General features: G+C 30.1%; 1 protein-coding gene and 1 long non-coding RNA gene across 2 annotated transcripts; one reads left to right on the top strand and one right to left on the bottom strand.

The window, feature by feature from the left end:
• Positions 1-70288: 70288 nt before the first annotated feature.
• Positions 70289-135216, top strand: LOC121114493 (UPAR/Ly6 domain-containing protein qvr). Its single transcript, XM_040708469.2, has 4 exons — positions 70289-70847; positions 116426-116497; positions 130970-131119; positions 133734-135216. Exons 1-4 carry the CDS (start codon positions 70805-70807, stop codon positions 133937-133939), a joined length of 471 nt encoding a protein of 156 aa, XP_040564403.1. The 5' UTR covers positions 70289-70804; the 3' UTR covers positions 133940-135216.
• Positions 122393-123804, bottom strand: LOC139904876 (uncharacterized). The gene is made up of 4 exons (XR_011779134.1): positions 123152-123804; positions 122958-123097; positions 122806-122895; positions 122393-122746 (listed from the first exon to the last, which is right to left on the bottom strand). It is a non-coding gene; the product is annotated as an uncharacterized lncRNA (long non-coding RNA).
• Positions 135217-144179: the final 8963 nt, after the last annotated feature.

The raw sequence follows: 144179 nt of genomic DNA, 5'->3' as shown, positions 1-144179 counted from the left end.
ATATTGCTAATATTAAATACATGAATTTAAATTTAAATATGTGCGACAAATTTTTAAATGGAATTTAATAAAAAAATAATCCTTTTCAATTTTTCACTTTTAGGAACCTTGTTTTTTTTTTTTGTAAATTAACTCTAATTAGATATTCAAAGTTGCATATTATGTGCTTTTCTAGAGGTTGTCTACAAAAATATTACATTGAATTAATAGATCCTCACATAATATGTAAGAGAGTCTTGTTATATTTGAAGTCAAATATGATTTATGGTTTTTCTAGTAATTAATTAATTATATTTATTCATATACCTATGTTGAATAATTAATAAATTAGTAGACCTATGATATGAATTATTAACTATAATTAATATTGTTAGTATTATATAACCAGGTGTATGTATAATGTATTTATATGATTATTCAATAATACCTCAGGCACAAACCGTACATAGACACCTAGCTTTTTAGTATAACCATAAAGGAGACTTAATTAATTGTTGTTCTTACACAAAATGCAACATAAAATTCTTCCTAATCCAACATTTTATTTCATCATTATGAGTTTGTTTTTAAAAGAAGGAAAATAGCTGTTAATTCATTAAGAAAAGTTTTAACCGCAAAAAAGAAAAAAAAAAAAATTTTGAGAAGCATATATTTTATCATTTGCCGATAGCATTAATATAATGGCAGATTATCAAGTAATTTTTATGAAGATGGTATATTAATATTAGAGTGTCCACTATATTTTACAACGATACAGTCTGAAGGTGCGCATTTAAAGGTTAAATTTGGCATGCCTAAGGGTGACAAAAATATTTTTGGTTTCACTTGAAGTCATTTTAAAGCTCGCCACGGTCATTTTACAGATTTGGTCAAATTTTAGTGTGAAAATTAAAGAAAATTGTTACATGAGCCGAATCGTCAAAAAAGATTAAAATCTTCGCAGTCCTATGATGATAATGAATTAAATTGGACTTCAAATATTGATCAGAGTTCAATCCAAATTAGTAGCATTAAAGATGAGGGAAATTATAAAGAAATGCATAAAGAACTTTATTATAAAAGAAATAGGTATGACTTTAATGAGTCAATGGAAACAAGCTAGAGATTCGATTTGAGCTATGGAACAGAAGCAACCATGGTTAGCTCTACCATAAATGACTTATGTAAAATAGTTGGATTTGATAACCCTGAAAATTACCATGTTAGTATAGGAAAAGTTGTAAATTTCAGAAGAAAGTATGGAGATAAGTTAATAAATGAACATAAAGAATCTTTAGAAAATGTTGAATTTTTTTTGGTTTTGATGGAAAGAAGAGTCAGTGCAAAGCTATTTATCCTGGACAAACACAAAATAATAAAGTATACGCGAGCCACTGATGTTTAACATTTTGTGCCTATGAATGGATAGGAAATTTCAATTACAAACGAAAAAAGTGAGTGTAGCTAAAAAAGTTAAATCTAAAAAAAACCGTTAATTCAATATTAGCTGATGGATGTGGAGTGAACACTGGTACTCAGAAAGGGGCTATAATATTTGTCGAATTAGAATAGCAACGAGCTCTACATGTACTCATTTGTTTATTACACGAAAATGAGTTGTCCTTCATATACTTATTTCAAGAAATTCATGGTAAAGCTGAAGGAACAGAAAATTATACAGGATTCATTGACAAAATAAGTTCTTCAAATGATAGACTCAAGCTAAAACCACCTGGAGAATTCAAAATGTTTGAAACAGTTGATGGAAAAGTACCATATATTGAATTTTGAGTTAAAAAAATAATGAATTATGTCTTATGTGTTTGGTCTCAGATAAGCCAATGAAAGGAAATTTATTCGTATTGACTCGCAAACTTGAAAAACTGAGCTTAGTTTGTTGAAACACTACTTTAACAAATATTCTTAGGCCTTATTGTCAATCTAAACCACCAAACAAAGTATATAGTGGAATACCTACTGATTTTGATTAAATATTACTGAATTAATAATCTTTGAAAGGGCTGTTGTGCTAAGATAATTTCTTTGGGGCATATCAAAAATTATTTATTATTGCAACCTCATACTAAAATTAGACCAAATCTTTAAAATGACACTAGTTAGCTTTGAATATACTTAGAGTGAAACCAAAACTATTTTTGTAGCCCTTAGATTGCCAAATTCACCCTTTAAATGCCCACTTTTATAATATTCCATTTTAAAAATAATGGGGACTATATTGAATACATATACTTTAAAGAGCAAAAATTACAAATAATCATATTTTATAGCATAGGTTTTCCTTTAATGCTTCTTTAATTGGTGTGATTTGTAGTATTATTTTACAAAATTTGATTTTGACATTTACGCTCCCCTTAAAATATGTAAGGTCTTGTGGTTTCAAAAATGTAATTTTTTTGATAGATCAACATGACTCCTATGAACATGCCCTCCAAAGTTTCGCCTCTCTCCAATCCTCTTTCTATTACAGTTGATTTCTCGATTTATACTTTCCTTTTGATATGTATGTCCTCATCCCGAACCAGGGGCATCAGGAGGATTATAAAGGTCGTGGGGGGGTTCTACAGCCCCTCCAGCCCATGCCACTTCTTATATACATTAAACTATTATATGGGATTAATCAAATTACTATTTCAGAAAGTTGATTTGTTTTAACAGATCCGACAGCTCACAACTTCAATATAGATGAATTGGTAGCAAATTTTTTAAATTCTGAACACAGCCTTGACCACCTTTTCTCCAATATTTATCCAACTTTTATACTAAATCGTGTTATCACAAGACAATGATCTAAAGTAGAAAGTTCGCTTGGTAAATATATTTCTATTTATTTTTCATTGAAACAAACTCATGTGTCCACATTTAACAAAAATTAAATAGGTTAGTGAGTCTCAAGTGTGAACAACTTAATCATTTGGCACTGCCATGTGCTATTGCATCATAGAAAATGTTGCATATGAAAAAAAGCTAGAAAAGAAAGCACGTTTTTCTTTTTTCTTTGTTATTAACTGTACCCTCTTCCTTTGTTTTCTCCTCACATATATTATATTAATCAATTAATTTAGTAATGCTCATATTTACATAAATTGTATTGAAACTAAATTTGGCAAATAAACTAATATTTATTCATATTATCAAATGACATTAATAGAACAAGAGGGCATGTTTGAGCCAGTTTCGATACAAATGAAGCCATAGAGTGAGTGGTTAAAAATGATCTATTGAACTGAATAGTTACAATTACAATTTTCACAGTTTTAACAGATTAAGTTTATCCATTTCAGTTTTTCATTTATTCATACTGTGTTACTCAATAGGTTATTTATTGGATTTGTTTTTTAGAATGAATAAGGATACTGTTTTTTATTACAGTCTAAGGAAGACTGCATAAGACATATTTAGATATCTGTGTTACTTGTGAAATGCAAATTTTTATTTTTATTTTTTGTTCATCTATGAATTGGTAAAAACCATCTTCCCCAGAAATTATAGTCCGGAGCCATTACTGTGTATTCCATTAAATTTCACTCATTTAATAAAAAATTGTCGAGATCCTACTATTTACTCGTAGATATTTAAAAAAAAAGTGACTATATCATTGGCTATTCTTGAATCAAGATGGATTTTTAAATCTGTAAGGCTTTTTCCACTTTTATTTTTTGTATGATAAAGATATGTACGAGTATATTGGAATTCACAAAATATTAAAAAGATTGGAAGAAAGGAAAAAAAATAAAATGAAGGCATTTTATAACCCCCCCAATAAACCATAACCATGCTCAAGGTCACCTCAACAATCAACGTTCAAAATAACTACATCTTTTTATTATTCCATTTTATTTTATTGCTTATATAAATGATCATTTGATTACTTTTTACTACAATTGCTGCAGTAATAATTATTAGACTTTAGAAATGTCAATAGAAGCATTAAATACCTTCAAAATAGATTGCTTTAATGCTTTCATATATGCATCTAATACATTGTGTAATACATTTCACATAGCCAATAATGCAAAAGCTTGCATTTCTTGAAAACTGTTTTGAAACTGTTATTACCTTTTTTTGTAACACGTGGTTATTTCTTTCAAAATGCGGGGGGGATTAAAACAGTGGAAGTTTTAATCATTATATCTTAATTAAAAAATTTATACAACAAAAAATTATTAGATACAATCAAAAATCCAAGAATATTATTTCTCTATTTTTTGTCACTGTTTCAAAAAAATAATAGTAAATCGGTTTTGTGTACAAGGTAAATTGCATGATGTAAAAAGAGGAAATCCTTGTGATAGAGTGAATTGATTAACCTTTCTGGTGCGGCGGTGCTTGAAAACATTTCCCTAAGTTGCGGTGACTTCAGGAATAAAATTAGTTGGGTTCACTCTCATTCACTATATGTTTAGAGGTAATTAGTAATAGACTATATATTCAATTTGACTTCTAAATATCTGAATATTTATAGATACAATATTTTCATTCACAAATTTCCAATAACTTAATCATAATAATCTTATCAACATAACAATTTGTTATATCTAACTATGAAAAAGTTGAATAGCCAAAAGCCTAAAGCATCAGTAAGAAGACTGCGCTTGCTCCATTCTTGGCAGATCTGAAATTGCAAGAGCACAACGCCGTGGCTTTTGGTAATACATTGATTACCAAGGGTTGAAATTCAGACCTACACCCAACATTCACCGTCTTACAAACACCACAAACGTTTTCCCGAGGAATGTGATGATTTTGCAGGAATGAACCAACTTTTAAAGACATTGTCGTTTCAAGTGGTTTTTTTCAAAAAAAAGAAAACAAAAATCATCCTATAAATCGCCTTAATAACTATACCCCACGTAAGCCAGTAAATGATAACAGTTGCCACACCTTTTGACTAATCAAGCTAGATACTAAATATTCCAAGTTGAGTTGATTTCATTTCCTTAATTACTTACTCCATAATATCAGCAGACATGTCGTCTATTCTTCTACTGATGGTGTTATTAGACAAAGATATGTATTCCATTTGTTAACATATTCATCTCCATGTAGAACTCAAACAATATCTTTGATTACTGGCAGCAAACCCTCGGCAATGGCGGCTATAAGAGCTACCAAAGATGAAGTTTCAATAGCTGACATATTTTGCTGTTGGTAATATTCGCCAAAATCAAGCCTGTTTTTTTTTTAAACCATAGATTTGTTCTTAAAATACTGGACATCTATGCATGTAAAGTTAGGATGTTTAGCGTCAAAATAGCTTTTCATTTTGTTGAACTTAATCGATTTGGCTTATATAATTTAGTTGCAAATGACAAATTGTAGCTTTTCAATTCCTCCCTCAAGAATGAAAGTATTACCCAAATTATTTATCTAAAAGGTCTTATATTATTTTTGGAAAAAAATTGAAAGGGCCCAATCTTATTTTGAAAAAGAAATGTCAATCGGAAAAAATAAAATGTTCTATAGAATATTAGAAAAAAATATTAATATAAATAGAGAAAATTCCAAAAATTATTCTTGAAGAATTTGGACAACATTCCTATGGAGGTGATCTGCTGCGATTCTCTTATTACTATGACTCAATGCTTTAGTTTCTGCAAAGTTAGACGACCATTTTGATTTTTTTTAGTATGATATTGAAAAACTGTAGATAACCTAAAATAATTATTTCATACACGACCATTTCAAAGTCTAGTAATTTGCAAATGGTGTACTGTGAGACATTTTAAATTTCAAATAAACGACAATATGTTCACCATTCATGAAAGGAGATTTTCTATATATTTGAGCTGAAAGACAAAACATAGACTTTCCTTTTAGGCCCACACAAGAAGGGGGAAAAATCCATGATCCGGAAGAACTGCTCCGCATTTAATAAGGCGGATACTTAGAAGCTAGAACAATGGGCAAATGAAAAATATGGAGGTTCTGAAATATCATTTAACCCTGGCTAATACAATGAAGAATATAAATTTGTGGAGTTTACTCGATAATACTTTCCTGAAAGAATCCATAGAATATGGATAATAACTTTTTTTAAGAAGATCAACCTAATCTCTTTAAGTAAGTGGAGACACCTTATGTATTGCTCCTGGTTTGTGAAGCTCTTTCTTGGTTATCTCTTCGCCAGTGGGGAAAAAAGTATAGTCCTGCCATTTCCTTATAATCCTCTCAATAATATGAGGTCACTGTTTGTAATGAATCCATGACAAATGTTTTGTAAGATAAAAGTACTTTTTTGCCATCTGCATTGTATTTTCCATGTCAGCTTTTGACAATTTTCTATGATTCCTCACACAGAGAAATCCCCAATGCTTTTGGAGTCCTTTAGATCAGGAGACTTTAGGAGACTTTGAGGGCTCAATTTTAGACACTGAAAAACATTGTTTAAAATTATCTCTCCAAAATAATGATGACATGCTAACCACTTGATTGCACAGTTAAGTTTAACTTGAATAGAAATACAAGCAGCTGTAAAATGTCCCGTATTTGAAGCTGTAGTATCGAAATATAGATTGTCTACCGATTGCTTGCACTGCAATTTGTTTAAGAATTAAAGAGTATTTCTGCAATTACATCGCTTGATCACCTTCCCCTTCTTGAGATATATCTTACTACACCAAGTAATTTGATTACTGGTGTTTCCAATTAAAAGTGGTAATCTTTCTTCAACTATATTTTTGTTTTTAGTGTTGGTAGCTGTTTGGTATCCCAGTGTAGTGTTGCGAATAAGGGTGCATTCCAATTTTCCATAATTTATCTGGCAATATTAATTTTTGCTGATATCCTAGCCTTGCCTGCAGTTGAGAACGATTTAGAAATGCAAGAGATATCACCTCTTGATTCTTCAATCACCACTTTGGTGAGTACAACCAATTGAGTAGGACTGATATTCAAACTAGTCTGAAGGAGACTACCAATGACCTTTTTTAAAATATCGCGGGGAATTAATACAGGTGTAGCGGTATAGGTTTTTCTGTGTTGGCAACGTTTCTTTTCTATGGTTATTTCTTCAATCTAATCCGAGCTCCCAGTAGACTCAGAGTCGAATACAGAAAAACTTACAGGCTTTGGAAGATCCTTTGAGTTTGAAGATTCATGCTAATCTAATCTTGATGCCTCAGATGGAGGATGAGCTACTTTTTTACGCTTCATATCTGCTTTCGTTCTGTCTGCAGTGTTAAATGATGTCAATCGATTTGATTTCATGTATACCAAAAATGATTTATCTTCTTCATTCATAATCCTTTCCATAACATCATTAACCCATAAACGAAAAGTATTTTCAATTCATGCTTTTTCAGACTCGAATTTTTATCAAGGAATTTTAATTTCCCGACTAGATGCTATAATTTTACATAATTTGATGTTTTTACTTAGAAGATCAAGTATTCATTTACAACATTGATGATCCGAAAGAATAAGAATATTCGCTTTATTGTAGAAAATTTTCAGCTGAATGAAGACGATCTGTGCAGACTCCCAATTAAGTGGCCGCATTTGTGTACTTTACCAAACTTCTTTTTGAACGTGACACATCTGGCCTCTAAGTACCTGAACCACAATTTGGGAGGAGGAATCTATTTAATATGCCATCTCTCCACTGTTAATTCATTGCCTAGACCAAAGATACCACTGGCTGATCTAGATTTGTTAGTCCTATGGGTACAATTTCCAAAGCAAAATTACAAAAAAGTATTTTTGTTCCTTCTACTTTGTTTCAAACAAAGCCCATAAATTGGCATTTAGATCAACGTGTTTTTACAAGAATTATATATAAAACAAGGAATTGGATACCAAACAAGTTAATGTGAGGGAAAAGTGAGATATGGAATAATGCAGCTTAGTTCGAAAACTTCAATGGCTCGTTGGACACCCAGGGCCACCTCCAATTCTGCTGATTTTTTGCACATATGTCTTTTCACTAAGTCACACAATTAGGAGAATAAACAAGAAAATCAAACAACATAAAGGTGTTTGATGCCCCCCTAATACTTATATGAGGATATGATAAATCATTTATGTATATAAGTTCGATCTCTTTACAAATACGTAAATAAATATCCATTATAATATAAAGTACTTAAGTATTACAAAATAACTTGTAAAAAAATTTATATAATATAATTTGAAGAAAATGAAATGAAAAAAAATTAATGTTTAAATATCGTCAGTTGTTAAATGGCAGTCAAACTCTTTGGATCATTTTCCTCTGCATTGAGGGTATGCTTTTGAGGAATTGTTCTTCAGACTGCTCTCGAGTTAGATGTCTCTTAATAGACTCAAATTCAATTCAAATAATTTTTTACTGGTCCTTCCCTTACTCCACTTTGCGAGTGAAGGAAGTGAGCTCAATATATTTTTTTTTTGTAGATTTGGTCTATTTTCTTTCTTGCCCTTTCGTTTGGAGATTTGGGTCTGGAGAGTGATACACCTTTTCACTAGCCACTCAACAACAAAGTTATATAAGGTACACCATTGTGTTTGGGGTTCACCCCTCAATACGTCCCCCGTTATACGAGAAAACGATTAATTCGTAAGTTCTGATTCGAATACTAAAAATTTCATTAATGTGGGCTGGCTGAGGAAGACTTCGTTTTTTTGTTTCATATTTAATCTTAGACCAGAGAAAGAAATCTTAATTGTTTTGAATAAAATTTTTGTAAGAATTGCAAATTAACAAATTCAAAAATATGTTTGACTGTTTAAAAACTAATGCTGAATATTTATAGTCATTTTTGTTTATAAAGAGATCTGTAGTAATATTTTTATGGAGATGAATTGGTTAATTTTATTCAAGATCCAACTGTGAAATAAGTCTTACATAATCTGATCTAAATTAAAGCTAAAAAAATTAGAGACTTTAATTAGTAAAATAAGGTGTTAAAGTAAATTATCCATTCTGCTGTTCTGAAAATACAAATTTATTTGTTTGAATTTCTTATAACGTTAAAAAACTTGGACGTATATGTTCGAATCAAATTTATATCAATAGGAACTTGTCTATCTTTTATAACTCATTTACCTTGACTCAAATTTATTCGGCATTGTAATGTACATACTTATTAGCTTACTAATATTTGATGTAATGCCGAATATGTATGTATCTGTATGAGAAAGAAGTTTGGTTAATTATAAACTATAGCTATTCCACCAAAACTTATCCAGTCCTATTTATATAGACTATAAGACTACTTGAACTCATTTTGGAGATAAAAATACGGCTACAAATAATAAAATAGCTATACTATACAACGTCGTTCAGACAAATTCAAAAAAGAAAAGAAGAGGGGGGAGCACATTGAACGTTGTTACAAATTTGCATCTGAAATGTAGTTGAAAGTATCCACTTAGAAATAAGAACATTTCTAGATAGGAAATCAGTGAGTGTAAAGTGCTGTGAACTAAATCAGATATATAAAATTATTATAATAGTCCAAAAAATACAATATATTCATGGCTATGGAAAGTAAGTACAGCGAAGAGGATTGTTTGGAACTTCTTTATTTTAAGTAATGACAAGGCTACTGCTATGTGTCATTTATGGAAAGAAATTTTTTCAAGAGGTGATAGAGACTCAAAAAGTTATACAACATGGAATATTAAAAATTAATTTCCAGTTCAGAAGGAACATATTATGTTTCTGCTAACTCTTCAACCTATTATAAAATCCAGGAAATGCTAGAACGCCTAAGGAATGTGATATTAATCACCCACATTCAAACAATATTGATAAAAAATTGGATCGGTGAAATGATTGCTTTTAATGTATAACTGTATTTAATTGCAAAAGACATCGGGTTCAAAAAATAGCTGACTCATTTGCAGCCAATATATGTATACAGTATAAAATTCTTCTCCAAGAATATAGCTCCAAATTTATATAAAAACATTCGAGAACGTGTCGATAATATGCTGACGAAAGCATAAAATATATTTTTAACTACCGATCTTTGAACCAAAAATTCAAATGCATTGTTCATCCCTAAGTTAAGCATATAAAACTCAGTTAGGAACTGGAAAAAGTTCTAAATCATTTGACCTCATGCGGGGCTAACCAATAAAATTATAGTTTATAGCCTATTGCCAGTGTTACAACTGGCTTTTTATGGTACATAAGTATTTGAAATTAGATCAGAGGCCGAGGGGAGAGGAGGCTGACTTTGTATATGTTAAAATGAAGGTGGGTCATACTTCCTTTATTTTTCCGTTATGTACTTTTTGAATCACCATTAAGCAGGGCGTAGGGTAAATCTAATGTTTGGGGTCATATAAAAAAAGTATACAGCATGGTTTGATTAATAGGTTATGGCCTCAGGTGTGGATGCCGCTGCATAGGAATTTAGTGATGGCTTACTCATTTATCTATTTTATAAATCAGCAATGTCCTTATACCTTGTTATTACTCGCTATTAATCTATATTTATATCCAGGTATTTGTCACAGATTCAGCATGAAATAAGCAAATTTATTTGAGATCCTTCTTTCCGTTAAGCTCCTCAATCATTTCATGTATAAAGCATCACAAAAGCCAAAATTCTCAGGTCTGAAACCTCCTATTATGAAAACAAATAAATATATCAAGTCAAGACTTTAAAAAATATATTGAGGATAAAAGTCTAATTGTAGCAACATTTTTGGACCCTATATTTCAGAATTCATTATTAAAAATTATCTCATAAATCCATTGAACAAATTTAGAAGATCTAATATATTAATGAGAAAAAAGGAAAATATTTGAAAGTCAATTCCTTGAAAATAATACAATGAAAATTGAATTGGAAATTCATGCTTCTTTATATTATACAATTTCATCTAAAGTCACTGATTCTGAAAGTTATTCAACGTCACATAGCTTTGATAAGGGCATGAAAACAAACCTTGGCCATAAATAACAATAATACCTTCACCTTCAAATGTGATAATTCTATGCTATTATACTAAAAGTTGGATGTCTTAGTGATTTACCCAATACTCGTGGTCGCATCCCACAATTATTTGTATTTTAGGAATATTTGTATTAGCCTCCACACTTGTAAAATAAATCCTCGAATTTGGATATTTGCATCCGCATTTTAGATATTTGATACATCATCAAAAGGAATAGAAAAATAGTCCATTTTTTGTGGACACAAATTTAAAAAAAAATATGTTAGTAAGAGCAAGATATTAATACTTTTTAAATTACATGCGAGAGTAGCTGGGATTGCTCGGATTTATTAGGTGTTGATGAACAGGTAAACAGGCAGACAAACTTTGCTTCAGTATAATGCTCTGAACTTTAACAACAAACTCGTTGGTACATTATTATTTTATTGATCAATTAGTCTCACAGTTCTAAAAGGAAGGTTCACTGATGTGACATATTTCCCATCCTAATTGAATATTTAGAAACAAAATATTGAATATGTGGTAAAATACAAAATAAATAATTTTATTTAAATTCTCATAGAGACCACAACTTTTAGATAAATATATTTTGAAATTATAAATAATTTAAAATAATACTTCAATCATATTCGTAGCATAAAATCAATTCCAAAGTTATCATATCAATATGTTAAAATGAATTAATTAAAAGTTGATTTTGTAGGAACCGAGTTTAGTATATATTAATAGAGATTACTAGGTATACTATTTGTAATCCAAATAAAGTTTTTATTAAAGAAATAAAAATGATATTAACAAATAGAAGCATGAAAATACACTTATACACTTTTTGTTTGACTTTTTACTACCGGTACCCTCTTTTTTCTCTTACTTTCAAATTAAACTTTGAGCTACAAGACGAGTCTTACAATATCATCACTATAACATAAATAATGGCATAAAAAAGAGTCCCATTTAAATAAAAATAATTAGTAAACCATTATCTATTGGAGAGGACAATCGAACATTAAAAAATTACTGGTCTGGAGTACAAAAGATAGGAGTAGACAACAGCACATAATTATAGCACGTCTTTGAACAGATAATTAGTTGTAAATAGACCACGAAAGGAATCCTCAGAATTGGTCTACTATCATGACACCGTATGTAATTTATTATAAATAATTAGTAGTATGGATAACGGGTTATAATCTCGAGATTTCTGTTCCCAGCTTGTGTGAGGTTTCTCTTTTTAATTTATTTTCTATTTTATAATGGTGAATGTCAAAAGGGGTGGTTGTTAGGAGTGATTGTTTACTTGAGTACTGTCACGACAGGTTATGGATAAAATATATTTTTAGTTTGCTCACGCCTTATTGAATTATATATGAGTACTATGAATAGCGGATAGAGGGATAGATAGAATATTGAAAGTTTGATTGAAACTTTTAATAAAACTTTCGAGCTAAAGAGGTGTCATAAATAATATACAAAACACTGCCTGTCTACTAACAATATTGATAATGTCAAAATGATCCAAAACTCATTTGTCTCAAATTTTGTTTACATATATAGGTATGTTTATTTTGTTTTATATTAGAGTATATTTCAAGGAGTGCCTTGTCGTTGAGTCAGGATTTCTTATTTAAAAAACAAACAAACCAAGAATACAGCGTATTCAATAAACGAATGAGTAAATTTAAAATAATACATTATCTGGTTAGACCACCTGTAGCTTGTTGTTGAAACTACTTATTTAAAAAAATGGCGCATGTTCAGAATAATTTTCAAAGCACCATCTATGTGGGCAACATATATCTACTTTTATAATAAATAATATTATGATTCAGAGAATGGCGTTGGTTTGTTCCAAGATGGCATCACTCTTTTCTTGTTCGTTTTTAAACGAAAATAAGTAAACAAGGCTCATGCCCATTTTTAAATAACTCATAAATATCCTATAATACTACTACATTACCATTTTTAAATGATACCTAATTCACTATATCTCAAAACAATAACATGGAACCCAGTATCACCGGAACCATAGAGGGACATTTACCCCTCCTTTTTTAGAACATATATAATATTTTTATAATTAAAATAGAAAATATTTATAAATCAGAGCAATTAAGCATCTCATCCAGATTATCATCATAGTGAACATAATTACGACGACTCAGATTGGGCGCAGAGGAGTTATCTTAGCGGATTCTTACCGAGGTAAGACATCCACAGAAATCTGCAGTGACCTTTGTGTTTACAGGCAGACTGTCTATCAGACCTAAGAGAAGGGTACTGCTAAGGCTCCTGAGAGGGTTAGACCACGTCCAGAAAGACCAGATGATACTGTGGAGGATGTCAAAAGACCCATTAAGGAGAAAAAAAGGGAAGGCCATAATCACGAGACTATCACACAAGTTTGACATGGACAGGAACACCATGAGGAGGATCGTTCAGAAGGATCTTGTCCTTAAGAGTTACAATAGGACACTGTGATAAGGTCAGAAGACGATTGATTGCATGAAGAGTAACAAATAAACGTTTTAAACTATATACTCGTATATCTTACTTACTCTAAGCTCTCACTTAAATTTGAATTTACATAAAGCTCATAAAAAAATACATATTTTGAAGACTTATCCCTTTCTTATTTTTGGTTTGAGGTTGTTTTTACATTGAGGACCTATGTATAGTTATACATTTTTCGCTGTATAAAATAGATTATTATGGAGATGTATAACTAATATTATACTATTTATTGACATTCGGAATAAAAGTTTTAGTTTTATAACTTCTACATATTGTTTACAAAATAATTGAGTCGCAATTTGAATGATAATGGAAGAGGGAATAATGAACTTTATTTTATCATGCTGTTAAGATGCTTCTATATACGTGAAGAAAGAAAGAAAAGTTTGTTTATTTGTGTATACACATTACGTGAGTTAGAAAATTATTTTTACTTAAAGTAAATACATATATATATTATTATTTCCTTTGTTTCACCAGTAATAATATATCATTCATAAGGAAACATTTCTAAAAGATCTAGTAACTAATTAAGTACAATTCATAATACAATTATGATTTATTATTTGTTTATGTATAGTTACATTAATATTATGAATTGGTCCGAGTAATCAAGTATCCTTTACAGTCTTAAGTGAACCCTTTCTAGACTAATTTCAACAGATATTTTGGTCAAAAATTAGTTTCATTTCAACATTAAACGAAGTTTTTACAATTTAGAACTGAGTTGTGTCCTTTTTAAAATACATTGTGCCGGCTTGAGGGAGAAAAGAGTTGAGAATGGAGTGTGTAGAAACTTACAAACTCATATCAACAGCAAATATTTATTGTGCTACTGTTTTATTGGACAATTCCCGGAAGAAAATTTTATGCTTCTTTAAATATGGAAAACTGGACACACAATTACATATTCTTACAGATCGTGCGAAAAAATGAGTTTTAGAAGGCATTAAACAAAGATTTTAGGGAGTTTGAATTTGTAGGAAAAGTAATGGACTTTTCTTTTCGGACCCGTTGGAAGTTGCAGAAAAGGAGCTATAGGAAGATATCTTTTGAGCCAAATTAAAAGATTTATTATGGTTTGTAAAATGAATGGACTACTAAATCCCTTATTTCTGCTGAAGAGTTTTACCTGTTGTCAATCAATTATATTAACGAAGGACTTTGCTTTTTAATGGTTACAACGATTTTACAAGGCTTTTTAGTTTGTCAGTAACACCAGGTATAAAAATTTCAAAATAAGAAGACGAGAAAGTACAAATACCTTCATGAAATTTACCGTACTTTGTTATTATTTATTTAAATGTTCCTTTAATTGGTCAGATGGAGTTGCACTGATTAACTATAAGTAATCAAAGTAGTATTACAATTACTCCATCTGACCTAGGAATCTTCTTTGAAGTACATACATATAAATAATGGGAATTTCCTTCTCTAGGAACGATCGGGCATGAACTTACGAAGAATGATAATAATTTATCCTTTGTGCGTTGTCGATCGAGCTACATTGTTACATTAACTTAGTTTTAATTATTTTCTTGTTTAAAGTGTAGTTACATTGGGATGGGGAAAAAATATATATAGTAGAATCTTGACTGAAACTTAATCTTTTTCAGATTGTTGACTCGAGGGCATAGTTTTAACCCAATTTCTTCGGTATCAATCTCGAGAATAATAAGGATTTAGAGAACCCCAACACTTCCGTTGTCCGCTATTTGGTCGTTCTTACATCAAAATAAGTCAATATAAAACTTTGTATGTCGTCCATGTTTTTTAAACAAACTTCACGTCATCAACAGATTATTAAAATATCGGTACAGTCCAAACTATTAGAGGAAAACTATTATTGTATGAGTTCTTAATATGGAACTCGTTCTAAATCCCATGTCATCCCTCTTATTGGTCCTTGAAAAACTTCCCAAATTTTAGAGCGCTTTCTAAAAGGCATCAATTTCACCAATGTTATAGTAAAGTGCCTACCTCAGTTTATCAGTTTAGTTAATTTAGTAAAACTTTAATTATCTTTCGTGCAGAAGAATAGATTACTATTATTCTTAATATAACCTAATTAGAGTGTTTATTCTTCTTATACAAGTTTTTTCTTCTTCTAATATTTGTTTAATATTAACATATAAATATAATTAATGAAGTCAATGATTGTGATAAGTTCATCTTTCAAGTTGAAAGAAACATATATATTTTAACAGCAGGGTTCTATGAAAAAATATAAGCAATACCAACAATTTGTATGTCTTGGAGCGAATGTAAAAAAACAAACATTAATAGTTTAAATTTATACTTGATACACTTTACTAGTTTATACATCAGTGCTAATGAGTTTCTAGATTTTAGAATAAAAAATGAAAGACGACTTCCTTTTCAAGAAAAAGTATACCTTTTTCTCGCTCCCTCTTTTCAAAGAAAATTAAAAACATGTAAATTTTCTATTAAAAATTTGCAGAGATAGAGAAGCAGGTCAAGACAGACAAACAACGCTCCTTGGTTGGATGTTGTTTATCAAGAGTGGGATTTATTATTGTTATGTGGCTAGTGGTCTACCCCACCGGAGAAGGAGTCCATGATTGTTATCAAGGTGGACACGCAGATTTGGATTCTTAGTGGAATAATACCGTTCGTATGCGTTGCCGCGTAGAGTACCTCTTGGACTTTAGATAACAATGTTCTCTATTTTGAGACACTCATCATAGACGAGACGACAAGCAAATCCAACTGGGTAAGTCTCACTTCGAAGTGATGTCGTAATATGTCCTCTACTATTCTCAACATGTGTACAACCATTTTTCATAAGTAAAAAAAATGAGATGATGTTTGCATCTCCATCTTACAGAATGAACACTTTCTATCCTTTGGACTCGCTCTTGATTAATTGGTAAAAAGTGAGGATGTTGCAAACCTATACCTAAGCCAGTTCTTGTTATAAAAGTTGAATACGATTCATTGATGACGAACTCATTTAGTGAAGATTGTTTTAAGGGACAGCTTTTGTGTCCGATTCGGATGTGTTCTTAAGATTTTATAACGGGACTGCAGGGTGATGTCCAAATTGCGGAACCCTTACATCCCTTAGAAGATGAGGCAACAGTAATTTTTTTGATGTGCCCCATCCAAATTATTTTCTTTCTCAGGACCAGCATAACAAAATCGTACAGCCCTTGTACTGGCTAAAACTTAAGAACCGAATCGTAAAACTAATGCATGTGTAATGTATTTTATAAATTCAATTCATAATAACTCTATAATGTATATTCTATAAATACATACTTCAAAAGCTTGAAAAAATAGAAATTAAATAGCCTGAAGGAAAAAAAGCTTACTCATATGCCTACAATATACAGATTAATTGTAAATATTACTTTTAATTTGTTTGATGTTCAATATACGTAAATACGTACTATGTAAATATGTGGCACGTCAACATAAAAACAATCTCAAAATTAATATTAGATTACATTTGTATTCTTCGACGAATTATCGTCTTTTTCTATCAAAAAAATATTCTTATTAATCACATGGAGGCGCCACAGTTTTGAGGTTTGCCACAAATTGACAGTTTTTATTTGATAGGCCATATATAGCTCAAATTCTGTAGAACCTTAACTAATTTTACAAATTTGAATAACAATCCTATAATTGATTCAAGCATATCTATGATATAATGGGACTGTATCTATATATGAAGTAAAAAAATTCATTAGGATTTGATCCTTTTCTTAAGTTTTGTTCAAGATTATATTTATATTGACGCTCTACATAAGTAAATGAAACTCTAGTTTAAATACCAAAATAAATGCTTATTTATCTTTAGTTTTTTACTCTATTGTAAATCTATGTATGTACATGTAAACGCATATTATATAAATATTTTGTTCAAAATAAACTGTTTGCCAAGATTTGAATCCTTTTATATTCAATGAAATCATGTAAATACATTGAGCGTTGTTGCAATGGCTTTTGTTTATTTAAAAGATAGAATAATCTGTAGAAAAATATTTTGGTTAATAATGCAAAGTTTATCTATCTGGTTGTTAGTAGATAACTCATATTTGTGTGTGCACTTAATATCTTAGAATTAAATGAATAGTAGATCTATGAAATGACAATATAGCAACAAGCGGGTGTTGTGACAGCTCCTAGCATCATATTAAAAAAGGTAAGAAAAGAGTAGTACATATCTAGTGCTTAGGTTTTTATATAAATTAAAGTCAACACACTTAGTTTTTGAACATCTTCCTTTATTCTCTAATTCACTCCCTCTGCTCCTTCGTCCAATCAGGGGTTTCACATTCCCTTTCTAAATATGGTTAATGCTATTGTGCATATAAATCGAAGTAAATTGTATATATTTTTGAGCTGCCCCGTTAATTTGGAATTGGTAATCAGACGATGAATTATTTCTTCGTCAGCTATTGTTATTATGATTTAAATCTTGAGCAGTGAACTTCCTCTCCTACTACACTCACTTATATCCAAACCCTGGTTGAGCCTTTCTGTGTGCTTATAAAAGATAGAAATTTGTTACAGAGTTATGACTGTACGTTATTGGAGGATTGCCATCGGAAATTAATTCTTCCCAATGTCCTTGTTTATTTTCAAATCTAATGATCTAATGCAACGTTGTGATAGCTAAGATCCTATGCCTAACATACACACGATTTTCATCAATATATATCTATATTAATAAAGCAAAGTTAGTTTCTTTGTTCGTCAACCCCCAATAAATCTACGCAATCCCTTGTACTCCCCTTAGTATTTTTATATAAGTCTAAACTATGTTTTCTTCTCTTTTTTAGTTTCATTGATCTCCTTACTTTTCGACCATTATCATCCCTTCTATCTTTTGTTAGTTCAATAATGTTCCCAAAACATCTAAATCTTCTATGTATTTACTTTTTCTACATATAAGTATGATGAACATTGAATTTTTGCACTCAACTCATTTCTTGTTGAGCTATAAATGCCCTATTAGTACCAGGCTGTGCAGAATTATTTACCAATTTTTGTTCAGAACATATTACGGACATAATGACATTTCGAATGACTTGAGAAACAATTTATTCATACATTTTTAGAATAATAAAATAGTTTATGATCAAATTTAATCAATGTAGCCACCATTTGACTCAATGACACTGGTCAGGCGACGTCTGAAGCTGCCACAGACTTGCTGGATCTAATCAGCGTCCATGGAGGCCCAAGCCTTGTTGACAGTAGCCTTTAAGGCATTTATGTTCTTGAGTCGTTTTTGCAGGTCTTGGTCTCCACGTGCGCCTAGATAGAGAAGTCCAGTGGGCTCAGATATGGACTCTGAGGGGGCCAGTAGTCCTTGGCCAAAAGTTCATGTTGTCCTTGAGCCACTCCTGAGCTTTCTTGGAAGGTGGGCGGTGCTCCATCTTGTTGAAAACCCAAGGAGAGTTGCCGACTATGGATTTGATCCACGGAAGGACCTTGGACGCCAGAACCTTCACATAATCCTCCGCTGTTAATCTGTAGCCTTAATCATTTTGCCTGATGAAAACAGGATCGACCGTAAAAGTTTTCTCATCTGAAAAAATGATGATGCGTCCAGATGAGCTCTTGATATCATTCAAGATTTTCTTGGCACGCTCAAGTCTGACTTCTCGCTGACGTTCAGTTAGCAGGGGGCGTTCAGTACGCCTCAGGGACTTTCCTCCAGCCCTTTTCAGTGCCCTTGAAACAGTTGATCTCGACGTTCCCATCTTTCTGGCCATGTCGGCAATGTTCCTGTTGGGAGTCCTCTTGAACACTGGCTTTACTTGCCTTGTTGAGACAGTGGGCTTCCTGCCAGCCCCAGGGGAATGCTTGAGATCACCCCCAGCCTCCAAGCGCTTGGAAACGTTGTAAATTGTCTTCAACGAGGCCCCAACCTGCTCCTTAATGTTGTTATGAGGCACTCCCGCTCGGAGGAGGGCTGCAATTTCGATCCTCTTTGTTTCCTGATTGGACATGGTCTCACGTATGGAAGTTGTTACGCTCTCGCAGGAAGGATTTTTGATTATTTTAACAGTAAAAATACGAAACAATCAGATTGGTTGCCACAGAACCTCCTAAAAATTATAATTACATCATCGGTAAATAATTTTGCACGGCCCGGTAAATAGGGAATAATCCTGGTTTTAATACCAATTTAGTCTAGTACCGTTTTATGTGTGTAAGTAAACATTCATTTAATGAAATTTGCCTCCTTTTACCATGATAGTAACGATCAAAGTTAAAATGTCATTTAGAGTTTTCAGTTATTAAGGATATTAGTTCGTCTTTTCCAAAGATTATGTTTATATAAATAATTCCACAAAATGTCCATCCTTGAATGCCCCAAACCCTTCCTAGTTTAAAAATCATAACTGTGCCTCTGGAATCTAAAGTTTATTTACTTTCTCAATATCCTTTTTTCTTTTCAAATATTGATTGACATCCCATAATAGGATGTGAGCAAACAAATAAATAAAATAAAGCTGTAAGATGGTGCAACTACCTTGGACAAAGTTCAAATAATTGAAATAAAGAATCACTACAGTGAATGACATATACATAGACAGTCATTCAGTTCTAAAAAATGTCTCTAGATCTAAATATCCTGAGCTTGGTAGTATTTGATCCATTGATTCCAAATATGGCCTTAATACTTCTCTGTCGCTCTCAGAAAAAGGTTTTTAAGTTTTTGGCATTTTATGCTAATTCTAAGATTCAAAACCTTTTTGAAGCTTTAAATGACATCATCAAAAAAACAACAATCAATATTTTTGTTTTGAACAGAACACAAATGATTTTTTATATGCCTCTATAAAAAGGATCAGATGCAGATTCATGGTAAAAATGTATTCTAAAGAACGTATATGATTTTTTTTTTAACTAAAATAAAATATATTTCTATACATGTAATCGAAGAATTGATGATTCAAAATCTGCTTTACCAAATGGCTGAGCAGGGGCTAAAAGGTTAAAGGCTGGGTGTAGAATAAAGGGAAAGATTATACAAGTATATTTCCAAACCTAGTTTTAAAAGATTAAAAAATCATTTTTAAAATGTATAAATTATATTCAAGACTTCACTTATCTTTGATTAAAACTAAAATGGGTACATTTTCTTCAGAAGCTCATAGCTCAAAATATAAAAATCATGAAAGTGTACAACAAAGTAAATAATAGCTGAAAGTCTAAAATATAATTTGAAAAATAAATTTTCCAAAATGTTCAATATTGTTGTCAATTTGAGTTAAGAAAAGAAGAGAAAGGAGATTATAAAAGAGAGAGAATGAGGAGGCAGTAGAACTCTAAAAGTGTTAGAGTAATTTCCTATTGAGATTGGAATGCCGGATCCGCGATCGAAATTCATCTAAGCTTGAACTTTGAGGGATTTAGTTTCCAAATCAAGAGCCTTTAGTTACTAAAATTGGATTAAACACTTATGAGAATCCTTGTGAATGTGATTCAAGAATATTCACTTACTTTAAAAAAATGTTATAGCAGGAAATTTATCAGTTGTTTATAAAATAAGAATAACAATTGAATGAAATTTTGAGATAGGTAATGGGTGAATGTATATATAATGTAGTTATTGGATCTTTTAGTATTAAACTTCTAAATCCGCCAGAAAAATGGCTTACTTATCGTAAATTATTGGGTACCCTGGTAGTTGTAAGTAAATTTTATAAAGACAAATGCCCTTTTTGCTGTATAATGGAGACTACTTATTATTTCTTGTGGGAATATCCTCTTTTAAAAATAATATATAGAGATGCTCTTTCGGGCTTAGACAACTCTTTCAGAGACAAGCTTAAAAGTTATGAGTTTTTGACCTGTTTAACGGGACAGACAGTCAAGAGTTAATGTTGTCCTTACAAAGGCACAGCATATTTTGTACACACTAGGTGAAAGGAAAGGAAAGTCACGTGAGAAGTTTAAAACATTAAAAAACAGGTCGCCAATGTTTTAAAGTATTTATAATACGTAGATCTCTTTTCATATCATGTTCCTTATAACATAGGAGATAACGTATCTGTATATTACTGCATTTGAGTCTTTCTTTTTGTTTTTGTTTCTGTCTTTTTTGTTTATTTTTTTTAAAAGTTGGAAATATATGAATGCCGAATCAAAGCCAAGAAAAAAAAATGGTTGAGTATATATATGAAATAAATAATAATATTCTTATTAAAAAAATAATAGGAATTCAAATGAGAGGCTTTGTTAGCTTTGTCTAACTATGAAGACTTAATACATTTGAAATAAAGGGAATTTAAAGGCTTTGCTAATCAAAATAAAAAAAAATTCACGGAACGATAAATATCATTGAATAACTACATTCTGTAACTATCACTTTAGGATTAGAAAAATATTTTGAAATGTTCTTCGTTTCCAAACATCACATTTTTTTGCTTAATAACAATATATTCAAAATCTGTATTGTATATCCTTTCAAAACAAGAAAGTTAAATGACTTTTATTTTTTCTATTAGTTTATGATAAGTTGATAGTCATATTTGAATTTTTACACTTAAAAATCATATTATTATTTAGAATATCAATATGAATTTCAAAATTTCGGTTGCTTTTGAACTATGCAAATATTTCTGTATGGTACTAAAATTTGGAGCGCATTTTTTAATACCTAGGAACAACTTTTAATAGGTAAAAGCCATGCACAAATTTAAAATGGGATAATACTTCAAACCACTCAACAGAATAGCAATTTTTTATTAATTAGTATTTACTCTTTCAGTATGAATATATTATAATTATATTCATTATTTTAGATAATATGTATATGAAAACATATATGTAAAATAATTATAGATAAATTACTAAATACTTAATTAAACATACAATATACGATACTGTATATAATACTAAATACATGACTATTTATATATGCATGTTAAGTACTTCAATTTTATAAATAGCACAAACATACATAGCCATCTCATGGGATTCGAATCCCTTTGTTTAAATTTTATTCCTCATGAAAAATCAATTAATCTACTAATAAAGGTTCATAATATATCAATCCCTTGAATGTTTGTAAAAATAAATCTTCCTTCATAATTAACTCTCTGTTAATAAACATCCTTTTTATCTGGGACCGGTCTCACCCATTTTTGCCCTTACATTTTTTCCACCTACATTTTTGCCGTTGGTAATTTGTCCAGGAGGAGGTTTTGTTGCATAAAATCTGCGCCGCCTTTTAATAATTTTATATTCTCGGGTTGAACTTTACTATACCTCGATCAGATTAATTATATAACGAGGAGAAGAAGAAAACAGGAAAATAGTGACGAAATTAATTATGAAATATTATCAAAAAGTAATCTCTAATCTTTTGTTCTTGATATATTTAATATTATAACGAGAAGGAGTAAAGAATCACGGATCTGGGAGGATGAGTCTATTTCGAAGGACCCATTGACTTGTGGCACCTTAATGATTAATAGTCGTGGCCTTAGTTGAGGCTTGAAGAAATGGAAGAATCTCCATCGATAGAAAGAAAGAAATATTTATTGATGAATCAAAGCTCTTGTCCGTAGATGGTGGGTAGCCTCTTATTTCTCTACCGTATCTACTTTTACTATCCACGAGATAAAATAGATCATGAAGGTGCATCTCTTTATTATTATTTATTAATTATTTAATCACTGTTTTCTTTTTTTTCTTCTTCTCCTAGTTGTATAATTAGTTTGTTCGAGATATAATAGTAAAGTTCGAACCGATAATATAAAAAGACGGTGAAGATCTCATGCGACAAAAGCTCCAACAGGAAAAATTACCGACAACAAAAATGTAAGATGCTAAAATCTTAGCAACAAAATTACCCAAAACCCTTTTTATCATTTAACAAAATCGACACCGTTTTTTCTGTTTTAATCGCTCAATTGTGTTTTTCTCTAGAAAAATAACATCCTTAATAATAAAATTCCTGCTACCATTGGATACATTAACATTTTTAAAGGGCTTGGATGGAGCAGATTTCTCTCTGGGACGGACACCAACAAATTTATTTCTCATATAGAATAATTACATGATCATTTTAAATACATTGCTGTATGAATGGGGGCTTAGAGAATGGGAAAATGAGCTCATTACTCGCCGTATGAATTAACTTCTCTTAAAATTTGCATATACAAGTTACAACTTGTACAAGTAATTTTATGTGTCATCGGCGTTCCCAATTTATGCCATTCTTCAAGTCATTTTAGGAAAACATTGTCGTTTTAGGTGACCTGAAACAACAGCTTCGTATGTATGCAACTCCGAACCATAAAAATATATTTTGCTTTCCTCAAAAAAAACGTTTCTTGTGGACTATGTTTTAAACTGGAGTATCTATTTCTTATCACTTTTTATGTAATAAACAAATAAACTATCCCCCCTTGGAAAAAGCTTTTCATTAAATTTCAGAGCTAATTAAAAAAAAAAAAAAAAAAAAAAAAACACTCGTGGAATTTAGTTCAATCAACACCAAATCTTACAAATGTGTATTATTTAAGAGGAGAAAAATGCTGGATTTTACAATTTGACTATATACATATTCATATAAAACACAGGAAATGTGTTTTTTGATTATATAATAAAACTGTTTTGATAAAGATCAAAACACGAATCGAGGATTGAAACCACGCATACTTAGTCCTTTATGAAGGAACTATTTTCCCTTTATTTGTAAAGAAGTACAAAAATAGATCCCTAGTTCTTTTTGTTCTTTCTTTATACCAAAGAATCATACAAACAAACAAACAATAGGATAAGTACATAGAATTCATACATGGTAAAAATATTTATTATTGTATATTGTCTTATTACTACTTCAGCCTATGCTGCTGCTTTTCCTACAAAAAAAATGTTTTTCATCTTCCTCTCTCTCTTTCTTTTAAAAATTTAGTAGCCAAATTTTGTTTTTCATGTGCTTATTCTCACCATTTAAATGTATGCAATGACAAGCTTATATGTTGATTTTAGCCATTACTTTCTTTCTATCTATGTGCGCTGTATATATGGTATATTTATATATATACATTAGAGGACTGTGTCATAATACAAATTTCTGAGCAACATGCTACATTTGTTAGGCATAATAATTAAACTATATTGAGAATTCAATCTTTCAGCGAGTTAATCGATTAAACAGAAAAATCCCGTAAGAGACTGAGAGAAACGGATTTGCATGCTGCGAATCATGTGCAAAGAATTCCTGAAGTTACTGTACTATTATGATTAATGATAGACGCAAGAAAGAGCTATGATAAACTATATGATGAGTACAGGCCAATGACAAACAATCTACTCCACCTCCAGGATCATAATTCAATCCACTGATTGATTCCAATTTCCTCCTTCTCTGATATTCCATACGAAACAAGCTCACAGCCTGATCCTAATCCTCCAAAGTTCAAATTGTCCAAATAAATTGAAAGAAGCGATATTCTTCTCCTCCTAATCAAGTAATATATATGTCAGGTAAGGGAAATTTTATAACTTCTGCCTCCTATGACTCTTGTTGTATGTGATTAAAATATGTGACAATTTTCAGACACATTTATCCTGCCACTTTATTATAGACATTTTATTCGGATGACCATATCCAAACGTTTAGTTTATCCCTGACATGTCTCCTTTTAAAAATTAGGAAAGAGAAGGAAGGATTATTTCAAAAGTTCTCCACGTTTATACATATGGTTCATAAATCGATGATAATGTTGGATAAGGCTGATGTATTATATAGACGATACTTGTATAATGAGCAGGGTGGGGGATTTTATAATTACTAAAAATGAAATAACATTGTTTTTCAAGCAGAACTGGATGATTTTTCAGGGAAAAATTTCTAAAGTCGCTATTAGTACAATAGGAAGAAATGAAGGAATCTTCATAGGTCCATAAGTAAAGCTACTAGAATAAATAAATTACTTAAATGGTAATGTAAAAGAAGTTCAACCCTCGGAATATGTTGTCTTAGTGACCAAGGAATGACCTATGAAGAAAGTGAAGAGGTCTTATCGTCTTGAATGAGTATTGAAATTGGACGAAAGTCAGATAATTTATGTTGAGGAATGAGTTTCGAGTGGCTCTCATCATCTTCACTTAAATGGTAACATGTCGAATGACAAAATTCTTTTTAAAGAGGCATAGTTCGGAGATAAGACTATTTTGAAACAGAAGGTCATCCATCAGAATTATATTTGGTTTCATTATATATTCCTTAAAGAAAACATCTAAAGATCACGGGAATACACAAATAATGTGTGTTGTGTGGAAATACGATACAAAGTCCAATTCATTTAAGGGCAGAGTGCAATGCCCTGGAGGGAGAAAATGGATAACTTGGCAAATAAAAACTGGAATAAAAAAGAAATCTTACTCCTTCCTTTAAGAAGAGTGGCAATTTTAGTAAAGTTTTTCAATTCACTACGGTTATTCTAATAAACTATTTTAGGGTCTTGTTTTATAGATTGTTATTGTACTCTATGTGCTATTAATAAATGAAATCATATCATAGCCTTGGCAATAATTTTTAAAAGGGTCGCTACATTAAATGGAGGGTTCTGTGGCTTGGGGGAGGGGGCTATTCTGTCAACGTACTCTTCAGGCTTATAGTCATTAAAGAAATGCGGCAGAATAAACCTCAATCTATGAGCTTTAAGTAGTTAATGTTATTTAAATATATACAAAGAGCAAATGTCTAAATTCTGTAACCTTGTTCCAAATTTCACAACTCCTTTATCAAAATATATTTATATATGGCATGTTGCTTGAAACTGTTATTTTCTAATTCTGTTTATTTGCGTTTGAAAAGAAACTGAACCAATTTTTTAATTGAATCTTTCTTAAATATTGGATTTTCTAATGGCTAACAAAACTTTCGTGAATAATCTGAAATAATGAAGCTTATATGTAGTCTTTTTTTTTTTTTTTTGGAATATGTAAGTCTTGGTCAAAGGAAAATGTGCGAAAACTTCATTTACACGAAATTTTATTATTCTAAATCTTAACAAAAATCTATTTGTTCTGGATCTTACCTTACAGTTATTCTAGTACTGAAAAAATAATGAGATATTTGTGTTGCCTTTTCTCACGTAGTAGATACCCTTACAAGAAGGGGAGGAAATGACAGAGATGAGGAAATTAAAGAACTTTTTATGTGGGTTAAGAGCCCCACGCAAAGAAAAGTCTGGAAATCATATTGTATTTGAAAAGAAAATAACAATTAACTCTCCTGATGAGGATACTAAGCACGGCCAGATAGATGATGGATTAAGAGATTTCGGCGAAATTGTAAAACCTGCAAAAGATACTACTTTCATTGATGGAAGATTCAAGGGCTTAATAAAGGAGATTTTGTTCTGGGATTGATACCAAAGCGTGACATTTCAGGATTTATAGTTTTTAAAGGTTGAAAGACTCGGATTATCTACACACATGTCAATAATTTGTGCAAAGTGTAACAAAACAGGTCACTTGGTTCCATAATTGTTGATAGGACTAAGGATAACACATATAATGTGGCAGATTTAGATGGGAGGATAAATGCAACTAATGAAGAAAATTATTCCAGAAAATGACAGAATATACACTTCCACTGTCCAGGAAGAGGTTACAATCAGCGAAAAGAAAACTCTGACAAAGACAAATTGTAATAAAAAATCATTTTGGTATCGAATATTTGCGAATGAATTAGTTCCATCTATGACAGTATTTGTAGTTCTAAGGGTCCAAATGAAAAGAGAAGTTTAATTAAACCCTCAGTGTCTTTTATTGATGAACACCAAATGTTGACCCAGCGTTTTCGTTCACAATCAGTTGGTAACCGAAATAAGCCGGATACATCTCCATCGCCAAATAAGACGGAGAACCTCCTTAAGCAATTGAAGAGCTCCAAATAAAGAACAAGCGGTCTTTTTATTGATTTTATTTGTCTATTTTTAATTTTTCTGTCATAAGTAATACCAAAATAAACACAGACGGAAAAGTACAAATAAAAGTCGATTATTTTTTATATTGTAGAGTAAAAAACATTACGAATATTCAACCAAAGAGCCTCCGGATAAGAAAGAAAAGGGGAATAAAGTAATGACCTGAAACACAAGGGAGGAAAAAAATTAGAGGTTACACCACGCCCTGATGAAGCATTTATTATCGTATAGACCTGATATAATCTGTCTTCAGGATGTTAAATCCAAATTTTTCTCGTCCTGTGACATACCATGTTCCTTTTGTCTGCCCAAATCATTCTACGATTTTTTTCACGGGGAATGGTTCAACGAAAGAGGCTCTGACACTTTTGTTGAAGAAAGTAGAAGATTCCATATATATGTACGGTTCTTGCCAATGGCTTATTATTTTAATTTCTACTTCGGGCATAAACTTTTCTTTAATAAATACGTATAAATCCATATTTTTAGAAAAAAATTCAAAAATCTATGGCTATTCTCAAAAAAAAATTAAAAAATCCATAACTGTTTACAAAAAATTTCAAAAATCAACACTTATTCAAAAAAATATTTTTTTTTTGAGAAAAACTTCCCAAATCGGTTTTGTCCACAAAAAATTAAATTGAATTTCTAATATATAATTTTTTTCAAAAATATATCGTTATTCACAGAAAATTTAATTTTCTGGAAAAAATTAGAAAAATGAAATGAAATTTCAAATCTTAATTTTTTTGGAAAAATATTATCAAATATTAAATTGTCTGGTAAATAGAAAAAAATCCTTAATTTTGGGAGATGGGGCTATTTTTTTTAATACTAAGAAAAGTAATAAATAATTAAATAACAGTAATAAATAAAATTCGGAATTGCAAATTAACCATTATTTTTCCGATTCCAATTAATTCTCCCATCACTAATGTCCAAGAAATAAATTATTTAAGTACCTATTACATCTAACAAACTTATTTTGAAGTTATTTTAGTGCTCACAAAGATATTATGAATTGGTAATGCTCATATATGTATAACATGCGTCACAATGTGATCGGAACTATCCATCTTTTTCTCCAAAAAATAAAAAGAATTCCAAAATCAGTTGTAGATAACGAGTCAATTATTTTTAATTGTGGAATTACTTCACAATTTAGAGGAAAAAGGGTTCACATTTTAACAACAAAGGCTAATTCGGGTTCAATCAATCAATAAATGTATAGGAAACTAGCAAAATGCAATGGTTGAAAGTTGAGAGCTTACAAAATAATGGAAAGGGCATTTTTGGATAATGCTGAGGATGTGTAGAAACAAAAATGTAAAAATCCACGCTATTTATTTAAAAAAAAAAGTCAATTTCTCTAATTCATTAATTGGTTTGAAAGGAATTAGAATTTCCTGATACACAGGTATTATCCCGATAACACAAAAGTTTACAATCTATTTTATTGTCAGCTCTCGATTCTTCCCTGTATTGTCTCCATATCAGTGTTCTGAACACGATTGATTGGCAGAATTCGAATTAGCTTAGATTGTTGAGCTGTAAGCACTTATTGAATAATTATTTTCCATATTTGGGAAAAGGAATGGACTAAGAGCTACCAACGGATTTTTGGACTTTTTTGTGTTTGATTTCGAAGGAAAAGTTACGAAATATTATAATAGTAATGCCATTTATACCATAGATTGCACAATGCCTTATTCCTATGACACGTATAAGCACTTATTAAACTTATGCAAAGCAATAACAAATTCTAGAAAAGAAATTATTTCTTTATCAATTTATTTATTTTATTTTACAGACATACACATTACACACACTTGTAACATATAAGCACAGATATGTACATGTTCGATAAATATTTAGTTTAATGAAATTATATATGTTGCTATTTAGGAACAGGGTACTAATAGTGATAAAATAAGTTTGCTATATATACAGGAAACAGATACCAAAACAGTTCAATAACTAGTATACACACATACCACATAAAAATATATTTCTAGAATATTCACATGAAGCTTTTTTAGATTTTGTCTTAGTTGTCTATCACTCTTTACCTCAAAACTTTCATTTTCATCGCTTCAGTCTTCAATACACATTAGTTCAGGTTCGAACAGATAAATCTAAAAATATTTTACTTAGTCAAGATCAATAACAAGAGTAACATGGTCCAGGTCTACGGCCTTTATTTAACAATATCAACATAGAAATAAAATTTTCGATTTGCCCAACCAGAACACAGAGCAGGATCGTGCTTCCTGGCCTTAAGCACGATGACGGTCTTCAAGGCCTTCGTTGAGGGGCAAGAATTGACATCTAACTTCCCCTCGACGTAAGAGTCCCATAGCTTCATGTTGGGTTACCTGGGGGGGGGGAGCTCCCAACTTCCGTACGCTGGAGAAGAGATTTTTTGGAACAAAAACCCGTCTCCAAGTTCATCCATGGGGCTACAATGTTCTTATGGAGGCCGTAGTTTACTAAAGGGTAACCGTTTTGTGTGCTATTTAGCACATGTGGTATTAATTACAATAAACAGGGAGTAAGTCCTCCGGAGGGCGTATAATTAGGTCTTAAACAACAACATTAAGGTTAAGCAGCCGTTGATCTGGAATTATAAATAATAGTCCTCCTTGTAGAACTGTTTCATTAGTCTGAGGCAGATTGGTATGTACAGTATGTAACTAACGCAGAAAACCATGATGAAGGCAGCATGCTTACTCTTCTGATTTGAAACTACCTCGTTCTTGCTCTTGGCGATCCATCCATAGAAAAATATCAGAGAAGGAATTTGGCCAATCTTCTATTGCCTTAAGATATTGGTGTATTGCTCAAGGTATCTGGTTTTGATGGCCCCTGAGTAGAAGTGAGTCTGGCATTGAAAATAGGAGGTGAAGCAAGCTTCAACTTGGGCCTTTTTGGATTCATATCAGTTTACCTTTTTAGACTGGCCAGGAATGTTGGGTTCCCCTTCTTGTGACTTTGATTTTTTTGGAGAATTCTGGTGCAATCGTCTGACTCCTTTAAGAACTTTAGAACATCGTAAACGGTCATTTTAGGGTACCTGGTGGAGCCGATGATAGCCATTTCACCATTTACTACTAAAGTCAATTCAGTAATTGTATCTCTTCGCGTTACTTTCATGGTTTTTTTTATATTTTTGCTTCAAAATCGGAACGAAATTGTTAACTCGACCGAAATTTCATATTTATTCCTTTCGATTATGTCAAACTTTGTCCGTATTTATATATACATGTAGGTATAGTACTGCTTTAAGTGTGTAAGTACCCCAGTAGCACTATATTATCAGCATAACGAACATAACTACAGAATTATCGCAAGAACATAGAAATTTATGTACATTGTACTATTCTTCAGCTGTACAGTTTATATTTGTCTACTTTTGTCTTTATTAATTAATTTTTGGAACTCGAATTAGCTCTTGGTAAGCTGTGAACCTTTCCTTACCATATAGAAAGAAAGATAAATATAAAGAAGCCAAATTGGTTTCGATTGACAGCTCGACAACTATAAATCTCAAATCTTAAGCCCGTAGCCAAAATTCCACAAGGGAAAGGGACAAAAGATATAACCATAACTGTTTAGTCCAGGTTTGACTATAGTAAGCTTTTCTAATTCAAGACACTTTTGATAAAGTCCACCATTTTTATACTAAGAGTCCGGTAGGTCCCCCTCTTTGAGACATTGTTGTATTTAACTATATATACATATCTGAGTAATATCAAAAAACCAATTATATTTTACTTATTCAATATACCTTGAACATAATTTTGTGAGACAAAGACAAGACCTTAGCCTTGCACACACCTTGTATTTTTAATGTTTATCCATCTAAGTGGTCCCTACTGCTTAGATTGAGATAAATAATACTCTAACAGAGTTTTTTTTATAAGTATCATAATTTTCTATTCACATAATTACATGGGCCAAATTCATAAATAATAGAATTGTATAAAATTAAACGAAATAAATTAGAAAAAGAATGTAACTTTTTTAAGTAATTAAAAATCACATAGTAGATTAATAAGGAATTTATGAGCTTTTAAAAGTTGGGGAAAAACCCCGTTTTTATAACAAAGTATAAAATATAACATACATTGCAATACTAGAATTGAATAATTAGTAACCAATTAGTTAGTTTATGGGTGTATTGAGAGATACAATATAGATCACATTAAAATGTTATGTGCAAATATTTGAAAGTGCTTATTTTCTTTTCTTTTCCCTTCCTTTAATTTTATAATCTTTTTTTGACAAGATAAGTTATGAGATAATATTAATTATAAACTTGAGTTCTTTTTTTCTCTCTTCTTCCAATAAAGAATATTGGTTATTGAACCTTCAAATAAAAATACGTCATGGAAGGTGTGTGTAGATAAATATAAACATAACCGCAAGCATATGTAAGAATATTCCAATAAATCTTCGTCCTACACATGTCTATTATCAGTAATAGCAATTTGTTCTTAATGGATTTAAATATTTGTTTTGTTAGTTGGAAATATATTGGGCAGTTAAAATAACTGATGAGAAATATTAGATGATTGCAATCTGATTCTAATATGTTGGTACATTGATAAAAAACATGGTGATTAATTATAATAATGGCGCATTATTAATCACATATTTTTGGATTTTGGTCAAAGACAAATATATAAATATTTGGAAAATACCAAACTCTGCACTTTTTGGGCAGAAAATGTTAGATTTTCCCTTTTATTTTACATTTGAACATATTTAATTTTTGTAAGATTTTCTATTTATTTGTAGTGAAGTCTCTAAATGTATTAGTCATGCCTGATCTGTCTCGTCTGTGTTGCCCACTTCGCTTCACTTTTTATCAAAGCTATAGCACCAGATGTCAAGAATTGATATGGCTTTGGTTTCTCCTTATTGAGTTCGTTTTTGAAAACAGCATCATACAAATTGGAACCTCATTCCGATCAAAAGTTAATTATTATGGAACTTTACGTAAAACAGAAAGATAATTGTTTTAAAATACAAAATCGGATCCTGGAAGAAGATAAATTTAAGATGAAACTAAAAGGGTGCTTGGCGAGAATCAAATCAAGCAGAACAGATTCTGAGGACAATTATGGAAGTTACTTTAAGGCTTCTTGAGAAAAATAAAAAGGGAAAGAGAAGGATCCAAAATAATATTGAGGAGGGCTCAATTTTCTATCAAACAGTTATGGCAGACAATTATTTTCGGGTTGGTGAAGTTATTAAGACAGAAACGGAGGAAAAACGTAGTTTGGAGATTAATGCCCATTTTAGACAAAATCAACTGTCACTAAAGGATAATTTTTCAGGGTGGAGAGTAATGAAAATAAAATATATCAATAAATTTCTCACAAATACAAGGTATATTGTGAACTATTTCACGGTAGATTCCAGCAAATAGTAAGCACAGAAAGGAAATGCTTTCCCTAAGGAAAATAATCTCAAGTAATCCCGAGAATATGATATTTACAAGGGAAATATCGTTTATTAGATTAAATTTCATATGAAGAAAAGTAAATCATCAGGCCCTGATGGTATTTTGGGTAAATTTTGTATACTTTTTCCAAATGAATTTACACTTTATCTACTAAAAATTGATTATTCCATGGAGAGATTCGGGAAAATGACAAAAACACAGACAAAGGGAAGGATTGCTCTCATTAAAAAAAAAAAAAAAAAAAAAAAGGGGAATTGGTCAGCTTTTTATCCCTGGATTTTTATCACAGTTCTCAACGAATCCTATAGAATTATCTCTGGAGTACTATCTCGTCAAACGTATCCAATTTGGAATAAAAATATTAGAATTGCAGAAAAAGATTTTTTAAAACACAGGAAATATCGAATTTTTCTCTGAATATTCAGACTATTATTGACTCTTTAAGGAAAATAGATAAATTTGTTGCCCTTTTAGCTGCTGATTTTTATAAAGCTTATGATTCGATTTCTCATAGGCAAAATTCTTAGAGCGCTCAGGGGTTTGCTCCCAAAAGCGATTTTTTAATCCAGTTCGGGCTCTACTATATAATGGCACGTGTCAACATTTTCTAAAGATGGAGTGTAGAGTAAACCAGTTATATTGAATAAAAGCTTTAGACAGGGATGTCCTTCTTCTCCATTTCTTTTTATTACTGCGATTGAGGAGCTTTAGTAGAGATATCAAAAAAGTATGGCGGGCTTGGAGTATGTTTTTAGGGATATTAACATCTCATTTACTTATATGCGGAGGATGTTACTATGCATTTGGGAGCAGGTTCGGAGGCTCAATTAATAAGGAGGCTGGAAATACTATTAAATTTATTTTGAAAATTTAAGAGGAGGTACAGTCTGAAGTTGAATTGGAGTAAAACTGCTATTATACCTATCGGTTCATGAAATCCTACTCGAGAGCTAAAAGTTGGGAGCTGCAACATAAAAAAAAAAGATCAATATAATAGGCGGCATCACATGGGAGAGTAATGGTATCCACGAAGATATCTGAAACCAAACTAAGTCAACAGCAGATCAAAAAATCAACCTCTGGAGGAGGTTAAATATACAAAAAAGAATAGACCTATACAATACTCGTGTTATTCCTACAGTAATTTACTAAGCTACAGTAAGTCCTTTAGTTATAGGAAAGACAATTATGGAGGAAGAGATATGGCTTGGTAGACTTTTTTTTAAAATTTACATCAAGGTCATACAAAAGTCGAAAATTTCATCTGGGCCCTTTTTTCAATTATCCTTCTGCGAATAAACTGTAAAATTTTTATGAAGATGTCGGGGAATCCTCACTGGAATGGGGAAGGACTATTTCTGAAACCATAATATATAAAAGTCTTATGATGGAACCAATCATACGCACGATGTAACCATAGCACCGTCTTAAGTGTGGGGTGTGGCTCAATGAGCTATATCGACTAATGATGCAGTACAGTAGAAATTGTCTGGGAAATCTAAGTAAGAAGTTTTCCTTGAGGAAATCAAAGGATAATCTATTTTGGAAAAAAATATGCTATTAGGAACGGCTTTAGCTAGGCGCAATATTACACCTCAGATCTATTTAATGACGGGAGATTCAAGTTTCCTCTTGAGAGGATTTCAGGTCACTATATTATGAAATGCCCTTGGCATTTGAAAATGGCATTGCCTAATTTTGAAGGTGAGATGGATATACTATGTGATCTACGATTGAGTCTCCCTGAAAACTGGAAGAGCAGAATCAAGTCATCATTGATAGGAGTTAATGACGGAAAAAAATTGACACTCTAATTACAGATTTCCACTAATTGTATTTGTTTGTCGAGGCCATGTAAGGACTGCGGTAAGATATTCTATGGCATAGTCCAGGCATATAGATCGCCCTTCTTTAACCATTATTAGCAATTTGTAAAATTAAATGTAAAAGGTTTAATGGTTGGAGATAAAAAGTTTCTGCAAGCGATTGTGCTGTTTGGACTTTCACGAATAAAAAAAGGAGCTTTATCCGAAACCAAAGTAATTGAATTTACTCTGCTAAACTCTAAATATCTTATGGCGAAGAGGCTGGCATCATATGAACTGATTGTTGTGGAAGAAGTGAGGGGTATAATGTTGGCTTTATCTGCGAGATATGTGGCCTTATTGCTGAAAATTATAAACATAGGAACGGATACAAGATCCACAGCATCTGAAGTGATCAAGTTTATTCTATCTATGGGATTCAACAAGGGAAGAGTTTTTATAGAATAATCAATAATTTTTGGAAAAGCTTGTTATAGTATCCTATTTTATCGTTTTACTTTTATGGATTACATTTTATTTGGAGATTTTATTTCATGTTAATGATTTGTTCTGCAAGTATAGTTATAGCAGATGTGGTTCATCTCCGGGGCACTAAATTTAAACTACAACTTTTTTTTATGTATCTGTACGTAATTGCCCTGAACTTTAATATTATTATATTTATATCATCTTTTTGTTTATATATATATATTTATATGAAGGAACCGGATAAAAAAACCTATGAAACCAAGTGGCTAAACTAGAAACGCATGATCAATCTATGCTAAATTTTAAATAATTTTTTTGTTTGCTAGGGGGAGCTGAGGTTATCATGAAGTATTCTATAAATAACATGACTTCACACTTTTAATTGAATTCATAAGATAAATTCTGTAAAAGAAATCAAAACTTATATGTTGTCAAAGTTTTATAAACTCAAAATTTCATCTATGAAATGCAGTTAATATAAAACCATAAGATTGTTTAACACTTTTCTTCAAATATTTTGACATATTTTGCTAAAAAACTAAACGTATCTATGGAGAACTGTTAGTTCATTTTTACTTAAAAATGAATATCATTGTGTTCATACCCTTTAATACTTCCCTGGGGTGCTTTGAAATATCTTTTGTGAATCATATTTTTACTCCAACTTCCTCGTAAAAGTTATACTTATCCATAAATTACTTAACATCTGGATCGGCAGTAGCCACGCAACCTCCGCGACTGAGTCTTGAAAATAAATAATTCTTTTATTAAATAACAATTATAAAACAGAATGATTCATCCTTGTTAGAAAGTGATGAATTATGAACGTAGAGACAGGGACTTATCCTATCCTCCATTAAAAACCCTCATTTGCAATCTTAGTAATCAATCATGGAATTGTGAAAGATTTTGTTTGAAAATTTCATTTTTCGGAAGTGGGACTTGAAAGAGTGCTTCAAAAGCAATTATCAAGTATTATCTAATTATTTTGAAGAAATAGGTAACAGGATTTCCTTTTATCCTTATCAGATGGAACTTTTGCTGATCACCATAATTAGTGAGTATGGAGCAAGGAGATCTAATTAAAGCTCATTGAAGGAAGACATTTTTGAAGAAATATTCATGACATTGTAATCAGATTGTCAATTCCTTCGTTTTTCATCATATTTCTCTTGAGCGTTTCTTGATGAACCTATTTTCGTCTTCAGTAATTCATGCCTTACCCCTAGCCAAATTGATTTGATCTTCCTTTTGTAATGGGTTAAAATTGCTTCTCATTTAATTTCCAAGATGGTTAATTTTTGAAGAATTTAATATCAAGGATTTCTATTCCTCCTTGTACATATATATATATAGAGAGAGAGATAGGATATCTGCTTAAATATGTACCTTTAAACTTAAGATTTTTAAACTTATATTATATGTAGATTAAGAACCTATGTGTGGATTACTCAATATTTCAAGTATTAATTATTCCACCTTTTGCCTATATATATACATATTGTTAGATTGATATTTCTTGCATTTTAAATTGATTTTGATAATTTATTATGAGAACAAGTTCAACTTTTAATTCGAATATTTATTTATTACATTATATATTTAGATATGAGTGCTATGAATTTTGTTCCATTGGAATAATTCATGATTAAATTGATCAATGATCACTCGATTTAGAATATTCAACCTATAAAATAACATGTTAAAATAAACTTACTATTTCCTTTTCAATTCTATAATGGTTATTTTTATTTGAAAATTCAACCATGGATTACTCAACAATAGTGTTGAGTAATCCATGATCATATTTGTTATAAATATTGATACTTGATATTAAATCAGTTTATAGATTGTAACTTTATTTTTTTTTCGCTGAGATGTTGAGTTTTTATTGTTGTAGATTGAATTGACATTTCTCTTATCTTTTTCATTTTATACAACTATTAAGTATTTCATCATACTATTAAAAAAAATACATGGACAAAAAAGAAAAAAAGAAAGTGCCTAATATACAAGACATTATAAATATGTAGCAAGATGTAGGGTAAGGCATAATGACTGAGTCAAGAGATTAACAAAAAAGACGTTGATAACATAAATAACTTCATATTATTTTGAATACGTGATATTTGTCAAGAATGTTTCATTCTGAAATATAATACAATCTTCATCTCTCACCCAATCTACTTTTTTTTTTATATGTCAACAATTTGTATCTAATTTTTGTTTGAGTTCCAACAAATTTGAAATGTCATCTTCTCTCCAAAAACTTTTGCCCCATTAATTCTATTTCATCACTTTTCCATTTACGCCTCACCTCAGCCATACTAGTCCTTTGTTTAATTGTTACTTCTTTACCCTAAAGAGGGTATATCATTCTTTAAAAGATACGTCGTTTTAGTTCTCCCTTTGTCCATTTAGTTTCAATTACAAAGTATTCATCTTTATAATGGAGAGAGCAAACAACTTTTTTTAGAGCTATCAACGGATTTACCATCCATATAAGCAATAATAATTGTATATCAAAACTCATTAGATTTTACTGGAATAAATATATAGTATTTTTACTAGTATCTAATAAATTGGTTCAGCTGATGTCCATTTATTAAGAATTTTCATGTTTCATTTTGGTAATGAATGGTTAGAAGTTCTCATTTCGTTATTTTTTAGCTTTCGATCAAACTCTTTACCAGTGTGGCAACAAAGAACCAATCAAGTTGAAGGCATATTTCACGTCTATAAAGAATAGCCATTTTCTATACAAATTAGAATGCATTTTTAATGATTTGACAATAATAAAACTTATTGTATCAAAACAGTAGAGTTATCATAAAGAGGTTGAGTGATTTTAAAAGTGAATAGTTAATCCAGAGGTTAAGTAATCTATGATTTACCATACGTATACTTTTTGAAAATACAATTTTTAGGAGTTTTTTTATTAACTAAGGACCATAAATGTTACAATTGACGCTGAATTACAATACTAATGATATTAATTTTTGGCTACCTTTCAATTAATTTTATAAAGTGTCGTGTTAAAAAGTCGCAAATGATGAATATTACAGATTTAAGCACCTTTTCGTATACTAAAATATGAATGACTAAACATCAGGATATACATATATATCCGGCACGTAGTAACACAATAATTGCCGTAGGGTGTTTGTATGTGTGTGAACATCACAATCATTTATTAATTTGTATTTACTTTACAAATTTTTCAGCTCAATCTGATGAGCTCTCTTTAATTAAAATATATTTCAGTTTTGCAAAGATATTGAGGTCTAAATTTATTTTAGATATACAATCTTCATTCTTTAAGTATTTATATAGGTTATTCCATGATTTTTTTTTCCAAAGAAACGGATTTTACTCAAATTTCGTAGGTGATATTACTGATAGCATATATTCCTGGTTAGAAATAAAATATTGAATCCATAACTTAATCCAACTCTGAGTTTTAAAGTCTTATAGATGAAAAAAATTACAATTGGATTATAACTATATCATAAACAAGAACAATGATTCGCTAGTATAAACCTGAATAATACCACACACAATATTTTAGGAAAATATGTTCCTTCATGAAAATTTCCAGTGGAAAGACATATATGTATATATATATTTAAATTGTATAAATGAAAACTGAACTTTAAAGTATTTAGAAGAAAGAAAAAGTCTAAATAATAGATGATAGTAACAATAAAAGTCTATTGAATGGATTAAAAATTATTTTAAGTTGAAAATATTTTTCTTTTCTTTATTTTTGAAAGAAATCAAAGCAAGCTTTGAGGTAATTTTTTTTTTTTTTTGTTCAATTATTTTTTAATAGTATTTTTTACTAAAATAACTAAAAGCCCATAATAGGCATATAATTTGTAAAAAAATATAAGTCAATGATCTTTATTGATGAGTAAATTTTCGTTTCTACTTCCTAAGATGTCTGCAAAATCCTTCTTTACAGAAATAGAAGGTTTAAATTTTTATTCAATTAAACTTTTGAAAGATTCATAAGTAATTGATGTGATCTAAAAAAAATCAAAAAATGATATGGAGGTATCAAAAACCAATGTTTTAGTTTTTAAAAGCCATAAGTTGAGGGCTAAATTTATGGATAAAATTTAAACATGTGCTTCAAAAAAAAAAAATAAAAAAAAAAAAAAAACAACACTATACAGCCTAATTTTTTGTACGATTTTGTAAGATAAATAGGGTTTTTTTTAATGTCCGGCAGATACATGGCGCTAGTATTGTAGCAAAACTTAATAGGATTTAAATTAGAAATATGACTTAAACCATTATGAAATGTGTATAATTTGAAATCATATCGGTTTTTATTGGATAGAGGGCCCTCTATTGGTTATTATTGTACATTTATCAGTACCTATTAGCAGTGTTCTGGCCCCAAGTCATAGATAAATAAATGATCTTGTCTTTTATTTGTTTTTAAATCTTAATTTAATTCCTTTGTTCTTAATCATTACTACAAGACCCAAAATTTCAAGGCTCAGTCCTAAGATAAACTCTCAATAAATAAACAAGTGGAATCTCCATAATCACATTACTGCTGATTATTTTTTTACGATGAAAGAAAAGAAAGGAAATTGAGGTCCTGAATAAATTTAGACATTTAACGAGTAAGGCATGTCCACAGTTTAAACATTCTTATTTTCTTTGACTCTTTATATCTTTAGAACTGTAGAAGTTTCCAATGTTTCTTTCGGAGCTAGATAAGAAGATTGTTCTTGATGCATATGATTTAGTGTTGTCCATGTATTTGTTGCCGTCAATTCTTTTAGACCACCGGAGATTTGAACAAAATCCTTACTCACTCTTTAAATTATTTTCAGCTTAATGCAACCATGAGTGTTTGTATTACACACACTCGGAGAGTAAAACTGAGAAGCAGTTGAGGAATTATAAAGCTATGTTTCTGTTGGACTCAGAGAAGACTAGAGAATCGAAAACGGAGTAATTTTTGCGCTATCAAAACTATTATTGGTATATTTTAATACTATTATATGGTAGTCATATTAATATTTATTTATTATCTTACTTGATATCTTGGCTTGAGTTTATTTCCTTGCCCTTGATGCTGCTGACAGCTAATTTAATGAGAAGTCATGATAGTTAAGCTGCTCTTCTTCAAAGCATTATCTTATCAGCGTTACCATATTGATTTTTTACATATCTAAAATTCTTACGACTTACAACTTTAGATATAACAGTTCATGTAGTAAGGAGTGAATTTTTTGAAACAAGTTAGAGACTTGTGTTTTAATAAGTAACAATGAATTGCATCTTGTTTATTACAAATTGTATTTTAAAGAGCTAATGCTGTTTTATCCTTTCATAATGGTGTAATATGATTGAAACTATGAGCCAATCCTGTCTATGAACAAAAAGCACAAATCTTAACAGGAAATCTTTTTTCTAATATTTAATTAAACTGATTTTTGCCAAGAAAAATAAATGATTCTAATTAGAATCCTTCCAACACCATCGTAGATCAAAGGTTTATTTAAGAGTAATTATGCTTCAATTATTATATTTTATGGTTTTTAATTTGGAGTTATGGTAATTTTTAGTAATTATCATATTTAGTGTACCTGTTTTATACTTTTCATAAAATATTTAATGGAATTAAATCGGTGTGAGACTCATTATTTTATTTATTTGAACCATTGGTGGATTTTGGCTCTACTCCCATCAAATTTTAATGACATTTTTGAGTCATGAATGAATGTTTCATTTAAAAAAAAAAAGGAAAAAAATACAAAGTAATCTCCCATTATAATGCATGCCTAATTTACCCAAACTCTTAGTGCTCAACCTTCATTCTAAAATTGTGGCAGATAATTAATATATGTGTTTACAACTTTTTTGTTTTTATATGAGTTTTTCAGCTAATCTAATTCAGAAAAAAACAAATATGTCTCTAATGTTTGAATAAAGTAGGTAGTCAAAAAGATAACTCAACATTACAAAGGTAATTTTTGAAAATTACTCTTAATTGTCCAAATATTTTTTGGAAAATTTGACTCTATTTGAACTCGAAAAATAATAGGGAACAAATGCTTCCCCTTGGCTTGTGATGGTGAAATATGAAAATGATCTTTATAAATCGAAATGTCTTTTATTGTGGTCAAAAGAGTAGATCTATGAAAAAGGAGAAACTATATTTTGTATGTAGAAATAATTAGTTACATCATGGTCGGATGAATAAAGGCATATATAAACCGTCCATCAGAATTGGGAGAATGACATTATTAATTTTTTGAACAATGTTCATAATATCATCATGGCTAAGATGTTAAGTTTGTCCATAGGTTTCAACATGAAAAAAAACAATCGATCTTTAAATTATGTGTTTGTCATAAAGTACTAGCGTAAAGAAATTGTTGTCATTCTGGCTTGCTAATCGACAAACTCTAATAAGGTAACCACCCTCGTGGAATAAGCATTTAGACATTCTCTCCTGACCTATTCTTTTAATCTTTTTCCAATTTCATTAATTTTATTTATAGTATCTTTTGATGTATATAGTATGTTTTGAGCTATTCTTACCAATGAAACGTCATAGATTTTCCATGAGTTTCAGAAAAAGAACTAAATAAAATTCACCACTAAGCGATGGTTACCAAATCAATTAAGTATGTACGAATATACGTGTATAAGTTAGGAACGCACCAATGGACAATGTACTTCTAAGAACATTGATATTATAATATTCAAAAGTCAACAATTTTTCCTATTAAAGTTAACAGGTTTTGTGATTTAAAATAAAAATTGTTTGGAGGAGAGAAAATACCTCAAAAAATAAGTTTTAGAAGCACTCCAATGACTCATATGCTTCCAAAACTCATTTTCGGAAAACTAGAAAATAAAATGCAAAGGTTACAAAAATAAAATTATATAATATAAATATCAATTTCAGTTATGATTAATATTTTTTTTTTTTGTAGTTTGCTGTAATATAAAGGTTAATCATTATTCGTAAACTTAGAGCACTCCAAAAGGGACACAATTTTCAAACTTTACTGCATCCGACTCTCTTCTCTCACCATTTCAAAGCTCTTGGGATACAACAGGAAGACATAACACTAATACAACATTTATAAAGCCTATGGCGTGTCAGGAAGAGTTTCATCGTAAGCTCACTAACAAAGAAAAAAAAACATATTCGAACCTCAAGATTGCTTTCCTGTCTTCAACGCTCAATTAATGCCAATTCTCGATAGTCACTCACTGACCTTGCTAAATAAAGAAATGTCTCAAAATAAATGTGACATAGATACACACAAATGATTCAGTGTAAAAAACATATATTTATATTTAGCTAACAATCTTAGATCCTTTGCTACAAAATAAAGCATACATATTTTGAAGAGTCTCTAAAGGATGTCTCTTTAAAAGAGGAGAAGAAGGCAGACTGTCAAGCCTGTCTTTCAAAATTGAGCAAAGATTTTCTATTGGGCTATATCTGGGCTTTTGCCTAGTCACACCCCTTACTCCAAAACTGAATATTTTGATTTTTGAGGGATGACTTTGTCATGGAAGTGGTGAGTGCAGGAACACCATCGTGTTGAAAATCACATCAGACCTCCTGTGAGCCAGTTTCCTTGATGAAATAAGACCAATAGATTTTGTTCTCCCTAAATTATTTCAGGATGACCTACCAATATATCGGAGACATAGCTATGAGTTGTCAGGCGAAAGTTTTGAGGCATTATGTGAAGGTCAGACAGCCCAGAAGCTGAGATTGCTCCACATACCTGTATTTCTTGAGATTTCTTGATAGTCTCATTGGGCATAACTTTTTCCTGATCTCTTTTCCCAAATTCGATCTACCTGCTGGTTTGGGATACAAAACAGGGGAAAGGGTGAATCATCGCTTAAGATAATATTATACCTTTTGAAGGACTTGCAACCAAGAGTTTTGGTTAGATATCTGTTAACAGTATCCTTGGAGAGCATATCGCCAATCCTTAATAAACAACAAGCCAATTTTCTGCAGGTTTGACGCCTTTTCCTCAAAGACTTGGAAATAATAATTTTTCCTTTTGCACTGAAAATTTTTCTTCAGTCTCTTTCCAGTCTTGTCTATCAGGCTATCATTCTTCTTGGACCTCATCCACCACTTCTCACAGTTCTGTATGGTATGTATATTCATATCACTAGCAAACTTTTTCATTGATGATCTAGCTTTTATTCTACCCACAGCCTCTGATCTAACCTACAAATCATAACACATGAATGGACTCGGACCTTAATATTTTCACCTCTGCTTTTGAACCACAAATGAGCTTTACTCATGGCATACGTGGTATAAACAGCTTTTGTACTCAAATCTAGTTTTTTTTGTGTACTTTTGATACTTTGTATGCAAGAATTGTATCCGTTCGAATTAACAGGGGACAAATATGCTGATTAATCAATGAATACAACTCATTTTGAGATAAAGCGTAAGTAGAATTTGTTTTAAAACAAAATATCAATTGATTAAAAATGTAAATGATTTAGGTGTAAAATTATTATATATTAATAGTTTTTAATAAAATCAATTAGTATGCATAATTTTTTTATATTAACCATTCAATACTTAGATTTAATTTCTTTATTTTATCAATAATATATATATATATATATTTTATTTCATCCCTATGTAAATACTCTTAAAACTAAACAATAAAAATATAATATAAAGATATACATCTAGATATAGTTAATTAAAAAAGCGGAAACATTCATAAAGGCGTTTGCACTTCCTCATTTGGATGATCATCTTAATGTGATACTTTTTATGCCAGATGTTACCGGCAAGTTAAAAAGCTTTGTAAAATTGTTGAGTCCATTAAAAAGTACAGTTCTTCACTAAAATAATTGATAGATAACAGATAAAACATAAGACGACAACTCTTCAGTAAATGGATGGGCTTTTTCTGCCCATCCATTTTGCAAATCATGATACTTTTTTTTATTTGACTTAACAGATTCCTTTCGATAGTCAACTTTCTACCCCCTTCGACAGGCCCAAAAAGAAAAGTCCAGGACTTTTCTACCAATTTCAAAATCCCTAAAATCTTAGGTCCAAGTTTTCTAAAATTTGCTATTTTCAAACTGTCCGTAAAAATATGCAAGTGTCTGTCTAGTTTTTCACATTTCAAGGACCACAACTTTCCTTCCGGCGTTTTTCCTATAAAATAGTTGCACAATAAAGACTTGTTGTTGATATGAGTTTGCAAATTTCTACCTACTCAATCTCCAACATTTTTTAAAGACTTGTAAATGTTTAAAATCTGTTACTTTCTCCCTTTACCATCCAAGCCAGCACAGTGCGTTTTAAAAATAAGACATGAATCAGGCCTAAATTTGCAAGAAGTCCTCCCAATGTTCACTTGAAATACAGCTCTTCAAACTGCTTGTGGTAGGCTTAGGTGAAAAGTTATTTGTGTTCGTTTATCAATGGGGATCTTTGGCTTATTCAGTACTTTAGCCACTTGGTATGCAATGTATTTGTTAGGTCCATCGCCCTTTAGTCCTGCCATCAGGCGATAATCGTTCACAATATTCTTTTCCTCTATACAGCAGACTTTCTTCTGCTCTCACGCTTTTCATTCATCTTCTACCACGTAGCAGTGCTTCCACCTTTACGAATATGGGAAGATCTTCATCCTCTTCCTATAAATAAGTTCCTTCCAGAATATCAATTATCCACGTCCATCAATTCAGATGAGGAGTGTAAAGTTTCCGAACCAAATAAAAGCAACTTTTATCTTCTTTTAAAATTTTAACAAGAATTTTTCCTAAAATTTTGGAAAAAATATTATCTGGTAAGCTTAGACCAAAGCCGCCCATATTCCTTCGAACTTCTAAACGGTGAACGTTTTCTTTGGGAAACATAATTCTTCTAATATATATACAGGAACCCTTCTCCGATTCTTGAAATTCCCTTCCAGTTACCTGTCAAGTAATAATTAAACTTTGAGCACACATAGAAATTGTGTGCAACATACCCATTTGTTATGGTTCATGTTTAAAGCTTTGATCATTCTCGCATGTCTCTCAATTTTGGTCATTTTTTCATCCAAATATGTCGTGTCCGTACCTGATTTTGTGAATTATATCCCCAAAGTTTGATGGGGTCTACGACTGCATATCCTGCTATTGATTTTGAGAAAAAAAACCTTCGTACCAATTTTTAAAATTTTTGTCTTCTCCTTGTTGATTTCTAGGCCATATTTCTTCCTGAACCGCCCATGGAGTCGCAAACAATATCCAGCCTTCTTTTTCTGATTCACTCTTTATGAAGATATAGTTTTCGTCAGCGTAGAGTTGACTACAAAACATTTTTTCCATCAAATTCAATTTCTAGCAGAGTATTATTATTTACTTTATCCATCAAAGGTAAAAGTGCCAAGTTAAAAAGATATAGAGATAAAGGGACACCTTGACGAGCACCTCTTTTGCACTTTATTGCTTGGGGAAAAACGTCATCCATATATAAGAAAGAGTCTGCCTTTGAAATGCAAACTCTGACCATGTTAAAAATGTCACCGTCAAAATATGCTTCAATTTGATTTAGAACAAGATGACGGCTTATTGTATCAAAGCCTTTACGATATTATTGCACTATTAGTGCAATAATCACGATAGATTATTGCACTAAAAGTATTTCTATTCATGGCATTTTTAATTATTCCTGCGGTATTTAACGTTATGTCATAAATATGCCTTTTGGGCATGAATCTAATTTGTTCCAAGGAATGATGCTGGTTAGAGTAGGCATTATCTTTTGAGTAATTGTACCAGTTATTATTTTTTACAAAACTTCAAGTAGAGTTAATGAACGCAAGCTTGTTGGATCAGAAGTGGAGCTATCAGGTTTTGGTATAATTGTAATAGCTCCGTGGTTTAAGATAGAGGACATCCTGTTTTCCTGATTCCCCTGCTATCAGGTAGGCCAACTTTGCTGATTGGTCACAGAAAAGTTTAAAAAAAGACGCCGTAATCCCACTAAGATCCGGTATCTTCCCTTAAATGCCTTTGATATAATTCTTGAAATCTATCTCGGAAAGAATCCCACTCCTCTCTTTTTCTATTTTTTTTCTCATACCATGTCGTTTTCAAGAGAGTATCTTCCTATATAACTTCTCAGCTTATTCCAGGTTAACTTTTAATGAGAGATTATTGCAGTGTTTTTTTATAAATATTTTTCAGCAGCAGCTGATACCGTCTTTTCTACAAGATATGAATCTTCACTTATCTATCCAAGGCGATATATGTATATATTTTCTAAAAGAGTGTCTCCGATATTCAAACATGACTTTTGGTTTCAGCCTAATTTGTTGAATTTAAGATTCCAGGGATTGAAGCTGAGTTTCTAATCTTCTAATCTTGCCTTACCTTTTGCTTCTTTCACATTTTATTTCTTCCAATGAAATTCTTTTAACTCCATTAAACAAGGACTTGATTTGTTTTTTTTGGCGTTATTGGGATTATTTTTTAGTCTATCTATAGCCTTATTCAATTCTAGCTATAGTTCTTCTAAAAAATTTTTGTTTTTCAATATCTTCTTTGGAAGAACCATTCTTCTTTTTTGTCTACGAAGTGAGTGCTTTATGGTTCGAACGTTCGTTGTTCAATATTTTAATGTTTTTCATTTTTTTTGGTCAACTCCCTGCTAATAATTATATGATCTATGTCACTTTTTTTGGTTTTAGTTGAGCCCGTATCAACAAATCTGTCCTTATGCCAGTATTTAATTGCATCGATCATTCCCAAGTCTTCCATCAGAATCTCCAAAACGTCTCTAGATTTTAGGTTATATTCTATTCGATAATTGATGAAGTTATAGTCTTGAACAAATAATTTATTCAAATCCTCGTAAATACGCTTGTTAATAGAATATTAAAAAAAAAGGAATACATGGACAAAAATTAAGTTTATTTAATATAATATAATATATACCGGGCCGTGCAGAATTATTTACCGATTTTTGTTCAGAACATATCGCGGACAATAATGACATTTCAAATGACTTGAGAAACAATTTATTCATATATTTTTAGATTAATAAAATAGTTTGTGATCAAATTTAATCAATATAGCCACCATTTGACTCAATGACACTGGTCAGGCGACGTCTGAAGCTGCCACAGACTTGCTGGATGTAATCGGCGTCCATGGAGGCCCAGGCCTGGTTGACAGCAGCCTTTAAGGCATTTATGTTCTTGTGTCGTTTTTTGCAGGCCTTGGTCTCCACGTGCGCCTAGATAGAGAAGTCTAGTGGGTTCAGATCTGGGCTCTTAGGGGGCCAGTAGTCCTTAGGCTAAAAGTTCAATTTGTCAATGAGCCACTCCTGACCTTTCTTGGGAACCGTGGGCGGGTGCTCCATCTTGTTGGAAAACCCAAGGAGAGTTGCCGACTATAGATTTGATCCACGGAAGGACCTAGGACGCCAGAATCTTCACATAATCCTCCGCTCTTAATCTGTAGCCAGTGGGGAACCATACTGGCGTCATGGCCTTCCCGTGGGAGGCCACGAGACCCAACATCATCACCGAAGCAGGGTGCTTTGTTATTGCCACATAGCGGTGCTTATCTTGCACATCTCCAAGGCTCACAACACGGTTATTTTGCCTGTTGAAAACAGGATCGACCGTAAAAGTTTTCTCATCTAAAAAAATGATGATGTGTCCAGATGAGCTCTTGATATCATTCAAGATTTTCTTGGCACGCTCAAGTCTTACTTCTCGCTAATGTTCAGTTAGCAGAGGGCGTTCAGTACGCCTCAGGGACTTTCCTCCAGCCCTTTTCAGTGCCCTTGAAACAGTTGATCTCGACGTTCCCATCTTTCTGGCCATGTCGGCAATGTTCCTGTTGGGAGTCCTATTGAACACTGGTTTTACTTGCCTTGTTGAGACAGTGGGCTTCCTTCCAGCCCCAGGGGAATGCTTGAGATCACCCCCAGCCTCCAAGCGCTTGGAAACGTTGTAAATTGTCATCAACGAGGCCCCAACCTGTTCCTTAATGTTGTTATGAGGCACTCCTGCTCGGAGGAGGGCTGCAATTTCGAACCTCTTTGTTTCCTGATTGGACATGGTCTCACGTGTGGAAGTTGTTACGCTCTCACAGAAAGGATTTTTGTTTATTTTAACAGTAAAAATACGAAACAATCAGATTGGTTGCCACAAAACCATTTAAAAAGTATATTTACATCATCTGTAAATAATTTTGCACGGCCCGGTATATAGTTCGTAACCAATAAAGAAGAATGTACCTTCAATGGAAACATTTAAAAGACAATTTTGTATAATAAAAAAAAACATATGAATAAAAAAAAAGAGGTGACGTTGGATCATCAATAGAGTATACATGGGTATATTATGAATTAATGAACTTCTTAAGTGATATATAAAATATCTCATAAGAATTAAATGTTATTAATAATTATAATTTATATTAGTAATGATTCTTCTTAATAAAATAAGTACACTTACAAATTTTAAAATCATAAATGTTGATAATGATGATACGGAAGATGTTCAAAACGAAAAAAACCATAAGAGATGAAGAAAAACCTTTCAGGTAATCTATTAAATTACTTTGATGCTTCATTATGTATATCTATTGTTTGCTAAAAGAATAGTTAAAAAGTTATATTTATTTGTATGTGATAAAATATGTATGCTGAATTGGTTAATGTCAAGTAATACATCCTCTTCGAGACACTACAATTCTAAATGAATAAAATAAAAGACTTGATGTGGCATATATAATTATAATTAAGTAAAATATTAAGAGTTATGACAATATGAATATTATACAATTATAAAATTTAGATATATTAAAAGATAAATGCAAAAATATTTGAGTAAACGGAGGGACAAATTATAAATTTAAAAGTGTTTTTCATTTGCTTAGATTGATTTTCATTAATTAAAGACGATATTTTCTTTATGAACTAGGACAAAAGACCCAATATACCTGATTCTCAACGAGAGATGCTCGATTTCCAATATCTACGGGAGTTTAATGGATGAAAATGGTTTAAATTCATCTCTAATTTCATAAGCTGATGTTCTACTTAATTATAAATAAAATTTGAACAATTATATATTCTATAAATTGAAATTTAATAATTATGTTACTTTAATTTATTTGTTCATTTTACCACAAGAGCTTCCCAAATAGCATTAGATGTATTATATACAATTAAATTAATATTTTTTTTAATCAATTTTGGGAGCTATATGACATTGACGTTTTAAGAAATTATTAAAATAATCAAATGATCCTAAATATCAAACCATCATACTTGAGAATCCCCGAATGCGAGTTATCTAATGGTAAGACCTAAACTCTCATCTGCAATAATTGGTTTAAAATCATACTGAGAACGTTTCCCGCTAGAAAATTTGGGATCAAACTAACAATTAATTATAAATTAAAAGTTATTGTTATAAGGTGTATATTAGATGATTACTTTACATAGTAATGAAATAAACAATTCTTTTGACATTCTGATATTATTATGATAAGACTCTGGATCATACAATTTCATTTCCCAAATTAGATTGTTGTATGTACATTGCTCATTCCATTTAGATAATATATTTAAACTACAAGTAGATAATGAAGTGTCATTTGATTTACGCGTATTATTATTATAAATATTTCTTATCGTCTTAATGATGTTATATTTATCTTCAGAGCTATCAAAATTCATTTTCAATTACTTCAAAATTATATTTTATATGCCAATGCAAATTTAAGTGATTATTGTAAATGTTGGAAGAATATGAGTTTCTAAAGTACTCGCAAAATTTATTTTTTGGAATTGTCTCTCTCTTCCAAACAAGGTTAATTTTAAATCACATAGCCTCTTGATTTTGATATTAAGAATTGTTGACTTTTGAAGAGTATAACATGGAAAATTCTTAGAATTGCATTGTTTATTGGTCTGTTCCAAACTGATACATGTATATTTGTACAAGCTCGATAGATGCGGTAACCCGCCTTAATATCATACGGATTTACATTAATTTTATGTTTATTTTGATACAAAAACAGAATAATATTTCACACAAGACTGCAACCTTTAAATTGAAACACTTTGATGTGAACTCAGTGTATTGATACCAGTGTACAACTTAAATTATTTTTTTCAAATGCTCAAATGTATTTAAAATAAAATAAATTAATATTATTTAACTTTCACATGATTTATATTTAAAAGTTAAATAAAGTAACGTCGCTGTATTAATTAGTCAATAGAATCATCACCTGTTGTTAAATGAGAATCTACTAAAGTTTCAGTTTAAAAGTATATTTTCCATTTATTTATAAGTAGATATAATTAGGCGAAATACCTTCAAGGTATTACTTTCCTAGGATATAATCCATATATTAAATATATACATTAAAATGGAATTAAAATAAGCGTAAACAAACGCAATATTCTTTCCTAATTAATTAAAAATTGTTGTATTAAAAGAAATACTTAAAAAAAATATTTTTACTTGCTATCATTGAGTCTTAAAACAGTTTTTGATAAACTTATATATAATATATTAATTAGGTAGAATTCCACATTTAAAATAGGTGAATGTTGTATTTATTTTCAAGGTTAAATCCATATCAGGTATTTATAGACATAAAATATATTAATTGTTACAATTAAAAAAACTAAATTTATATTTATTATTATTTTATTTATCCAGATGACAATTTACAATTATTGGGTTTAAGAGATGTGTTGGTTGTTTTGTAATCTACTCATTAATTTTTTAAGGAAAATGGGTGTAAACTGAGAAAAGCAACATAAAGAATGTTAACCTATTTTTTTAATTTTTTTTTTTTGTGGTTTTTTAGGGAAAGGGTTTGCTATATTGGCAAGTACTACAGAGGCCCACACTCTCAAAATTTCGAAAAGTGTACAAAAACTTTTGTTTCAACTATTGAAATGAAATTCTCAGGTACATTTAATGCAAAATTAGAAAAATGATGATTCATAATGAAAGAAGGGAGTTTCTAAGCTTAATTTTGTAAAGTAAATGTTTGATTTACGACAAATTGTCTCTTTCCCCACGAAATGAAAGGACCCACAGATATCTTTCTTTGAACAGAACTTGCATATTTTTATCCTGACATAGGATTAGTTTAGTATTCTTGATACTTTTAAACTTAAGCTGGCCCTCTTATCAAATAGGATTTGAGCATTTGCTCCCTCCTCTTGTAATCTAATAAAGGAAATTTTCATTATTTTAAACAAAAATACTTGTTTAAAATATTTTCACTAATGAATGAGCCCAAAAGCATTTAAAAAAAATCCTGGATTAATAAATATTAAACGGCTTGAATGTTTCAAAGTATAGCTTTGTAGATAAGTAGTTTGTATTTTTACTCTGTAGCATTTATTTTCACAGAACTCTAATTGGACTAATTTTTAATTAATGACAATAAGTGTAAGAAACACGGCTGAATCCTAATAATAATAATATAATTTTTACCTACCTTTCAATTCATTTTATAAAATGTCGTCTTAAAGAGTCGACAATGATGGATAATGCCTAATATAGATTTAGGTAAGTTTTGGCGTACTTAATTATGAACGCCTAAGCATCAGGATATTCAAAACTCGCGAGCCGCCATATAATCACCTTCCAAATATATTAAAATAAATAAATATTAATTCTTCCATTAAATTGAAAAGACGAATTAAATATTAACTTTTAATGCTTAGAAGTGATGTAACATAATCGCCGGGACTGATAAGTTTTCTTAACAGGTTCTTCATTTTTTATAATTAAAGAAAGGAATGGATTTATAAATCCTCTAATGAACTATTTTATTAATTAAAAAGGCTTTAGATAAATATGAGTGGCGACCAGGCTTGACTTTCAAAACGGCTCCAAATGTGTACGTACTCTAAGGTATCAATTTTGACTCCATGTGGTACAAAGACTAAAGATGGTCAATTGGATCGGCTGATGGCTCCAAAGACCATCACTAACTATGGTTTTTTTCTTTCGATAGAATATACGAGGCATTTAAAATCCTTTTATAGTCAAACACTGATCATTTTGAGAGTTCCATTCATTCTCAACTGAAAAAAACTTTCTTATTACTAAAGAAATGTTGGGAGGCATGTCCGACTTCAAGATAATGAGGAGTTTCTTGCTTCCGTTTACTTTCTTTTCTTTGGTTTGATCGAAAGGAACTGTCTCTTTAGATGACGGTATGGTAATATCTTCATTTCCATCTTTACAAGTTCTTTGTTTAATGGCCCATACCTAGCTCCATGACCATTTTACTTGAATTTTGCCGAATCCTCTCTTGTTACATTTTGATGTTCTTTGTAGTCCGTGTTGTTTTTGGTCGACCACTTCGAGGACGATTTTTGACACTATTTGTCTCCTTGTAACTGACTATAGTGTGTTTTATAAAGGTTCTGTCAATATTCATGACACATTGACTATCCATGATTGTAAAACTAATTCTAAAGAACATTGTAGACAATTAATCTCTTATTTACCACAGAAAATTCGAATGAGGAAAATTTGTAAGTCATAAAACTTTAAACATTTACTACGGTGTTTAGGATCCACCCTGTAGTATATGTTTATAAAAAAACCATATTCAAACCCTCTTTCTTAACACATTCTTAACCTAATTTGATCTCTTGAGTCTCTAAAATTATAACACTTAGTGTATAATTGGACTCTATATTACTGTGTTCCGTAATCCCGGAGTTACTTTGAATGAATCACTATTATCAGATCGAGAAAAACTACTATTGAATTTTTTGGGGGGCCCCCATGCTTAACTGCCCCTCCCCGATGATTACGGCCCTGTTTTAAATGTACATATAAGAAGAATAAGAAATAAAATGTACAAGAATTGATAAATTGTTACAAAGAATCACTCCTAGGTGGAATCTACTTTTGAAAAAAGTGAGGCAAACATTTATATCAAATATTTAACTTGCATAAAATATTATTTTATAATTTATTTTTTTTGAAATTTATTAGAGTTATTACTATACATTATCTTTTTGACAAATGAGCCTAAATTTAAATGATTATAGACATCATTTATTATATGTACACAAATGACACATATTATTTAGGTGTGGGGGAGGGGGGGGGAAGACAAAATGAAAAAAAAATCAAAAAAAAACAGTAGCTTACCTATTAGTGTTGGATACGATTATTACTCTTACTAGGAAAAATATACGCAACCTAACTAAATTCCACAATTTTCTGAAAATTTCCAATATATTATTCGATAAATTTTAATTTACTATAAACCCGATTTGCAGTCAAAACTCGAAACATTTGAGTAATGAATATTCAAATGTTTAATGGACTGACTTAGCACAGTGGGCAACGCTCTCAGGAGAAGTTATTTTTATGGGCTTACTGTTCGTAGGAGGTTCGACAAAATATATACATTATTTATTACACTTTAAAGTGAAAGCCTAGGTCTGATGGAGTAATTCTAATACTAAAATGTTTACTTAACTACTGAATCGGAGCAACTACATCTGACTAATTAAAGGAAAATTTAAAAAAAATCACGATTTCACCTTCAAAATTTGAAGAATGTTTGGGAGAAGAGGAGCATATCTGTCGTCACGTTTTATTAAATTAGATACAATTAGGTATGAGTGGAAGAAAATAAACCAAGATTTAGCAAGGACATATAGACAGGAATTAAAACGGTGTCGATCCTCAATTCTTCTCTAAGTCCAACAAGGACTTGAGCTCATAACTTCCTAACGTATCCTGAGTATTACTTTCCGTTCATCATTGGGAAACATACTTCATGATTAGACATTCTGTCCTTAAGAGTTAAATTATAATTAAAACAGTTTACGGCTATAAAAAAACACTGTTCAGGTTGCAAGTAAAAGAATTATCTCACTCGTTTTTATACTTTTATTTTGCAACTTGCTGAAAAATAGAATGCACTGCAAACATAGGGATACCTATTATCTACTTTTTCGTTTTTTGGGTTTCCATTCAAATTTCAAAAGTTGAACGAAAAACGAAACTGTTTTCTATCTGAATAGATAAGTAAAGTATTTTTCAAATAGCGTGTTTTGACGTTTTATAAGAATAGCTGCAATTATCCATGAAAGAAAGAAAATAAACTCTAATTCCACTCTGTATATAGTAAGGATATAAGCAATAATGACTGAGATGTCGATACTCAAATATACTTTGAGTTAGTGCAACAAGGACTTACCCTTCCCATAAGTAAATTATCAGTGTTGCTATCTGTTATTCATGACATTTCGTATCTTATACTTAGATGTTTCCTCCTCAAGAATAAAAAAATAATAATAACACCTTGTGAAAATAAAATTGTTCTTGTTGCAAGAACATAAAGTATTGCTTTTGTCTAAGGTCATATTTTATACACCTATACATATTTATATGTGAGGAATTCTCAAAAATTGGAATTTGACTCAAATATAAAACTACGACTAGTGTTAAATTTTGTATAATGTACTATGTTTCAACACACAATTCTTTGTTTTTAAGTATATTTAAGAATGCTGTTTGAGACTAGATATTATGTTGATAAACACAAGTTATACAAATGTAGGTGTACAATATATAATATTTTTTGGCATGAGAGACAAACTTAATAAAAACTAATAGTAATAAAGGAATACATAGTACTACACATACACAAAACATGCCCACAATGAGGGTGGTATGTGGCCCGTCAATACAAAAGAAAGCTGGGATAATTTTCTCAAAAGAAATCTTAATTACATTTGTATTTTGAATCCATCTACAGAGTGGTCCATTAAAAACTGAATACTATGAAATTTAAAATTCAACAGCATATAATTTATTAATTAACAACGGAATTTCAACAAAATTAATACTCTAAATAGATCTGTGACTGACCTCTCTTAATCATTAATGTAGCCGCCCTTTGGGGCAATGATGGCTTCCCGACGGCGGCGAAAGAATGCCCCCACTGCAGATGTAGTCCTCTGAAGTCCCAGTGCTGGCTGTCGGTGGCCTTGAAGGCCTCGATGTTTGGATGACGTATATTGCGGGCGTTCTGCTTGACATGAACCAAAAGGTGCTATCAAGGATGTAGGGGTCAAAAGTGTAAAAAAAAAGAATTCAAAAGAACTCAAAAGTCTTATTCAAAGGGGTTTTGCAACACAAAAACACACAAGCTTTTTTGATAGCTCTCTAGAGAGTCTGGTGTGAAACCACGAGATCTCTGACATGAGTCCTCATAGACCTGAGTGGATTGGTCTGGGCTATTTTCTTTAACTTCTCTGGATCCAATTTGGTTTTTATGAAAGAGCCCTTCTTCCTCTCCTACGTTTTGGACTTGCTGACGGTGTAGACAGTGGTCCTGTAGAAGCCCAACTCCTTGGAGTTTGCGAGTGGAAATCCGTCAATTACGTTAAAAGTTATTTACTCGACTTGTACATAAGCTAGAGACCTCGGGTATGTTTTGCTTTTTAACTAATTGCTTATGCTTTAATATATATAAAAATGAATTAGTTGCAAGCACTCAACCTTCATTAATTATTGAATTAGATAGTGTCAGATTTCAATGGACCACCCGGTATTTTAAATTTATATTAAAACTTATTTGGATGTATCATTTGAAGACACATCCAAACGTACTTTAAGCTCGTAAAAATAGGGATTAGTTATAGAAAAACGAAGAAATAGATTTTATTTGAAGAATATATCGGTACTACCAACATTACAAAGTGCCATTTATCAAATGAAAGATCCATACTAAAACTAATGTTCTTAGAGGTATCTCAACTTAAGGCACAAAATTATAATATGATGTCCATTTACAGAAACCAGATTACAGGAATGGAAGAATGTGTCATTTATATTTAAGAAGCATAATAATTATTGATAATTTCTTCCTTACTTAATTTGTCCTTCAAGATTGTTTATGGGTTGACATACCACACATCGTTATCATAACTTATTTTAATAGAACACACGTCTGTATCAATCATATGAATACATAATATATAATGTTTAATTACACAAATTAATAGATGACGGTCACTGACTTATGTCAAACGAAAGTGACACCATGTTGGATGTATAAATGTTAAATACATATACCGTAATGTTGTCAAGCTCCCAAAATTTTTATTCGGGTTCCTGTACCAAAATAAGGATCCGTAGTACGATACTATTTTGGCAAACAATACAAAACAAAAAATGCCCTTTGCACATGGACTTAGAGGAGAGTTTATTTTAGGTATAGCTTTATCTTATATTGGAAATTTGTTGGGAGTATATAATTTTTAGAATTAAATTATCTGCAATCCAAACAATTATGACCTAACGGTACTGCAAAGACGGGTTATAATGCAATTTATTATTGTACTTTTTTCGATGAAGTCATTACATCATTAATAAGTGGAGTTTGAAGCACAGAGAATAGTTTATCTTTTATTTATATAATCGAAAGAGGATTATGTTTCTATTTTTTCCCTACTTTATGTCCTGTGCTTCTGTTACTCATTCTCTTCTTTCTTATAAAAAAAATATGTGGGTTTTCATCTTAAAGAATACAAAATAATCTAGAATTGACCTGGGTAGAAGTGTGAGAAGGCCTTATTTTGAATCTTACTCCCCAAGAAATAATCATTCAATGCAGCCTTTAAATTTTATAGAGTCCGAAATTTAAAGTAATAATTTGAAACTTGTTCGAGTTTATTAATTTAGGGCATTTGATGATTGAGTTCTTAAATCGTTAATTACCTCTTTTTCGATGTTAAAGTGAAAATATTCTGATACACACTTCTTAAAAACATACATGTCAATGTATATATTTAAATATATATCAAATATACTGCAATATGTCTAATAAATGGCAAATAAACGTAAACAATTCTGTGATGTGTGCGACAAAGCGTAACATACTTTCAAAATTAAAAAAATAAAACTAAACTAAACAGTTGTATATATATACTGCTATATCGGTCTTAATCCAGTTATCCAGTACTGCAAACTGCAGTCCAGTACAGTCACACTTGACGTTCTTTAAAGAAGAAAATTTGATACCTGATGACATCATTCAGGGTAATTTTCTTTTTTCAGTTATTTAGCTATTTTATATTATATGATAAAGTAAAAATATAATATGTTCGTATTAAATTAGTTATAATGACAAGAATATTTTTTGCAGGATATGTGCAATTATATTAATACATATCTGACATTTCTCATTTGCCTTAATAAACTATAGAGAAATTTAGGAAAAAATCAATAACCATGAAAGACCGGTCCCAAAGACTGACAGTCCTAAGCACCGGTCTGGACTGGATCAAATGAAATAGGACCAACACAATACTAATTGTGTATATACATGTTTTATTAATTACAACATAGATTCTTATACCTCCACTAAAATGACCTACAACCAGAATAATGACGTTATGTAATTATTATCTATTGTTTGAACAACAAAAATAAAATATGACTTTTCTACAAAACTATCTCTATTACATTTCTCAATTGTTCTTCCTCTAAAAAAGAATGGAAAAATACATAAAATAGTTGATGGTTAGACAGTTAGAGAAGAGCAAAGTTAGTTTGGGGAACGACATATTGCCGTTCTTCAAGTGCTTGCAAGCTTCGACGAAAGGTGCTCTTACAATTTTGCGGAATAAGCAAGTATTAGTGATGTATTATCTACGGCTTTTGAGGATGGGGAGTACATCAATCCTTTGTTGTGACTTATTTTCTTCATTTATGAACTCGGACTAATTTTTCATATCCATTGGTTTTCTTCTGCAACTCAAATATTACCTTAAATTCTTAAATCCTTTTTATTTCATTATTATTTAATTATTTGTTGTTATTTTAAATTGAAATTACAGCTAAATTACAATTAACTATGTTATTAAATTGGTACCAACAGTTGTATATAGTTTAGAAATTTGTAGAAAAAAGGATTGGATCTCAATATCCCTTTTATAAAGTTAGGAATATCCCTAAAAATGAAAAGTGCACCAACTGTCCGCTTTCCCCTAAGTCATTCATCCTGGTTATTGGTTAATGGTAGTCCGATACACAGTCTTTCCTATAAAAGTAAATATACTTAATGTATATTTACTTTTAAGACAATTCCTAGGTAAAATATCGTATATGTAATCCTATAATGTTTATTAATATATTATTTAATCAGTGAAACTCCATCTGACCAATTAAAGGAACATCCATTAAAAAAATCAAAAAAAAAAAGTGTTATTTACAGCTAATGAATAATTTAATTTGACAAATTAAAGTATTGATCATTAATAATTAAGCTGCTCATTAAAGAAAATAAGTAGTTGACAATCAATAGTAAGACTTGTTGATATTGTATTGGGGATGCCCCAGCGTTTTTTCATGTTGAACAAATGAAATTACAAGTTCACCTTTGAAATAAAATTCAAAATATGGAAATACTATTTTTTATATATGTATGCTATATTTTACGAGTATCTCACATCTCACGAGCATGTTACTGTTTCTAAACATAGATAAATATCAATAATATAGTGTACACGCGTGAAAGAATTAAATGCTTTCTAAATTTTACTTATTATACTTTTTAGATGAAAATATAGTTAACTCGGTTTATTTACCCCCAGAATAATGACATATTTTCTCAGATCCATGTCAATTAGGATCTGATAATAATAATTATATGTAGTTTTGTATGTATTTTTTGGAATGTTTTTTTTTTGTACTTATATTTATTTTTATTTAAATTCGTTAAAAATAGCTAGTAACTTTAACTTTTTAACTATGTGTTTATACAACTTTATATAGCATTTAAATAGATTGATAGTTTTGGAGTTTGGTTTACTTTGATTCAGATATCGAATACTTTATGTTATATGTATTTTATTTAATATTTATTTTTATAGGTTGCTTGAATTTTATTCATTGAGTTAAAGTTTCATATCTGATTATAGCACATCTATTTCAATCTTTTAAATATGATTGATTGTGTAGTCCTCTGATTACTATCTAATGAGGCCATTAAAAAATATATATTTTTCCTCCTCCAAATAATCATAACATTTTTATGATCAAAAATATTTTATACAAGAGTAAAAAATCTTATTTACTGTTATTAAAAGTTTTTTCTTAACAACTCAATTAATTTTTTATTGTAGCTTTTTTTTTTTTTGAATAAAATTGAACGTTCATTTTTTTTGATTTTTTTTAAAGATCAAATTAGCACTTTTTTCAAAAATCTTTAAATTGTCACTGAGGCCACATTTTTCTGCGTATTCGCCTAAAAATGGAATCATGGATCCGGAAGGAGAAGCAAGTGTTGACTTGGTAGTTCCTTGGCATGTTTGTCATTGTCGCCTTGATGGAGGCTATCAGAGAGTTCATGATGGCATGATATCTTCGATTTTTTTAGATTCAATGATTAAGATCCGGACTGATGGGGGTTCATATTGCCTTCCGAATGAAATCATAGTAGTGCTCACTCAGTCACTTCAATGACTTGTCTGAGACATGACAAGCTGGTGAGTCTTGTTGTCAAACCCAAAGTTGATCTTTTGAGAGATTGGAAATTTCCATATTGTTGTGGATAGAAAACGCCGTTTCTGTCTCCATAATTCCCAAAAACTTTAATAAAGTTTGTTGATACATCAACATTTCTACTGGCATAAAATAGACACCATCAGACAGCTGCATGCCCTGAACGCTCTGTATTGCATATTGTGAGTCTGGAACAAAAGTGTAACAAGCACAATATAATTATTTTGAGATCTTGGTAAAAAAACTATTAATATTGCCCTTGTACTTATTACAAGGCGATTTGTTGGAATTGTGTACCAAAATATTAGTTATAATTAGAGACTTTGCTCGTTTTGGGTCATTAACATTGGGAAAACGATGAATTTAGTAATGCTATATATGTCAAATATTAAATCACGTGGGTACTTTTACTGCAAGTGTTAAAACCCCATTTTAACACATAGTATGTAAGTTTCTCCTCCAAAAATTGACTCATAGAAGTACTATCTACAATGTTATAGTTCAATAGGGCTGTTCCCTATGGGAATCTTCTTGTAGAAGTAAGAGAATCTTGTCAGTATACATTTTCAAAAAAAAAAAAAAAAAAAAAAAAAAAAAAGATGCCAAACCTCCTTTGTTGTTTTAAATTATAATTTTATTTTTCTATCCTATATTTGTTTTTGGGTTTGTAAATACATTTTTAATGAAGGTTCGGCGATATTGAACAATCTTAGCCCCAAGTCCATAGGTAAATAAATAAAGTTATAAAAATTAAGATATTAATAACTGATTTACACTTTTGTAACGTGTCGGAGACTTTATAATGGAATATATTGAATATTTTCTTTTAGTATTTGTCAAAATAGGAGAATTATATTATTGTATATTTATATAACTAATAATAATCTATAAATATTATTCGCCAAAAAATGCCTTGTGACACTTTTCGATAGATACTAAAAATAAATTTTGTCACATTGAAAGGAAAGTATTTTTTGAATTATTAGAGATATATAAGTTATGTAATCGGTCCAGACACGTTTATTTGCACTCTTTCCATTATCAGTCCATCAAAAGTACTAAATTTTAATGTGCTTTCCTCAATGCAACATTTATATTTACTTAGATTACAGTAAATTACTTGATCTATTAAATGAAATCGTTGAGTAAAACATTACTCATTTTTCATCGTTATTGGAGAAAGAGCTAATGCATGATAATAGTTTTCTATTATTCTTACTGCATATTTTTTTGGACTAAGTATTATTGATTAATAAAGTTTTTTAAGCGACAACTTTGATTAAGACATACCCTTAAGATTTGGAAGCACATGTTGTAGATCTAAATGCTGACTTTGTACATCTAAAATATTGATATTATCTAACTTTTTTATTTCAAAATATTTTTACATCCACAAAAATTTTCATGCAATTTTTTACGTAGAATACTTTGATACCTTTATTGTATCTCCCAACTTTTCCTCGAAAAAGAAACAGAAAAAAACCCCTAAATAATCAGGTAGTTAGCCAAATAAGTAAATCATATCAACTGTTATTTATCTTTTTAGTACTCCCAGACTATCATTATCATGTTATTTTTCCACATTTTCTAGAAGGAATTGGATATATTTGTAATTACGACGACAACTAGAAATCAACCAGAAATTGTATTCCTGTCCTTTTGGAAACAGAGCATAAGTATAGTATAACTACTACTTCGTTTATTTTTCAAAAGGAATAAATCATGAAATAGCCATGACGTATCAAGTGAGACGAGGGAATCGACAGCTAAACATAGTGTATCTTTGTATTAGGGAGGTAACGCCGTGATAAATGTCCATTTCTTGGTAAATAAAAATAATAATAAACAGGCAAATATTTATCTTACCTAATTTTAATGTTTTTCTTTAACATTATGTCAAAATTATAACACTGACTAATATTGATATGATAAGTACCAGGAGGCCCATTAAAATATGAACACTTACTAATTCAATAATTAATTAAGGTTGTGAGTCTCTAGATCCGCTGTCTACACAGTCAGCAAGTCCAAAACGTTGAGGAGGAAGAAGGGTTCTATCAAAAAAGGCCAAATGCACCCGGAGAAGCTAAATAAAACAGCTTAGACCAATTCCCTTAAGTTCATGAGGCCCATGCTAGAAATCTAAGGGTTTCACACCAAACTGTCCAGACAACTATCAAAAAAGTGGATGGTAAGAACCTTGTGAGGGTGAAGAAATACCGTTTGAGACCAACAATGAAAGAAGACTATTTTGAACTCTTTTTTTGATACTTTTTGCCCCCTACAACCTTCGACTACACCTTTAGAGTGCATCTCGAGGGAAAAGGCATGTGTATCCGTCATTCAAACACTGAGTCCTACACTGTCAACAAGCACATTGAATGCCATGACAGAGGACTACATCAACAGGGAGTGTCAGGCTACCTGGAAACAATCATTGCCGCTAAGGACGACTAAATTTATGATTTAGACAGCTCAGACACACATCTACTTATAGTATTAATTTTGTTGATCTATTGTTGATCAATAAATTATATATTTTTGAAATTTAAAATGTTCAAATTTTAATGTACCACTCAGTAATATTGTACTTGTTTTGTTTTTTTGCATTTTAAACCAAACAAGGTCTACCATTTGTCGAAAAATTGTTTGAAAAATCCATATGTTTATTAACTTATTATCCCCTATGTACTTGTATTTATTGTAGATAATTTATAGAATATTATGCTCCAGTATTTATAAGTGCAGCAATTAATTTTGAACAGCAGAATCACGAAGGGGGATTTTCTATTATCAACGGCGTCAAGTCACTAAGAAAAGTTTAAAATAGATGCCCTTATAGCAAAAATACTGTCAATCATGTACGCGGCAAGGGCGAATAAAAAGGCAATACCTCGACGGATGATGAAGGTGTTCAAAAAATCAACATCAATTATGATGAGTTTTGATGAGAATGGGATACTGATTAAATACATGTCAAGAACTAGAAGAGCAACGCGTCTGCTGAAGGAAAGGAGGAAGCAACATAAAATAATGAAATAGTTAAGTGTTAAAATTTTGTATTAAACTTATTTTTATTTCGCTTTAACTTTTTAAATAATCATCCTATAAACATTTTTTATAGCTGAAATGTTAAAAGAATAAAAGAAAAAAAAAAGATTCTCATGCGATTTCTAGTAATGATTACTTATGTATAATTAAGAAAAAACAATTAGAAAGTAAATATAAACTACTATAAACACTTTTTCTATAAATACATAGTCAGAAATATATTTAAATTTGCATTTAAATATATTTTTCCCCCAGAAAAGATATCAATTTGTTTTTTCTTATCTTTCGAGTTCAGATTGTCAAAAAATCAATTGGAGTTTTTTAAACCTATGATTATATCTGGAAATAAACAGATCTTCCGAACTAGCCATTTGGAATCTGTTTATCTGAGGGTACCTTTGCCCTTGGAGCCTTTATTCAAGGAGTTGACTATGGATATCCAAGGACTGAGATTATTTTTACGATCTGGATAAGACCGGATCGCTAAGGACGAAGTTAATTGTGTATACAGTATATACAAATCGAATATATATATATATCGAATTGTACATAATATGTTAAAACCCTATAAATCAACTACTCTTGATAAATATCAGAGGCTCTAACCGAATCTTGGATGATTATGAAATTTATAAGTTGCTTTAGAATATTAGATGAATAATTTATTGGTCGAAGGAACTTGTATCAAATAAAATTACTACTATCTGATAAAACTTACAATACTTGTAAAATTAATAACTGTATACCTAATATATTAATTTGTTGTACTAATGTAATTTGAAGCCTTAAGCTCATTTGTATTTTCTCTATTTTCATGTTGTTGTTTTTTTTTTTTTTTTTTGTCGATTCTAATCTAAGTATAAATTTATTTGAATTAAAAAAGATGTGTTAAATTTAAAAAAAAATCATCTACGGAAATACTGTGGGATCAAGCCAGACTCAAAATTTCGGAAATGAGATAGGTATATCAAGAAATTATATTCCCATTGTCAAGATTTTGCAATAATCTTATAGAATCGTTACTTTTAAATATTATCCATTTTATTTTTATAAAATAAAATACTAATTTAATATAATGAAATCGTATACCGATGTGTAACAGGTGTAATTTATTAGTAAATACCTATCCTTATATAATAATATACCTTACAATGTTGTACCTATATCTTGAAAATGAGAGAATGATGCAAAAGTATGTTATCTTATAATGCATTTTTGTAGCGTATTCAATCAGAGCCACATACTAGTCTAATACTCACAAAAAAAAATCGAAGAAATATGTATCGATACAAAATACCAAGAGGGCTTATATTAACAAAAACAAACTATATAATGTGATATTACTACAACATATGTATAGCTGCTTTCGGAGATGATATTTTCAAAATGGAGATCTTTTAAAAAATGACAAGAAATATTTAGTCGAAAAATATACAAAATCATATTTTTACAAAAAATTACATCAAGAAATTATATTTTTACAATTGATTTTCATATTTAAACCAATGATATACACAAAAATAATAATAAGGATGTTATGAATTTGAAGCCAAAATTGTTATAATTATGTAATTGTTACAAAGGGTGAATCGAAGGGAGTATGAGAGTTGTTATCTTTTTTTAGTTTGTTTACCAAGAGGGACTAGTGGCGTCGTCTCGCGATTTAGTTAATTACGGTACAGATTAATGGGCACCAATCCTATGGATATTCATTATTGTATCCAAAAATAGAAAAAGAAATTAGAAAGGTATATTTTTCTTAAAAGAAAATTCAAATATGGAAAAGTATATAGACATATAATTGAATATGGTTATTTTACAGGGTGGACAGGGTAAATCCGAAATAACTTTTACTGCGTATTTTGAGACTATTTAGTATTGAGAGGTTAACTTATCAAATTTCAAAACTTGTGACAGGCTACAATTGCCAGCTGCTGATTTTATTAACGAGTTTTTTAAGTAGCTTGTTATCCAAGCAGGGAGAAAGGCTGTAGAATTTTCAACATCGAAGCTCACCACGAAGATAATCTCCACAGGAAATAATAGTCCTTCTTCAAATATCCAAAATCCACAGTTATGACGTAATTAAGGCCTTTGATGAAAAGGAAAAGATTGAGGGAGCAGCTCATTCAACAAGATCTGATAAAACCTGACCAAAATATTAATAAGTGGCCTGAAGCAATCGATTGACACTGATCTGACCCTCCCCCCCTATCACCAAGCTGTCCAATGACTCAATGTGAGTAGACAATTTTCATCATTGATCCAAGCATAACCGTAGAAACGATCGTTTGATCTGTGGGTTAACCAGTCATGAATACTAAGTATCCGGCTTCAGTTATGGTCCTATCAGTTATCATACCTAAGGGGCTTGTCCATTTCTTTTAAACGGTTCAAGTGATGACAAATCAGTAAGGACGTTGTTATCCTATGGATAAGTGAGGTCACTTATAGGAAGTCATTCCCATTCCAGTAATACTTTGTAGCTGTTCATAAGGCCAAGATTGTCCAAGAGTTCTTGGGAGAGAATGTGCCTGATTTTTGTCTGCCATCCTATTGGGCAGTCAACAGCCCATAACTTAATTCATCTTACTTTTACCTAAGGGGCAGGGTGAAGAGGATCGTCTGCAAGAATCATCATGCCTCAGTTGAGACATTGAAGGTATCCATCATCAATATCATAAACGATTGTGATCAAAAACAAGGAATATCATTATGAACAATTATTGTACATCTAATGTGGCTTTCGAATAAATAAAAAGTTATCTTTCTATCTCTTATACAAGTCTCATAATTCGCTGTTAAAGTTTTTTCGGATTTAGATTTTCCACACTTTATATGATATTACGTAAAATTTATAATAGCCAAAATTAAAAGTGGATGTAAATAATTACTTATGTTGGACCTTCACAGCTCGGGATAGAACTCTTGAAATGGAAGAATAGAGGGGAGGATGCCACTTCGGATACACAAATCCTATGAATGAAACGCTGACTTTAGAGGCCATGGTGTCTGACATAACAGAAAACATAAATGCCGATCTGGCGTAATTCTTCAGATTTTATATCTTTTTTCTTTTATGATTTAAGATTGAGAGATTCAATAAGGATAGCATTATAATAAATTACATGGATCAGGATTGCAATGTATTATGCCTAGTAATGAAAAAAATATTCTAAAAATAATTATGAAACGATGTAGATCTGTAGACAACAGGCTTGTGAAAAATTATTATATTGAACTTAATGTATGTGTGTTTAATTCACGGTCGCTTCTAGAGAAATAAAAATATATTATGTATATGGACTTCAAAGACAATGCCTAGGTAAATTGGAGTTATTGTGATACTATAATGGTTACTCATACATAATCAGTGCTTTAAAATCATTTTGAGTGTAATATAGTTTTGAAAATGTAAACGTCTATATTGATGACTAGACAAATTATGACAATTAGACGATAGAAGAATTTGGAATGTATTTAAAATTAACAATATTACAAATTTAATATCTTTTATGTGCCATAATTAAAACAGCATTTATACAATAATTCGAAATAAAAGGACCGTTTTTGATTTTTTTTTATCCAATAGACAATGGGCTTTTACAATACCAAAATAAGCATCACTGCTTATTTTTTCAATCTTTTTGTTCATTTTTTCAACAATCCCAAGACCATAATTGAAGCAGCATTTTAAAAACATTAAAGCTATTAAAAGTTTATTTAATTTTGGCAGATAACTCATCAGGCTTCTTGGTAGTTATACTCGAATACCTTGTCTGTCTGTCTGTCTGTTGGTGACTATGTCAACCCTGAAAAATTTCTATTCGGAAAACACAATCACCAATGCGCTTTCATGACAAAGAGGTGGCATATTGATCTAGCAAGTCTTTTGTCTTTTTTATTATTCAAATGTTTTGTAGCCCTTGGTTTAGTTCTAAGTTCTACTTATATTACCTTATTCATGGTTGTTATTGACATATCAATAATATCCCATCTCATCTTCTGATCATTCGGTGGGGATTTCGTACTATACAATATTTTGATGGCCTTCGCAACAGCCTTTGTTTGAATATTTCACTTTTTTCCTTGGCCAGGCTTTCTAACAACATTTTCTCAGAATTTATTGCGGCTTATGATTAGGTAAACTTGCGTTCTATTTATAGCCATATCCTTGCTGATATCCATGGGAGATTTCATGCAGGACATTTCAAGCGCATTTTGTATTTTATCTTCTATTACGGCCATTTTGTCGATTTAAAAATATTTTTGATCAAAAAGATATGTCGAGATACGTCATTATTGCGCAACTTCATGAATAATAAAACTTGATTCAACATATTCAACTATTTTAATTTAAATATGAAATATGTAATAGATGGAAACTTACCCTTTGCTTTAAATATAAAATGAAATGATAAATAAATAAAGTAAATTATTATTAAAGTTTAGAGATGGAATGAAATAATGTCCGTATAAGGAATAAAAAACCATATCCTCAATATAAGCGAATAAAAAACAAACTTAACAAAAGGGTTCCAACATAATTTATATTTATAAACTTAGGAATATTAAAATGAGTTTTCTTATATTCTGAAGTAATTTAAATGTAATATTCAAAACATACTATTTGTATGTAGTAACCAAAATACTACATAATATGTATTATATGATATTTTGAAGGATTATTAGATGTTTGATATAGGTAATAAATTATATTTTGAAGTTTTGCTTTCATTTTAGTAAATACTAGATTCCTACTTGAGTATTTACTCTGTTGCGTGAAAAACAAAGAATTGTAAAAACAGTTCCTTTCTAATTATAAAAATACCTTTTCTCCATATTTCAACTCTAATTGTTGAATTTGTGGAAAAATAGGCTTTTATAAAAAAAAGTATTAATTGGAAAAATATAAATAAATAATTGGATCAATTGTCGAAAAAAATAAAAAAATATTTAGCCTTTTTATTATTATTTATTTTTAGCCATCTCATCCTTTTGTTCACTAAATAATATATCGACTCATACTAAAAACTTTTGTTTGCTTCAATTAAAGAAGTCACTCTTGTTTTAATGCCAAAATATGAGCAAGACTTTAAAGCATTGAGATCAAAAGAACAAAATTGATCTTTTTTTTATAAATATGATGATAATTAAACCCCTTTGCTTATGACCACGAAACTAATAGTTATACGTTTTGGGATATATCCACACGAGGCCAGCGTTTCGTGTAATCTAAAACGATATTGATTCCAAAGAGAGTTTCTAGGGTAGAAACATCTGACAACACCGTATTCGTGTATATAACTAGTACAAGTTGTAACTTCTATTAGTAGATTGTACAAATTAAAAGGAGAAGTAAACTTTTACACGCCAAATATTTCTCATGTTCCCTTCATTTATAAAAGAATCCCCCCGTTAGACGCCTAATTATCAACGTTCTTGACCGGTTCGGATTAAATATATTTTTTTGTCGTGTGGACGAGGTTTTTTAAACGTTGTTAAGACTTTGTTGGGATATTCAAAAATTGATTTGGAGATCAAACCCGTTCCTGAGAAACTTTTAAAAGGTGGTCACTTCAATTTTACACGAGTATCAATAACTAAAATAGGAAATAAAATAGGCTATAATTTTTTTCGAAATTTTTTTACAATTTTGTGTTCCCCTTAGATTGAAATGGTGTGTCCCACATTACTTTTACCTCTAGAAACATAAAAAAATACATTAATAACCGAGGTTTTTGCGTTTATGCCCTAGAGTGTTTTTACAACAAATAAATGATTTAGTGTTTCGCCTTGAAGAATCGAAAAAAAAAATCTTTATCTGAATTAGAGAAAATACATTTTAAGTATCTACAAAATAATGACAGAATTTCGACTTTTTCTTTGAAAGTCTATTAATTTACACTACAATAATAAAAAAATCATAGTTTGTTGTAAACTGAAGAATACCATTTCATTTTTTAGAAGAGCACTTTAAAGTAATATTTTAAATGTTCTTGAAGGTTTATTGTTTAAAAAGTTATTTCAATAAATATTAATCTGTATCTAGCTTTGTTGGTGGTATATAAAATGCTGAACTTTGTAGACAACAGAAGGAAAAAAAATTCTGGTTATAACATGGTCATTTTTAAGTTTGTCAAGGTAAAAAAAAAATCATGGGCACTTCATTTTAATAATTAAAATTGCAAAAGTTGTGTAGTAGTATAATCAAATTTTAGTTCCCCCAATCACAAAAAATGTGTTCCTACTGTTTTCAACCTCTCAAAAATTATATGAAGATATGGACAAATTGAAGATATTGGCATTGGTAAAGGTAATCTTGAAAACGACACTATCAAAGCTACTATAAAAATGTAAATGGTACTTTACTTTATATAAATAACTCATTTTGAAGAAAGATTAATAATGAACACATTTTAATAGAGATTATCAAGACTATTTCTCTTGTGAAATGATTTGGTTAACTCTCCATTTTTTATGCATATTTAAGATTACACATATTCCATATTTATCATCTCTTTCAAAACATATGTATGTAGTGTATAGATAACATGTGTTAAAGTATCTCATGGCCTTAAAGATGGACTAAATATCTTGAAAAGGAAATTTTCATATTCTGAGTGTAATTTATGAGACAAATGCGAGGGTTTGAAGGAAGGCTACAATGAAACTACATATGTAAGATTACTAATATAAATTGAAATAAATAACAGAATTCGCTTTAAAATAATGTGTTGTTTACCATCACTTGATCTAGTATTGTTGCAATTTAACTTAGCATTAGGATTATGGATTATGATACATAACGTTTAAGTCTTATATCATAATTAATTAACTTCCAGCGTATTATGCATTCTATGTAGTAAAGGCAAGTACCGTGTCCATGTCAAAAAAAAAAAAAAAAATGAGGAGGAGGGGGGATTTTTGAAAAATCTTTCACAATTTTTAAAGAACTTTTTTTTATATATATAAATTGCCAAGTTTGAGAAATATCTAATTTTTTAAGTAACAAAATTGGGTATATGACCTTTTTTGAGAAAATAATAACTTGAAAAAGATTTTTTATAAAATTTTAATATTTAAGATTTTTTAGACAAGGTTTTTACTCACTCTGACAAATAAATAAATGTATAAAGAAGCACATAATTTAGAGTTTGTTAAGTTTCAACATTGTTACATGCTTTATTTCTGTGTGCCGGGTAGGAACGGGCCTGGGCGAAGAAGGATATCAAAAATGCTCAAAAAATTCCTAAAACTACTTCATTTGCAGTAATTGATCTGACAGTACACTGTCGCAGTAATTCTGACTTGGATATTAAAATCTATGGACGCACTACTCTTAATTCTATGACATTAAAGTTAATGGGACTCTAATTTTGAGCTACCCTGTATATTACAAAAAAAGACAGAGAAAGTACTTCCAACATTCAAATGACTTTCCCGCGTATAATACTTGTACATTTATATTATATATATATACTATATATAATTCTCTTCCTCTCTTCACGAGGGAAATAAAAAGAAATGTTTTACTTTTAAATATAATACATATATGTAGCATATATGTATTACTCTTACGATCGTCCTCGTAATCATAAAGAATATTGTGTGAGTGAGTGAGTTTGTAAGCTCAAAATCAGTCGTTGCAGATTTAGGAGACTGAGAAGAAGAAGCAGAGTGTGTCTCATGTGTGTGCGAGGGAGAGAAAGACTCTTATACCCCTGTTAGTTACTGTGATCCTCCACCATTTATGTCTATGTAGTTAATTTTTGGTCCTATTCAACATCATCATCAAGCAACTTAAAAAACCTTCTTTACCTCACATGAACAACACACCAGTATTTTAACAAACATGGGACTTTATCAACTTTAGCTTCTTCTTTATTTATTTTTATCAACTATTTCTTTGATGACTGGTTATGTGGACTTCAACTACTCAATCTATTTTTATAAGCTTTGTGAGACATCAATTTAGTTCTTGCAATCTCTTGTTCACTGATTTTAGCAACTCAATCCTCTCATCTTATATTCGATCATCGCCAGCAACTACTACAATTCGACTATTAATTCTTCGAAAATATGGAATGGTCCTTGACAAACGCCGGTTTGTGCCTTCTATCAAGTAAGAAGCACACAAAATATTTCTTATATTCATAATATGACGTACTCCAGGCTTTTGCATTGTTAGACTGGATCAGTTTTGGCAAGAGAAGGGCCCACATGAAAGGTCTACATGAGCCGCCCCTCTCTTGGTTTTTTTTTTAAAAGAAAATATCAAATGCCTCTGCATATTTTTTTATTTATATACAAATGACCTTTTTTAGAAAAGGTCAAAAACATAATTATTACCTTAAAAGGAAAAAAAAATTTCTCTCAAGATTTTTATTTAAAATCATCTACACTGACACTACACTATTTTTCATAACCAAAATCGGAGCCGGGGAATATACACTGAATTCCCTTTATAAAACTTCCCTGATCAAATATACGAATAACGTGAGACATCTGGGATTTAGTCGGGGGATAAATATGCGTTATTAAATAAGATTTTATCGTAAATTAACCTTGGTGAACAAGGTTAGAGCAATCAATAATTGATGTCTCATGGTCCTAGTCCCATTTACATAAAAGAAAACATAATGCGTTAAACTTATTTGTCTAGAGATTTTTTTTTTCAAGAAGACATTTTTTCATAGTTTACTTGATCAATTTAGGAATAAAACAAAGTATATTTGTCTCTGAGGAGATTCTTAAAGTTTCAATTTTTTTCATTTCTTTTCTAATGGATTCATTGATATGAGTCTAAAATTATATTTTTATAAATATGTAGCATTAATAGTTACCTAGGGGTTCAAATATATTTTCTTTCTTTTTTTATTTGATTTGTTTTAGTAAGCGGAAAACTTTTCTCAAGTTTGATTTGTATCGAAGGTTCAAAACGAAATACTATTCATCAGGGATAATTGCTTATGATGTTTTGACTTTTTTCTGTATGTCTAGTTTCAAGTGAAGTGAAACTTACAAGAGCAACTTTTTCAGACTTTTTTTTTTTTTTTTTCTGTGTAAACTACTATGTGAGACAATTGCTACAAAATATTAGTCTAAGAATTAAGAAGGAAATTGTCATAGTTTTGATATTGAATAATGTTAGGCTTTTATCTATATTGATTATGATGTCTGTTTAAATGACTGTTGAAGGAACACATTGTTTAATTGAAGCAATTAGACTAGTGAAAGTAAGTGAATCGAAATTTGTGTGTCTGAAAAATATATATGTTGGGAATGAGTAATAAGAGGGGGTTCTTGAATAGCTAGAGATGAATAAAAATTGTGACATATAATTTTGGATCCTCGGATTTTCAAGCAATGACCGAACTGTCTCTTTAGAAGTTTTGAGTTAATAAACAAATAATAAATACTACAATGGTAATATAATTACAAGTACAGGACATTAAGATCAAATTGGTACTTGTGTGCACATAAATTTCTTTTCTTTTCTGTTTGTCAGCATAAACGTTGTTACATCAAAAAACTTAAATGAAGTTCTGGCCTACAGGGCAACAGCAACTCAAATTATAAAGAAGGTTGAATTTAAATTGGAGGAACGGTGTTGCGCTTTGATGATGATTTTTGTCCACAACAAGATGAACATTCCAAGCCAGGAGGTCTCAATTTTTACGGACGCCCCAATCCGGGCCATGCAAAAGATTCTTACGGATCTTCTGGATACTGGACTCTCAGACAGGTGGCTGAGTTTAATACAGCTATACCTTCAGTGAGAGGGAAATATGCCCCCTCCCATTAGTGCGGATCTTAGTATGATGGATTATTTTGTCTGGGGGTACGTTGAATCTAAAAAAAATATCTTATATATTATACCATCAAGTACTCTCTGATTGCCTCTATCAAGGAGATAATGACCAAAATGCCTAGGAACTACCTCGTCAACGCCATCACCTCCTTCCAATCTTGGGTTCATACTGTGATTGATACTGGAGGGAGATACATTAAATGATCTCTCTTTAACATTCATATTTATGATTAAAGCCAGGTTAATTTGGCGGAAAAATGTACCCTCAATGACAATATAAAGATTTTGAAAAATGCCCCGATTTGTTCTCAGTCCTCTCCAGACTGCTCCAGTAAGACACGAAATTAAATTCAAAATTTAAAAAAAGATACTCAATCATGTCACATAGTCTCCTCCGGCTCGGATAACGTCGTGGCAATGGTTCTCCAACTCCCACAACTGTCTGGAGAGCTCATCTTCATTCACTAACTTCATCATCCGCTGAACACTGCGTGTGAGGTGTTCATGGCATCCTTCCGCTCGCTTCTGTTCCCAAAGAAGAAGGACTCGTTGGAGTACAACCATGTGTGGCTCCAAAAACTGCATACCGTGGTCCTGGAAGAGTTTAATAAGTGCCCCGCAGCACTTCATTCGTTCATCCTTCTTGGCCTGAGAGTGAGAATGGGATACCCACACGCTAAGGAGAATTACATATATCTAATAATACATCTCAAATCTCAGTAAATAAGTAATAGCAAGCATGCACCTGAACTAATTCAACAGTTGACAAAGACAGAAATCTCCCTACAATAATATATATTATGTTAGTTTTATCACATTTTATGGTATTTGGGTTCTAGCCCCACGATATACAATATGCGTTTTTTTCAAGGTCTTATTACAATTGCATGTACTCGTATATATTTATTTTCTCCTTCACCCTTTCAAGAAAGTTCTTCTTTGTAAGAAAAAACGGAGTAGATTTTATACTACTTATAAGTAAGAAATTAAACGATGTATGAATAAAATAAATAAATATATATATTTTATATATAAATGCAATGTCTACGTGACTTCAAAAGTTGTTGCTTTATATTATGTAATCATCTTTTGTTTCTGACATTCTCTTCTCAAAAACGTGATTTAAATTTATATGATGACAAGGTATATAGTTTTTTCCCTTTTGTCATAACAAAACAAAATCAAATTTTTGAATCATGATCTTACAGAGTCTTTCAGAAATTGGTACATTTTATTAAAGAGGAGTGCCATCTAGAAACTTTTCTACATTGCATTAATCTATCTCAACCATCTTGTAGATTACAGACCTCTATTGCTTATAAGAATAATACATATGTATGTAGGCTTTAATTAATCCTTAATTAAGAAAAATAACAAACTCTTTTTGTACATTTGTTTGTCTCAATAAGTGAAACAATAGAAAATAATTATAGTTTTAATGAAATGATAATATTCATAGATTAAAGTGAAAATTACATTTTGTTCACATTTGGAACGTTTGTTTCGAGGATTAATTATAAATTTGGTGCAGGAAATATGTATTTTAAGCCGGATATTAATTAAACTTACAGCCCTACTGCATACTGTGCATATATCCAACTAGGACTTGTTTGTTTATTATTTAAAATAAATTGTTTTGACAAATTATTTTATTAATTAAGACGGATTTTTAAACAGGGATATATAGATTTGTAAAAATAATATGACCTGAAACGCATGGTAGGTTTTTTGTACTTGGCGACCTCATCACTAAACAGTGTTTTTTTTTATTTTTCAAAGCTGATATTAATATTATATCATTCTTGAGGAGAGAACATCCAAGTTTAAGGTAAACAAGAGCGTAAGGGTGTATTTATGAATTACGGATAGTAAAGTTGACGTTTTGCAGGGGAGTTATAATTGTAAGTCCATGTTGGGCTCAAAGTAGAATTGAATTGAGGATTAACATATCAGTAATTTCTACCTATGTCCTTCCTAGATACAGAGTAGGATTTATGTTTATTCCTTGATCTCATAGCTTCTATCAGCTAATCTAATAAAACATTGGGACAGCTCAGCTCATACTTGATACATGCATAGTTATCAATTTGAATAAACTTTAAAAAGCGAACGAAAAGCATTAAGCCAACTAAGTATCAAATTTGCAAGATATGGGTAGTTTGTCACCATTGAATATTTTGTAATCGGTATGTAGTGTTTTGTTAGTCCGAATTTATTAAGTCAAGTCTTAGGAACGATCCTTCGGACTGTGGAAAAAAAAAAATAGGAGCAACCGTTTTTATTTTCGAATCTGTAAAAAGTATTGTTCCCTGAATTCAGTATTTTTATTTAATTTTATATTTTTCGTAGTCAAGGAAATTGCATTTTTGTTTGGTTTATGCCTTTGAGCTAGACTATTTTTGAATCCTTAATTATAACTCATAAAAAATATTTGACTCGTTTAAAAAGTTAAAAGAAAAAAACTACAACATATTTTGTCAAAAATTTGTAATTAATACATAGAATTGAGCAAAGTTTACAAATTACAATTTGTTAACTCATACAAAAGAAAATTGCTGAAGTGAATTTTTATAATTATTCATAAATTGTCAACAACTTTACTGACGGTTATATGTATAATGTACATTGTACATGCAAATAAAAAAAGAAGCAAACTTTGGGAATTGTAGTATAAGGATATTCATAAAAATGTATGACCACTTTAAGTATTGAATGATATAGGGTAGCCTATTACCAAAAATAATATTTTTACATTTCTGTTTCTACACATTATATGTATATATTTATTTGTATGAAGAAATCCCCCATACATATTTATGTACATATGATATTATAGACAAAGAAAAAAACGCCGAGTCATAAATTCAATTAGGCTGCTCAACTTTAATTTCCCAAGAAACGTATTACATTAATTATAAATATTTGAAAACAAGGCCTAGGGAAGAGATTAATTTGCGGAAACCTTTTATTTCCTTTTTTTAAATTAATTTGAGTTGGGTTTTTGTTTTTTCGGAAATAAACTTCAAATCTTTTTTCCTTTAATAAAGTAAAATGTGTGTGGACCTTAGGGTGTTGTTTTTTTTTTTTTTTTTTTCAAATATCTTTTTTTAGAAATAAAAAAATATTTTAATGACTTTTAAAAAAAAAAAGAAGACATTTGTTGTATGTCAACATAAAAAAAATCTCGAACCAAAATCAAGAAAAGGAAAAAATCGAAATATATATTTTTACTTCATCCAAAAGTAATGAAAGTTCATGGAAAGTTTTCGACCTCAACGTTAAAATGGTATCACTTATAAAATAAAAGCTAGTTACATCTATTTAGCATCAGGACAGTTTCTGAAGCAAGTTTCAGCCATTTTGGAAGTGCAATTGTTATGTAACGTTTGCGTGTGTTGATTAGAGTGTTTTTGTAAAAAAAAAAAAAAAAAAAATTATTTTATATTGAACATAGCCTCTTTGTTATACACACTTTGTACAGTAATGCTCTCATCTTTGTAACCATTCCCGTCTAGAACACGACTGGCAGTAGTGTCTGGAGTTACAAGGAGACTATGTTGAAAAATGAATAAATAAATCAGAAGTTTTATGCCTTTAGAAATATAAGTATTTTAAAAAGATATTTTTTAAAAATGTGATTTTTTGAATCTGGCCCATTTTCTAAAAAGTTTGGCCACCTTTGCGAACATTTTTTCATCTCCATAAAAGAAATTTGCCTTTTAGAAAATATATTTAGAAGAACATTTTTTGAATAAAATATATTTTGTACTAATTAAAACAAAACTTTACGTGTGAACAAAATAATTTCAAGTTTGATAACAGCCAGAGTCTATTAGACAAAATATCATCAATTCATTTGTTTTTGTCAGGAGGGACTCCCCTAAACAATAAATAATAAGAGAAATAAAAATATTAATTTACCTTTACATTACTTGCCAAATTGCACACACGTCAAAACATCAAATTAATAAATAGGACATTCAAAATAAAGAATAAATCTTATTATATCAGTAGGTTTTTTGAAATTACTTTCTACTATTAGAGTGGAATTTTGTATTTCAATGATATTCATCTTCTTATCTTTTCATAAAGTAATAAATGATAACAAATCAATGTATATTAATTGAGCAAAGTTTGTCTGGGAGGATTCAAAAGGAGCCTGTGTTTATTTAAGCTCAGTGCATTATAATAAAAAAGAAAGGAAACAATATAAAAAATAATGAATGTAACTATGGACGAGACTTAGAAACAAGCGTGTGTAGTTAAAAATGAGTGCATCATATTAGATAAGAAAAAAAATGGAAGTATATATTATATCTAAGGTTGTAACTCCCAAGCATTTTTTTTGCATACAAGTTTTTGTAGATGGAAATATGAATAGTGTTTTTTTTATTTTTTCGGCCTTAGTCATTATTCTTTTATTAATGAGGAAAGAATATCTAAGTTTTGAGTAATAACGAGTGAGTATGCCCATGAAAAACGGAGGATACCACTGAGGGTGTCTTGGGGAGTTATCTTCCATATTGATAAAACAATTATTTATTATTAGAGTAAAGTTTGTTTCTTTGTGGACACCTAATAACTCCATTTAATGCCGAATACTACTCCTAGTAAACAATGAACATCAATTTGTCTTCTTTGTTGCATAATATAATTTCGTCAATGTTTCGCTTTTCTTTTCTATCAAACTAAAAAAATGTTATAAAATATCAAATAAAAGATTTTTAAATACCAAAACGTAACTCTCTTTTGAGTATTTATAAATAGAAACATAATATCTTATATTACAATACAATCATTTAATGTACGAATACAATATATAGTAAGTACTCTTGATGTCATGTTCTTTGTTCTATGAAATCTGATATACATGTAAATATCTGCTTAATCTACATATATATATATATATTAGAGTATCTCTCTTGAACACGTTTATTGGGCTGTCTCGGGGTTTTACAACTACGGGTCATTCGGGCATTTAATTATTAAATAATATACATATATTTATTTAATTACTAACGGGAGTATCCGACAATGCTCGGAGTTATTTGTTAAACTATAACACAAAGTTTTTAACGCCTTTTAGCATCCACACATATTCTATAGTCATTTGAAAATTTTCACTTTTTTTAGATCTTCTAATAGTATTAATGCAAAAGTTATAATTTTAGAATGTATTTAAAAAATATAATTCTTGGTAAGAATTATAAAAAAATTGTTCAAAATTGCAAACGCAAATACTAAAGTATTTATTTTTAAACAAATTATTCAGTACCTTCGTCTTGTGTTAAGATTTATAAACCCTTTTTAGTATCAATTAATCATCCAACGTATAACTAACCACTATTATTTTAAGATTAGGAACTGAGCTATAGCTACACACTCTCGTTGTTATTTCTTAGATTAAATAGTCATGCAATTCTAAGATATTAACCGCACAATCAAAAATGAGGCTTCCACAAACAGACAAACTTTGATTTATTATTATGGATATATCATTCAATAAATTAAAGGTTTACTTATTCTATTTAGATTTTGAATATAATATGTGTTTTGACATGTGACATTACGGATGTTACATGGACTCTAGTTGTATAGAAATAGGTGTTAGCCTGCAAAATATTGCAAAATTAGTTTGTTCATCAAATTGTATATATTTTTTTGGTCGTAGGATTGGGCTACATGATTCCGAAAAGCTGCACGCCAACCTCTAAAACAAACCAACTCACGTACGATCGATAATTTAAATAAGTTAGAATTGAGTATAGATCATGTGTTGAAAATATAATACTTTTACAAAGAAAAAAACAACAACTTTAATTTCACTGTATTTATTATTTACTAACAGGATCCTTATATTACTTGAAATATCGTAATTTAGCAATGTGTCTTCTTTGATCTCTCTCACAAAAAAAAAAATGCTGCAAAATGAGAAACCGTAGTACTTACACATCATATATATGAACCGTCATCGCAAAAGTAAAGCTAAAATCTTGTTTGTTTTTTCGAAATTGAGTGTAAATTTCATTTTTATTCTTCGACGAATGATCATTTTCAATTTCTTTTTGCAAATAATTCCTATTTTTATAAATCATTTGGAGGGTTTGCAAATTATACTTAAGTAGACAAAGTTGTGCGTTACAATAAAATAATGATAAATGGACAAATTTATTTGAAACGCAATATCAGGGTTAATATAAGACTGTTAAATAATTAATAAAAGTCGAAACAGTAGTTAAATTTCTAGAATATATTAACTCACTCCACAAATTTAAAAATAAAGCTTATAGTTGATTCAAATATGTCAATAAAATAAATAGACACATTATATATGTACATTCGCTTTTCTTCTTAAAAAGACATTACTCTTGTTTTAAATAACTTTTTATTTCACTATTTATGCAAAAAAGCGTTTAATCTAATAGAAAAAGCAAAATGAGAGAGAAGGATGATCAATCAATGAGTTAAAGTTTTTTGTCCGATTTTAAAATGAAGTTCCATTCGTTTGTGGATTCAATTGTGGAGAAAAAGAAGCAAATTGGTAGTATGTATATTTCAAACAAAACAAAACAAAAAGCTTTCAAACTGTCAAAAATGTCATGTATGATTGTCGTATCAACATCAAAAAATTTATATTTATTTGTCAATTGTAACTTTGATGTGATGAAACAATCGATTGTTTTAATGTATCTTTTGCTTTTTATAGTAAACTTATAGGGTTCAAAGGGTTTTCTAAAAAAAAAAAAAGATTTAATAATGAAATAAGAGGGAATAGTAACTAAACTATATATCAAGAAACTCATTAAATTGGTCGATTATTGACATTTTCTGAGAATAAATGTTAATCGATGAAAGTTTGCCAATGCAGATTAAACAATACTCCGCTTATTCCTATGGTACAAATTTTTCATTAAAGGCCCATCCAGTTGTAAAATTAGTCTCAAACAGTTTTGTATATCAATGAGTTACCCATACCGTTTTAGATAATTGCTGCTGTAATTTATTTTTTACACAAGATCAAAAGCTATTAAATCCCCCATGTAATATAGTAATCAGGTACCTTATTATCACTCAATCATAGATCTAATATTGTTGACCCGAACCATCAATGTCATTGCTATAGAGATGAAAAGTTTGTCAAGTAAGCTAAGAGACATGCAATTGCAATAAGTTTATTATGCAAAAAGGCATATTACTATAAATTATTGGGTAGATAGATGTGTTGTAATACATAGTATTTATTTTTTTCTTTCCATAAAACTTACTCTTTTATGACGAAATGCCTATCCATAGTCATTGGAGACATTAATGAACACTTCAAAATGTTATTAAGTTCATTATTTTTAAAAATTACTTGATCATTTAATGTCAAAAAACTAAAAACACAAATCCCATCAATAATATAAAACGCCTTTGTATCTTATTCAAAAATAAAACTACCATAAAAAAAAACCGAGGATATATGTAATTTATATGAATCTTGACTATTGAACTGCTTGTTATGATGAAGATGAAAATAATATTATCAAGTATCCTTCCAACACGTCGTTGCTTTATTGTATGTATTAAGTGTTAGGTCAATTCGAACGATTTTTGCTTCAGAAAAAACATACATTAATCAATTGGATATAGCACATGTACTGAAAAGTCCCAGGTTTCACACATTGATGACACTCTGACATAATATCCAGAAATATACTAAGCCCCTCGCCACTTCTAGTAGTTGTACATTTGTATTCTTCAATGAATTATCTTTAATTTATGTCAAAAATTTATTTTGATTATTGATTTGTAGTTACATCAAATATAGAATAGGCCAGATTGCCCTAATTTGATTTTTATATAATCCAATTTTAAAATCCAGACGGTTTAAATGTAGAGACGTCATAAGTTCCTAATTTAAATTTAATTCGAGTAGGCACACAAGTTCATTGTCAGAATGAAAAAATAGACTTTAATTTTGAAAGGGGCCATAACATTGGGGCCAAATTAAGTCACATAAATCAGATGTAGGTTCTATATTATAGACAAAATTCTTGAGTATCTCAACTCATCCTAAAAGTTTGAGCACAATGCATATAATAGACTCAATTATGTCAATAAAATATTGATATCGTAGGAGTACTAAAAATAAAAAAAGGATTCCATAGAATATTTGGAGTTATTTATGTATTCTTGAGCATAATGTTGATAATTAACGATGTCGGAAGTAAAAATGAGAGACCTTAATACTAAGGGACATCTGCACAATGAAGTATCCCTCCATTAAAGGAGGTAAGATCTACTGAGTGATGTACAAAGAGCCAATATACCTGGAACAAAACATGAAGTTGAAGATAGGATCAGAATGCTCCTGGATTGAGTATCCAAATGGAAAAAAATCAGTCCCTAGATCTTTGCTTTTCTCAACTTCCGTCTTAATCCCAGATTAAATTAACACATTCTTCCCGAGCTAATAATTATAATGTCCAATCCAAGTATCAATATTGTACTATACTAGCGGTAGTACTGGGTATTACCCAAAGTTATTAGACGTCGACGAACATATACATTTTGCTTTAATAATATAGAAGATCATTTGCAAACAAATCCTAGGTGCTACTACTCTCAGTGTATCCTAACACACTCGCACGTAGTTACTTACTCAAAACAAGATTTAAAAAAAATAATGACAGCTTGAGAAAAAAAAATGATATGATTTGATGCGCCAGTACTTTAGCTTACTGCTAAGCCTAATCTAAAATTATGTTCATTTTATTTTTAAATTTCTAAAAAATACTTCCATTTTTTTATTTAAATAAGAGTTGTAATAAATGTCTGCGAGATCTAATTCATTTTATATAGTATTTCTAAAATGTACCATGTCGTTTATACTCCATTTTTTTCTTTATACTGTATTGGTATAAGGTGTACATCAGTGAGAACTATATACAGTGCACCCTGTGATTATTTTTGATACATACATCGAGATAAACTTTGCTTTATTTAAAATATAGACAATGATCAAATTTATACGCGAAGGAATTAAATCGAAGTAATCGGACGTGTAAAGTATCGATATATCATGATAATGTCGTTTAATACCCAAATATCGTATCATGATATAATAAAAATATTGTTATTACCCTAATAATATATCTATGATGATAAATATAAATTGGAGATTTCTTATTTTCTTTATTCCGGTTGAAGATTGTTTTTGAGTTTACTCGCCAGATAAGTACTTCAATACTTTTCTTAAACAAGAAGCCAAACATACTCGCAACATTTGCAAACTTGAATATGTTGTGTCTTATTAGCTGTAAAGTACATGTTTTTAAAAAACCCACTGATTTTCCATTGAACGTTTGTTTGTTGTGTATATGATACTGCAGATACACAATGGACTCACTCACCACCCCTGTCCTCCTCCCCTCCTCTCCCATTTGTTTAGTCAATATGTTTTTAACATAATTAAGCATAATATGTAACACGGGGACTACTTATGAATACATATATACCTATGTACTATTGAATATTGCTCATTAAGTATGTTTATGTATTATTAGGCATATTGAAGTTGAAGTGACTGAAATAGAAGAATGTATTATTATCTTTCCTCTACAAAAAGGCGCCATCTTTATCCACAAGAACATTTTCAAATAAATAGTTGGACATGATTTTTTTGTTTTATACATTTACATTATGTATCCATTTTTAACAATAAACATTGAGGACCTGCAACAGTAGGACATTTTTTGTTGTTTTGTGGTTATTTAGAAGTGTTTAACGTCTAGTAAACATTTGTAAGGATCAACAAAGTGTTTATTATGCAATCGTAGAAAAGGCAGAATGTCCTTCTTGTGATGTTGACCAACAAATCCTCCTACAACACAAAATCCGAGCTGATTCATAGGATCTGGGAGGAATTACAAAATCTGCCACAGAAGACTGTCATCAAGACTTGCTCCCGTTTCCAAGGTCGATTCAAGACCGTTATTGACCCCAAAGGCGATTATATAAAAAAGATTTTTTTTATTCAGCTTTCATTAGGCATTGGTTTTTATTGAAATTGGATGATTAGTTTTGGAGAAAATGTTAAAAAAACGTAGTGGTTGTTAAATAGAGGGCGCAGTCTGTGTGTTGGTCATTCCAGAAGAAATTTTCGTGAGGAAACGGATATGATTGAAATTTAGTAATTAGTACACTGAAAATAGACTATCTCAGAAATGAAATGGTGGATCTGTAACTCAATCCAACATTTAGTTCTGAGGACTTAAAGATGAAGAAAAAGTAGCTTTATGATGAGTATTGGATTTACAATTAAGCAACGCACAAAATAATTAACGTGGATTTTTCTCTCCCCCAAACAAGAAACATTTTAAATTATAGTCAATCTTTTTTTACAGGCAGGGTTAAAAAATATAATATGTGAATTCTGAGATTAAATTTCATGTACATGTGATGGACAACCCGCTTTATGTTTATTTGAACATTTTTACTTTGATACCTCATTTTATTTTCATGATACTTAACTTAAACGCATGTTTGATTCCTTAGCTCTGATTCTGTTGTCATTAAAATTCAATCATAAGTACTAATGGTGTTTAACTTTTACCGTTAGAATTCTAATTTTATAAAATTTAGACGATGCATTAACCAAGTGAGTGTTATAAGGCTAAATACTAATTTTTTGAAAGGAAAAATTGTTTTAGAGTTTAAAGCTCGACTCTAAATATTCAAGAGTTAATATTATAAATTTTAATTCAAGTTCCTAGCTTTCTTTAAATTTATCGTTAGTTTTTTTAATTATTTCTGATGCATCCATGATGTGATAACTTCATTTATAACGTTTACATCCTTTATACGTCTACATAAAAATAATCTTGAACAAGAATGGGAGAAAATCCAAAAATTTCTCATTTAACTTCATATTTATATACGAATATTTGGGTTTATTATAGGGTTTGTATTCAAATTTCTAGGATACGTTAACATACCCATAAGTTTAATCTGTTGTTTCAAACCTTTATTGGATTGAAAATACTATTATTGGCCCTGATATGATCCATTCAAATAAAATCTATCTATTTTTTATTTTGTTTTTGTCAAGATTCATTTTGGTTAATTTAGCTAAATAAAGGTTAATAATAACCTTTTTTTTTATATAAATGAAAAATAGTTTCTCTAATAACGTGATCCACACTCCATTTTGAGAAATTTTGAGAAAAATCATTCTTTTGTGTTGGCAATCCACTTCTTCATTCTTCATAAATAATACATCTTTATACGGATATTAAGTCTGGTCCCTGACAAAGAATGACTCAAATGGTGCACATAAAATAATATTTTCAATAACCATTTGATTCGTAAATAGCCAATACATTTGGGCATATTGTGAAACCAATCTTGAGTTTGTATAAACATTCAGTTTTTGAAAGTTTCCCCTTTTATTTTTTTCGCTGCTAAAAAACTCAAGTAATGTTCAAGTTCTATAAAAAATATACTCTTCCTCCAATAAAGATTTTCATTGAGTGTGGAACATATATTTTTTTATAGAAAAGTTATCTTTATTCCTATAACACAACCTATTTACTTTTTGAAATTTCGAGGAAGTCCAAAAATGATATATCTCACATTTGCTAGATCTATTTCATTATTACTAATTAATCTTTAGTTCAAATTCCATTGTACATAAAACCAGATATTTAGTATATATTAGTATACTTGGATGCATATATATATATTGGGTGCGCGGGAGGTTCTGTTAAATGTTTATTAAAGTACTAATGGTATAACTAAATAAATAATTAAAATAACTCTTCATTATAACGTCGGATATAATTTTATGTATTTCAAATTTGATCACATATAATTTAACATCTGTAATATAGGTTGAGTTACATTTATTGTATTACATTTAATAATAATAGTAGGGATCTCTCTCCAAAGAGTTTATAAATTGGCAACTCCAGTTGTGGAACCTTCAAAAAAATCCATATAGAAAGAAATATGTAAATAAACAAGTCGGGAATAACCTGATCTCAATTTCAGTTATTATCAAAGGGGAACGGGAAAAGAGAATGCTTAAGAATGGAAGATGGTTAAAAAAAAAAAAAAATCAGTCACAGAATTAATTATTTACTTATCCTCATAGAGAGTTAATTTTTGTCTTCCTAAGACATATTGATTCGGTCAATCATTTTATCAATTAAATGAATTCAGCTTTTACATAGAAATAATGAGTAGGGTAAACGTCCAAACGTATTATTCAAACCAAGGGTTTTACCATTCATTCTCTTTTTATAGTAGCTGAATCAAAGTAACCGAGCTATATATTTGAACACAATTCTGCGTCTGCCTCACAATGCCAAACTTCCATCAAAATAACTTGTCGTCTTTATATATTTATTTCTGTATGATTGGAGAAGTAGTTGAAATCATCACCAGGCAATACTATTTATTATGAGCATATGTGTAAAAATTTCTTAAAAAATTAGCATTTCTTGTAAACTCTGAAGGAAGGATGATATAATTATGACCTAATAGATCCGAATTAAATAATACTTATTTACGAGTTATGGAGCTGGTGAACTCTTTAATAGCATAAGGGAACACTTATTTTGTACAAATGAATTCAAACCAAAAAAGGATTTTATTTTTGAGCTCAGAATCCAAAACTGGTCTCAGTTTTTTTCTCAGTAATCTGAATTCTGAAATATCTGGGATTATAGTAATTCGGGACTATTATCGTTCAGAGTCATTTTTTACACATCTCCAAGGATTTTTGTTCCATTTTGTATTTTTTAAATGATCCCATTTTGAAATAATAAAATTCTCTACTCATCATGAAAGGATCACTTTATTGTTTTGATCCTGGTACCTCATTCCAATGGAAGGATTCCACTCTATTCCCTAATGAGGTCTGGTAGTTTTCCTAGGATTAATTAACCTCCTATTGTCCCACGTGGAATTCAGAATCTGAATTATAACATCTCTTGATATAGATGATCTACTAAAAAGTATGTTCATTCCTGTGCCTCGGTTTTCCTTTTATGGGGCATTACGTCATGAAATATGCATTGAAATCAGACAAAATCTGATGATATTTTTGACTATTTTCTAGTACACCCCCAAAAAATAGGATCACTTAAAAAATACAAAATGGAACAAAAATCCTAGGAAATGCATATTTTTAAATAGATTTTTTTTAAATTAAACATTGAATATTTTTGTATAATAAAACCTATAATATTCTTCATCACTATGTATTATGAATAAGTTATAAGGGTCAAAAGAGAATGCCGTTTTTATCGAGCTTAGAACAAGATACGGAATCAATAAAAAGATTATAAAATCATTATAAACATTTATAAAAGTATTATTAATCCTACTTTTAATCTGGGGAATGTTTTAACGGTTAAAAAAATGACTCTGAACGATAATAGTCCCGAATTACTATAATCCCAGATATTTTAGAATTCAAATGACTGAAAGAAAAACTGAGATCCTTTTTGGATTTTGCGCTCATTGATAAAGTCGATTATTGTCCTCAATTTATTTGTACAAAATTCCCTCCCCCTAATCTTTCCCTTGTGTAGTTATCTGCAATACATATCAAACAGTGACTTTGATCAGAAAAGTGAATACTTATACCAATATTATAATTAAGATATAATAGAATTTCAATTCTTCCATTATTAACCACTTATCACTAATATTGTAAACTTTTTATTTATCCCATCGTTCAAACTAGCAAAATACTTGTTGGATCAAATTATGACTAAAATGTTTACTTAAAGTATTCATTTAATTCCTTTGGTCATTAGGGCATTAAGTTTTTAGTATTATTACATTTTCCTCCTATCTCAAGGGAGACTTGACAAAACTATATTCCAAGTTTCTCGCTTTCCTTAACATTCTTATCTCCTGGTTAAAAAAATACTAAACTCATAATTATTTTTTTTTGCAACTATAGTCATTCATGCTGAATTTCAACACTATTGAAAATGAGGATATTAAAATTAAAAAATATATGAGGGACAGAGGAACTAACATTATGTTTTAAATATTTAGAGAAGACAATTTATGCAAAATGATGGAAGTTGGTTTGTATGAATCCTTCACAACAAATAAGTGGGTAGTTTCCAGTCAAATATATTTTCAAAATGACACAAAATGGCTTCATAAATAAGTTCTTCTCGTTTATATATATAGATAAAAGAGCTTTTATCCATTTGTTTCAAAACACTTCTTCTCTTTCCGTAATACCTTTGATAACATCTCTAATTTACTTTATTATATGATTACGACTATTCTTTTAAGAGTATCTTTTATACTTTTTATGAGGAGGTTTTCATTGGTATACCAATTATTTTCTATAATTTCCAAAGTCCCTAGAGCAATTTCCTCTTAAATTACAGTCTTTTCTTTTTCAGAGAAAATGGTGTTTTATTTATTAAAAACACTAAAAAAAAGCAGTTTTTATTTTCACATTTTGATATATCTATTAAATTAATATTATTACATATACCATTAGCAGAAAAGCAGTACATATTTCATGTAACAAAAAGTTGTTGTTTTTTTTCTTAAATAATTGACGGCGTAAAAAATTTACAAAGTTCGTCCCCTTTGACTAGATTGGTTAACAAAACCATGTGTTTTAGAACTTGACGAGATATTGTGGGCTGTTATACCTCAGCCCTGACTATATTATTGAGTTTAACTTTTCTAATTGTAAAGTCTTCTTTGATAAGAAAGGTGTCCTTTATTTTATGAGTAAAATTTCCTTCCTTCTCACTTGATTTAAACAACTAATTACAATATGAAAAATTATTGAATATAAATTTACTTAATAAATTTACTCTTAATGAAAGAGTTTTATTTCTTTAATCAGAACTATTTCTAGAAAAATTGTTTAAGTAGTCCGCGAAAGACTGTAAAATTGGCGTATTTCTCTTTGCTGGTGTCCATCTTTGAGAGCCGCTCAAATAGTACTGAGTCAAACAATGAAAATATATCTTTTAGTTCGAACTCTTATCTTTCTAATGTCTACCGATCAATAAATAAAAAAATCTAAGCAATTTATTTTTTAAAAGAAAGTCGACATAATTAATGGTATTAAGTTTTAAATATATGCATATATACCTGGGATTGTATTATAGAATCATACAATGTTTTTACAAGTATTTTATAATGTATAAAATAATGATAAGTATTCAATATTATAAAGAGAAAATTATTAAAATTTAAACGGAATGAAGTTTATTGTAATTTCAATGATTTATTTTCAACGCATAGAATAATAATAGGGAATGTTCTCTTATCGACTAAGAGTAAAAATAGAAAAAAATAATATTATCCATTCAAATAAAGGAATTTAAAATAAACCAGTCACTGGCTTTTTTGAAAGTGTTTGAACAAAGGTTTTCTGTTCAAAAAGATAACAAAATTGTACGTTTTCTAACAAACATACATATATATTTATAAACCTTTTTGAAAATCTTTTCTTCCCTATAGTTATACAATAAAAACATATTGTGCCTCAGAAATAACAAAAATAAATAAATACATACACCTAGTTTTGATAAGGAATCCCTGTTTCATATAAAAGGACATACCTTTAATATCCTTGGAAATGGTTCAATGCGTTATTTTATTGAAAGTATATAATTATTTTTGTCAAAAAAAACAAAACAACAACTTTCAATGTGCAATAAATGATCAAACTATTATGAAATGAGGGACTTTCTTGAATGATATTTTATACAGTTTATAGATGTTGAAAAAATAAGCTTGATATGTCCTTAATACATCTCTCAGAATATCCTTAAAAACGAAACTTGGCACAAAATTATGGAAGTACAGTATAGCTAATACGAGTAGTTACTTTCATGATCCTTAACATCAATATTTATATTAGAAAGCAGTCGATTACGAAGATTTAATTCGATTTCCATCCAATGTTCAGAACACTAATAAGGGTGATGAATAGATCAGGTGAAAAAAAGTGATTTTGATATTAAATAAACTAAAGGTTTTAAGCTCAACAACTCCGAAATTTTACTTGAAAGCACCAAATCTATGAATTTTTTCAATCAAATTGTGCATTCTGAACCTATGATTCTGGTTTGTTATCAAAAGCTTTTCTAAAAAAGTAGAAATATGTGAAGAAAAAAACTAATTTTGACTTATTTTTCTATTTGATTGTTTTGGACTTTTTATTATTATTTTTGACTTTGTGGATCAAACTTTATCTTTGTAGAATTAAATTAAATTTTTAACTCTGAATGCCATCTACAATATAATATATAATTATTAATTGGACTGCAGTTATGTAATTGCTTTCGTTGTCTGTGTAAGCTGGATTACGGAAAAAGTTAATTACCAATTTCGGGAAAGTTGTAGGAAGATTATATTTGTTGACAGTAAGAGGTTATTAAATTTTAGAAGGGCAGGATCAAAGATTAAGGTCACAAAAAACGTTAAACCCCATAATTAACAATAACTTTGGATTAAACTCAGATACATAACTCAAATTAGTGTCCTTTTTTATTTTTTTATTTTTTTTTTTGGTTGTATGTATTTTTAATTGTCACCATCTATGCTTTATGTTTTAAATCATTGATCTTTTTCTGATTATTTATGAATAAAAATTTATCTGAATTACTTATTTCATTTTACTTATTTTACATAATAAATATATATGAACATAATATAGGGGTTGTCAATAGAAACACTCACATTTTACATTGATAGGTTTCGAAAACGACGTCATATTTGTTATTGTTTCTTAGAATGCTGTGCTCCAAAATAAGACAATTGCCAATGAGACAAAGAAATACACGAAGAGTAAAAAATATTGCTGCTGCAAGCGCATCAATTCAAGATAACCCAAATTTGTCTCTTACCCGCCGTTCTCAATCGTTGGGCATCTCTGTGACATCGTTGTGCCAAATTTTGCGAAAAGATATTGGCCTACACCCGTATAAGATCAAGTTGACAAAAGAATTGAAGCTGCTTGACCACTTCAAACGTCGGGAATTCGTAAAATGGGCTGAATCAAAATTCGAAAATAATCCTGATTTTCAACGTAAAATCATTTTCAGCGGTGAGGCACATTTTTGGCTTAATGGCTTTGTTAACAAGCAAAATATGCGCTATTGGGCTGGAAAAACCCCACAAATGATTCATGAGGCGCCATTACATTCCCTAAAAATTACTGTTTGGATGTGGATTGCATACTGGCGGTGTCATTGGGCCGTACTTTTTCGTCAACGATGACAATCGCCACGTTACTGTGAATGTAAATCCTTACCACGCCATGATAACCGATTTTCTTTTTTGCCTTAATTGGAAGATATGGAATTGGACAATATGTGGTTTCAACTTCACACACAGCAAATTTTACAATCGATTTATTGAAGAGTAAGTTTGGTGAGCGTCTTATCTCCAGAAATGGACCAATCAATTGGCCGCCTCGCTCGAGCGATGTAACGCCTCTAGACTATTTTCTTTGGGGGCACGTGAAAGCCCTGGTCTACACCAATAATCTGTCGACGTTAAAAGAGCTCAGAACAAATATTCAACGCAAAATTGCTGCAGTTTCAGGCAATTTATGTGGAAAAGTAGTCAAAAATTGGGTTCAACGATTGGACTTCGTAAAATATGCACGTGCTGATCATTCAAACAACATCGAATTTCATTCATAAATTAACTTGAATGTATTTTAGCGGCAAATAAAGAAATTGTCGATATCTCAAATCGTTTTCGTTTTATTTAAAAAAAAAATGTAAGCGCTGTTAATGAAAAACCCTTTATATATATAAAATGTTGTTAATGCATGTTTTTTTAATATAATTTTTTTGACTAATTGCATACAATAGAAACGAATTTTAGTTTAAACAAAAGCTTTTACGTGTATGTTTGCGCTCTACGAAGTGCCCATTATTATTTTTTAATTTTTTAGATATTTCAATTTGATTTATAAATATGATGTACACCACAGCTTTTACTGAAGTTTCAAAAATAAAGTACTCAATATCTCAAAAGCCAATAATGAAATAAAACACATTAACTTTGTAAAGTTTACATTGTAAACCTTAAGAGGATGATTTCATTTTGACACACGGAATGAACTCTTTTCTCCTTTTTTATTAATTATCCAAATGAATTTATTAATAAAGTTATGTTGAATTGTAAATGATCTTTCTAGAGGTGTTTAACCATGAGAAAAATCATTATAAAATAGATACGTACATAAATAAATATATTAAAGAATTAGGGTATTTCTGTAAATATATAAATCCATTAAATAATATTTATAAAAAAAATATTTTAGTGACTAGTGAAAAGCCTCCAACTACGTCCATCTTCATCATCTACTTCTTTAATGCATTTACTTTCCTTTCACATAGTAGATAGGCTTAATATTATGTAGAATGCCCTCCCAACGAATTAATAAATATATTAAAATAGTAACCAACTTCAATAAAGATCAAACTAAAGGATATCTGGATAAATATATATTTTAACTACATACAACCATGTATGTATGTTTTTTTACGCCATTAACCCATCATCAAAAGGTTTCTTCTTCTTTTTGAGGGAGAGAGAGAGAGAGAGAATGAGCTCATTGGTGATTTAGAGGCATTCAAGTATGTCTACAATATAGGCTTTTATATAAAAAAGAAAGCAAGCAAGGTTCATCTGTTAGATAAATAAATTTATATATTGAAATTTTTTACATGTTTTAACAATATTTTAAAATAACTATTAGATTTAGAAGCAGCAAGTTAAGAGAAAAAGGTCCCTGAAGATTTCACATGCAACAAACGAGTCTTAAGCACCTGTTTGATTGATGTATTATGAACACTGTATAAGTTTGCCTGCAAGTCATACTTTCTCTTTCTATCTGTAAATTGGATACTGCATAAGCGAAAAGTTGATATTCAATTATCGCAATGTTTTAACAACAATAAGGAAATCTATTATGAAGTAGTATTTGGGGAGAGCGGAGTGACTTGGAGTTGATCTGTGGTCTCAGAGATTAGGCCATGATACTATAAAAAATTAGTGCCATACATAATGAGATATGATCTCCTCCGGCTTCATTCTTCAGTCCAAGTATTGACTCCGAGCACCCCCCATCCAAATACTCCATAATATACAAACTCCCAACTTTCTCCACATAATGAGACCGTCCATCTACTTTTATTATCCTCCAACATGTCGAGATCTCTCATTCTACTCCAATAATATATCCTTTGCTTCGCTTCACTTAGCAATGTTCTTTCCTTATCATTAAGACATTGCAATTACAACTTTCCGTGAAAATATGACATGCGGACAAATTAATAAAAGATATTTAATGGATTTACAGAAAATTATCTGTCACTTCTATTTTTCCGAATTTTGTTGACTACGATATTTTTTTGAAGGTGTCATAAATATTACTAACTACGCAGCTTCTGTGAATTAGCTCTTTTAATTTAATTAGCAAAGTGAATTATGGTAAATGAAAGAAAAAATGTACATGTCACGAGCAAAAATGATAAAGTAACGCCATCTGTGGTATATCAAAACCACTCAGTATAAATACTTTTTTGAAATTTTGTATTTGAGGGTAAAGGCCAAAAGCTTCAAATCGTCTCCCAAAATAAGAAAAATTAGAACATATATTGATGGGTACTTAAATTTCAATATGATAATTAAGAAAAATATAGCCATCATGTGATTCCTCTTTAATAAATTAAGATTAAAGTTATTTTTTAGTACTCAACTTTTAGTTTAGGGGTAAGTGGGGATACTTGTTACGGAGGAGACATGTTACACTTCCAATAACTTTAAAATGTAAAGTTATATAAGAACCCCGTTCCTATACAATTGAATGTCTTTCTTTGTTCATCAAATCAAGATAAAACACGGTTGCCTAATGCTTACAGTTATAGAGAACTTCGACTTTGAAATTGTTGACACTAACAGTAAACATTTTAGGAAAGTGTTTATTGATATACATTTCTATTATAAAACATGCGATTTTAATTGCATTTTATTAAATGTCATAGTCTAGCATGTTGTTCAATTAATTAACATGCTTGTATATATTAATTGTTTCAATATTCAGTTCACATAATTTATTCTGATTCAAACACTATGGAAGACTCGTTACTTTTTTATTATATATGCTCGTACTTATTATATTTATATTGATATATTATATTTATATTTAATTAGGTTTTGTTTTTTTGTGTAATTTTCTGATATACTCTAATTATCAATCACAGTATATAGTAAAAAAAGAAATTTAATTTTATTATTAACTATGCTCTGTTTCTGGAAATGTTTTATTTGTTTATCTTATATATGTAATTATAAGTATTTACTTTATGCTGACAAACTGTAATAAAAATTAAAATAAGTGCTTGAATATAATAAATTACAGTTTTTACATGTTTCCTCCTGTTGTAACATGTATAAACCTACCCTTTACCAGTTCTCCTCCTACCTTGTAAAAAGTCTCCTCCTTGTGTATCAAGTATCCTACTTTGGGGTTAGTTTCGAAAACACCAATAAATGGGTATTAATTATTACATCAAACATACTTTGGAATTATTTGTCTTAGGTAACTACCCATGCCATGTTGCCCGGGCGTTGAATTATCTTTTAAGTTGTGAAACTGATGACATTTACAAAAAATATATATTATTTTGTGTTACATGGATCCTCACTCTACCCCATGTATACTTTATGATTATTTTAATGGAGGTGACAATCTAATTTTTTTTTAATTCTGTTAAATAGGAATTGCTACTGGTCAGTCAATAATAATTAGTTTCTTTGGTTAACTTAGATATTTATATTAGGAAGGGGTATGAATTTGTGAGAATGGATAGATTTAATTTTAACACAACTTTTTTAATATCCACTTAAGATTATTTTGGTGATAAAAAAAAATATCTTACAAAAAACCTTCATTCCCAACAAATTGTATTTCCACCCTCAAAAAATGTTTTTAAACAAATTGTCAAATTAATATGAAAAGAATAGCGTATTTTGTGATCATATATGCATTTTTATTCTTGAAGCAACAACTTCATAACTTATTTTAATAAAAAAAACATTGTTTTAAATTCCTATTAAAGGTCAAATATGAGCACCTTTCAAAGTTTATCCTGACTTGTGTGCAAGTTATTCTCGTTTTTAGAGTGATCGGTTAATTTAATTTTCTACTGTGTTTTTTTGCCAAAGTTATTTTTGAAAAGTGATAGCCTTCAATGGGGATATTTTTTGTAACCTCTCTACTCTAGACATTTGAAAAGTGTATTTAATTTAAAATTATCTATTGAGACAATTTATTTTTAAAGATATGGTGATAAATTTTATTAGTTTATTTAAAACTTCTTGTATAAAATGATATACAAGAATATAATTTTGATCTTTCATTTTGAAGAAAAACAAATTGTAGTCTAACGAATTACTTTGGGTACTCAAATGATCCAGAGCACTTAAATAATCTCAGAATCTAATCACATTTGTATAAGAACTTTGTTCAAAATTTTATTATAAGTGGCTAAATGAATAGAAATTTCTCAATCTGGAGTGTCAAAATTAAATGTACATAGAATTGGATAACAGATCATAAGGGCAATATTTATGAAATAAGAGAGGAAATAAAAAGTAATTACAAAATGATTCAATATTTCTGAAGGGTTTGAAACTTTCATGCAAATAACATGACGATTTTTTTTAATCTTCGTCGATTGGATTAGAGTAGATTGTTCAAGTACCATTTTTTTCCTGAGTGCTTAAAATATGATTTTGCATCCGAAAATTAGGACTTGAATTTCATATTATCACTCCTCCCTACTAAAATTCCCTACATAGCAATATTTATGTTGTATATATTTTTGATTGGAAAAGAAAATTTACATTCAAATGAGTTTCTATAAAAATATAAAAAATTTGGAAGGGATTATTAGGATTCAACGAATACTTCATAGAAAAAGTAGTTTTATATCTGAAAAACACTTTTTCTACAATATCTTTTGGAAAAAGTCATAAATGTATTGCATATCAAATTAAACATCTAAGATGTTAACTTCATTGCTCTCATTAGTCTGTGGCTCAACTACTCCCTGTTTCAGCTGTTAGTGATATCTCTTATTATCTAAATAATAAGTAAAAAATATGATGCAATATAGGAAAGAGATTGTTATATAAGTAAAGGTATCTAACCCCCATAAGGGAGGGAAGTGTGGTTAATTAATAAACTTGCTGAGTTAGGAAACTGCAATTTCTAGCAAGTTTCCAGGAGCTGTGCTCCATTCTTTTCGTGAAATAATATCCTACTAGTACTAGTTTTACTTTATCTTTTCCAAGGGTTGAGTACAACCAATCCTGAGCAAATGACTCATTTTCTGAACTTACAACCTTAGTGTAGTTTTTAATATTCATTAATTTTCTTCTGAAACTCAAAAAAAAAACCTTTAATTTATGAGAATATAATTACTTGTGGTGTTGCTAACTTACTGACTTTAAAATTAGTATTTAACATTACAATTAACGGATGTTAGAAAAGTGAATGTACTCAAATTGGTGGCAAAAGTTGTCTTGAAAACTGCAAAAAACTATCAAATCTCAATATCACCCTTACAAGTGTACTAAACTGCTTCAAAAGTGCAAAGTTCAAAAGCTATGGGTTAGTTGGTCTCCACCTACTATAGTAAGCGTAGTCCTTTTTATTCGGTCCAGTCCAGTCCAGACTAAGGACGGGTCTTTGGTAATGTTAGTACTAGAACTGATTACAAAAGAAGAAATAGGGTTGTATGACGTAATCAAGTACCGAACTTGATAAGTTTAAGGTCTGATATGCAGGACTAAGTAGTTGGACCGGACTGCAGTCTTCAGTCCTAAATAGGGACCAACAACAGAAAGTATAGTACAACCAGGACAATTGCTAGAATTTCTCTGAAAGGGGAAGGGGGGGGGAGATAATAAAGTAATATTTATATCTACTATTTCTAAAAAGTAATTTTTTATAAAAAAAATTACATTATTTCATTTGCTCAAAAAGTCTTAATTTTTTTTATTTTTAAATAAATTAATTACCAAAATAATCAAAAATTCCGAGTTATATCCTATTTTTCCGACTCTAATACTACTACATGGGAAGATGGGGGATTACCACATCCCCAAGGTCGTCATAACGACCTTGTGTACAGATACAACAACATAAGTAACTATTAAAGAATTTTCTATATTTATAAGTAAACCTATTTACTTTTACCTAGATATGTTATAAATATAATTTTAGTTGAGAGAAGAAATTCGTATTTTGTACACTTATGTTGTGCATATACTAAAAATGATTAAATTAGTTATGGGTATATATATATACATATATACGAGTATATATGTATATATATGTACAACTATTATTTTTTTTCAAATTACGTTTATTATAAATATTATTTTTATGCAGTTTGCATTAAAAGTAAATATTATATGTACATATATGCTAGAGTTTCTCTCCCGGGATCTATTTTTCGGGATTTTCCGGGGTTTATATTAAAAGGAAATTGTGTATTTAAGTATTTATAATTAATTAAACTAGACGTTGAATATATATTGTGTATCAGCTCCAATGTCTTTACAGGTTGCAATTTATTCGTCAAAAAATACATTACTTTATTATACCATGGGTTCTATCATTTCATTTGGTTCGATTTAAATTATATGGTTATCATATATTTAAAAGTAATATAACTATGAGGTATTTGAACTTTATAATGTGTCTCAGACGTATATATCCAAATAGAAGGTTTTCGACTTTTTTCTTTATAACTTGAGAATTATTTTTAAATATAGCTTTTCAACTGAGCATTTCATTCTATGTACAAGTTTTTTAGTAATTTATTTTTGGTTTGACATTCAAAATCATGACGTTAGGTAAAAATGCTACATGTGTTTTTTTAATAAATAAAGCATCATCTCTTTTATCATAACTACATATATACATTAAATTTACACAATCATTTGAATGCATTTGGTATACACTGTTTACATATATTACGCATATACATAGAAGCATTTTGCAAACGTGAGTCATAAATATAATGCAGGAGGAAATTGTGAGAAAAAGGGAGCTTAAACAAAACCAAGTAAACAATTGGTATTTTTGAATGTTTTTTTCGTATTGGAGTAAAGCATTTTCAAAGTAATTTCTACATATTTCAATTGTGTTTTCTGTTGAATCATAAATACATGTAAGATATTTATGGAAATATGTGAGTCATTAATTTTGTATGAGGGCACTGCTTTTAAGTAGGTACATAACCTAATCATCGATACAACCATTCAATAATGTCTGAAATGAGGAGGGGTCTTAAAAAACCATGGAAACCTTTGGTTTCAAATAAATATATACACGTAATAACCCTGCTATTTACATACATACAGGGGTACCTCTAACGTCATTTTCATACATATTCAGTCCGTTAGAATTTATTCTTAATGAGTACGTATGTTACTTTCATTGGGAAGAAACTCCACACCTTTGAACGCCTCAGACCAATCAACTTCCCTTCTATGGTTTGTAGCTTTATATATATTATATGAAAATATTGTTAATATGAGAGTCAATTGTACTCTGATTTGATGAATGGAAATTGTATTTACTGAGAAAGCAAGTACAAGGAAATGTATGTAATTATGCATGGCAATATTCCTTTCTAAAAGAGACGCTGGATATTATTGTTTGTTTTTAATGCAAGGAGCTCATTAAATTTTTATGGCAATCAATTGGACTATAAAAATTGATTGATACGATGCCGATATTGAGGTACCTAAATAGAAATTCATGTACCTACATATAAAACAGATTTTTGGAACTGCATGTTTCAATAATTGGACTAAACACGCTCAACCTTTTCCCTCCATAAGGGGACAAGAAACAAACACCCCAAAATTAATTGGTTGTAGTTGTACAACTCTAAAGAACTCTAGCGAAAGAATTACCATGAATATCATAGGAGATCACTTTGTTCTTCTTTTTGATTGACTTAAAATTGTCAGCTGTAAATTGTTCCAAATTTTGAGCATATTCAATAAATATAAGTCCCTTCCTGCCTCAATTTTTTAAATTATAGAAATATTGATTTTTATAAAATTAACAAAAAACATTTAATATATAGTTCCAAGCGTTTGAATATGCATATTTATTTTTTGTAATGACTAAATTAATCTGCATAAGTGTATTTCATTAATATGTACATATATATTAAATAAAAATGTATGTGTATTTGTCGATGAGTTTCTCTAACAAACACGGTTAAACCAAAGAATGGATATTGATAAAATATTTCATGCTCTACAAACAGTTCTGGTAACAATTTTTTTGCTCTTAAAAGCCATGGCGGCCTTAAAACAACTTTTTTCTAAAAAGAGTTTTTTGACTATTTTATAAAAGTGAAAAAATAACAACCTTAAAATTTTACACATGACTTTTCTGCATGTTGGTATGTATATTTTTTTGTCAGTTTTATATGTGAACTTTTTTTAAAGGAGGTTATAAGATTTATAGAAGAGAAAAAAGAGATAATAAGACAAAAGATACAGTGAGAATAATTGTTAAAATTTTAAGGTCTTTTTTTTTTTTTTTTATTAAGCAGAATAATTCTTGATTAATTTTTATTTATTAATTTCCCTGGCAAACCTAATATAGTAATTAATATAATAAAATAAACACATATTTATTTATCTACTTTGTCCTTTTCCTTACTCATAAATTCTTTCTTTTTTTCATGTGAGACTGGGAACTTTTATATATTTTATTAATTTCAAGCTAAATCTTTAATGTCTACTACCCTTTCCCTAGAGCCAATCCAATTCTCACAAACTATTAAACCTTTACTTATAATATAATAAGGACAACTTAGCAAACTAATTAACTCAAGTTCAAACAATATAGTTTGTACATCCACTAACAAAGGGTATTCAAATAGAAGAAAAACAAAAGCTCGGCAAAATAGGGATGTTTCAGTTCCAAAATTTTGGCATCCCATCTCATCCCTTTCTAAATTTTAAGAGTGTGCCCTTAAGATGATCATAAGTGAGAAAGAAAGAATAAGGTAGCAAATCTCTGATCTAATTGACAGAGGAATTAGTGTGAGAAAGATTATGGACATTGTGAAGTGTTCCTGGAGTCCTCTTTTCAAGATTGCCAGAGTGAAAATATAATGTAAGAGACCTCTGCAGGAAAGCAGGAAGTGAAATACACAATTTGAAGAGGGATTCTGATTTCCAGATCAGTCTGGAGAAGACGATCAAGGAAGACCCCAAAAAAATCCATGAATCACCTCTCCAACGATTTCTTTGTGGGTAAAAAGACCATCAAGAGGACCGTGAAGGACAACTTGGAATTTTTCTTATGAGCGAGGATCCTCTGCCACCTTCTGACCGATAGGTTTGAGAGGTACAAGAAAGTTTTCCCATGGATCAAGAACAATTGGTACATGGTGAAAACTTTCTCAGGTAATAAGATTTTCACAATGCATCAAGAGACCAATCGGTGCAATGACCGCTGGCTTATTAAACCAAAAGAAGGGAATCAGGGGCGTTTCTCTAGCCAAAGAACCAGCCCAAATAATGGTCCTTGGGGTAGTGACTTCCGATCGCAAAAAGTTACCACTTTTTTCTTTAACCCTTTGGAAAAAATTGGCAAGGGCGCTTACTGAAAGGTCCTCCGGGTCACCACCTTGCCTGGGATTCGGATCCACGCTCGTGCCAAAAAGTGCTAAGTAAGCTGTGCAACAGTCTTTAGTGCCACAAACACCGACCTGAGGATGAAATCATACTGCTTCTACAAAACACATATATTACATCTTCTTTGAGCAAAAGGAGAGGATAGGTGCCGACAGGTAATTTGAACTCATGTCTGAACAAATGATACCTTGGATGAAAGCTGATGCTAATTTTAAAGAGGTATCTGTTAAAACGAGACTCAGACCCAACGTACCAGACACCTTTAGAATACCAAACACTTTTTTAAAGAAGAGAAGGTGTCATTTTTGTCTTACTCCCCCTATATGAATCCCATGGATTATGCGTTTTTCAAATTTATGGGTAACTTTGACCTTAAACTTTTTGCTATATGAAACATATTTATTCTACATAATGACACCAATTTGAGCTCTGTATCTCAATATTTTACAAAGCTATGGTCGATTATGTATTTTTAATGTTTTGTGCTACCTTGTCATCTCAAAATTTAATGGCCTCTTACTGTGACCATATATAATCTTTATAATAAGCTTTATTAAAATCGATCATAAACTTTTGCCGTAATCCTGGTGACCTACAGACAAACAAACAAATATAGGCAAACACACAACCTCCGTTCACCTTCATTGGCAGATGTGTTTAATAGGACTAAACCGTCTCCATCTACATTAAACAATAATAGAGATGATAATTGTTGACGATTGCCATCCAAAAAGTGGCGATGTCTCTGTTAAAACCTTACAAATTTTTGTTGTAGAATTTCAAATCTGTAAGTGAAATATTTACGTTGAGTATAAATATAATTAAATGTTCTTGAATCTGAGTAACATACTTTTACAAAGTGTTGGGTCAGTCCTTATATAAATCGGTCCACTCCAGTCTTGAGGCCGGTCCTTAAGACCGTCAGTTCTTAGGGTTATCAGTACTATAATTTTTTTTTAGAAATAGTTGAGTGATGTCATGGAAAATCAAAATTTATAAGCTTTTATAATGCACTCGGGAGAAATTATTCTCTAGAAATCAATGTGCGTAGATTTGAGGCCCGTTTTTGTTCCTATAGAAGGAAATATATTTAATGGTTTATAGACTTGAAAGACAGATCAGATGGAATAAATTGTAGAACAATAATGTTTACTTATACTTTATTAGTGCAACTCCAACTGACCAATTAAAGTAACACACACACAAAAAAAACCAAAAAAACTTAATAAGTTGGGGGACTAAACTGGACCAGATCGAGAAATTTGTATTCCAAAAATTAATTTTTCTGTGAAGGGAAAATTTTTTCCAAAAATTTTAAATTTTTGTGAATAGCTTTAGATTTTTTTTACCCGAAAAATTAAGATTTTGAAATTTTTTGTGAAGAGCTTTGGAATTTTGTGTTTCAAAAAATTTAATATTTTCAAAAAAAATCCAAAAACCAAGCTCCCCCAAAAAAAAAAAAAATATATATATATATATAATCCTGCAGACGGCCCTGCTACATTTCTAATACGTAGTAAAGCTTCTTTTTAGAGGTGAAATAACGTCATGTGAATGAACCTGAGCTTGCTTTTCCTTCCTTCTTCTTTTAATGAATATATATGCATATATATATTATGTATGACGGTCTTATTTTCTACATAAGACAGAATGTGTGTACAAAGTTTTTTGAGCTTAAAGTGAAAACATACATGGAGAGTCAGTGTCGTAATGATATGGAAAACACTCAAACTCTAATGTACATATGTATAAAACATGATAAATATATTATACTGCTACAATTAGTAAGTACTACAACTATATACATAAAACATACATTCACTAGAATAAAGGAAATGAAAAGTAGTAGAGTCATACTGCAGTGTCTGACAGTTATGAAAGAAAGTAGATTGAATACACTGTGCTTAATTTAAGCTTTTTGATAATATCATTTGGTTTTGCTGTAGTTTCCTCCTTTTTGAAATATTATGTACATATATTAGTTTATTTTAATATGTTCAAATATTTTGCTTGACTGTCAAGTTTAAAAGGAATGAAAAGCTCTCAAATTATGACACTCACACGTGATTTTTGGATCCGATCCGATATTTTACTAATGGTTATAATATATGTACCCATTGTGTGACAATTGGTTGACCAATCTGGTACTCGATCAACGAGGCTGACTCATGAGATACAAATTTATTTGAATACGAAATAATTGATCTATTATGTACATATTCATTTATTTCATCCCGATTTAGTAATGTGTGTGTTTTTTATGTCAAATAATCGTCCCTTTGGAGCTTCCATCCTAAATAGTTATCTAAAACCGATAAAACGTCTATATGTACATATTATATTTAAAAGAGAACAACTTTTCCCCACAAGAAATAGTCTATAGTATCCGTTATATAGAAAAAAATGGCATTCTTTACGTTTGTCTTTGTAATATTTACTTCAAAGTACCGGGTAATTTACGATAAGTAAACCATTTTTCTGCTGTATTTCAAAGGTTACTGATGAAAGCTCCGGTAATTTCATGCATATTTCCAGTTAGCAAAATAACTAGTAATGCTAATTGGGAGCGTTTTGGGCCCTTAAACAAAGAACCTTAAATCTACATGGCAACAATTACAATTCGAATAATCTTTTGGTGGAGAGTTGCTTAGGTGTCATGAGGTTTCACTATCTAAGTTACAAGCAGCTGTGACGAAGAGAGAAGGGAATAAACAAGGATATAGGTAAGCATTACTCCGATGTCAATCCTCAATTCTACTCCGAGTCCAACAAGGACTTACAATTATAACTACGCAACATATTGCAATGGTACATTATTTCAAATTTATTCGGTACAGTCATGTCCTAGAACCGGTCTTTAGGACCATCTACCGTAAAATAAAAAAAATATTCAAATGCCCCTAGGATAATTTTTCTGATATTTTTCGAGTAGAGGATAATTTGGGAATCATCTAGTAGTAGGACTACTAGACAAGATTATTCAAAACGAAAACAATTTGTTTTATTTTAGACCCCAACTCTTCACATATCCTTGAGAAGTGTTTATCATTTTAAAGTGATATTATATTTATATTTGAATAATATAAAGATATATTGATAAGGAAGTCTGATATAAAGCCTCAATCTTGTACTCCTTTTTATTCTTGCAAAAGTTTATCCTATTTGTTCGTTCTCAAAATGTCCACGATTTTACCTCACGCACTGTAGTCCTATGCAACTGATAGAATCCTTTTACAAAATCAACTTTGTTTTTAAAAATCTACAAATATTATTTTCAGAATCAACATTTCGGATACCCATTTCATAAATCTTGAATAACACTGGGAACACAAAATTTTCACCAAGGAATTGAAGCCAAGGATAAAATTTATCTTTAGTACATTATCCAAAACTGATCTCAGTAATTGTAAATCTTCAGAGTCATTTTATCATTAAAATATCTACCAAATAAAAAGTAAGATGAATAAAACTTGTGTTTTTTATTATTATAAAAATATTTTATTTGTTAAGCTGAAAACAGATGAAATCGACCTCCTTCTTTAGATCCTGATAACTTATTGATCTTTCATAATGATAAAGAATATCATAGTTTATATTATAGAAAAATATTCCATTTTTATGTTAAAAAAAAACCTTTTAAAAAATGGTTCTTCGAGGTTTTTTATTGAATTTTGTATTCTTTGAGTTATTCCATTGTTATGGGATTATACTAGGAAACAGACACCATTGTTTTAATATTGTTTAAGATTTCAATGCCCTATAATGACGAAATACCAGCTAATAAATTATAATAATTAATATAACAGCATAATTTTTAAAAATTCAAATTTAATAACTTTTAATTATGCTTGAAACATTTAAATTTCCGAATCTCTATAAATTGATCTCTTCATTGCTCACCCCTGGAATCTCCGTCTTAAGAAAGGAGTCAACTCTACTTTTTTATGAAGTAAATTAATTTTCTTCGGATGAAAATTGTTGTCCTTCGGGGAATACAGAATCCAAATTCCAGCATCTCTTGAAATAGACGATCAATTTAAAAGTATCTTCTTTCGATTCCCTTTATCTTTCTTTGATCTTAACTCTTGGAGAGCATAGAAGTCCACTTCTTCCGGTATTAATGAATAAAGAGTTCACTTAGGCCATAGCAATTGTCTAATTAAAAATACATCAAAATTTGAAATTATTATATATTTTAATTATTTTGTTATAATTTCATATTTTAGTAGTACCTAATTAGTTACTATCATAACTACATTTATGTGATACTTTACTTCCAGACCATTTTATATGAATATGACAGTAATAGTTTCAACATTTGAATATATTTATTGCTATATAAAATATATACGTTAGGATAGATTTTCTTTTAAGGAAGGAGTTGACTCAACTTTTGTATGATGCTAAGGTTGGATTTGTTTTCTTCTGCAGATAAATTTTCAGCCTTTTATCATTCCAGTATATATTATAATTCTAACTACTCTTGTGTATGATATATTTTCTTCTTTAGTACAAATTCTTTAATTAATGTAATCAACATAAGCAAATGAAAAGCACGTTTAAGTTTAAAAGTCGTTTCCCATTTAACAATAGTGTTTGTAAGTCATTTTTAATATATATAGACTTAATGATTTATGATATTCATGTTCTGATAATACGTAATGTTATCAATTATTTACATTTAAATATGCCATATACCTTCTCTTATTTTATTCAGTTAGAATTGTGTGTATTAAATTGACGCGGGCCTGGGACTTGGCATCTGCCAATTCAACCTGTATATTTTATGATTAATTAATGAGTGTAATAGTGTTTTATCATTTTGTAAATCTCCTTCAGCAACTATATTATCTATACCTAAATTAATTATTTATTTTTTTAGGATAAATGCTTGATCCTTGTCGTCTGATATATTCCTCTTCCATATTAACTCAAAATATATCCCAAAAAACTAAGAGACCTCATAAAAGAGTAAAGTTGACCCTTTCTTTTAGAAGGAGATTCTAAGATGGAAACGAGGAAGAGATCCATTAACAGAGAATAGGCAGTTTAAGTATTTCAAATATAATAGATAATAATTTTATTTGAATTTGTAAGGTGCGCAGTATTATATTTTGATATTAGTTATTATAATTTATTAGCAAGTATGACATCATGATAAGGTATTGAAATCCTAAACAATATTGACATAATGTTGCCTGTTTTCATAAATACTTTCATATAAATTGGGATCGCCAAAAAATATAAAATCGAACCAAAACCCTTGGAAATCTACGTTTTTTAAATATTTTTTTTTTCTATAAAATATGGAACATTTTTCTATAATATAAGCTAGGATATTCCTTATTGCTATGAATAAGTTAAAAAAAGTATACAAAAGATTGTTGGTTATCATACTTATTTAGCTTTTTAAAGCTCAGAAAACTGAGATAAATGTTGGATTTTGCGCTTAAAGATAAATTATCCTTAGCTTCAACTCATTGGTAAAAATTTTGATACATAAATTGTTCCCCTGTCTAAAACATTGATTTCAATAATATGAGGGGAATAAATAGTGATTGGCAAATGATGCAGTTCCGTTGTTTAATGGTATATAATAAGATTGATACACGTACGGATAGGGCATACCCAAATTTAAAAAAAACATATCAATATTCACAAAAACGGAGTCATACACAAATAACTATATAACTCATAACGAACATCAACGTTCATTCCCAATTGATAGTCAGATAACCGACATTTCTTAATATTTCCATTCCTAGTTTCTTTTATTAATCTTATTAAAGTCTCCACAAAATATCTACATATTCATCATGATTATTGATTGTAATGTTCTTTTCAATTTGACTGTCAAGGCGAGATCACAAATGACAAGTGTTGGTAATTTTTTGTTAATCGTCAATATTCTTATTACTTATTTATAACTTATGTGTTTTGAAAGCTAATTACTAATTAGCTCTTATGAAGCTATAAACAATTACTTACAATTATTGAAGATGAATTAAATAGTTGGGAAGAATTTTACCTTGTTAACAACTGATTTTGGGCCTTTTTTCCCTTTCTTCTTCATGCAAGATTGAGAGATAAAACTAAATAGCATCCTAATAAATTACAAGTATCTGTACGTTAAGATATTGTGTTTAATAATAACCAAATTTACTCTGAAAATAAATTTTAATGATGGAACACAAATTTATGGACAAATACATCTGGATAAAATTATTTTAATATAGGAATTTATTGCTTTAATTGTATTAGCATTGTAATAAACTTTTACAAAATCCTTTTCAATTGGATTTTTCTATTTTTAATTTACAACATAATATTTAAAATCAAGATAAACATTATAAAAATCTACAAATCTTTTTTTATGTTTATAATATATTAATCTAAATATTTAATCAATACAATTTGTGCAAATTTTTAATCAATGACTGGAATAAGAATATGTTCTTGCTTTTTTTTTAAATTATAGATAATCAAATATTTTTACAATAGGGTTTTGATGCAATTTATTGAACTAAAAAATGTACAATAAGTTGTAATGTAGAAAAGCGAAAATGCACGCATTTTCAAACATGTGAGGATATAATATAACATGATAAAACTAAAAAAAAAACAATAATAAGTGCAAAATGTTGCCACTATCCTTGGGTAAAGAGACTAAAAAAGGAGACAAGATAGCTGTATTAAAAAGTAAACAAAAACTATGTTTATGAATTATGTTCAGGATTCACGTAACCTCGAGCAAAAATATAGAATATAAATACCCTTCGTTGATGATTAGGGTTATGTATTCTTGTTTTAAAATAAGTTTTATAATTTTTTAGAGCATACTTACGATTCAAACACTATGAACTTTTATTTTAATTAATAATTTATGTTTCTGGTTTATTTTAAAGAAAAATACACAATCTTATCCGAAACGTTGACTTCTCTTAAATTACATTAGATGAATCTTAGTCAAAATACATAATGACAATGAACTGTGCAAAATGAGTTCAAAGCACATAGACCAAATTTTAGACAAATCAGAATTAGAGATAAGAAAAAACATTATTGATTGATATACATGATTCCTCTTTCCCTTATAGTCTCTTTATCCTTGGGTATGTGAAGAAACCAATTAGATGTGAATAATGGTAATGGCTTGTGATGAAAATCATTTATATATTGGGCATGTAAAAAATCAACATGGTAACCCTAACAATTGGAATAATGTTTTGGAGAAGAGCAGGTCATGACGTTTCATTAGACCAGCTATGACGAGGGAGGAGGGGGAGAAGGAAATGAACAATCATAAAAGGAACAATTATTCTGACGTCGATCCTCAATTCTACTCTGTGTCCAACAAGGTCCTAGAAATACAGCTCTAACACTGATCCTCAAAGTTAATGTTCAATCAGGGTTTGAATATAATTGAATTCAGTAGGAGAGGAAGTTCACTACTCAAGATTTAAATAATAATAACAATAGCTGACGAAAAAATAATTCATTCTCCTGATTACTAATTCCAAAAAAGCAGACCACCTAAAAAACCCACCATCATTAGTCATGCCCCAGTGTACAGCTCTGCTTTATACAACTCGTCTTTTAGTAAAATATATATTTGTATCCTTGCATGCTTAAACAATTTTTTAGTAATAAGATAATAAAGCTGTTAAAATAAAATACTAACTTTACATAACTTGTAGATAATATGTATTAAACACAGAGATTAACATAACCTACGTGTGGAAATTATAAACTAATAAATCATTTGTTACAAATATGTATCGATCTTTAATAAAGGGTTACTTTAAGGGGAGGGGGATTGGCTGATAAATTGGAAGTTTGCAATTCTTATCGTTGCCAAAAATAAAAATAAATAATACCGGTTCGGCTACAAAATAAACTTTTCATTTTTATTATCTCCCTTGACAAGGAAAACTAAGAACTCCAAATGAAGTGGTTGAACAACAAATGTATTATACAACAACTTTCTTTAAAAATTTTTATTAAAATTCGGGAAAACCCACTTTATAAGACTATAAATCCTTCATTAATATCTAAATTACAAATTCAATAGTAAAAAGGATCTCTTAGAAAGCTAAAAAACTCCTGTTAACAATATATAATAATAAAACTGTTTTTGAGACCAATTCGACTAAACAAAAGTAATTATTTTTTTATTTAAATCAATAAATAGGAGTATATCGATACTAAAAACAACATTATTTATGTTTGGTTTGGGTATAAATTTAATTTACTTAATCATAGTAAAAAATATATTATGCGTAGATATGTAACAACACATAAATGGTAATACCGTGTCTAACTCTTACATCTGTGACTATTTGTGGAAAGCTTTCTAGTAATGTCATTCAATTCATTTCGTTACCATGAAGCACATATGTTGTTCATCTTTAGATATATTAAAACATTTATTTCATTATTTCTCTTTTGAGTATGAAGTGAAAAATAATGGTTCTATGTGATGATATTTTCAGAGATTTTTAATGCTTGAAAGCAGAACTGATCATTCAATGTACTCTCAAGAATAATCCTCTCTTTCTCCCCCTTAAGAAAAAGATAAATCAATCATCAAAGATATTTCCGCTTAATTAAGTATCCCCCACTAAAAAAATAGAATAGCATGTATCAATCAGCTATTGAAAAAATATAGAAAATCACAAACACAATTTCATATCTATATATGTATAACATTGATAGGATGAACCAATATCATCATAATGATCAAATACCCACTTTAAATGATGAGCTTTTTCCCAAGGGGTGGTAGGAGCTTTCTTTTTGAATAACTGTAGTCATAAATATGTACATGTTTTTTCTGTGTATGTAGATTGTCTGATAAACTTTGAATGTATTCTCATCAGCAAAAATCAAGCAACAGAGACTGTACTTACTACTAACCAAACGGAAAAACAAGTAAATATATTGTATATATGTCTATTCATCAGTATACCAACATTCAATCATGATATCATTCCTTCATCATTTCCTTCCTTCATTGAGAACCACCAAGTAATTAACTATTTTCTTAGTCATATAGTTATGACTTACATACATTTGTAGCAAATATAAAAATAATAAGAGAATAATAAGAAATAAAAGAGCGCTAAAATTTTGAAAAATGAGCAACTATAATATCTTAATTCCGCAATTTGTTTTTAAAGAAAAGTAAAGTTTTATTAGAATAATTTAAAGTATTGAGTGTTATTTTATATTTAACAAAATATATAGATAAATTATGCTATATTATATCGACAAATCAAGACTTTAGAATGATTTCTTCCGTTAATTTTTGTCTTTGATCAGTATTGGTAGTTTTAAATATACCTAAAGACTTTTCAACGTCTACATTAGAAGTTGGAGCAAATTTAAAGTCTCTCAAATCTTCGAAAGTATTGCGAGACTGAAACATCTCATCATCACGACCACTGACTATACGTCCAGTATTTTGTATAAATGGAAAATCAGGATTTGATCATTTTGTGCAAAAGTACTTCTTCTAGATTGCATGATTCAACGGGGATTATTCAACAGACAATTTTGGGCCGAATTTGCACTTCCTCTAATTGACTTTTGTCATAATCTGGCTCCTGATATATCCGATCCTAAACCTGATTTCATTATATACATAGATTTTCCTCTAAAAAAGAGGGATTTCCCTCGAAAAATTTCATTGAAGAATCATCAAAAACTGTTGTATAATCTAAATAAACGCAAATTTTATTTATTTACTTTATACTACTTTGGAAAAATGAGCAATTTTCAAACCAAAAGAACAAAATGAGCAACTTTGCTCCAAATGTAAAAATGAGCGATCGCGCACACACCTTATGAGTGTGTACTTTTATAATACAAGTCGACAAAATTTAACAACTTCAAAAATCTTTTAATTTCATATAACCTACAAAAGTACCTAGTTGACGATTACAAATCGGTAATTACATTTTCGTATGAGATTTGATTTTTTTAGAATTTTTCAATTTAAATTATTTGAGTATTTTTACTCAAATTATAAGCTTGATCCAACTTTTAAGTAAGAAAAACCCATAATCTACATAAAAGTTAATTTCAAAGGAGATAATCAATAAAAAATTGATAAAAATATATATATGAGCTCCTTTATTTACAAATACAGTATGGATTGATTTATTTCCTCGTTTACTGCATAATTAATGATCACAAATTAAAAAAAAAAAATCAAGCACTTAGCCTCTATAAATTTCAATTAATTATTTTTTTAATTAATATTGCTGCTAAAATAGACCCTTTAGAACCAAATAGTTCTTTCTAAATCAAATTTGTATTATTCATGCTTCAAATAAATTCCTTTGGCGTAAAAACAATTCATAAATGAATTATGTTGTAGTTTTTTAAGTCTTTAAGTTACATTTTCTTAGGATTGAATGATTGCATACATAATATAACCATATATTTAAAAACAACAAAAAAATTCCAATGATAAATTTACTTCTATTTGGATTAGGGTCGGAAACATCTAAAAGGTGTTTATATTCATGTACTTTGTATAGACATTGTGTGTTATATTGGAGATTTTTTTTTAAATAAGCATATTGACAAATATGTTAGTAAAAAGTTTGTATCAGAATAATTTCATTAAAAAATCGAATAAAGATGTTATTAAAGATTTAAAAAATCAATCAAAAAATGCACAAAATTCAAAAATTTGAACAAGTATCAAATTATTATTTTTAATTTCGAACGTTATTCAAATCATATTTATTAATTTTGGACACCATTAAATACCAAAAGTATTGAAGAAAAATTTACATACCAGTGCAAGTGATACATTGAATATTTATACCTTGGCTGGATAAAGCTCAAAATACAACGTAGCTAATCTTGTACGGGGGGAATTGATTATTTTTAATATGATTTATGAATGATCGTACTCGTTTTTCCAACTCCGTCTCGGGAAATAATATAACTTACCCAGTTCTGTTATATCTATTCCATGGATACCTCCAATATCCGATCCACTGTTAAATAAATATCTTCTCGGTTTGTAACTCTACCCAAGTATCGTATGGAGTCTCTCGGTGTCCGAGTTGCATCATGTTGACTACTGCAACCTTGGGAAACTATCAACTTTTCAAAGATGTGCTATTATTCTCGGATCTTGTTTGCTCCTATCGTCAACTCCAGAAAGTTAAATTCCAAATTCCAATACGGTACAATATTTCATTGAAACTCTTCCATGTCAAAATTTATATTATCTTGATAATATATTGGATCAATTATGAAGAGGAATCGTCTCCAACTCTCTAAATTCTTCATTTACTTCAACAATCAAGAGTTATCATTTGTATTCCGATAGATTATCTTGATTTTCTAGCCATTTCCATTTGTAGGTTTAATTTATTAATACTAATTATTAATTAATGAACCCTGGTCTCCTTTAGACATCTTTGGATCACCGTTGTAAAGAATCCAAGTTTTCCTCTTTGTTATGAAAGTCTTCATTCACTAACTTGGAAGATTCATGTTCGATTTGGGTTGACTTATTAATAAGCAAGGAAGTCAATTGACTTCCTTGGAATAAGTGACTCCTGTCTCGATAGCTCATATTGTTTTTAAGAATACAAAATGCTTGGCTCCTCCAGGATTTAGAAACTAACAATTATTGCAATATTGGATAAAGATTTTTTTTCTGTCTTCTCATATCTTTCCCTCATCCGAATCACTTCAAGATTCAACTCCACATTGCCTCAAGTGGAATTCGTCTGTTAATCCAGTTAGACTTAATGTTATTGATATATGCATCAGTTAGGGGATCTAAAAGTAGTATTTATGCTTGAACACTAAATGTTGATAATTTTCCAAGGTGATGAGTTCAAGTGAAGCGACTCGAACTCTGAGAGACTTTATTTTTTACTTGGCTAGATTTATAATTCTCTCAATCATATATCGGAGGCATCTATGGAATTAATGACATTATCTTGCCGAACTGGATCCATTATATTCCATCCTGAGATTGAGGAGTGAGGGAATATTCTCTTTCCATTTTATATACCGTACGTCTGCTCCTCCCTCTCTTCTTTTTCATCTAAAGCTATTAGAATACTTTTCTATTTAATATCTAGCAATTTATTTGGTTATTTAGACATCTATTTATTATTTTATTCAATTTAAGATACTGTCCAGTAATACAAATTTGTCAATTATTTGGTTCATATTATCGTACAACGATTATTTCCCAAAAAATATGAACTACTTATGTCAACACTCCTAATGAACTCAAATATGCTAATTTTATTCTAATATAACCAAATGGAGACAAAATATGTTCAAATTATCACAGACTAGAAGATACGGAAGTGTTGAATTTTAACTGCAAATTATTAGAACCTCGAACTTTATAGTTTTTTTTCTCAAAAAGTACATCAATCGATTTGAAATTTTATAGGATTATTTAAAAATGTATAAAAATTACACAACAATCTCTTTTGATATCCTAGGTTGAAATAATAAAGAATCATTGGGAGTAACCGTTACGTGCCCGACAATTTGGACACGTAGGACGTATGCTTAACCTACCCTATTGGTTTTTTTATTATTCAAAGTTATCTCAAACCTATAAAAAATGTACAAAATACTCTAAAAATTCTCGAAAACCAGATTGTGAAACGATTAAATTAATTACAGATTCGTATGCGGTACGTCCTTGCAGTGACACAAAGATTATTTTAGGTAAGCAATCTGTCCTCCATGACAACTCATTTAAAGGGAAATGCTTACAGGGCATAAAATCATAAAATAGAAAACAACAGGAATACCTGTCGTTACACATCCAAGATGGTTCACTCCTGAAAAGACGGAGATTATTAAACAAGAGATACACAAACTCCTCGATAGCAGAATAATTGAACAATCGAAAAATCTTCAATTGTCCAATTGGTCATCCCCTATCCATTTTGTAAAAAAATCAAATGACGAATGGTGATTACTAGGAGACTATGGACTACTTAACAGTGTAACAAAGGCGGACAAATATCCCATGACATCCATTCATACTTTCAATGAAAAAATAAATAATTTTCAGTATTTCAGTAAATTAGATTTATTAAAAGCCTGTCACCAAATTCCTATGGATACTTGTGAAAATGAAAAAACTGTCATTTCACCTCCGTGTGGGTTTTTTTAACTACCTCAGAATGTCATTTGGACTTAAAAATTCAACAAGGATGTTCCAAAGAATGATAGATGGAGTGATAGTTAACATTGATAATTGTTTTGGTTATATAGATGACATTTTACTATTCACTCGATCGGAACATCATGGTCTTATATCTAAAGCATTAGCAGCCATAAAACAAATTGGATATAGCTATAATGTTGAAAAAAACCAATTTCGCAAAAAGGAAGTCGATTTCTTAGGTTTCAAAATTTCATGTAGAGGAATAAGTCCGATGGACAAAAAGATAACAGATTAAAACAATTCAAGGAATCTTACATCGTCAAGGTTGTAAATAAGTTATTAGGAATAGTAAACTATTACCGCCGTTTTATACCGAAATTACAACAAATGTTGCAAACTTTTCTGAATGTATTAAAAATGAAATGTATATATGAAACAGTAAACTGGTCCATACTGTTAAGTCGAGCTTTGAACAAATTCAACAATAGTTTTCCACCACTGCTAATTATCTTCCATTATTTTACAACAACATCTAAAGAGTAGTTTTAGACCCAATAGCGTTTCAGTAATTTTCTTCTTTAAATGTCCATGTCAACCAGAGAGTACTGTTAAATTGCTAAACTTGTGTCAACGCAGATGGAAGAATATTTCTCAAGTTAGCTGTCGTTGATGATATAATATATCACAATAACAAAACAAAAAAAAGGGACTGAATGCATATATGAAATTAAGTATGAAAAGAAACCAGCTCTTTTTATACACTCAGCAGCTATATAATAGATATCGTAAAAATATATTTATTGGATTTTTTTTTTTTTCATAAATGTATGTTTCCTTGCCGATCAAAACAGTGCTTACATGACGGTCGGCCTCAACGATTTCTATAATTTTATCCACATTATCCACAATTGGTCTTCCAGAGCGTGGTGCATCTATGAAATCAAAATTACTGGCATGGACTCGATGAAACCAAAATTGCATGTGATTGGCTGTTACAATGTCAGAAACAAAAACCTATTCATATTTTCAGCCATCTGGGTTGCACGTTTGCCTTCATTGAAGAATAAATGTACAATATAGGGTTTTTACTCTTTGCTAGTGTCCATCTTTGACTTACTCTCAAACAATATTGAGTCAAACAATTACAAAACTATATAAATTAGTTTTGTAGTACATAATCTTATCTTTATAACATTATTTATTGAAAGCCGATTAAACCATGTACATTACTAACGCCATCTATTGGAAAAATAATGCATTTTTTTACATTAGACCTATTATATTTAATATCTTGAATACGTACAACAAAAGCACCCTCGATCCATTTAAGTACAAATTTTATGTGATATCAACTGAAATGCGTGTATTCATTGGGATTTTTTTTTGCAAATCCCATTTCTACCATTTTTTCATATAATAAGGATGAATGACTTAGTTATTAGACAAAACCAAACTTCTAGTCAACAACCTTTATCATTATTGATGGATTAGCCATCTATGTGGGAAATTAAATAAAAACATTGGGTACATACTAGATCCATATGTATCATGAACACCTTTCAAGATCAAACTAGAACATGTACTCTATCAAGATATGAAATATATTTTTATGGATATATTTAACTACTTTTACATACTCTTAAAACAAAACAAAAAAACGAGATTCCATTAGTAACAATTAACTATATTTTAAATTAGAAGTGTAATTTTGAAAAGTGCAAATAATGTTGATGAGACAGGACTTGGGATCTAAGTTTCCATCCAATATTTAAAAAAGGTTTGTTTGTATATAAGAACAAAAATCAAATATACATATATTTTTTGATAAGACAAAATTAATCTTTTTCTTGACCAGAATCTTTAGAAATTAAAAAAGAGGCCTAAAACTCCAAACGTAATTACAGATTTGGTTTCCACAGAAGAAAGTCTGGAGATTCGGCAATTGGTAAAGTGGTTGATAAGGTAGAAAGCGCTGTTTTTAATAAGAAACATGCATAATCGTTGTCTTCGACAACTTTCCTTACAGTGCCATGGAAAAGTCTTTGAAAAATAATGGTATTGACCAAAGCACAATTCAATGATACAATCATTACTTTTTTTTATAATTTATAGTTGCTTATATTTCTTTTGAATACTTAAAAAAACACATATGTGTTATAATTAGTTAAATAGAAAAATATATATGAATATATAAAAAAATCAATATGTTTCTTGTTTCTTGTATATTTATTATTCACTTTTACATATATACATAAACATATTGTACAAAAATTATTTGATAAACAGCAAAATCACCTGTTCTCAACAGGGAGTAAGTTTCTTCCTGAATCCAAAAAAGAGGATGTCCTCAAGGGGGATTATGTCGCCAATCGTATGGAACTGTGGCATTCTGCACATTATTTTACCTAGGCTGGGGTCAAAACTTACTATTGGTTTTTTAGATTAAAAAAACCCTGGTGATAACTGGGATTGATCTAACTTCAATGGCTGATATAATTCATGAGCGAGACTCAAGTTTAGTGAGTCAAAGACTAAGGGGATGTTATGTACCTGGGCTCGTAAAAGGTATTTTCCTAAGATCAAAATAAATTATACATCGATAAAGTAGGTGGATCAACTGCTAACATCTGGGATGGGGTACTCATATTTATCATATTGACAAAAAAAACACAAAAGGTATTGTTTGCTACAAGAAACTTAGTTAGTTTCGAATGGGACCTCCACCCATTATATGTCAAGTGGATTTGAGAGGTATGCTTAGGGTCAGTGGTATGTTATGGGGCTAAGTTTTGAGGGGTCAATAGACAAGACTGACTCTTGATGTGTTGAGCGATACAATCAATACCAACAAAAGTAATGGAGATTATTTTCAATATGAAACCTTTACATCTTAGTATTAAATGACATGCAAAGACAACTAGATTAAACTGGAAAATGTAGCTATCAATAAAGCCTTTTTATGCTTGAAGCAATAGTTATATAACATTTTAAATTTATAAAGTACAGTTTTAAGGTCAAATAAAAGGTGAAGGTCACAAAAAATGTAAACTTCTTCCAATTTTATTTTAGCGTGTGTATTAGGGTGTCCAATTTGTTGCAAATTGTAGCCCAATACTTCAGATACTCAAACGATCAAAACCACATTACTGACTTCCAAATCGAATCAAATAAGTATCGGAGGTCTCTCCTAAATTTTGTTTTAAGTGGCTAATGTATTACAAATTATTGTTAATTAGAGGGACTACATTTTTTTTTTCTTCAAAATGAAAAATAAGGATTATATTTATATGTATCACTTGAGAAAAGGAACTTGAATGAAGCTTTTGAAATTCAAAAACATAACTTTAAAATTTAAACTTCTGAAATTCAGCAAATATACCTTTCAAATTTAAACTTCTAAATCCCTTTACAAATAGAGAGTGTCGTTAAAAAAAAAGTCATTTTCAAATGGCTAAAGAAGTTAAAAACTCCCATTGAAGACTGAAACTTTACAAACATATTTTTTTCATTAAAAAACAACAGGAGATCGGATCAAAAGGTCACCCTAAAAATTGGACACCCAAGTATACACGATAAAATAATTTTTTACAAAAGATTAATCCTTTTTTTTACCTTAAAACTGTACTTTAGAACTTTATAATTAATAAAATTATTGCTTTAATTATAAAAGGCTTCAATGATCAAGATATTCGCGAGTTTGTTCTTATTACTTTCGCAATAGATTAAAAAAATACGTACTAACGGGTGAAAAAGTCATTTTGGGAGTAGGGGGGGTTGGCTTAATTTTTTTTTTTTTTTAAAGGATATATCATTTTGCATCTAGAAAGTTGGGCTAAAATTTGATTGTTCATTTTCATGACTTAACCCCCACCCCCTATGCTTACTAGCAAGCGATGATAGTACTAACATATAATGCAATATCATTTCAATCATTTATTTTTTTAATATATAGTTAAAAAAAATTTCTTTTTTCCAGTCCTTTCAGCTCTTTCCTATCATTCCTCCATCCTCAAAGGCAAAGTTCAAGCAGCTGGAGGCGATTGCATGTGTAAGTAACCTCTTTATTTTCATTTAAAAAAATCATTTTTACTATACTTAGATGACCAATCAAATAGTTTACATATATAATTAACCATATCCAGCTCTAAAATAGCACTTTTAGACTAGTAAGACGTCTTAAGTTGCCAGGTTGTTATTATTCTATGTACATATTTACTTATTAAATACAAAATGAGTTGGAAAGTTTGTTTAAATTCTATAGAAAAGGGATAAATGGTTAATCTTCAATCAAAAGAGAGTTGTCTAAGAAAAATAGCAATAGTTTTAACAGAAACTAAAGAACTATAATGTGTTTAGTATACAATTTACAAGATGGTCAAATAAATAGTTTGATGAAATGAAGTTATTTAACAGTCAAAGATCTACGCTGAGTAATTTTAGAAAAAATAATAAATAAGCATTTACAAATTAGTTTTGTAACTATTTCGAATTCTTTGTAAGCCTTCTACAGTGGTGAAAACTTGACACCTTCTGAATACAAATAAGGAAAATGTATGCATTGGTGTCAGAAGTAATCTTCTGATAGACTTAAATAAGGTATTACTAGTATAAACAGATGGTATTTGCATTTGTTGATACAAATGGATGGTTCAAGACTGGATAGCTCATGGACATAATGCATCAATAAGATAAAAATACAGTAAAGTGGTGGATGCACCATGATACGGTCATTTATAATAAATACTCAGGCCTGGTGGTTGATCCCTTTATAATTGAAGAGGGGGTAAAAAGCATATCAGAAACTACTCTAGGTTCTTGAAAGACAATATATTCAAATGATGCTGAAAAAAAAGGCAGTTACTCTGATAAAAAGTAATAACTTTTATGGAACAAAAATACATACTGACTACACAATTTTTTTTTCAGCACAAAAGTGTATTTAATAAAACTCGTCTAATGTATTGTGCACCAAATTGTTCCAAATTTTGCCCAATCTAAAAATTTGTAGTATAATTTAGCTTAAGAAGTGAAAATATATCGGATTTAGTAGATGAAGAAGGACTAATACCTACGATTAAGAAGAAAAAAATGGATTCTAATTTTATTCTTTGAAGAATTATTGTCGATTTATAGCTACAAATTATTAGTAATAACATATCAGGGCTAGTATATATACTCATCTGTAATTAATTAAGGTTCTAAACTATGGCTAAAATTATTGGGTATCTTAACTCATCCTAAAAATTTGAAAACAAAGCCTATGTATAACTGACTCAAATACGTCTTTGAAATATACTACATAAATATTTTTGATTTTTAATCAATATTATTTTTGTGTTAACAAAAGACATGAGTGTTTTTAATTAATCATGTTTTTTGTTACATCATAATAAAATTCAATCCTAACCATCATGTTTTAAATGTAGTACCCAATAATTTTGCACAGGTAATAGTAACAACCTACAAATTATTTTGACTTCATTACACCCAATTCTCGAGAAATGTTCAACGGTGAATGTTATTTTAAGTATAGTTGTTATCGTTTCCTTTATTTTATCAACTTCTGCTTTCAAAGGATTTATTTGTTTACATTTCTATATATATTCTTAATAATTAAATTTCCATGTTCAATGCTCTATAACATGTGTAGAATATATATACATACACATATAAATCCATCTTTACAAACACATAATATGTAGATAGTTGTATACAGAGTGCACCATATTTTTTGAGCAATAAGTAACTCAATAAATCTTATATATAAATACCATTGATTGGAAAAAATATTTAGCACCAAATAAAACAAAGATCAAATTCATGTTTATCGAAGCAAGGATTTTGATTCGCAATATTGTTCAGCCTTAGGGACAGTAAATACTAGCAATTTTGTATCCTTCCAATCTTCAATGATTCACCAAGACTAGTGGGCATAATACAAATTTTGGATCTTGTGCGCATTTCAGAGTAGGAAATTTTATTTATTAAAGTTGATCTTATGTTTACTCTAGGTTATTAAATTTAAATTTTTGTATAGTACTACATATCAGCAAAAGGTGAGCTGACGCTGCTCAGCCAAAGAGGGAACGGGATATCTCATTGACAATGTTCAAAATAATTCTGTATACATAATTATTCTATTATATTAATAATTATAATATGAATGTTTCGTTGTTGTCGAGAAAGATGATGATAATTAGGACGGAGGGGGAAATTGACGATATTTTAAACTATATATACTAATCAGACTATATAAAATCCGATTAAGTCAGGTAATCCACAAAGTCTCATCATTGCCCCCCCCCCTTAAATCATCTAGACCAGGGGCTCCCAAACATTTTTGGCTATCATTGGCTTCAATATAAACTTCTAACACCCTCTCCCCCCCCGCGAAATAAATACATTTAAAGTTTTCTTCCAAAATGAAAATAATAGGATGGTCGTATTTGGCCCTTCTACCAAATATGACGATGGAAAAGCAATAACATATAGAATTACCTTATTTCATAAAACTCGATAAAGATTAAATATTTATTTTTTTAGCCAAAAATCTAGCCATGATATCTTGAGCTTTGGACTCAGCTGAATATAGTTCTTGGATACATTGCGTAAGTTTTCCCACACTTCATACTTTTTATTTCTTTCTCGAAATTAGAGACAGCGACAGCGGATAGTCTTAAATCAACTTTTTCGGTCTTTTAATAATAATGAAATAAATTTGGAACAAAGAATATATTATTTGAGTAGGAGGAGACAGATCCCAATTCAATGGATCCCAATTTCTCGATTAAACTTCCACGTAGGATTAGAAAATCATTCGTACTGAATATTTCTATTGATGTATGTATATATTAATTTTATGTTAGAGGAGTTATTGAATTTGATGACATAGAAGTTCCACATCATTATACCAAATTATATTCATCCTGTAATTATACTGTAATGGTTCATGGTAGATAAAAGAAAAAGCTTTATTGCTTAACTTAATTAGACGTAATCTCCTACTGCCTCATCCCTCAGTCCATGGATAACCTTCTCCAAATAATGTGATCTTCCATTTACTTTCATGATCACCCAAATTGCTAACTGTCTGAATATCTCAAAAAAGTTGAGATCCCTCTCCCCTTCTAATCCAATAATATATTCTTCGTTTTGCAAAGTTATTTATTTTATTAAAAGGTTGTAATAAGATCAATGCGATATGTATGACCCATCCTTCTTGATTAAATATAATTCTTTCTCTACCTCTCTTATTTTCCTCACTGCTAACCTCTAAGAATGGATTGACAACCTAATCGGTTACTATTATCTACAAAAATCATGATATACTTCAGACATGTATCTTTGCAACTGTTCCAAAAGAGCACAAACAACTTGAATGTGATAATCTGATATGTTATTTTGGATCATTTTATGTCAAATCAACGAAAATAAATAAAAAAATTCAGCATACCGCTCAGATATGGATTATTTTTGGCAAACAAGCTCAAATGCATGAATAAATTAGGTGTACCATAAATAAGTTTATAATATAAAAACCTAAGTAAAATTGACCAAATTTCCAAAGAAAAGTAACCTAGCTTCGAGATCCCGCCGTGGAAACTATGATAAAAAAACCTACACGATTTTCGGCATAGTGATACCCCTGTTTATGTAAAACAGGTTACCATAGTTTCATATTGATTGGAGTTGGACTTTTTTTTTTAATTGTTGATCAAGTACTTCCTAGTGTATTTCAGATTTTTTTTAAATCAAAATTGAGATCATAAGAAATTTAAATACTCTAATTTTGACTTCCTTTGACGTTGACTTTCAGCCATATAGTCAATTCTTCTTTGAGCTGAGTTATTAGTGAGAGGTATAAACTTCATAATTTGGCCTAGTGACTTATGTACATCTGTGTGCATAATCTTTCTTACTGCCCAATCGTGTAAGTCTTACAAGATATAGCAATCAGCAAAGATATGTTGTATGAAGTACGCAAACCGTTAGTGGATTGTTGTGAACCATAACTCCAACAGTTTTTCGTGCCTTGGACATTTCTCGAAGCAGCAGACCAATAGGTATCATGACTATCAGGGACTTTTTATTTTAAAAGTTTAAGAAATAAAGGATTATTGATGCAAAATATATCTTAATACAGTTTAGTAATTACTGAACGTCCTTTGAAGTACTTGCTTGACGTTTTAGGACACATAATTTGGATTCGAGTCTATGGATCTTACTTTTCTGTAATTCCTCGTTTTAACTTAAGTATGAGTATTTATTCAAAGTAATCTGTTTGCATTAGAGAGTAATATTATACTGAGTATAGGATAAAATATAAAGGCACCAATAGGTAAATAAATTATTATAACATATTATTGTCAATAATACGATCTTAATATAACGTATTTCTATCTTATCAACTGGACAATATTCAACATATCTATTGCTGCTATCTTCTAATAATATTTTTTAATTTTGTATATCAATTTGTTTGTTTTATGTTGTAATATGTAATCAGCACTTTTTCGCTCTTCCATCTCCAATCGTCCCTTTTTGCATTATCACCCACCCCAACATCAAAGCACCGCCCCCAGAAGGCGTTATCGCCCACTTTGGGAAACACTGCTCTAGATCATTGCTATTAGCTTTTGTAAGCTTAGTTGTGTTATTGTGAATACTTTTTCTTAAATATTGTGTTATATACTTCAGATAACATACCAACATATATGCATAAAAAAAAATTGTTAATAAAAATTCTTTTTATATTTTTGTCAAAAACATCCCCAAATCGAAATTCGCAAAAACTTTTTTGGCTAATTTTGCAAAAAATAATATTTAATAGTATTGTAAAGTGAAAGACAAACCTACCAATATTTTTTCTGTACTTGCAAAAACAAAAATTATATAATAATATATAATTTTGCGTAAAAAATGCATCGTTATGACACACTTCTTCTTAGAAATTGAAAATTGACATTTTATGAAAAAAAAGACCAAAAATGATAAAAATTGAAAAAAAAAAAAATGAAACATTATTCAGAAAATGACAGAAATTTCAGTTAAACATCAACTTTTATCCGTCAAGTTTATATGCAAACGAATCTTTAGACACATTTCTACAAACTGTAGTTCATTTACGAATGTAATATTTCATTAAAAGTTTATTTTTTTGCACCTGAAAAAACAAAATTGCAATTTTCACAAATTTCTTCTTTTTTTTTTTACCCAATTTTTTTTGATTTTCAATCAATTTAAAAAAAGTAGTTATTCATATAGTTGTTTTTTGATACGTCATCACGTTTTGATTTATAACTCAACCCCTTATCTACTTTCTTTCAGCAGCCAAAAAAGGTTTTTTGTGTTTTGGGGTATAGCTATAGTTGATAATATTGTAGAGAATAACGCGTGCGAGTAGAAGGGGGGGAGAAAGACATATGGTATTATTGTTTAAATACTGATGAGATTATCATCTGCCTGCTGTATTATGATTATTTATATATATTATTTTATTATATGATTTTTGAGGGTATAACGAAAGAATTTATTAGCAAAATGTTTAATAAAAATATACTACGTATAATTGACTTAGACGGTTTTTATCCGTTACAGTGGATTTGAAAACGTCACATTCTATGAAATTGTAATTCATTATGAACCATATTCTCAGAATAATAACTAATAAAACGACAAAGTAAGAGTATTTCAAAATATATTTGAAGTTCCAAGTTTAAAATAGAAGGCTTAAATTAAATATAATCTACATACTAAAAAATAAACCATCATACATTTAAGTTAAATATACAAAATTAAACAATTAGAATCATATAACTAATAATAACAATAAATTATAAACACAGAATATTGAAATAATAGATTGATCCAAATAATATTTTCTTGTTCTAACATCGGAATTCAGTTCAATATGTCATAACTTTAGGTTGCAAAACACAAAAATATCATCACCCTTTTTTCCTCATGTGCAAGTTGCATATACAATTGTGCACAGGATAGAAAAATCTCTACCGATAAGATCTTAATTATTAATAATAAAGTAAATGTCAAAATCATAAAATAATGTTAGATTTAAATCCATATCTTCTTCCAATCTTAGTACGAACAGCTTCTAGAATCCCACTTTCATTTATTTCATGTTTATCTAAGAAAAGAAAAGTTAATCCATGCAGTAAAATTTTAAACCTTAATTACTTATCTTAGATATAAAAATTATGTAGTAATATCCGGCGATATTACTCCTTATTAAGAGCATCAAAAAAAGACCCCTGGTGATTTATGCTTGTATAACAACATACTATTATAATGAAGGATACACACAATTACTAATTATAATGCTACACCCAATGTAACTACCTCCGTTGTTGTGACCATTTAAGCCGTTGTTTTTGCCTTTTATGAGTTTTTTGAACATCATTTCTTGGAGCTTATGAACCATAGCTAATCCTTAAGTGACAAAAAAGTAATATTTATAGACTATGTAATATTGGAAAACCTAATGATCATACCAAAGTCTTTAAGCGAAGTAAGTAGTCTCAGACAAACTAGTTGCGAACCATCCAAAGCTACTACCCCCGTTGTTGTGACCATTTAAGCAGTTGTTTTTGCCCTTTACTGAGTTGTGTATCATAATTCTTGATATGTTTAGCTAAAATAAAATCATATTTTATGGTTAGATTTAAAAAAAAAATTGAATACTTACTGTGAGATAGTACAAAATTCAGAGTTCCATTTCGATATTCGTAAATACTTTTTACTGATAACATGATCATCATTTGGTGTGGATGACTCAAAACATTTTTATATGTATTTCTATATATGACATCAGTACCAACATCCTCCATTAATTTAATGATGGTTCCTCGGGAAGGGATATGTTTACCCTTGTATTTCTCCATAAATTTTTTGAACGTAGATGATTAGCAATGGATAAGGTTATATTACATGCAATAAGCATCGTTGTGAGATCAAAGTTAAAGTCTGACTTGATGTATTCATCGTCAAATTGATTTTATAGATGAATATCCATACTCTTGTTATGATATGAGGATAATGAGTGGAGTGTAATTCTAGACAGGGGACTAAAGGCACATTTATATCGACAAATCCGACAAACCATCTGTTTCTCATCCGGTAAGTATTTTCCAAATTCCTGGGCCTCCATTTTCATAAATCCAGACAGAAGGCGACGTCATTTTGGGGATTTTATTCAGTTCTCTATCGACTATCACCATCTCATATTATATTAATATTGAATAATAAAGGCGGGAATGATAACGTTCATGATTGATAGAAGAAGATATATATTATTTAATCAATGATGCCATAAGTAATTCTTCTTTTCTCCTCGCACGCTTTTGTATTCTTACCAAAATTATCACCCTTAGGTATAGCATAAGTCCTTTATTCCCCCCACCCCCAAAAATACATTCCCGTAATAGCTTGAACAGGTTAGAAAGAGGCACCCATGTAAAATTTCAGCCTTCTAAGTTCTACAGTGTGGACACACATAAAAGACACACATACGCACAAACTATATTTTATATATGTATATACAGATGATATATATAAACAGTATACGAAGTTAGTAATGGATTTCCAGTAATATATTTTACAGGGTTGTTATGAACTATCTTGCCATCAAAATTTTCTTCTACATGCTATAGAATAAGAATTGCAAAGAGTGTACGAATAATAATACAATTATTTTTCTATCAAATGGTGAAAAAATTAAGAAAATTCATACAGGAAAATTCCAACGGTGCCCTCTACATTGAGCATTAATAGAGTGGAGAAAAGAATGGACTATAGCTCTCCAAAAAGTGACATTATATCTCTGTTAGTATTTTATGGATCTGTTGTTGTTTTTTTTGTGTGGTTTTTTTTTGTTTTTCTGATATAATTTGCACACGGTTATATATTGAGACTATAATTACAGACTCCGACATAATGAAATATTTTTAATTCTTTGTAAATACCTACTTTAGGGGTAAATTAAGTAATGATACAAAGCAGATACATATAACTCCATTAAAAGCCAAAAAAATTTGTTATTGATAGAAGTCAAATATTAGGCACCAATCTATTGAGTCAATCCATTTTTTTTTTTCTTCTTTTCTGCACGCCTTTCCTTCTGACAATAATTTATGATGTTATTTCTTGAGGAATGAAAAAAAGGAGGAAATAAGTAATTTCTGTGGTTTATTCAATGATAAAAAAGGAAGAAAAAAAAGAAGATATTTCGAGGTGTGCCAGAAGTTAATTAAGATTTATGGGGTCCTGTCAATATGTCAGTGACAATCTTCTCCAACAAGTGGTATTGACATTAATAATATGGTATATAGGTATTTTGTTATATACTTATAAATTATTAAATGAGAATTCTAGTTTCAGTTTTATTTTTTACTTATTTTGAATTTGAAATAGGTATAAAAAGTAGGCTTTTAATGGAATACTGAGTAGGTTCCTCCAGGTACAATATTTATAATACATAAAGAACTAAAAAGGAGCTCATTTTTAATTGTGTCAAAATGAAATTATTATACAAATTATAACTTGTAAACGCAGATTGTACAAGTGAGAAGATGAGTTACATTTTATACGACAAATGAGCTCATTCTCCCTTCTCTAATTGTATTACGTGAAATTACTACTACAACACAGAAATGGCATGTTAAAATGATTAAAAAAGTAGAAGAATTGAGATAGGTACCATCCATCAGCTAAATGGGTCATATTTTGTAGAGAATCCCATATTTGTCTACGCAGGGAGAGGGGAGGAGTAAGCTAAAAAAACAACGTGGACATATTTCAAACATTTATTTGGTACTCCTTATGAATGATATGTCAAGAAATAACTCTCTTTTCTCTCGTACCTATATGAAGTATCATCCAAAAATGTTTTGATCTAAATTTTCAGGCAATTGACCAATAATCTACCATATATTTTTTTTTTAAATGGCATTCCTATACCTTACAAGTTACATTAGTTGAATATTTTTTACAGTATTTAGTGTCCCTGTAAATATTTGGAAAATTATTTGGTTACCTTTTTGTGTTTTAATAGTTTTTTAAGTTTCCAATAGATATTGTTGTTTCATTACTATTCCCATGTGTTGACATCATACGCAATAAATTAATACAAATATTGTGAAAATGTTTGTATTTTTATAATAATTAATGATTTATGCATAGTTCTTTTTTCCTTTTTTTATAAAAGATTAACCGGAATATATTTATATTAAAGCATTAACTATATAGTAGAAAATAATATTTTTGCATTGTGGTTATATCAGTTCCTTAATAATTGATAAGCCTAATTATAAAATATCAATAAAAGTCGTCAAAATGACTATTTTAGTAGCTTTAGATAGGTTGAGTTACAAACATGATATGGCTTAGAATTTTATTTAATTATAATAATTTAAAAATGAAGTTCTCAATGATTTAGAAACTGTTAAAAGTCTACTACAATGAAAGCCCCGTCAAAATGAGGACATATTTGAAAATATACTCACTAAGTCACTTTTATGTGTGTGTTTGTGTAGGTATCCTTTATATGTTCTCCCACCATTGAACATAGGAGGCTAAAATTTTGTATGGGTCCCTCTTTTGAGGGACATATAAGAGGGTTTATGTTATACCCATTACACAAACCCCATTTTTTTGCTGCTCAAGGAGACTAAAGAGGGGGGATGAGTTATTCACCAATAAGTGATTGGCCTTTCAAAAACAACTATACGAATTACTACGTTTTCTAAATTTACTCAAAATTAAAAAAATTATGGGCAAAAAAATAAATCGGTGAAAATTGCAGTTTAGTTTCTTTCAAGTGAAAGAAAAATTAACTTCCAATGGAATATGAGATTAGTAAATGGAATACAGTTTGTAGAAATTTCTCTGGATATTCGTTTGCATATAAGTTTGCCAAATAAAAATTGATATTTAACTGAAATATCTTTCCTTTTCTGAATAATTTTTCTATTTTTTCTCTCTATTTTTTATATTTTTTAATTGAACGTTAATTTTCAGTTGTTTTTTTAAAGAAAAAATGACACAAGAAGATGCTGTTGCACAAAAAAATGACGAGGCAACATTTTAAATGGAGTGTTAATTTTTCGACAATATTATTCATCATAACATTTTTGTTTTTTTGCACGTACAAAAATATTGATAGGTTTGTGTTTCTTTTACAATTTCTTTAAATGGTGGTAATTATTTTTTTGCAATTTTCTCGGGGAATTTCGACTTGAGAATTTTTTGAAATAAATAAAAAATGTATTTCCCATCTAGACAACTTTTAGATGCATATATGTTGGTATGTCATTTCAAATTTAGAACGCATTATTTTTTATTTATTCATAATAATACTACTAAGGTACCAAGAGGCAATAATGAGAGTATATTATTATTATTATTTTTTTGGAGGGGGGAAGGAGTTGCGATGATGCGACTTTGTAGATTACTTAACTTAACTGGATTTATATAGTCTGAAGAATCCAAGAGAAATAGAATTCGATTTATCAGGATCATTTTTGCCAACAACGAAACATTTATATTATAATTATTCGTATATAGAAGAATATTAAATATATCAAATTATTTGATCATTTGCAATGTGATTTCCCTCTCCCTCCTTAGCCCGAGTAACAGCGAATAAGTACACACATCCCCCTTAATACTTTTTATTTATGATTTCCCTTATTGTAAACACAATAAATATCTCATTTAACGTATTCAGCCCTTTATACTATTTTTTTAATGACAGATTTATTAATAATTCAAATATACGAACAAGCTTCTAGTATCACTTTTGAGAAGCCACATCCAGGGTAATTAAATTAGTTTCCTGCAGTCCATTATTTTATGTAGTATTTTGTCTCTTTCCCGGATAGTTTCAAAAGGGAAAACCTTTAAATCATTCTAATACATATTTCAAAAATGCATGTACTAAATATTTAAAAGAAATGGGAAAATGTCATAAAATATCACATTAATACAGCAAACTCATTTAAAGCCAACTATTTGTAATGGGGTTGAGGGATTTTGCTTATGGATTCGTGTCGATTCTTAATTCTACTTTAAGTCCAACAAGTACTTACATTTAGAGATTGTGTCGTCTAAACGTTTGTAAGCAGGGAAAAAAAGTAAAATACTACTGTTAGATCATTCCTTAAACAATTTTACTAAAATTTGAACAAAAATCAGCATTATAAAATAAACATTCAATCAATAAATTACCATTATCTTGGACAACGCGTTCACTACGTCCCTGAAAAAGTCCAACTCATTTTTTGACAGTTCCAATGGGTAAAGTCCGGAATACCCTCCTTATCCCAGATCTCATGGATCTTGTGGAAATGTGGGGACCTTGATTGGAAACACGTTCAATATTATCCCGATAAAATAGTCTTAAAGATTAATTTCTTGCAAGTAAGAAGGCCAAGAACTCGATGAGACGTACATCATGATCAAGAAAATCGAGTGTTCTTTTGCTAGTGGGACAGGGTGCCTCGTCTTCTAACAGATCCAAAGTCGGCATTTCATGAGACTACAGATCCGGAAGAAGACTTTGGTGCTCAGTTCACTGACCTTGGAGTTGACCTTCAGGCCTTGCCTGAAGTTAAAGTGCGGCATAACGTGACCTTCGTTGCTAACAACGCCAAGAACCATAAATTGCTGTGGGAACTTGGCCTTCATGGTCTTAAGAACTTTTTAGTAACCATCTATTGTTCCTCAAGTGATGCTTCTGGGTTTGACTGAAATTTTTCTCATCTGAGAAGAACCATACAAGATCTTTCACGTAATGCTTCTTTCTTAAATTGATCAAAGCCTTGGTTGGTCTGACCCTTTTCTTCCTGTGATGACAAAGGTAGAAGCTGTTCCTTGAGACGTCCAGATCTGTAGTAACTTAATTCTTCCTTTATGACACGATGAACATTTGGATGGGACGCTACCTTGATCCTGTCAGCGATTATATTCATCGATTGGCCAGGACTGTTCTAAATTTCATTTTTGCTTTCCCCAACAAAGGAGGAGTTTAGACGATTTTGACCACTTCCCGATCACAAGGCACCAAGAAACCATTCTCAGTGGCTCCTCATTATCCTGCTTGACCCTGTTTCTGACTTTTTGGACGAATGGAGTAGTGTACTCGACCACTTTAAGCATAAAACGATTTCTATTTTTCTATTTAAATTGCATAGAATACTCAAAAGGTCAAACGTTTTTTGTTCCTGACTAACAGAAGACGGGGATATGTTGTGGTAAGGAAGTATAATGAGAAAACTAACGTGGTGGAGTGGCATTCGTACATGATACACTATTTTCAATTTTTTAAATGTTTCAATATACTAAACCTCGTATAAGTGGTAGTCTGCACAAAGCGGTCATTTTTTCTGTTTCCCCTGCCTGATCGTTTCATAAAGGTTTAGCAATATATATAGTAAGGGCATATGCCTTACAACCACTTTCTTTATACTATATGCATATGTATTTATAGAAAGAGTCTGGATCCATATATGTAATATGTATGCCATTAACATAAATCAAAATTAACAGAGGAATTCTAATAATCATGTTTAATATAAATGAGACCTTCCCCTTCTTACAATTATAGACTTTGTTAATAAATTACGCTACTCTAAAAGGACCAAACCTTAAAATGTCTTAAAATGTGAGTTGAAATACAAAACTTTATAAAAAGGAATTTTACGTATGTGGCCCGTCAATACAAAACAAGCATGGATGATTTTTCTTAAATATTCGTTACTTTCACTTAAAATCCTAGCGTGAATACTTTCCTGGCGTTTTGAACGCTCTAATACAAAAAATTATTTTATCATTATATTTAAAGTGGCCTATAATTATATATTGTTGTATTTCTTTGATGAAATAAATAATACAATATTCAATCAAGAGCCTTTAAATTAATTAAACTCTTGGTTGAAAAAAAAAATGATGAACCAATGAAGAATTTGTGAATTTAATTTGGTTTCGTGCTCATTACCTCCAATAATATGTACATTAATTAAACGTTATTTCCTTTTACGCTTCTGAGGTCAACTATAATCCAAAACTGGCATTATCTTTGATGAAAATACAAAGAATCAAAACATTGAATAATTAAGTGATAATAAAGCCTAAAGTAACCTAGATCATTTAGGAAAAAGTAGACATAGAATAATGAAGATAATATTAACATTTTCCGTAGAAGAAGAAGAAATAAATTGTGGAATTAAGAAAATAGGAACTTTTTTATTGAAATCTGGTGTCTCCAGGAGTTCAATAAAAAAGTAACGCAAGATTAAAAAGGAGCCATAATTACATACTCTTCTACTAACTAATAACCCTTCCTTTATATTCATTGAAGGTGATGCAAATTGCATTTAATGCTACTCCATCACAATTAAAGAATGCTTGAATATCGTAAATTATCTTTGAAAGTCTATATCTTAGATAAAAAAGTATCATATATCATTTAAGGACTTTAAATCAAAGCTTAATTCATCCACGAAATGTAAATATAAGCAAAATTATATGTATATGAAATTTAGGAATTCTCAATTTCTGGATTTTGCTCAAAAACGATTTTATGTTGATGCATGTCATAGTCATAGAAGTGGTGTAAGTATTATATCTCTTAGCCTTCCTTTTAATCATAATAAGAGAAAGAAGAAAAGCTCCAAATTAATTACTATTTATCGAGATATGATTTCGACTTTAGCAAATCAAAGTTGAGAACTAAAAAAAAAAAAAAAAACAGGACAAAAACAGATAAGCAATCTAAAGCCGATAAATTAAGATTTTAGGGGTATACGTGGGACTTTAGATTAAATTTATGCTATGATGAAATTTTATAAGAATGAAGTGAGAGCGACTTAATAATATTCAGTAATAAATTATCCACAATTTGTATTTTACCACTCTTATATACAATGTATTTATCGATATTTAATTTACAATTATATATTTTTACAGTTACAGGTGAAAGGTTTGTCACGTTGGGCGTAAGTAGAAAATACATTCAAGAGGACAATAATTTAGAGGCAAAAGCCTCGGATATTCTTACATACCTACTTGTTCGAAAATTCCGTATGACATTTTTTGTTAGTGATTAAAAATCTAGTATTATATAAAATACGCCAAAAATCGGGTTTAATGTTGTCTTTTTTGTCATTTCGTAAATATACATTTATTGTTTGAGTTTTTATTTATTTAAGTATAGTATTTTAGATCTATTAATCATTAACTACAAATAAAGTATAATAATGTTCTTATAAAGAACAAAATTTGTCCTACATAATACTTGTATATAAACCGTTTACTACTACAAATTGTTCTACCAAAATGATGGTGTTGGATAAATAAATATTTTATGAAAATATGATGTTCAATTTAACTCAGTTCAAATATTTTTCATACCCCTTACTTTACATGCATATTTAAAAAAGTATGATTTATGACTTGGTTCTATAAAATTTTAATTTATTTATCTCTGTTTCTCTCTTTACATCCGTAGCTGGTGATATAATCGATTGTTTTGAATGTAATACCTGGGAAGACGAGCGATGTAATGATCCTTTCAACTATACGATTCATAAGGAAGATATGCCTCCCCTGAAACCCTGTGAGGGTTGTTGCGTCAAAATGGTTCAGTTCATCGGAACAAGTAAGACAATATGAATAATTTACATATGTAAACATTCCATAATTTAGAAATTAATATTTGTATTTTTTTTTTAAATATGTATAAAATCTACCTATATCTAATTTAAAAACTGTTTATTGACTTCTGAGTTTGTATGTAGACGTAAGATCTTAGAAGCCGTTCTAATAGTACTGTACGTTTTTTTCTGCAAAATAATTGTTCACAAGACACTTTTTGTTTTTGGATCTATTACTCCGAGTTGGAATGACTAAGACGCGTCAAATTTTAATACAAGAAGCTTTTAAAATAGCTCTATTATTTGAATCTATTTAAAGGTTACACTTTAAAAAAAAATAATGAGAGATCGAAACTCAATTTTGTCCATTTTACCAAAAACAATCACATCAGCTCACTCAAACGACTGCTACATAACAACTGCTCGTTCAAAATAACTGAAACTTTGGGGAATAACCGTCAGCAGATGTTAGATAAATCTGACTATCTTTTATTTACGAGTGGTGCTATTTTATCGTTGAGGTCGGAAACTTTTCAGACCCCTCTTATATGCCGAAAACACCATACATTTTTGGCAGCTTTGACATTGTTTGGTTGTGTGTGACGTCAAAAAATGACGTTTAAAAATTTCAGTACATATATATTATTACAATCTTCACCTTTAAGCTATTTGGTGATACTCTTAGCGCTTTCTTGTAGCAGCCTATGCCACGGACTGTCCCTGCCGAAAGGTAACATTATTAATTAATACCCAATGAATACCATGACCAGTAATAAATAAACTAGACTGTGAGCTATTTTGTATACTTGGAATTTGCCTCAGGGGCCAGCCACTTATACACACAATACGTGGGCGTAGGTGTATTCTAGCATATTAGAAAGGGCTCCTTGGTACTTCGAAATGTGGCAGCGGTGTAGTTTTAACTGCCTTGAGGCCCAGTACTTGATATTAAGAGGGATCTTTGGTGCTCAGGGAAGGGAAGGAGAAAAAATTAACTTATGTCAGTACTATAGAATATTAGAAGGGTTCCTTGGTGCCTAGAAACACGGTGGCGGTAGAGTTTAAACTGTATTTTGGCCCAGCACTTCACTTGTATAACATTAGAGATGTGGTCTATTTTCGGATATTAGAAGGGTTTCTTGATGCTCAGGGAAACAGCTAGAAGACTACAATTTTTGCGTCTTACCTATAATAAAGCAATTACTTCTTGAAAGAATAGTGCCTAAATAATATATATATATCTGTAGACTCATACTCTTTAATCCAAAATAAAAATAATTCTTACAAATTTGCGATCTTTTTTTTTTTTTTTTATTAAGCAGAAGAGTTTGTAATTAATTTTAATTTATGAGCACTCAAAAATTAGAATCCTGTTCGAGACTGTCTAGCTAAGATTTGAAAGTCTGACAATTTTATAGTTGAAGCTATTTGAAAGAACTGACAAAAAGCTACAATTTGATGTTTGTTTTGTTTTTGTGCGATCAAAAATATCCGAGCAACAAGAAAAACGGCAGAGTGTGTACGATCTCCTCCACGCACAAGATTTACTCCTACAAGAAGATTTTCATAATGGAAGCTGTTCTGAACAAGAGCAATGATGGCTTCTTCTCTAAATCAAGAGCTCAGGAGAAGAAACCTTCAAGACCAAACAACTAGCTCAGGTTATGGTCCTCGGCGTCGTTGCGTCTGAAAGCAGCAAGATGCTTCCTTATGTATTCAAGCCCAACAAGAAAGTCAACACAGACGTCTACCACAAGTTTTCCCGATTTTTCCAAGTTCAGATTTCCTAAGTCAAAAATATGTTAAATCTATAAAAAATAAATATTGAGGAATTTAATATGCAGATGGGTCGTTCAAAACCAAACTAAAGAGATTAATAACATATCTCCAAATTAATTAAAAACAATTACACAATGCAGATACTTATAAGGTGTGAAAAATCTGAAAATTAGATAACAATGGAGAATTTAGTTCCGAGGTTCTATTTTATATATATATATATTTTGGCACCTCCTTCTATTGAAATGAAACGAAAACAAAAAGTTACTGTATAAGTCTCAAATTCTGTACACATATTCCCTTATTCCCTGACTACTTTTAAATAAACGTATAGAAAACGTAAAGAAATACATTTAAAAAAAAAAGGATTCTTATAACTAAAAATAACAGGAGATCTTTTAAATAACCATGATCATCATTAAAAAACAAATAATTAAAAAATATATATATACTTATGTAGATAATTTGATATTTAAGTTAATCTGAATACGGAGGTGTTTCAATACCTTATTATTACTAATGGTTTAATGTACGACATTCCGTATCCAAACGGGATAAATACAATCCACCATGCACGAGTCCACATGGTTTTTTTAATAACCACGGGACAGCGTGTCTCTATACCCCTGTTATATTTCTCTTATAATTCATTTTATATGCAATCATTCAATCCCGAGAAACTACAATTTAATGGTTACAAAAATACCAAATTATAAGGGTTTTGTTGTGAAAGGAATGATGCTATAATTTATTAATTGTTTTTTACGCCAAATAATTTTTTTTCTTGATTTATGTTACTTATGCCTTCGTCACTAATGAGTCAATTTATCTATTTTACAGAGCACTATCAAATTAAAAGAACATGCACAGATGACTTTGAAGTAAACTTTTTTATGGTGAATCATGCATGCATGACAGAAGGTCATAGACACGGCCGTATGTGCTTTTGTGAAGAAGATGGCTGTAATCATGGAGTGAAGCTCTTCTCTTCTTCACAACTTCTTCTTCTTCTACTCATTCCAACTACCCTCATTTTAACTAGTTGATGGATCTCAGAAAACTCCAACAAAACGAAAAAAAAACAATTTTTGGGGGATATTTTTGATTATTAATGTTTGTATATATCAAAACGTTATTTACTATGACTGTGTTTAGTTCATTTCAGTTCTATTTAATCTTCATTATCTGATGCAATTATTGTGAAGAATTTATCTATGTATGTATTTGTTAATTCATTTACTGTACGATTTTTTTACCTCCTTACTCTTGTTTCTTTATTTATTTATTTCCACCATGAAAAAATTGCTCAAAACCAAACAAATCAATGTATTTCTTAAATTTACACACATACAAATATGTAAACGATGAAATTCAGAAAATATACTTATAATATATGAGGTACCACAATGCAAAACTGACATGTTAAACATTCTGTAAAATGTTTTGATAGGTATTAAAGCAAATAATATTCACAACAAATACAAATACCTAATCGACAGAGTCGTGACTTTGGAGTGAAAAATTACATAACTGAATCAATCAGTCACTGTAAAAATACCATGGATAAAATGAACTGCATTGTTATCATGAAAAAAAAAAAAATCTAGCACGAATATTTACATTTCTGACCCTTGTTTTAAATATTTTATGTTAAAATGAATTATGATTGTTTTATATTTAAAAACAAAAGTCCAGATAGAGTAAAATATTCTAAGTTGATTTTTTTTCCATTTTTTACAGTTGTCATTTTTTTGTGGTAGTACCGCATATTTATTTCTACTCGTTAACTTTTCCTTCGCAAATAAACTATATGACGTTGCTTTTCATATATGTATGTATTGTATACATATATATACACCTAAAACCCAATGCTACTACAATCTACATATCCAAGGACAAATGTGTCAACTCATAACAAAACAAAACTACCATTTTATGGAAAGGAATAATTCAAAAATACAGATATATATAGGGGCATCCGCAGGGGGTTGTCCGGAGGGAATGTAGCCCCCCCCCCCTTCCCCTCGGTCCAAATTAAGAAATTATTACTTCTTCAAAAAAATTAATATTTGAAATTTAATTTAATTTTTCAAATTTTTTTCAAAAAATTTAATTTTCTGTGTGATTGGGGCTTTGTTTTCCCCTATCCCCCAAAAAAAAAAATATATATATTTTGTGGACGCCCTTTATATTATCATAATTTCAAATGACATATTATGCTTTATATACTCACTAAAGTTATAAATAAATAAATGTATTACTGTACAACGATTTTCGACAGGACATGAAACATTGAATAAAGATCAAATTTGTTACAAGTAAATACAACAAACTTTTTGTAAGCATATAGCAAATTATATATAAGTAGAGAGCAGTGCAAGGCTGGCTATTATGAGCTAGTATGTTTGCACAGCGATTTTACAGATATATGCTTCTGTTATTTAGCCATTAGTTTTATTTATCTACTCCTTCATCCCAAATCAAAATTCATTTACTCTTTAACAAATAAAAATATATGAAAACAATTAATATAAAATAAATGAATTTAAAATACCTATTTGAGATATTTTCACTTTCTTAAGGGGATGATGTTCTTCAAAAAATTCATTTTTTAATTCCCATTCCACAGACTCAGTCAGGAAATGACTATTTAGTAATCGACTATTCCTCATTTGTATGTATTGTTGTTAAACTTACTTTTATCACCTCTTTACTTTTCATTTTTCTTACTTTCGACCATAAGATTTTTAAAGTACGAGTTTTAAGGTATCAAAAGAAATGAGAAATATATTTTTTAATAAAAAAAATAAGTTTTGTCTTAATATGTCCAAACCCCTTGTCGCTAGTACTCTAACTTCTTCCGTTTGGTGTGTTCAGGGAAAAATTGCAACTTAATATAAGTTACTCTTACTTGTAATCAGTGTTGGGCAATTAATTCCAAAATGTAATATATTTTATATCACTAGTTACTTGCAATTGAAAGTAATACGTTTCTTTATAATATTACTATGTGTATAGAGTAATAAATTACTTATTTCTTTGAGTAAAATAAACATTCAGGACATTCCGTGTGTGTGTGGGGGGGACATTCAAGTCTAATGAGGTCTAATTGTATCTACATGTAGTGTGTACATTGAATAGCTGAATTGCAATAATTTTAGGATATATAATATTCAAACAGCCAAAACCTTTACACGAAATGACACAAACTGTTTTCCTATGCTTCATTTATTAGCTCTTTTAAAGTGCAACAAAACAAAGATTTAACAACATGTTTGTTTTTCCATGAAAATCAAACATGTCAATAGTTTGTACTAATTCAATAATAACATGAAAGTGCACTTCAAGAATGATGTCTAACAATCACCAGAATAATTAAGTATGTTAGAACCTGAGAATAGCAGTAAATCCTGCTCTGAAATAGGAGTAATAGAAAAGTACATGATGACAGAATAGAAAATGAAACACATATACAATAATGAAGTACATACATTCAACATTTCAGTCCTACAGAGACTTTACAGGGAACTTATGCTTAGAGCCTATGAATTTTTTGGTTTGGACTAAACAACAAAGTCTTAATAGACAAAATATACAGCCATACAGGAGCTAAATATACAATACAACTGAAGATAATATACAGCCAAACAAAAGCTGACATTAATAATTAACACAACTACTGAAAGCATTTCGCCTTGACTAAGGTCTAAGGTTCTACAGAACTACTCCATGCCGCTAAAGAATTTGTTATAGCGCAACAGAAGAAGCCGCTGAAAGTGTTCTTCGCCCAAAGCAGTTTCGCTTTGGGTGAGCACAAGTCCTCCTACACTGAAAAGTCATCCGAATGGTGCGCTGGATGATGTTGCAGCGTTATACCAGATTGCCACTTTATTGACTCATTGAAAGTGGTAGAGGCTTTCCATCACAGGGGCAGATTTAAGATAATCTATTACCTCTGTTTCAAAGGACAGGGGTGTATTTGAGTCATTTAGCTGTGCATCAAACGAAAAAAGTAATCCTCACCCTGGGGGGGGGGGCGTGCAGTAGTAGTAGCCCGATGAGGATCAAGCATCCGGTCTGGAGGTTCCTCTGACAAGGAGCTGCACTCTGTAGGGGGCAGGAACTTGATGTCGTCTTTTCTTGGTTTCTCACTGACCCAGAGAAGCTTGAACTTAAGCAGTGAGACAGCTGCCAGTCAAGAATTGCTGCAAACCCGCTTTTGATTGCTTTCACAATTATATCAGGTAATTAAACAGTCATGTTTGATAGGTCATTTTTAACTGTGAGGGTTTTTTGCCATCATAATTTCCAAAGTTGGCAGAAGTGTACCTTAAAAGCAAGTGTCCTCACCCAAGTGTCCTCATTTATGTTACTTGTGCTATTTTAGCCGTTGGCAGTTCCCTCGGCCTCCTACCAGCACATTAAGTTCACTTTACTATGAGGTTCTTGTCTATTTCTCTGCCAAATTGAAAATAGTGTGAGAATAACCACTTTGAAAATTTTGAATTATCCGTTGTTTTTGCCATCTTGAAATCTCCAAACCAAATCGTATTCTTCCTCTGTTGATTTAAAACCGTCTTCATCTTGTGTTGATTTAAAACCCTCTTCGACGTTTTCTTTATTTACGACTGTTTCGTCTTTGTTGTTTTTTCGAAGACTCCGCCTGTGAGACCGCTCGGATTGTAACGCGTTACCCGACTCAGTAGCTGTAATAATATTACAGTGATATAGTTAGTAGCGCGTTATATTACTCTGTTACTGGCTAATTGTAATATATTAATGTAACACGTTGCTTTTCTAACATGTTACGCCCAACAATGTTTGTCATATAATTTTTTTATATACGTGTTTTGATGTTTTTTTAAACGCTAGTATATATCGAGTGTGTAAGCTATTTGTGCTGCAAAAAGTATTTTTTTAAGAAACAATTTTCTCTCTAACTGATATTAGTATTGAATATATTACCTTTCAAAACATACATACTTTTGCTAAATATATAAAAAAATTCTGTACATCAGAGGTGGCGACTTGAACTATAAAATGCCAAAGGAAACTTTTCGGCCTACGAGTATGTCCATGGCTGGAACCACTATGTCATATGTACAACAATTGTATTGGTTTGACTATTAAAAATGAATAAAAAATATATTTTTCATAAATACATGCATACAGAGCACTAGCCAATATTTTTTACATAAGATAAAAAACTAGAAAAATACCAAATTTGCTTTAAAATATAAATGGAGTTCTATAAAATATGACTTCTCCGAATGAAAAAAATAAAAGATACCGAAAAATGACTTGGTAACCCTAAAGATTTAAAGAATATTTTGGAGGAGAGCAACTTAGCTGTCATTACGTTTTATTAGATAAGCTGTGAGCAGCTATGAAAGGAAGGGAATAAACAAAAAATCACTCGGTATCTAGCAAGGTCATTGAAAGGAGATACTCTGATGTCCATCCTCAATTCTACTCTAAGCCATTTCATAGATTTAAACTTATAACTAGTAATTGTAAAACATGCAAGATTAAAAAAAATGAAAAAAATCCGGATACCGATTCCGATTCTTTAATATTTTGAATAATCACAGGATTATATTTGGGGGAGGAAGGGGCTTAGTTTTTGGATTTTTTTTGAAAAAATTAAAAGTAATCTAATTTTGAAAAAAAAAATCCATATATACAATTTGATATTTAAAAAATCTACTGCTATGCACAAAAAAATAGATTTTTTGATAAAAAAAATTCAGAAACACATAGTTATTTGCAGAAAATTAAATTTTTTTGAAAATTTTTTGAAAATTTTGGAAAAAATATTTGAAAATTTACATTAAATTTCCAATATTGAATTTTTGAAAAAGTATCAAATTTTCTATGGGTTTTTTTTTTCATAACTTAGAAAAGTAGTGAATACTTAAATAGCAATAATAAATAAGAATCGGATTCGCAAATTAAACGTTATTTTCCCGATGCCAATTCCAGAAAAAAAACCCTGATTCTCGGTTCTGATTAATCCTCCCATTACTACTTATTACTCCTCAACAAATCCTCCTCTGTTTTATTAGTACACGCACTAGTGATTATTTTATTTTTCGATGTTCTTTCTCCAACAATTAAGGATTAATGACAACAGCATTGGAAAATAAAATAATTCTCCTTAGATTGCCAAATATTGCACTCGTTAAGGTTATATTTTATAGAATTATAAATATAGATATATGCTTCTATTTTCTTTTTCTTTTTAATATGATTGACAAAGTCAACTTTAGGTCCGTACACTCCTTGCTACATTTTTATTATTTAGAACACACAGTTCATAGATGTCAAGCACGCACTCAAAAATGAGTTCTCCACAACCACAGACAAACTTGGCTTAACTTAAATAGAACATGAGTATTCGCTTTTTCTCTTTTAATATAATGAGCTGAGCTTTAGCCACACAGGATTGTTGTTAAAAAGGAGTCTTCTTCAGACAAACAAAGATATAAACTTTTCCTAGTTGGCATAGATTTAAAAGTTTGTTAAATAATTATTTATAGAACTTGGAATAAATACTTGAAAATATAGTTATTCTTATGTATGCACTGAATCCTTTTATTAGCATACGAGAGTGTCTAATCCCTTCAACATTAATTAATTACAATTGAATTATATAAATAAATAGAGGTTATATCGTTATTTGTGTTGCAATGCTCAATGTAACGACAACATATGTACTATTATTTTTTTTAATTGATAAATACATGATATTGGCAAAAAAAGATAACTATCATTTGAAATATCATCTGTACTTGAGTTTTGATTCGTAATTGAGTATAAATAACTTTAGATATCAGATATCTTCAAAGACCCTAAAGAACTTCTTTCCACCTTTGGAGAGGCGTTATTTCTTGATTGTTTATCAGAATATGATTACTCTTAAGCTAGAACTATATATTTTATTATTATAGTTCACCTAGGACTTGACTCTAACTTGGAGTCAGAGACTAGAAACCTATTCAAAGATTTCAATTTTTTCCTTACCTCTCCTAAATAATCACCCTTGGACTTCTAGTAGAAGGTAGTTTTAAGCCAGAGAGGAACACTATACATAGTGCATCCTGAATACATGCTGCTCGATGTTGCATGCAAAACTCCTGAAATTTTTTATTAATGTTACTAAATTATTATTTCTTTGATCAAAAATATGACTTTGATATATATTAGAAAGCACTTTAAACAGTGCACTCTGAATATCCGGCCGATGTTTTATCCAAAACTCCTGCAAGAAGTCATTAATTTGACTGTAATGTTATTTCTTAAATCTAAAATATGTATACGATATATTTTAGGGATAACTACAACCAGTGCACCATGTATAGGAACTTCATGTTACATGCAAACCTCTTGTGAGATCTCATTAACATGACTGCATTGTTATTTCTTAGATCAAAAATATGAATATTGAATGTGATATACTTTCAAGCATCCATACATTATTTTTTATTCGGGAGATAGCTCTTAAGTTGAATCAATGTTAGTTTTTAAAGACCTTTTAATGACCATTTCATGGGATTACGCAGGATTTAATGGGGGGCAAGGGGGCGGATCTTATTATTTATTTTTTGAAGAGATATAAATTTGACCAAATAACCTTTTTTAAATTTTTTTTGTGATAATTACCAAAATTCATTTATTTGGAGGAAGGCAAGCCCCTCAAACCTTTACTCTGTGGTCGCTTCTTGAATTAACAAGATTTTTTTTGTAAAATAGCATATGTTTCACTCAATTCCGTCGAATTTTATCAACTCACTAAATACACAAATCGTATCTCATTGTCACATAATGAAATCCACTAATTCCCATAATGAAACATCCTTTTAGATTAAAGGTTGCAAGATTTTATTTTATTATATAAACCCAAGAGTAAAAAATTGAAACTGAAGAGTAATGTAACAGTGGGGTTTGAAATTTACAATGTACCAAAGAATACTTATCAATTAGTAATTTTCATCAAAAATTTCAAATGTTAAATAAGTGACACATTAATGAAATATTCATTTATTGAATTATCCTCATCACAAATACTCTAAATTCTTTATTTGATTTTTGGATTTCTACTTGTATAATTAGTATACCTATACACGTTAAAAAATGTACACTACATATATTTTAATGAATAATTTTACCCATTATGTTCAAAAGTAAGAAATCTTATATTATGGATCAGTAATTGGTATTTTTGAATGCCTTCTTTAATCTCAAAATGAATTAGCAGGTTATTTTTTAAACCCAGAGATCGGGAAAACACCAAGATAAAATAATCTATTAGACAGTCAAAAATGACATAGCAAGAATTTTTATACAGGGTGTGGAACATGTTCGAGAAGAGGAATAGACGCTTGGGCAGAGACAGCGCGGACAAATTTATTCACCGTTGAGGCCATCCGCAACGCCCAAAATGACCTTGTTTTATGCAAGAATATTAGCAACATCCCTTAAGAGCATCTCATTATCACCAAGTCTCAGAAGCCCCCAGTGTCATAGTCTGGGCCGTTATTATGTGAGATTGAGGTTGATGTCTTTCAACTTTTTCATGTTGATCCTTCCCTGACTTCAGGAAACATATTATGATGCCCCTTACAACTCCAGCTAATTCAGGGGACCCTTTCACACTGTCATAAGTGTGCAAAACTAGTGCAAGAAAAATTTCAACGGCTTATAGAAACTTAATATGTGGCCTCCTGGCAGTCTTGACCTGAATCTCAAGTACTTTTCTACTTGATCCATTCTTTAGGACAGGGATTTTACCAATCACCACCCCCTGTCAAAAACACTCTGAAGTGTGCAATGGGTAAATAGCTCTGAAGAAACGGGTCCGTGCTGCCTCGGTCAAGTGCATATTTATAAATCCCCCATAAAGTCCAGGAAAAGGGTGGTTATTTCGAGCTTATCTTTTTTTTATATTAATTTATTTTAAATTTGATCAATTCCACAAAAGCTTATAAATTTATATTGAGTACATAAACTAAAGCTTATTCATTACTCTGTATATGTACCCTCAAAAATAGTTTATACATAACAAATGCAAGGAATATCAGGGGCGTCCGCAGAATAATAATATTTTTTTTTTTTTTTTGGGGTGGGGGGCTTGGTTTTTTAAAGAAATCCTTAAATTGATTGGGAGGCAGATTTTTTCTATATTAATTATTAGTAAAATGCATCGGCAGTCGAGGATGCATCTGTAGTTGGTGCTTCACTTTCTTTCTTACTTTTTTAACAATATACATAAGTATATATCGTACGTCCTTGTTTATAAATGTGCATTGAACATTATTAAATACACTCGTATTTATATATATTTGTATGTAGAATAAAAAATCTCGTGATAAAAATTAATTATTACATTTTAAATAAAACAAAATAAACTTTTTTTTTTAACCCATTTCCCATATCAATAAAGTTTTGATGAGCAACACAACGTTAGAATACGCATAAATATATGCCTTTTATGGTCATTTAATAAAAGCGCAATAAATTGCATTTATTATTTCTCTTAAAAATGTATTTAAGTAGAATAATTGTGAATCAGGGGCAATACCATCGAAATGAAGATCAAATGCTTATACTGGGTATTTAATTTAAGGATAATGTATATCACAATTTATTTCGCAAAATTTCACAAATCTTTTGTTCTTACATGACAGGGTCCATAGTGAAGTCAATCGCTCAAACCAACCACCTCCATCTTTAAATCTTTAAGCATATTCTCAAACCTGATCCTGAAACTGACAGAGGCCTTGATGAGGAATTCCTTTTCCATATTGGGGACTGCCTGGAAGAGAGACAACAATGTTATTTTCAGATTTATTGGTCTCTCTTCAAGATTCCCCACACATTGTAGTCCAACGGGTTCAGATCTGGCGAGCAAGGAAGCCACATTTCCTTTGCTCAAACCTTCAGGAAGTCTAAAGTGCGTTTTTTGTTCTCAGAACGATCATATATCTTCTTTGCAGATGTTCCTTATCCATTAGACTTCTTGAAAGCCTTGGAAGCAATCGTTGAAAACAGTGGATTGGGTAGCATCGAAAACTCAATAATCTTCTTTGGCGTGCACCCGGCATGTTATTTTTATTCAGAAGAAAATCTCAAGGAGTTTGTGTTTTTTTTATTGTATATACTTAAGGATGTGGGAAATGTTGAAAAAAAATTGAGTTAACCCTTAAAATACCAACTGAATCCATTTTACCATTTTTTTAAATTTGATTGTTTCTCCTACTTCTCCTATTTTTTATCTTTATTCATAAAATACATGCAAGTATATCTACAAGATATAAATTTTTTATAATATGGATTGCTAAGAGGAGTTGCATTATATTAACATAAAAAGTAAAAAATTAAAAGTATTTTAGTGTTATAGTTAGACCTCCTATCTAAGATCTACAACGAAAAATATATATAAAAAGCATTTATCATTATTGTGGATGTTGGAGATCCTAATGTTAAACGTGGCATATCTCACAGCTGCAGCAATAAATATAACTCTTAGGACTCTTTTAAATACTTTTTCCTTATCTATAAGTCTCTTTTCTATATAATCCTTTACATCAAGGACAGCGAAGGGCAATGATCTTAATTTAGAAAACACACTCTTATACCAATCGACTGATCCAAACAGAGTTCTGGCTTTGAATATTTTAGAATCAACATCCCCTAGGCTTCTGAGGTTTAAGGATGCGAAATATCTCAGGATATATAACTTCCTCTATTTTTTTAGCGAACCAACCAATCCTAATTTTGTGACTTTGTAGGCAAGATTACGGAAAAATTATTGCACGATTTTTGTAAAACTAAAGTAAATAAATAAACAAACCACATTTTGAGAAAATTTAGCCCACATTCAACTTCCTTGGTGGACGTAATTAGAGTATAACTACAATAATTATTTCACCACTTATTCGCAAGAAAAGTTGACAAAAATGATAATACTTTTACAATAAGTGTAATCATATTATTCAATTGTGATGTATAATTAAGGTTATAGCTTCTTTCATGTTTGATAAAAATGATATATTGCAACTGCCCCGTACTATAACTGTCCTTGGTCTCTCGAATTTCATTTAGTGTAAGTAAAGGAATATAAAAAATCCCGATGGCTATGATAATATAGAATACAGGACAACTTTTCCTTTTTAACAATCCTTTGGCTTATTATGGAGGAAATTTCGATTTAACATTCAAACTAAAGAATATCTAGGTATTTATACTTTAATTATTTAAAAAAGTCGATAAAAGCTACTTTTGAAT

The sequence above is a fragment of the Lepeophtheirus salmonis genome, chromosome 3 (assembly GCF_016086655.4).
Source record: "Lepeophtheirus salmonis chromosome 3, UVic_Lsal_1.4, whole genome shotgun sequence".
In the NCBI taxonomy this organism is placed as follows: Eukaryota; Metazoa; Arthropoda; class Copepoda; order Siphonostomatoida; family Caligidae; genus Lepeophtheirus; species Lepeophtheirus salmonis.
Note: the sequence above shows the minus strand (reverse complement) of the source record. Positions and strands in the feature narration are given on the sequence as shown.

Coding starts and splice junctions, on each gene's coding strand:
- LOC121114493 (XM_040708469.2), top strand. CDS start 70,805: ATGGAATGGTCCTTGACAAACGCCGGTTTGTGCCTTCTATCAA. Junction 116,498..130,969: donor AGCTGGAGGCGATTGCATGT/GTAAGTAACCTC, acceptor TTACATCCGTAG/CTGGTGATATAATCGATTGT. Junction 131,120..133,733: donor GGTTCAGTTCATCGGAACAA/GTAAGACAATAT, acceptor TCTATTTTACAG/AGCACTATCAAATTAAAAGA.